Source organism: Larus michahellis, chromosome 1 (genome assembly GCF_964199755.1).
Source record: "Larus michahellis chromosome 1, bLarMic1.1, whole genome shotgun sequence".
NCBI lineage: Eukaryota > Metazoa > Chordata > Aves > Charadriiformes > Laridae > Larus > Larus michahellis.
In genome coordinates this window covers 106,702,875-106,807,804 of record NC_133896.1, presented here as the reverse complement: position 1 = coordinate 106,807,804, position 104,930 = coordinate 106,702,875, and the positions used below count along the sequence as shown (strand labels likewise).

Genomic DNA, 104,930 nt, shown 5'->3' with positions numbered 1-104,930 from the left:
CATTAAATTTATTTTCAGAATAGCCCAGGCATGATAAACAGCTGTGTTGTTGTGTTTATGTAACAGTCTGTGGTTAGGTTTGACTTCTGAAACATTCTGTGATCGCTCCTTCTCAGGGATGTGTATTTGTACAGCCCAGGGGCTGTCCTGCATCTCTTCAGAGAAGCTTTGGGAGGGACCTTAGGTCAAAAGAGACATAGTCCTCTTCAAGGATATGAAGAGTTAGCAGTTACTTTGCTCGAGACAACCTGGAACTGTAGTGGGCTGGCAGGTTGACCAAGCAAAGCTCTTCTGCACAATGTCAGGTCACTCTGTTATCAGAAGAAGCTGGTCACACCCCAGTGGTGGCAACCATATGTGGTTAACTCTCCTGAAACTCCCTGAAAAACGTGCTCTGAGAATGCCCCTACTCTCCTCCCTGCAAAAGATCAGTTCCATCTTACAATGCCCGATACTTTCTTTGCTACTCCCTCCCACAAATTTCTCTGGCCAGTTCTAGGTAACTCTGGAGAGGATTGGCATGTAAAAGTTTCTTTGGTGACTGCAAAACCACTTGTCTTATTTCTGTTACAGGTGAACTGGTGTTGCTCACCTGGAGAGGGCTTGTTGGAAAAGGTCAGGAAAGCAGTGTAACTGCTGATCCACGGGCAGCAGGTACCCAGAGTCACAAGCCAAATCGAATACCACAATTCAGTGAGCTACGGAGGGACCCAAACATCAGAGCAGGAGCTGGGACCTCTTGGGGAAACTCGGCACACACAGCTGCCGATGCTGGCTGCAGGGAAGGTGAGGTGGGCCCGGGGCACGCTGCTGATGGCCATCTCTGACCTAGTAACAGCAACAAAGACTGGGATGCTTACAGTTCCCATCCCCTACATTACATGCCAGCACAAAGACATGAATAATTCTGGCTGCCTTTCTCAGGTGATAGATGTTGGAGTTTCTCATAGTTTGTAAGTATTCAATGTGCTAGTTTTGTTAATTTTCCATTGCAGTGGAAATGGAGTGATCCGAGGATACTCACACTGAAGACACACCCTGGAATTTTTACAGTGTACTTTAAAGGAATAATGGGATTGTTGAGAAGTCATTACCAGTGGTATTTATTTTCTCATTCCATTATGTCAAAACTTCTTTCAGTAGCCCAGATCACATTTTTGACAGCACAGCCAAGTTTACCACTGATGCTTGATTCTGCTGTTGCTCTAAAGACTTTTTTCTTTTTTTACACGTTTCACTCATCATCTCAGTTGTCTTCTTAGCAAGTCACTGTTGTGATGCTTCATTTTAAGGCCACAAAACCATCCATGCCCTTGACATGACCCAGACGTCCATATCCTGTACGAAAAGGATTTTAATTTTATGCCAGCAATAAAAATTGATCACTGGAAAATTTATAATTTGAGACCCCATAATGATCAGGGTCATTATTTTCCAGTGCCAGCATTCTGCAGGTGTTCTGAAAGACAGTGCAAACACAAACCACTACTTCTTTTCTGAAACAGGAGTCTCCTCTCAGCCTCTGGCCCTCTGGTCCTCTCTGTTGCAAGAGTCATGGCTAATTAGCGTTGTGTAGCTATAGAGATGGAAGCCCTACTCTAGGTCACCCCTCACTTTTTGATTTGGTCCACTTGGTGCTGCTGCAGACACATTTCTAATGGGAAAAATAAAGATGGCCTGAGGACAGACGCTATCAGTAACTGAAAATTCCTTCAGATCTGCATAGGGAGATATGAAATCTAAAACTCTAGAGCAAAGGCGGAGCCAACTGATGGGTTCTGCCCAGATCTGACTTCAGGGAATTAAGACCTGGTCTTTTTTTTGAAGCTGAAATTTTTATCATTTGGTAAAACTCTTAGAATCACCAGTCATAAAATCTTCAGGACTTTTCCAGGTACCTGAATACAAAATAAATGTCGGACAGTCCTTATGAACAGCTGTTTCTACAATTAAAATAGTTTTCTTAAGAGAAATTACCTTGCAACTACTTATTTATAAGCTAGATACATAAATGGCAACTTCCTACACATACTGTACAAACGGCCTAAAGTACCAGCATGAAGCAAACACAACTGATTCAAATAAATGATGGGAAGGCTTGTATTTTTAATACACACAACTCATTCCTGAGGGCTTGATCAAATAAACTACAGTGACTGTAGAGATAAGGGACAGACATATCTGAAATGAGAGGGGGATTGTAACGCTCTGGCTTTCGGTATGATTTAAAAGATAGAGGTATTCAGAGACTGTAAATTACTGTTTTGGCCGCTTTCTTACCCAGCCATTGTTGCAGACACACTTTCAAATTTCCATGTAAAATGTTTGCTGGGTCTGCTGGATGTCTGATGGAAAAGAGAGCAGGCTAAACTCCCTTGAAATTTGTGGCATAGGGGTTCCTAAGGTTCTCAGACTAACAAAACATCAATGTTTGTTGCTGCTAGTATCATCACATGTCAGGGATGAAACGTTTTATTTAAAATAACATGTAGCATAACTCTGTAGACTTCTCAAGGCCATGGAGACCTCGGATGGCAACCAGCTGCCTACCTCTTGTTAACTGAGCTGTAGTTTTCCTAGTAACATACATTAAAGGTGAGAAAAGATGAAAATACTTAAAATGTAGTCTCTCCAGCCATAATACAAGTAGATGTAGTTGCCACGTAGCTGGCAAATGTAGTTGCTAAGCCACTCTACCTGTCCGAAAAGTCATGCCAGTCAGGCGAAGCCCCCAGTGATGGGAAAAAGGGAAACATCACACTCACTTTTAAAAAAAGGTAAAAAGGGGAACTACCAGTCAGCCTCACCTCTGTGTCCAGTAAGATCATGGAACAGATCCTCCTGGAAGCTATGCCAAGGCATATGGATGGCAGGGTGGTGATTAGAGACAGCTAACTTGGCTTCACAAAGGGCAAATTGCGCCTGTCTGGAGGCCTTCTGTGATGGATTGGTGGATAAGGGGAAGACCAACTGATGTCATCTGCCTTGACTTCTGTAAAGCCTTTGACATGGTCCCACACATCCTTGCCTCTAAACTGGAGAGATACGGGTTTGATGGATGGACTATTCGATGGATAAGGAAGTGGCTGGACGGCCGCATACAAAGAATTGCAGTCAATGGCTCAATGTCCAAATGGAGTTTGGTACCAAGTGGTCTGTATTGGTACCAATACTATTCAATTTTATTAACGACATAGACAGTGGGACTGAGTGTAGCCTCAGCAAGTTTGGGGATGACACCAAGCTGAGCAGTGCAGCTGATCTGCTAGAGAAGGGATGCCATCCAGAGGGACCCAAACAGGCTTGAGGAGTGGGCCCATGTGAACCTCATTAAACTCAACAAGGCCAAGTCAAGGTCCTACACCTGGGATGGGGAAATCCCCAGTATCAGTACAGGCTTGGGGATGAATAGATTCAGAGCAGCCCTGCAGAGGACTTGGGGATAGTGATGGATGAAAACTGGTCATGAGCTGGCAATGTGCACTTGCAGCCCAGAAATCCAACTGTATCCTGGGCTGCATCAAAAGAAGCATGGCCAGCAGGTCGAGGGAGGAGATTCTGCCCTTCTACTCCGTTCTAGTGAGACCCCACCTGGAGTAGTGTGTCCAGCTCTGGGGCCCCCAGCACAAGAAAGACATGGACCTGTGGCAGCGGGTCCAGAGGAGGGTCACGGAAATGGCCAGATGGCTGGAACACCTCTCCTGTGAGGACAGGTTGAGAGAGTTGGGTTTGTTGAGCCTGGAGAAGAGGAGGTTCTAGGGAGATCTTATTGCAGCCTTCCACTACTTAAAGGGGGCTTGGAAGAAAGACGGTGACTTTTTACCTGGCGCACCGGTTTTAAACTAAAAGAGGGCAGATTTAAAGAAATTATTTATGATTAGGGTGGTGAGACACTGGAAGAGGTTGCCCTGAGAAGTTGTGGACGTCCCATCATTGGAAGTGTTCAAGGCCAGGTCGGATGGGGCTTTGAACAACCTGATCTAATGGAAGATGTCCCTGCCCACGGGACCTTTAAAGCTCCCTTCCTCCCCAAACCATTCTGTGACTCCATGACTGTATGTCCCTGCAGGCTAATCCTTCTCTGGCCAAGAAGACCCTGGACTGGGATTTCCAAAACTACATTCATCACTAGAGGAGCATGGGGGGAGAAGAAAGCCATCCTTTCATCAATCCACCTTCTAGCATGAGACCTGCACTGTCATCAAATCTATGGAAGTTATCCTTCCTCTCCTCTGACCGCTCCTGGTGAACTAATATGGCAAAGGAGTAATGCAGAAATTAATCTGTCATTTTTACAGAGAACTGCAATGATGTTAATAAATCTTGCGCTCAAAACAGTATTGCCAGAGTGAGTACCTGAGGCCAGACAGCTCCCCAAATATCCAGAGTAACAACAGAGATGGCACTTCAGAGGCTGACAGCAGCAGGGCATAACACAGTAGGGCACTAAGTTGTTTCTAGGCTTAACAGGGAACAAGATGACGGACCTTAAAATGTTCCCATCACCTTCCTTCACATTATGATTTTAGCAGCTAAAAATTAAAGAAATGACTGCATTATGCCCTATGAAAACCAAAATGTCAGGCTTCCAGATGGTGCGAAGCACTCGCTTCTAAATTCAGGTGTTCCTGAGACAACAGCCACTAAAACCATGTCACAACTGAAGTGAACGAAATGGCTGTAACTGAAAAAGGTGACTTTCAAAGCTTGTGTTCATCCACAGTGTTAATTCTTTTTCCATTGCTGTTACCGCTTCTTCAACGTCTGGAAACAACGACCAGAAAGGAGCACTACCAGTCGCACAGAATGAAGATCTGCAGCTGCCCTGTCACTGAGGCTTTTTCCCCTTTTTGCTTCTTTGAAACAGAAAGGCCACTCACTAGGCAGAGATGTCTGGTGGTGCTGGAAGCAGAGCGCCAGCAAGGCTGGAGCACTGCTTATGATATGGTGGAGTAGATATTCCGGTGTGAAGCTCTACAAGGTCACAGCTCAGCTGCAAGAAAATGCAACTGTATCAAAACAAATCACAGTTGGGGGATGGGGGAAAAAACACATCATGCTCTCATCACAATAAAAGCTACTTTGATCCACTTTCAAAACAATACATCTATCTCACCTGCAACTCTCATCACACAATGAACAGAACTAAATATATTGGACAAACCAGTCCATAACTGTCTCCCTCTCTCTCTCTCTGCTCAGCCCTTGCCAAAGTGACACCTCATCAGTCCATTTCTACAGTGTTTGAAAGGATGTAGATTTTCTTTCGCGATTTAGGGCCTGATCAGCTGGAGGCAGTCTGCAACTGGAAGAACAAGGCCTCCTCCCAGCATAGGGATGATACAGAAAAGGCTCTAAATATAAGTATGGAGACAATCTTTAATCCAAACAGAGAACTGAGAAGACAGAGAGAGCAAGAGGTACGTATGCACACGGGCCTCTCTCTGCACATCAGACGGGGCAAGAGGCACAAAGGCAGCCTCGCTTGTAGTTCAGGGCTGCAGGGACAGTAGGGACGTGGCTGCCTTCCAGCGCAGAATGGAGGGCACTGGAAAGCAGGGTGCCAAAGAGAGCCCTGGCCTCATTTTCCTGGCAGACTCCCAGAGCTGCTCATGGGAGTCTGTCTCTTACAAAAGCCCCTGCTCCCCCGATGAAACAAACAATTGAAACAAAGAGTCCATGGCTGGCAGCTGCGAAGGTTCGCGGAGGCCTGTCTTGCTTGTTGCTCTGCATCTTTTCCACTGCAGTCACCTCACAGCATCCAGACCATCAACATGACATGTCCACAACAACTTCAAACCACGAGGGACATCCTCGTTGGGAAATCATTCTGAGAGGAAAGAGAGAAGAGAAATGTCAACAGGAAAGCACCCATGGAACAAAGGGACAGATGTAGCTTTGACAGAGACACAACCAAACAGCAACAGCCTTGTCTGCTCACACCCCTTTCCTCTCCCACACGTGCCACTTAGCTCAGGCCTAACAGCCAAGCTCCTCTAGCGACAACGTCTCCTCCATGGAACACGCTTCAGCCAGCTCCCCTTCCCCAACAACTGTACGCTCATCAGTCCTCACCAGACTGCAGCAGGATGTTCTGCTCTTGTTGGTATCCTGTGTGAGGAATGCCTTTGGCATGCATGGCCCCTACACATGCCCATGGGCACACGCCCATGGCAGTCTGTCATCTCACCCCTTTCAGAAAGACCTGAGGGTCACTTACACCATGTCTTGCTACTATCTCTGTCCCAGTCCAGCAGAACAGAACATCTCAACCCTTCCTTAACAAGGATCAAGGCCAATGCAATGCCCTGTGATTTCTGTAAGCCCTGAGTAAGTTCCCTTCCCTACCATTATCCTCCTAAACCCTAGATAAACTCCCACTTCCTTGGATTACCGGGACACAGATGCCAAAAACATCCCTTACCTCCCCAGTCCCAGGCACATCTGTCTCCCCCCTCCATCACGGACTCCTGTGAAGCTATTTCCCTTTCTGGCCCCCTACACCCATAGTGATTGCCCTCTTTCAACAGTGACTCCCCTTATCTGGGGTTCCCCACACTCGGACTCCAGGCTCTACCCTCCTGGAGAGCCCCCCTGCCCCTAAATTCTGGTTAGCAACCCCTGCCTGGTGGCTCCCTCCTGAGCCTATTTGGATCAGGAACACCAGATGTGGCCTCACTGTTTTCTTGGGGTCCTTTTTCCTCTTCTTGTCAGAGGCGTTGAGGTAGGCCTGCTCCCTGGCCCTGTACGAAGGGCCTCGGCTCAGCTCCCTCTCGCTGTACGGGGGCAGGGTGTCCTCCCCTTCCTCCTGCTCAGGCGGCGGCGGTGGCTGCTGCGGCTGCTGCTGTGACTTCTCGGCTTTGTAGGTAGAGGGTGGTGACCAGGCATAGTATGTTCCCCCTCCTCTCTGGCTGGGCTGCGAGCTCAGCTTAGAGGGGGTTTCACTGTGGTCACCACTCTCATCGTAGCTCCGAGATTTCCTCTCCAAGACGCTGCTGAGGTAGGAGTGATCGTATTTCTGGCTCCCTCCAGGCGCCCGGCTCACCAGCCTGGGCAGGTGCTTCTCCTCATGGGCCCGTCTCCGGGGCGGGCTGTATGACCAGCCCCTATCCGAGTCCGTCAGCAGCTCTCGGTTCCCTCTGCTACGCTTAGTGTAGTACTCCTCCATGGAGCTATCCTGGTGGGGCAGCCCTCCGATGCAGCCGCCGTGCGACTCTGACCGCTCAAAACGCCGAGTTTCCTGGCTGTCTGCCCGCCGGGTCCGCTGGCTGTAGGACTCCGCAAAGGCTGCCAGCTCATCCATAGAGACGGCCGGCACTCCCACAGAGAAACTCTTACGGGACAACATCTCGGACTTGGATCTCTGCTGGCTGGAGGAGGGAAGAGGTAGTTTTAGAGGGCAGGATTCAGCTGCGCTCGTTCCCTCAGCTGCCTTCACAGACAATGGAGGGAAACAGGCACTCCTGGGGCATGAATCATCTGACCTGTTTTCATCATCTTCTGTAGGAAGAGATGTATCACAGCCTCAAAATCCCTGCTTCTCTCTGCTGACTGTAAAGGCAGCTTAGTGCGGATAACTCGGACTCTACATGTCTAATGTTACCCGAGATCAACCCCAGAGGGCACCTCCCTTGTCCTCCAGTATGAGGGGCTGGACCTGCATCTCGTTGGCCCCAAAGCTTGTAGGTGTATGTCCTGCTGGGAAAACCCAAGAACCTGGCTACAGAAGCTCACAGCAGGGCAATTTTGGAGCAGGTTTAAAGAGAGTGAGCTGGCACAATAGCCCAGTACTGAGGGAAGGAAATCCCTGCCATTGCTTTCGGGAGACTGGGCTGCTGGTATCTCTCTTCTGGCACCAGAGTGCCGGTCCTTTAGGCCTGGAGTATAGGTCTTGCGGCACCAAAGCACCAGGGTGTGACTCCTAATAAAGTGCACCAGCACTGGGAAGTGCTGGAGGGATCAGGTGCAAATCTCAAGAGAGCACTTGGGGAAGGGTGACTTGATTTCCTATTGATCTCACTTTTACATCCCACCCGGAATGGGGCTGGTACCTAGCTTTGCCCAGCTGGGTAGGCTTCAGCAGTTTTGTGTGAATCAGATTCATTCCAACCTCATCTAATGATACCTGCAGATTTCACGTTTCTCTCTAACCCTTCTGTCCTGCTAAGCAGAACCAGAGCAGCAGGAAACGGAGAAGAGCTACCAGTCCATCTGTCCCTTCTACTTTCTTTACTACTTTGCCAGATATAGCTGCCTCCCAACACGGCACTCCTCACCTGTGCCGGAAACTGTCCCGCTCATCCCTGTAATCAGAGACAGCCTGTGATCTTGATGTGCTGCCCCCACCGATCACTCCTGACCAGTACTCAGCATCGCCATCCAGGTCCCCCGCAGGAGGCAGAGGTTTCCTTCGCACCTGGCGGTAGGGCTGACGGAAGTTCAAGTCGTCCTCATGCAAAGAGCTGAGTTCAGAGATAGTGTTGTTATCTGCAGGAGAGGTTGCAGAAAAGAAATGAGATAGGCATCACCTGATAACATGTGCGAGAGGGGACGAAAGGACAGGAAGGCTGTGGTGGGCCTAGCTGCAGGTTCTTCATAAAGAAGCTGAGCTGCCCTCCATTAGAAAAAAATTAAAATGGAATCCAAGGCTCTTCTCCAAACCCTTGACCAACCCTGCCCAAGATTCCTGGGGCTCAGTTTGGACATATTGCTGCTGTTAGACCTACAGGTCTTTTGAACTGGTAGCTGGCCAGTGGGATATTCTAAGGGTATCACAAATGCCATCAGATATCTGTGTCCCAGATAACTGAGTTCAGCCTTCATGCAGAATTCCTCCCTCAGCCCTGTTTCAGTAACACATGTGAGCTCTCCACCCTCACAAGGTGGGCACTGCACTTGGTGGAACACCATCACAGCGGGTGTGCCACCTCCCCCTTTCCTGGTGTGAGACAGGCTGGCTATGGATTTGGCCTGATTTGCCCAGCTAAAACAAAAACAACCCCCTCAAAAAAAGATTAAGAAAAAAGTAAGAGACTGTCTGAATCACTGTCAGTCTCTACCCCGTCAAGCACATTGACATCTGGAGGCCTGACATACCAATCTGGAGAGGTCTTTTTATAGTAAATCTTGTGGGTGGAGAAGACAGCGTGCTCAGCAATGACTGTTATAGAAGTACATATAATTTGTTAGTTATGCCTAATCTGTACAGAGCTTTGATGTAGTGTCATTCCCTAAAGCCCTTACCTTCATTGATTTGCAGGATCTCATGCATCTCTTTTAAATGAGCCTCTACCAGTGCCTAATGTGCGTTAGCTCTGCACGATGCGGATGCTGCCCGGAGGAACTGAGCCCCCAGCCTGCCGCTGTCCTCCGCACAGTACAGCTAGAGGACAAAGAGCAGCACTGCAAGCCATCTTCATGCACACAGTCCTGCCACTGCACCTCTGCCTCCTAATGTTAAGATCCACTCTTGGGTTTGTATTCTGACACCTGTTAAGTGCAGCCTCAGACTTTATTTAGGGAAATAAAGCTTGCAAGAAGCTATCGGAAGACAGTGAGAAGTTCCACACAGAAGCTCAATTCTGAGTCTGCATCCTGTCCCTATTCACCACCATCCTCCCCTTCCCCTGCAGTTGTCTGACAGCCAAGCTGTCAGTACTGATGCACATACCGCCTCTGATCTTATGTTGACCAGCGACACAAAACTTGACAAACCCTTGGTTTCTTGAATCTTTCTTTTAGTCCCTGCTGCTTCTGCAGGGCAGCAGCCACTCCGAACTACCTTTCTGCATCCTTCAAACCACATGTGGCCACTGCAGCCAAAAAAACTCATGCTTTCAATAAAATCACCCCCCTCCCATCTTGCCATACTGGGAATTTACAGGCACCACACTGTAAGACATACAGAAGTTGTGAGGACAGTATCCCAGCTATTATCACACCACAGGCTGTACAAGGCATGAGTACAGACTTTGCTTTTCCGATGTTAATGATCCAAAATTACGCAAGTGGACAGTTTTCATGAGCATTTGAGTCTCACACACCTTGATTAGGTAAGCAGCAGATCTTTAAAGTCAGAGCATACCTGTAGATGCCTAAAATCTAGACTTCATCTGCCCCAAGTACCATATCCTGGACAAAATAACCTAGAGGCTGGTTCTAGGGCAAAGCTAGTGATCTTTTAACTATGAATTTGCAGGTTCTTTTTCAGGTCAGTGGTAAAAAAAAATAAATCAAACCACACTTGCTCCTCACATCGTTCTCGCATCCTCCTAGCTGGGTCAAACTGAGCCAGTTCTTTTTCGACGTAGTACAGCACCTTCATGGAGTCCCTTTCCTTGTCAGTCTGGATCCTGTACCCTTTGCGCACTGCTAGGGAGAAAAGAAAAGCATTAGAGGAAAACATACTTAAGTCCAAGGAGACTTTTCCGACAACATTGCTTCTATAGTTGAGCTCACGTCTGCAGGCAGGTAGGCTGTGTCTTCCAAAACAGAGTGAGTCAGTCCTTGCTTCACAAGAAATTTGTCTGTAACGTGGGATGTGAAGTTGTGAGCAGCTGCATCATTTATAAAGTTTGCAGCAACAGCAAAAATGGTTTGGAAATGCCCAATCTGTACAACCAAATGCATCAAGTGGTGTCATTGCCACAGAGTGATTCCACCTCCCACAGAGGATGGCAGAGAGAAAAGTAGCACTCATTTCCCCTTCCTCAGCACTACGGAAAGGATTCGTCACGTACAGGAGAAGCAGTCCCAGAAGATCAGGCTTCCTCTATGCAGCAGGGGCTGTAAGCTCCCAGCCCGCAGGGGAAGCAGGTGGCTGAGCATTTGGGAGCTGTCACTCTGCAGGACCACTCCACCTCCCATCCCTATGAATTCTGCTCACACAGGTTGAAGAGCATGTGGCAGGAGAAGCTCCAGAGAATACAGAAGGAAACACAGAAAGTCCCACAAAGCACATCACGCTGCTTTGAGATGTACGCTGAATCCAATGACGGGGACAATCGGGTCACTGGGTAACTGTGAAACTGCCTGCTCTGGCGTTCTCTACAAGCTGTATTGTACAGAAAAGGTCGGTCTCACACATACAGTCAGTGCTTAACTCCTGGGATTACTCCATTTGCAGGGAAAGTCTGGACAGCTTTTTTTGCTCTTCCACGTTTTTGCGTGTAGAAAAGAAGCCCCTGCACACCTGGAGCCACAGCAGCTCTAATGCTGGCAGGCTGGCTCCCTGCACACTTTAGCTGCTAACCCTATGAACAGCCTGACTACCTCAAGGCAGGTCTACAGTTGGCAAGCAGAGAACTCCATCTATCAGGACTTTGAAGAAAATAAGGCTTTTATAGCAGATAATTTGAGAAAGGTCTAAGCCTGGGGCTATTTCAAGATGCAGAGAAACACAGGTCTAAGTACAAAACAGGACTACAACCCTCAAATACAGTCTCATTAGAGAACTGCTGTGAGGACAGTTCACTTAGCACTACAGAACGGAATCTGTCTGCCTTGCATGGGGTTAATATATTCCCTTGTGTGAATACTGCAGTGCTGCATGAGCACTCCTCTCGTCGTGGCACAATTTAAATACTTGGACGGTAGTTTTGAGCCAACCTGTTCTTTCTGGTTTATCCCACACCCCGATACATCAAGCTACTAACATATGGGCTTGGTAGTACGTTGCATAGTATGCACTGTGTGGGCTGAACAAGGACTTGGCAGAGGTATTCTTATGCACCTTCTGTCCTAAACTGCTGTGCATGTGTCTGTGCACTATTAAATAACCATACTCTGCCTCAGAAACGGCTGCGCCATAGAAATGGGTAGAATGATTCCTGTAATAATCCTGCAAATTGCTTCAGGAGGAAAGTGCTTTACTGTGGGTTTTGACGGTGCACATGTAAGGTAAGTAACTACACCTTGAAGTATTACCTTCTCTATCCTGTACTTGAGAAAGGTATTAGATGTTAAAACATAGTATGGGTCTATTAGGGTCCTGCTTTAAACGTGTCTCCAGACAGCTCAGCTGACAGCAGTCTGGAGTTTCGCTGTGTTTTATTATCCCCACAAATGTGTGTCCAATGACTGCAAACGCACAGAGTGATTTACAGAATACAAGGAACCCTGCCTCTGCCTTCCAACATTGAAGACCATCACGTCTCTTGAAGTGAGGTTGCTGCTAGGAAGAGGGGCTGGACTTACTGGCCTCAGAAGCAACGACTTCTGCTGCACTGTGCAAGCAACAGCAAGCCGAGTTCTCCACCTCACCTCACTGTCATGGTGACCTCTGTCAGACGCTTTGCCAGGAAAGAGGCCTCTCACTATTCTTTCTTCTAAAGCGTCCAGTAGGAGCTCAGCTAAGCAGTCACCTCATTTATACACAGGCCAGCAAACAACCATCAGCTGGAAATAACTCTGACCTGCTAATAACCTTTGGGGAACCTGAATAGGCAGCTTCCAGACTCTGCATCCCCAGAGCCACTACTCACACTGAAGCTGTACCAAGTATCTATTTGGGCAACATCTACAGCTCATGGAGCTGATGGAGAATTAGCTAGGCTTCATGCTAGCTTCATGCTCGACTTACTATTGCAGCTGTGTATCAAAAGGAAAATTAATTTCTTGGTTAATTCTGTAAGCATCTAGAAATTAACTTTGGAATTAAATCTGCAAAGATGAGCGTGAAGAGCTCATAAAAAGTATTTTCCATTATAGATAAAGCATATTTTCTCTCTATGTTTATTTATTAAATACTTCTTGCAATGATATTGAATGTTCAACTTATTAAATCTCTTTATTATTCCTTCGTGTGAGAACCAAATACATTATTGCTTCCTCCTCACACCCTTCTTCATCTGTAAATTGCCATAACCCTTTAATAAGGTCTGAATATTTTTAGGCCCATCTAAATTATAAGGCAATGAAGATGCAGAGATGTTAACCACTTGTCCAGAACCATTCACTGAAGTCAAAGAGAATGGCACATTCTTTCCTGTTAGACCATATTTTCTTCTCCTGAACAGTTCATAAATTTCTAATGTTTAACTTGTGTTTAACCATGGACAACTTTTTTATTCTTCTGTGGGTGGAACCGGGTCAGCCAAAACTGTAATCTGTTTGCCTCCCCAGAAAGGGCAGCACTACTATTTTTTTCCGACAAGCGTGGTTAGGAAGTACATGATGTCTCATCCTTACACACTTTACATATTAAAGGCCTGGAGTCCAGCTCTTGGACCAAAAGCTTCCCTGTGTGCATGGTTTAAGGAAACCTATGCAAGAGTCTCCAGGTAACCACTGCATTTAAAATAGACAGAACGTACATCCTGTCTTACACGTTGCCAACACTCTTTTAAGTAAGCGAGCTGAAAGTTTATTTTTTCTGTGTTCAATCCTAAATTTAGGATGGAGTTCCTAGGTTTCACTGGAGCTTTGTCACACATCTTTTATGTAACCCTAGACAAATTTCCTAAATATCCTCATGCATTAGTTTGCTCACTAGATCACCTCACAGGAGTCATTTACAAGCACAGAAACTATCCAGGGCAAAGGCTGTCCTTGTTAGCCTGGCAGCCAGGATTACAGAATCCTCCAGCCTCTGTCCCCCAGAACTTCTGATTCCTTTTTTTTTTAAATAAACTTGACAGAAAGGTTGAAGTCTCAAAGATACCAAATTTCAGATGAGACCTACACTGGCTGCATGGAGGAGGCAGAGACCATAATTAGCGCTCCTTCTGAGAAAAGGCCTTTATTATAAACTCAACCATTACCTGTTTTGTTTAGCTTGCTGTCTGGCCAAGCAGCAAATAGGTAGCCTGGAACAGCCACATAATGCTTTCCTCTTCTACAGCCTGTAATTAGGGGATATTCTGGCATTGCGGGGGACCTTGAGAGAAAAGGAACAGGGTGCAAGGTATCACCCTTCCTTAGTTCCACAGTTCAAGGAACACCTCGAACACCAGGTGCGTGATCCAGCCTAAGGGTTTGTCCATACTATTGCAAAAAATATTAATTAAAAATAAAAAAAACCTGAAGAACCTCTGTCATCTTGCCACAACAGTTAAAATTATGTAATAATGATTTTTCTTGCAATACATAGAATTTCCTGTCAAGTCTTGAGTTGAGGGATCAAGTCCAGCCAGATGATTTGGATTTTATAATAAATGCATCTTTCTGGGTAATGAACATGGGATGCAAAGAGCCGTTCCATTTGGTTACCAAACACATCCACAGTTTTCCATTCTGCATTTGTGCTCTGCTAGTAACATACAACAGAATCGAGACTGGGGCTGTGATCTGACTCTTAAAAAATCCCTGGAGTTCCCATGGCCAACACCACGCTCTACATGCAGTGACATTTTTCACAGGAGAAAAAGATTAAGCACTGGGCTGTCATTCATCATTTTCTGACAAAGGTTTTTGAATTGGACACGTTCTGCTTTGGATCAGTGATTGAGTTATTTCCTATTTCATAAATGCTCCACTCCAGAGCTCTGTTTTGATTTCAGTGGGAAAAAAAAAAAGATATGATTGTTGAAGGAAAATACTTTTTGTAATTTCAGAAAGGTTAATATGCTGACTGGGGCAGCGAAAGGATGCGTAGGGGTGTTCCAAGACCTAACTACCTGATTATGCTACTTGACCTTGACTTCTCGCGAGTGTCTTATTAACACACTGTCATAAGCAAATTTAACAATTGATAATTAGTGTGATACTTTGAAATGAGACATGTGGCTGGATCAATGGCAAACATACTGTGTCAGTACGGCAACTCTACGTTGGTGAGAGTCACTTCTGCTGCAGCACGTTTGAATTTAGACAGCCACTCTGATCCTGAAATGCTTGCATGTGGCTAAATAGCTACCCTCTCATTCCTTGATGGCAGCTTCCTTTGCAGCAGGAGAAGTGACCCTCACCAAGACAGAGTCATCACACTGATATTCTATATAAGACATTGATCCACAACTCCTTTCTAGTTAGAAGCCTTTTATCACTCACATTTCACAAATGTGGCTGAACAAAAGAAGTGACCTACGAGGTAGGGGAGGGGGTCCAGCCCCAAATGCTCTTGGCCAGAAACACTAAGGGAGCATGTCCCCATGCCCAAAATGCCATGAGGACAGTAAAACATGCCACAGTAAAAACTGCTGCCAGAGGGCAAGCAGTGCCCTGCAGAGGGCAGGAAGAACAGTTTACCAAGAGAGAGCAGCTCGCAAGGGATCACCTCTAAGGGGAGAACAGCCACTGCTTCTGCTGCCCTGAAATCATCTTCATCCTTCTCTCCTCTGCAAATAAAGGTTTGCAGCAGTAATGAGAGGAGTCCCGGGCATGACCTTGGCCTCCCATTCCCTGCTGACCTAATTAGGCACCCACACAGACACTAAGGGATGTAAATCCACGTGGCCCTAAGGGATGTAAATGTCATTGTCAGAGACAGGATTAAAATGCAGTTTCTATGTTTTTTCTGTTCATACCACTCTATCAGTAGCAATCCTTCCTCCTTTCCCAGCCCTGTGCCCAGTAAGAGGATTGAACGCTGTGCCTGGCACTGCAAATTACCATTTTGGCTTCCTCCACTGGCATCACTTGGGGCTAAAGGAGGGGGGTGCGACTTATCCATCAGCACAGCAGGAGACGGGACACCAGCCACAGGAACACTGGGGATGTAGTACGGACCTGGCATGGAGGAGACTGCAGGAAGGTACCCAGCTTTTGCTGCCTTGCCTGCTACATACACTGAAAAAGAAAAAGAACAGCAGTCAGCATCACACCAGCCTCCCACAGACCCACACGGCACATGGCCGAAACCTGCACATCATCAACACTGGTGACAACCCAGCAGGAGACAACTGGACGAGTGAAAGGACAAGGACCGATCTGAATTTCCCTAAGCCTCAAAAGCCACTGAGGGGAGATTAAAAAATGCACATGGCAGGTCAGATGAGCAGTGCAAGATGCCCATCAATTGAAAGACATTCAGGGTGTTACAGCCAGCATTACCGCTGCCATGATTTAGTGGCAGTTCAGCTTTAAAAAACAACTGATGACTCAAGCAGCAGGGATGAGGCTCATGAAACTTGACAGATCTGCCTGAGCCTGACCAGGAACCTTGCTGGGTCACAAGGATTTTACACTGTTGTAAAGGGCAGCTGCTTTGCATTGCCGGGAAGAAACCTCCCAGGATGCTCTTAGCTCTGATCCACAACATTCACTGACACGACAACAACTTTGGAAGGGGAGCATGACACTTCGGAGGAGCAGGCACAGCTGCCAAGGCAGGGAGGGCTCAGGGAATTACATTTGTAATTAACTTTGAGCGCTCAACCATTGAGCAGTAGGTCAGATGCTTCGCCCCCTAAGAACTAGTTCTTCAGTCAAGCAAAGTGCTCAGGGCAAAGGAAGCAATATTGGCAGATTCTCCTCCTGTTCTGCCAGGGAGCAGTAGTAATGCAGGAGAAGTTTTGCGCCAGGTTTGGAGAGGGTCACTCACGCGCCCGGGGACAGCAGCAGGACTCGGGACAGCAGGGGCAGCGGACGTAACAGCAGCAGCTGTGTGGGCAGCACTGGCACCAGCAGATCCCCACCAGGAGGAAGAACAGGAACGCCCCCAGGATCACCAGACCCACAAAGACCCACTCTGGAAAACAAGGGGAGAAAGTGAGATACTTACAGGATTGCATTTGCTGTGGAAGGGAACGTCAGCAACATCCTCCCAGGGGAGAGCACAGGGACAAAACAATAGGTGAATAACAGAAGTGGACTCCCTGCTGGTCTAGGACTACATCCTCCTCTGTGTCGAAGCAGAAATGGCATATGACAGTGACAAATGGAGCTACAGAAACATGGTCCCCTCCTGCAACATCTCTGGCTGCCTGAGAGGCGAGCAGCACGGAGGCAGGAGCTCTGGTTGCCCAGCACAGAAACTGTTCGGCCTGTACGAACGCTGCAGGACATGCTCCACTAGCATTTGGATTGCATCAAAGACTCATTCTTCCCGGCCATGTTCATGTCCTGCTTGTGTGTTTGTTCCCTACCCACATTCTAGTTTTAATGGGACAAACGATGGTGAAAAGCATGCTATAAATAGCCCAGTAAATGAGCCAGGCCTGCCCCTTCGCAACTAGGCCTACGCACGCAATTATTCTTTTGAATGTGCCGAACGAACATCCTATTCAGGCGCTGCAGCCAGCCAGGAAACCTAACAACCACCTTTTTTTTTTTTTTCCTCCCGCTGAAGCCTCATATGATGTCTGCCAGGCCCCAAAAGGGAAAGGCAGAAGAACATCCCCAAGGGACAGGACAGAAGAGCTGGTTCACAGAAAAAGGGATGGGGTTTGAATGGGATGGGGAGCAAGAAAAGTTTTCTCAAACTTCGCTGCTGGGAAATCTGCAGCAGCAGCAGCCACCGTGGTGGGAGCTCTGGGCACAGAGCTCTGCATTGGCTCTGCATCTGGCCACCTTGCGCTTTGCAGGGGACTGGGTGCACAGAGCTGCGTCAGTAAACATGGTCAGTAAACAGATCCGGAACAAGAAATTTCAAGACTTTGAATGTACAGGAGGCCCGGAGTTGGTTTTACGTCAGAGAGATGCACCAACCTATCTAGAAGTCAGATCGCTGGTGAGGGAAAATCTGCGGGGAAAGACTCCAGGTGTACCCAGGTGGTTGGTTATTCAACCACCTCAGAAAGATGGTAAGAAAGGAAAGAAAGAAGTAGTGGGGCAGCTTTGCAGTGGGGTAGAGTTTACCCCCATCCCATAGAAAAAAAAGCATCAGACCACTGTTTCCAAACAGAAGTCTGGTGTTCACTAAGGGGTCTCCTGGTACATTATTATTTAAGACGTAGAAGTACTGAAACAAGGATTGCAATGTGAGTACAGAATCACACTGGAAAAATAGTGCACCTCTCACCTGCGTCGCTAAGCTGAAAAGGCAAGGAAAAATGTTCAGCTTGGAACAATCAAAACAGAAGTTTTTTCTAGTTCTTAACAAAATGCAAAAATAAGAAGTGTCATTTTTGAATCATCCACAGCATTCTATTTGAACAAAAGTAAAATTCTTTGCTTTGTTGGAGTTTTCCTTAACTCCTTTACAAACAATTCCCTTTTTTTAATGCCATTTTTATTCTAGAACTTACAATTTCCTTTAAAAAATGTCAGTGAAAGATCTGGCATTTACAAATCAAAACACTTCACATCAGGAGTGTCAAGTGAAATGTTTTATATTTTTTTAATATTTCATTTCGGTTTTGGCTGAAACATTAATTTCATTTAAATTTGCAGATAACTTTGGTCCTTGTGGAATGTTTTTTTTTGGTGAAGTTACTGTATGCGGAGAAAAATTCAGTAAATGAATAAGGAAATGGCTGTAGGGAGGCATTCGTGAATGGAGAAGTAAGAGCTGAGAGGAGATTACTGATACAGTAATTCCTCACATACCAATTCTAAGAGCCATCTTAGGTAATATTTTTGTGAATGACCTTGACGTGGAAAATAAGAACATCTTAATGTACCTTGAGGGTAAGAGGTAGGGAAGCATTGTCACTAAAGATGAAGACTGGGATAAGTTACAGAAAGGGTCAGTTGTCCTTGAGCCTATAAGATGACACATGAAATGCAGCAATACACTGAATTTCAAGGTACGCAGCAATACTTTCAAGGTAACATGTTCAAAGAGTAAGAACAATTTCTGCTCTGAACAGGACTTCTTTAGTTGAAAACAACTGAAAAAGAAAAGGAAGCACACTATTCTATCATAGGACAACTGTAACCACTTATGCAATACCGCCACAAAAATGGCAAATATAACCCTATGCCCAGTAGAGGAGGACCTTCCAGTAGTGTTAAGGAAATATTAATGCCATCATACAACAGCTCCATGTAACTTCATCTGAAGTTACTGATGTTATACAGCTTTGGTCATCTTTGTACAAGAAAAGATGAATTCAGGCTGGAGCTGATGCAAAGCAGGGATCTGAGGGGATCAGATAGCCTGCCTTGCACCAGAAGAGCCGAAGCTGACTGTGTTAGTCTGTTAAAAAGAAGTCTGAGGGCAGATGTAGCTGCTGCCAGTAAATATGCTAGAAGGATGAATGCTAGGAGGAAAAGCATTTTAAGTATATCCATGGTCTTTCTGAAAACATTCTAGGAGTACAAAAGGAGGTCAGGTTAGTATGTACACTGCAGACTGCAAGATACTCACTCAGCACCAGGAGTGGATATTTGAAAGCAGTGTCCCAGTCACAGGGACCTATGTGTCAGGAAGGATTTTACTTCACAGGAAGTTACACCATTTGGATGAAGTTAAGAGAAAAGCAAAAGAGCCCGCTGGGTCCTCCTTTATGCACAAAACTGGGATTCAACCAGTTTTATGTGCAATTTCCTAATCCTTCCTCCAGTACAACTGTTATCTTCTGCCATAGCCCTTCTAGATACAACTGTGCAACCCTGAAATTCAAATGACTACCAAGCTGAAATGCTATGTGTCCTTGCTGTCTGGAAACTACAGGTTTGTGCTTGCAGGAGCATCTGCTTTTGTTTATTCAGGTAACAAGCAATGCTAATAGCTGAAATGTTGTTTGCTGATGCCTGTTACACTTTCTTGTTGTTTATACCCATGCAGTGCGGGTAGCAGAAAGCTACCTGACCAACACATAAGAATTTTATACCCATTCAATAAACTTGTAAATAGTGGGGAAAAAAAAGTGTTAGGTAACAGAGAATCAACTTCTGCCTATGCTGAAAAGACCAATCCCTCTCCTGCCATGCTGAACTTCCAGGGAGCTTTGGGTTATACTGGAGGCGGGGGAGTGTCTGCCTTCTCTCCGTTTGCATCGCTGGGACAGATCTGAAAATAGCTTCACACATTTATGTGGAGTTGCATTTTTGCACAAACGTGTGAAAGAAACACCCCTTGGGCACTGTCAGGGGATGATCAGATGACTCAAGGGCTAAATGTTCTCACAGCTTTTCCCTTTCAAGGACAATCTGTTGCACAGTCTCTGTTCCCACTGCGAGGAGTGCCAGAACTGGTGGCTCTCATTAATTTGGCTAGCAAGAGATTTATCATGGGCAGAGAGCTTTCATGTCTGGTCCAACCACCTGGTGTTACCTAGATAATGCCCTGGCCATGCAGCACAAGAGGGGCTGTGCCACTGATGGGTTGGCTAACCAGAGCTCTATTTCCAGCACCTCCTGTGCTACCATCTGTGATGATGGCTATAACGGTCCCCGCAGGATAGGGTCTGGGGAGCAGAAGTTACTACTGCACAAGAGCAGATGACGTACAAAGCCATACGGGCACACGAGGCTGCCGAGGTCTCGCAGGTTGGAGCAGCATTACCTTTGTGCTAGCAGGGGGAGAGCAGAGAGTTTGATATAAAACCTCCCCTGAACCACGCTGGCATTTCTGCTCTCACACTGATCCGGCATGACATCAACCATCTCTGTAAGGTGGCCCCCAGCACGGCCATTCCTCCCCCAAGTCCCAGCATCCTCTCAGATCTCAACCCAACGCACTCTCACAGTAAGCGACAGGCTTTTCCCTTTTCAACCCCAGATAAAACACACTTAAGAGTGAAATGTACACCACATAAAGATGCTGTAGAAGGATAAACAGACAAGATGACAGAGGACTGGGTGATTGAAGGGTGAAATGACTGAATACCTGGCATAATCTCCACAGCAAAACTGGGCAAGAGATCAGCAAGCAGCCCTGTCCTGCCTAGAAAAGACAGAAGGAGGAGAACAAGGAGAGAGGTTACTGCAAGAAAAACACACTCCCCAGCCCCTGCCTTAGCCTCCAGTCCCCTTCCTCATCAGCCCACTCGCACTCTGTTAAGTGAATTCCTATCAACCATAGATGTCATCCTGCTCGATGCCTGGTGTCTGCCTCTGCACTTCTGCCATTTCTGTGTCCTTGCATTTTATCTTTATCAGCAGAGCTGCGGGGAAAGAATCTGGTACAGAGCTTCTCCGATCTAGGCACAAAATGACAAGAAGAGGGAGGGCCCCTTAGCGTGGTTACACAGTAACAGCTTTCGGGAGTTATGCTCTAGGCATGCAAAAAGCCCCTGGAAATGCACGACAGCCCCCAAACAGTAGGATTTGGTTTACTTTAAAAATGTACTGATGTAGTTTGGAGGGATGTGAAAAATCTTTAACCCAAGGCCCTTGACAAGTCAGCCACATGCATCCAACACCCGTGGGTGGTGCTCTCCATGTGGGGCTCTGCAACCGCAGAGGCAGCTCCAGGAAAGGAGTCTTGAAGCATGACTCTGAGTATGTGCTACTTATTTCAAGATGCACGAGCAACTTGTTGAGATTGTGTGATATAAGGCCAACTCTCAAGCGAAGCAAACCAACCAGGGAAGGACTGGCGTAGAAATCTGCAGAATCGCTTTGCAAAAGGAAAAGAAAAAAAAAAAAGAAAAGGCAAATCAAATTCTAATTTATAACTGAACACAAACAAAATCCAAGCCCAAAGGCAGCTTGGTGCCTATTTGTTTTGGCACTGAATGTCTGGGATGTTTCTAATACACAGCAAACATGCTGCACAGTGTTCAGCTGTAATTTACACACACCTGTGCATCAGCAGACAGCCCTATGTGCAGCTGTGCTGCATACTCTCCTGTATAGCACCAGAATCATGCCAGGTTTTTTAACGACATGCATAAGGTAGGAGAGCTGCACTCCGAAGAGAGATATACATTGTGGATATAACACAACAGAAGCAGCTAAGGGTAAGCCAGTGTAAAAGTGGTACAAAGCCACCTTTAACCTCCCCACATGCTCTTCAGGTCCTGCACTAAGGAGCACTCAAGACACAATGATGAAATGGATCCCAAGTTCCTTGGCCTCTAGTCTGTCCTTGAAGTGTGTTATAATCAAATTCTCACTGTCCATTTTTCTCAGTGCTTCAGCAGAGGTTCTGTAGAGACCAAAAATCACAAGGATGCCTGCTGGAGGCATAACAAACACACTCTGAATGCAGGCGGTGCCTTGCAACCAGTTGCAACTCATCAAAGCTGCCTAGTACTCACAGGAACGCCATCATGACCAGGTGCTCCTAAAGCCTTAGCAAAAGATACAATGGTGATCCTTCAGATAACTAACTGTTCCTCATTTACTACTTTGAAGGAGGACTCTTGCCATCAGTCTACTGCAACACTTTCATCTACATATACAAAGAGTTCCATGACCTTCTTTGTAGTCCATTTTCTGGAAGGATCAAGTGTCTAAACTACTCACAACTAGCTTGTTATGAGAAAGTGCTTGTGTATGCTTTCTGCTCACAAGATATAGGCACATATACAACATTATGTGTGGCTTAAGTGTTGGATGCCACAAGTGGGCTCCAAACACACACCACAAATGTATGTCTTGTGTCACAGTATGCTAGATTTACATTATGTTCCATGAGCATATTAAATATACTCCTTATTTTCCAAGCATGCACAAAAAATACGCAATTCTTGCATAGGCCTCTGTGTGTGCGTATGTGAACAATGTAAATGCAAACCACATGCATGCAGAACATATGGGCAGACACGAGCACGCAGCTTGCCTCCCATGTGTTATTTCCACACAAGCTCACATGCAGCCCTAGTCTAAGAGCAGACGCCAATGGACAAATAGCTGGAGGTATACAGCTAACTTAGGGCTGGGATATGTGGTACCAGAGGTAATGGAGTGATACCTATAAAGAGCAGAAGCTCCATCTCACGAGTCCAAATAGGTGCCTGTTTTATTTTGAACATACTCGAAGAGCCTCGATCCCTGCTGGTGCCAGGTCTTATGGTCCCAGGAGGGACCACGTCTTCAAGAGAGAAGAGGCGTCCCCCAGAAATAACAGTGCTTGAGAGCTCAGTAACTCGTTACAAAGACAACCAAAGCAGTTTCTCTGTGCTACCTACAAGCAGTCGAGTATTTCCCTGTTTGTGCAGCCTCACTTAGCTCTGCTGAGTGTGTGCTTGGGGAATTTGCTCCCCCTGCCCCACCAGCAGGGCTTGCACAGCCCTGGGGACCCCAGAGCCAGCGGTGGGGGATGCACAAAGCCCAGGAGGGGGCCCAAGGCAGCAGCGAATCCCACCACAGCTCAGCCCGAACTCTGCCGCCTTGACTCGCCCAGCTACAGCCAGCAAGCACAAAGCCCGCCTCTGGACTGCCGTGCCCCCAGCAGCTTTACACGCATCCCAGCTCTCCCTCCTCCCCATCCTGGGATGAATTAATTCCCTGATAATTTCCTCACACCCTGTGATTCCCCCTTGGCGGGTGAAGCCAAGCTGCCATGGCTGCCCTGCAGTTGCCATGGCAACGGGAGGCTCCCCGCCACTGACCCTCATTGAAGGCGACTTTCCTGCCGCCGCCGCCGCCGCCAGCAACAAGTGGAGGAAAAAAACAGCAACAAGTGGAGCAAATTCACCCAGCCCGCCCGGCTGCCAGCAAGCACAGGGACAGGGTGGCTCTGGGGGTGGGTCAAGGCCCACCCTGTGCAAGCCTGGCCCGCTTGGGCACGCTCCAAAGTCAAGGCGGTAGCCGGCAGAGGGGAGCCCAGGCCTGCACCATGGTGGGTCCTGCGGTGCCGAAAGCCACGGCAGAGAGGGCAGGGCTTCAGTGAGCAAGGCCTCCCTCTGGACCCACGGCTGAAACATCAACCAGGAGGCAGCCATGGCAATCATGGCCGGCAACCTCCTGGCTCTCTGTGCTCCTTCTGTGGGCGTTAAGCTCACCTCACTTCTCTTGGTTTTTTTTAAAAGGTAACTTTAAGGGGGAGGGCTGGGGCTACAAATCAATTGTTGAGGAGAAAGCAATTTAGTAAAACATCCCCCTACGAGACCGCTTGGCCATACCACCTCTGCATGGCACCTCTGCCCGCCTGAGAAAGAGGACTGTGGGCACTCTGAGACATGGCCAGGTATGGCTGCCAAGTCGCAGCTCCGCACCCCTGCAAGGGCTACGTGTCCTCTGTGCGAGCTCTCACCACCGCACCCCAGGAGAAACCCCCGGGGGAAAGACAGAATAGAGGATGCCCCCGTTTACCAGGGCTGTCCCGGGTGGCTCTGCTGGAGCTAGGAGCTCGTCCTCATTCCAGCACGGATCTGGGACGTGCTCCTGTCTCTATTCCCACCGCACTGCTGGTGGGCTTTACGCGCCCACAGCAGCCTCTCGCCAAGTACCCACGCCGCATACACTGGGCCCTGGCCAGCCCCAACATGCGAGGGAGTCCCTGAGCCCCCAGTCTGCACAGCAGGAGAGGGCAGGAGGAGGAATGGGACAGGAAAAGCTGAGGGGGTGCAGAGCAGCTCTGGAAGGTGCAGAGATACAGAAGAGGCAAGTGAGGACACGAGTTAAAACACAGGAGGCGGGTGGGTGACAGTGAGAGAGCAAATATCAGGAGATTGGGGAGAATGTGGAGTCAAGCAGACAATTAGCAGAGAGTCTGCGGAGAAGAGACACAAAATTGATTAGGGTAAGTGGTGCAGCTGAAAAGAAATGATGACATGAATAAAGTAGGCGCAGGTGCAGTCAGGAACATAGCAATTGCGGAAATACTGGCAATTGCACAAGTATGATAAATATTGGGTAAATATGGGAATAACTGTTGAATTCGTTTCCCTGTTGAGGGCTGCATCCACAGCCCTACCTGCAGCAGTGGGACCATGGGAGGCAGTGGGAACTCTTTCTTCCCCCACGGGAAGAGGGAACTCTTTCCTCCTCAGTGGCAGAAAAATTTGCCAAGCAATGCCATGGCAAGAGGCCCCTGGCAGGGGACACTGCCCTGAGGGGAGGCTGGAAAGGACAGGAGAGGAAGTGTGGCCCTTGTAAATCAGATACTTTTCCAAGGAAGCTGCTGTGAGATTTATTGAGAGAGCATGGCTCTGCAATGAGTTTCTCCATGCTCCCTGTGCTCGGAGTAAACTTTATCCTTTCTTCCCATCCTGCTCTTCAACTGGAGGGAGAAACAGCAGCAGCCCTTCTTGGAGATCAAAGTTTTAGCAGGCAACAAAGACCTCCAAGGAGGCTGTTGCCATGGCTACCTTAGTAACGGAGGTCTTTTAATCACGCCAGTCTCCTTTGTGAGCAGCGTGTGGCTGTCGCTGGCAAATAAGGAGGAAAAGAGGGGTAAAAAACCTTGGCAACAAGTAGCACTTCTAAGTGGTGTGAAATAAATAATTAGGAGTAGCCTGGGCAAGGACGAAGGGGGATTGGACCCAGATTACAAAGGGGACAGTGCAGTGGTCTGGGGCAGGGCAGAAGCACCTAGCGAGGACAGGACGACCACTTTGGGGGTGGGAGGACACCAGTGGCCTTCCTGGCATAAACGTCTTTCCTGGATTTTTAAGTGGAGGCCTCCCGTGCTGATCACTTCCTTAACCTGCTGGCATGACCCGCCTTCAGTCACCAAGGCGCAGCTCAAGGTCGGAGAGCCCTCGCCGTGAAGTTGCTCACAGACACCTCCCCGGCTGAGACCTGGCCCTCTCATCCCCAACACATGGCCAACAGCACTGACGTCTCTGCCAACTGCTGTGACCAAGTGCTGGCTTGGATGTTACTGGCAGCTTTTCAGCAAAACAGACCGAAGTCCTGAAACCATCGTCTTGTAAGGGAAAATTTTGCCAAGAACTTTTCCATCTCCGAAACCACATCAACTTTTATAATACAGTCTCTCCTGGCACACAAGAGACTCCAAACCTGGCTATATTTATATCAGCTATTGAGTCACTTTGCTGAGTAAGAACTGTCTTATTAGCATTACACGCCATACACACACGTCCCAGTAGAGATTTATCCTCTCTGAAAGCCAACGCATGTCTCTATTAGTACATTAATTACTGTGCAACATGCTCTGTGTATACGTATCTACATTCTTTCCGACCTATGGGTGTTAGACTTGATAAATTTTGGGTGTAGCCTGTATCAATACTGGCTGGTAATACAAACTACCAAAGACGTCAGCTTACCTATGTTAAATGCTAGCTGACTTTGGAAATTAACAAAAACCTAATTAACAAAAACAAGTACTAACTGTTGTTATTTAAAGCATAACAATGGTAGAAGCTGAAGCTTCTAAAACATTAATTATAAAATAATATTTCACTAATATATGATTTATGTAGTATTAGCTGCCAAATTGGATCGGGAAAAAAAAGCAGGCAATAGCTGGCTAGCAAAGCACATGGATCACTAACGAAAGTATCAAAACAAAAACTGGGATTAGTGAATCACTTTCCTGCCTCTTCCAGGAGGAGCTTGACACGTCCTTGGGAATGAAGCCACTATTTCCTGAAGCATGTCTAAGCTATGTAAAGTCTCGTAATGCAAACACTGCCAAGCTTGCACAGACCTATGCATTTCAGGGTAGCCAGCTGTGCGCCTAGCTATACCTACAGCTATTGCCGTTGCTCTACAGCTTGGGAAGGGCAGCAGTACAGCCGCTCTCAGAGGACCCCATGCCTTATTAGTAAATTTTGGCTCTCAGAAAGGCTTACTGGGTTATATGCAATCCCAGGCAATTAAGGTAGACTGCTTCCTGATGTGAGCTGGGCCACGTGAAGCTAGGATGGGGCATCCACTGACACTGCTCTGTACTTCTGATTCGAAGGTTACTCCAGGCACCCTGCATCCACTGTACTGGTACGCTTGCAGTTCCCTTCAACAAAGGCTGCAATGAATGACTTTACCGAAGCCCACTGACATTCCCACATAAAAAGCAGTGCACAGGGGCCATGAATAACAATTTGACTAATAGGACTGTCTGTGTTTCAAGAAGCAGGACAGTCAGCTGCTAGCTACTAAGATAGAAATGTAGACTTTCTTAAATTTAGGATGCAGCCTTTTTGATTCCATCACAGTAGTTCTAAAAAAAAAAATTGTATAAAGTTGCAAATGGATTCACTAGCCCAGCTGTAACATCAGCAAAGGGTTCTACATTTCTATTAAAACACGAGTGCAGAGAGCATCACTTGACTCCTTGTTGTGGAATTGATAAACTCTGTACTAGTCTAGTTCTGCCACAGGAGAAGCAGAGTTCATACAGTTGCCAACATGCTAGTTTCCCTTTGGAGATTCCAAAAGCCATCAAAATACAAATATCTAATAAAAGTGTAATAGTACCTCTTAATTTAAATTCTTTCCTTACGCTACAGGAGGTTCACTACCAGCCAATCTCCCTCTGTTTCTGAGGCGTTATCGCCCTTCCCTTGCCTACACTGATTCCGTTAGAGAAGGTTAAAATCCCTGACTAAGCAAAACCTACTGAATGGCCTTTTCAGCAAAGCACATAAGCACATGCTTAACATCAGGTATGCTTTATAAATCCTATCAGCTTTCCTGAGCACAAATGGATATAAATAAACGCTTATATGCTTTTCTGAAATAGGCCTGAAATGAAGACAGCACGTGGGATTCTCTGATGCTACCTAGAGTTGTCCAGCCACTTTGTGTGTCAACACGACACATCCAGGAGACAAAACTCGACATGCAATCCCATCATGACGCAGGCTGACTGGCTACTTGGCCTTCACTGGAAGTCTCTGTGATTGCTTCCCTAAGAAAAAAGGATTACTGTAATTTGCTCAGGTTTTGGATTTTGCTCCAAATTGTGATAAAGCAGCTTTTGACCAATTTTTAATGGTGCAATTCAATGTATAAAAAGCAGAATCCTCCACTTGTAGCTAAGCAAATTTCCATTAATTTATTGATACTATTAGGTATCTACATTTTTGCCTCTCAGACTTTTTAAGGTTTCTACATTATATTAAACTGCTCTGTCCAGCAGTAGCTTTCTCTAACCTAAACACACGTTTCATCTTGGCATTAAAACGAAACCACTAGAAGGGATAATTTCCTATTTCCTTTTCCGTTCTGATTTTTGTCTTCTCCCACTGATAACATCAGTGGGTAGAACCTCTGCTCTATTCAAAATTCTAATCTATGCTTAAATCATGAAGCAGCCCCAAAATAAGCAATGTAAATTACATTTAAAGGACCGCTGTCAGCAGGGAGCAAACAGCAATGTGCTGTGGGAATTGTAGTGTTGCTCGCAGACACTATCCCTCCACTGCTCCAACCGCTCTAACAGGGAATCTGAGTTCCACCCAAAGAGCAGCAAACAGCAAACAAAACCCTTTTACTGTGTGTCCCTTAGGACTGTGGAATGACTCTGGTCTACATATGTATTCACTGTCTCCCTCAAAGCAGTGGGATGGGAAAAAAAATGTCCCAGAAGATGCCAGAATATTAAGAAATGGCATTTTCACCACTGGCTGCTTCCTCCTTTAGCCATCAATGGGGAGAGGAAAAGGAAGCAAAAATACCAGCAAAGGCAGAAGGAAAAGAATAAGGTGGTAAGGAAGGAAAGAAGGAAGGAAAATGGGTAGGTAACCTGGAGTCACTCCAAAAGCTGGAATGTTGCCTCCATACACACTACCCAGGAAAAGAAATACACATAAGCTGCGCCAAACAGCATGAGGCAGAACAAAGTATGCCCACGACAAGTATGCTTTCATGCTGCTGCCAAACTTCGCAGAGTGCTGCACAAAGTGCAAGGTCAGACCCACAGGCTGCAGGGAACAGAAAAGCAGATGCAGTCAAAGTAACACAGCCTAAGCTTCATGTCTCCTCCCAACATAACCAAAACGAATTGGGGCCAGGGACCCCATCAGGCCAGCTTCAGAGGAAGGGATTTCTTTGTTTTACCCCCACATAGTCTTCTGTACACACTGAAAAACAGATTCTTCCTGTTACCATGGCACTGTTTCATCACTGCTGTCTGAGCACAGTTGTAGACACACATAAGAGGAAGACACCAAATCCTGGATAGCAAGGTAAAGAAGGGACAAAATTCAGTAGCACATCACCATGCAGCCACAGACAGCTCCTCTGGAGAGGCTATCTAACAGCTACAGATGCCACCTGGCAGAGAGAACTTCACCTGAACTAACACAGGTCAGTCTTCGGCCTGTTATTAACTAGCATACGATACACGGTCACACTGTGGATTTAGACAGGGGTATGACACTGTTTTCTGGAGGGACCCATTCTCCAATTGTCCATTGCTTGACTGATATCTGAAGGAGTGAGGGAAAGTGATGGCACTGTTACAGTCGCTCACCCGTTCAACCTGTTTTACTTTGTGATGACAACTACAGCTCCAAATATAAATGCCAATTAAACTCTGACCTTAGCCATGAGAGCAAGGGCACTTGACAGACATGTTCTATCATATGCCTCTACGTATCATCTACACACTATAGACCCAAGCTTTTTCACATTTCCATCAGAATCTATACACCCAAGGATGTACAGAATCTATACACCCAAGAACCAAGCAAGCATGCTGACCAGACAAACACTGGTGTCAGCAGGTCTTAAGCTAAGTTGGGAAAAACTCATCTTACTCTCCTGGGGCAGTCTAGGGTTGAAGTACTACAGCTGGCTCAAGGCAGTGCCAACAAACGCCCCTGAAAGGCTCATTCCATTCTGCTTTTCTCTGCTAGCTGGGATGGGTGCTTTTTTGACCTTTACAGTGAGCTGGATTGTGGAAGCCATCACTGAAAGCTAACCCTCCAAATAGGAAAGAAACTGATCCTGCTCACCACGCTGCTCAAGGGAGCTTAACAGAAACAGAGCCAAGCACGCACACTGCAGAGAGGACAGGTCCTTTAAGTGGCAGCACCAGCTTAGACGTGATTAGGGTGACTGTGAAACCGCACCTCTAACTGGACAAGTATAATTAGGCAGACAGAAAAATCTCCCAAACTGACACACTCAGGCAGATAAACACGTTGCTTCTTGACATCCTCACAGGTCAGAAGCGTGGGATGAAGGGAATGTTAAAAGACTGCAAAAAGTATGGTGTCTATTTTTAAAAGAATCTCTCAAGTGTTCACTTTGCTGCAAGTTTATTGTTTTATGCCTTAAAAACAAAAGTTATGACTTTCCACAGCCCTGCACTTTCTGTAGTCATTTACGCCTGTGTAACGTGTGAGCAGTGTGGGTGTAAACATTACTATTCTGGTTTGGTAGCGTTTGCCACCCACTTTGCTTAGGTGTGAATGACTGCACAAGGTGCAAGGCAATGGTGAAGGTACTGCGGGGACTGTTTTACATAGATCTTACACCCATAGTAATATGGTGCACAGATACGTGGAGAGAGCGAGAGAGAGCAGAAGGAAAGATACATCAGCTATCTGCTGAAAAAGCAATCTGGCAAGAGGGCTTACCGAGCACAAGCAGCTCCACCGATTCTTCATTCTTCCCCTCCACATCATCCGGTGTGATAATAAGGCAGTAATAGAGACCACTGTCTCCCCACATCAACTTCCCAATCTGAAGGTCTGCATCTGAAAGGCAAAAAAAAAAAGTCAGGCTTTCCCTCCAAGACCTATAGGAAGAGTGAAGTGTTGAAAGCACTGGGTCCATCTCTGTGTCCCAAATCCACTTCATTTCCTTACTAAGAAGAGGGGTTAACCTTATCCAGAATATCACAGTATTCAGGAAAAAACCAAAAGGATCAGGACTCTGTGGCTCTAAGTGGGAATCACAGAATCATAGAAGACATGTAATGCCACAGAGGCAGCTCACTGCAAGTGCCGAGAGCAGAAGGGGTAACTAATGTCTCTCTGTTGGGGTCCCAACAGTTGGGACCCCTACTGTTGGGGTCCCAACAGTATTTGTGCCACGCATGAAGGGCTTAGAGAGTGTCTCCTCTACAGCACTTCAGTCATTTGCCAAAGAGATTACACAGAGCCGAAGGAAAACAATCCCCCTTGCTGAGGCTCATTACATGCTCTCCACACCAAGGAGCCTCCACCTCTGGCTAGGTGGTTTCCCAAGTCAAGAAGCCTTCTACTTTTAAGGGACAAGGCTTCTCACACAGCTTTCCAGACCAAAAGTTTAAGGACCCTGCCACCCCCTATCTCCACCCAACTTGACTTTACCCCATGGAAATCTCTTCTTTTCACACTGCCCAAGGCTGTAAAAACCTTCCACTTCATCAAAGGGAAAAGAATACTGTATCAGGGTTGGAGACCTACATAGAGTCGGATGAAGGGAATTGCCAAAGGAAAAGACCTTTGGTTCTAGGGTTGGTTGGTTGAATCCTAAAAGTCTGACATACAACAGCTCCTTCCCAGCAGCCTTTTCTAAGGAAGTTAACTGAACAATTACTGCCAGCCTCCGGTATCCCAAATTGCTACGCCTATTCCAACTGCTATCCCATTCCAACCCCCAACAAGCATCACTGGGGTAGGAGAGTTACCGTGGACAATGCTGACATCTCTTTCCTTATAGAAGTCCCCTATAGTAACAGCAGATCCTTGTTTGGAGGCCACGACACGGACTGTCCTCCTGCTGTCCACACAGTCCAGGTAGGGATCCCAGTCCAGGTTCCTCTTGCTCATCGTTTGTAAACCAGAAGTCGCCATACCCAAAGCTTCTCCCATCCGGTCCTGGCAGTAAGATTTAAACCTCCACTGTACCACAGCTGGTTGGGTGGAAGAAGTAGAGAAATGGCAGCGAAGCAGAGCAGGCTGAAACAACATGGCCACCTTCTTCTTCTCAGGCACGGTGACCTGCAGCCCTTCCACTTCAGCTGAAAGACAAAAACATGAGTGTCATGCGCCTTGACACTGCTTGCAGAGGGAACTACTGCATTTCATCATAGCATCATTCTCCCCACATGCATAAAATTAAAATGTCCATCTCTTTCAGGTGCTAGGGTGCAATACTCCTCAATGTATTTAAGCACAGATGTTGGCAGCAGAAGTAAGTTTGCTTTTTTCATAGTCCACAGCCACAAAGAAAAACACAGCACGATGGGGCTGAAGGCTCAAATGTAATATCCTTAGAGACCCTACACAGCGGCATGATGATTCACAGCTTCTGTGGCAGGTTCATAGATAAGGAAAAGATATCTTAGGGATGGCCATACTCCACTTCCACAGCAGGTCAGCCAAGGGGCCAGATTCTGAGTTCACAACAACCGCAATGCAGAATACGTCACGCCCCCTCCCAATTTCGGTGGCATCACACCTCCTCTTTCAAAGTCAGGCAGCACACAGTGCCTGGCCCAGCCCATTGAGCACTGGTGCCCAGTTAGTGCTGCTCACTCTGCCAAACTCTAGAGATGCAGGAAGAAGTGGTTCCAAATCGCACAGCTCCTGCCAGGGCTGGCATGTAGCGCTGAGAGAAATTGCTCCATGTGGGAGGTGCAGAGAAAAATGGCCCAAACACTCAAGTTTTTCACATTCCCAGGGAGGAGACAGATCTCAACATGTAATGTTTATCTACCAGCTGACAGGAGAGCTGAACCCTGGAGCTGATGTATTAAGGCCTCAGAGAAGACACACAGGACTGCTGCCACATCCTTTTGTAGCTCAGGGAGAAGCTGAGAGTCAGTGAGCAAAGCCAGCAGAGAGCCCTTGGGAGAGTGAGGTACTCCATCTCCACACAGGGGAATGGCCGAAACCTCCCACACATGCCCTTCATTGCTTCCCTCCTTCTTGCACTGCAGGCAGCAATGACTGAGTGCACTTACACAACACTGGAAACACACGTTGACACCTTCCCAAGCAGGGATGTGCCAGCCTGTGGAGGCACAGAAACAACCCAGGAGCCAGGGGAGGTGGGGGGGAACCATGTAAGAAAGAGGACCTTTGCAACCAGGGACACTCTCTCTGCAGCTGAGGGGCAGCAGGGCCTGACGGTGGAAGTTTGTATGAGAAAAGGGAACCAGTTTCTGTACGGGAAATGTTGATGACGGCAGCCCCCTACACCCAGCTACCATACACCCCAAAGCCCAGAGCATTGCACAGTGAAAAAAAGAACAAGACATAAGGAAATATTCAAGAGAATAAAGGAGAAGAGGATGTCTACACAACATCAGGAGGGACTGATGGACTTAGAGTAAGCTTAAGGAGGAATGAAAGACTGAGGACAAAGAAGGGCTTCCTGATTTTGGGAAGCAGTAGAAGAGAAGGGCAAATGCCAAGAAAGAAACAGACTAAGGATAAAGTATCAGGGTAAGCATAGGAAGCAGAAGGACAGGCAGGACGACAATCACGGATGCAGGAAGCTGAAGTTCAGCTGAAGAAGCTGAAGGAGGTGTCTCAGCCTAGGTCAAAATAATTTCAAAGGGCTGAAGCCAGGTTGCAGGAGATTAAGAAATTATGTAAAGATGAGAGGAAATGGAGTCAGCAAAAATAAACCACCCACTCCAGAAACTAGAGATGAAAAGGAGATGGAAGCTGGCAAAAGAAAGTGAAATGACAGAAGATATCTTTAGGATGGGGAAAAAAAGGCATAGACTAAAGCACTGGATCTTAAGGCAGACAGAGAGCAATAAATGTATCAACAGCATGACAACAGCAGGCATAAAGGGACATGGTCAAGTTGGAGACAGCTGCAGACCTGAAAAGCAAAAGCAAGCAAAGATCTCATGGTCAGGAGCCAGAACCAAAACAAAGTGGAGAGGTTGGACCAACGCTGAATATCCATTTCAACAAGTTATCAATGTTCAAACTATAAATCACAAAGTCTATAAACACTTCTCGGGATAAAAACCAGTATGGACAGAACCTAGGGGAAAGCATACTTCAGAGAGGCAAGATAGTCACTGATACTAACCAAGAGTTACTGATCTAGGTAGGATTTAACCCTGGGGAATACTATGTGAAGGCTTGCAGCGCACAAGGGTGCTATGGCATTTGCACAGGAATGCTATATTATGCATATAATGAACACATGACATTATGCATATCGTACTTCTGCCATGTGGAAGCTGCACAGGAGATGTCATTAGTTTTGCCAGAAGTGCCTGGACCCAAATCCAAACACAGAAGTGTGGGTGTTCTCCAGAGTACCATGAAACACAGCTGAGGTCCTAACAAGATGCTCCCACAGGAGCGGCAGGGGCATGAGGCAGCTCCTTCACTTTCCTGAGGTGTAGGCAGAGAGGTAATCCAAGAAGTGGCAGGTGGGACATTTCTGCCAGGCCTCCTTTTCCCAGGGACTAGAGGGGCAGAAATATGGGGGCCATACGGCACTAAGAGAATGTCACCACTTGTTTCTCAAGGTGAACCAAGTGGTGACGTCATCTTATTCTCTCATCTCTAGAGACTCACGCTTCCTGGGTTGCATCTGAATGCCAGAGACGTGACGAACACCTTCAAAAACTAATGGGTTCAGGTCAGACCTGTATCTGGCAACTCTGTGCCTGACCCCATGCAGTCTGTGGCCAATACCAGCATGTGACACAGGCTGGTCAAGTGACTCACCACGTTACTTCAGCTTCAGGGATAAAACAGTGACACAGTGAATATTTAAATCTTTCCCTTGTGAACGAAGTACACTGCTTAGTAAACACAGTGCTTTCAGCTAACCATGCACCATAGCCCTCCTTCCCTGTTAATGAGATTAATGAGTTTGGCAAGCCAGGGACTGCTTTAATAAATGATTAGATGAGCTTTAGCAAATTCTCATCTGACTAACTTTCCCTACCCCACCCCCATGTGAATGTCTATATCAAGAAAAGAAAAGGAGCTTTTGGGAAAACACAGGAATTCTTTTTCTACCCAAAAGCATTTGGGAGATGTGCAATAAATTATCTGGCACCTCCTATATCCTATCCCAAGCCCTTTATTAACTTTTAAAGTATTCTTTTCGGATCCTTTCCAGAAATAGCATTTAAGAGCAACACAGTGCTTCAGGTTGAGAGACTGGAGCAGTGAAAACTCTAGGTCTATTTAAGTCAAATTATATATAATTATATATGTCAGAACCGGGAAATTATACACCTGTTATTTCCTCTGCCCAAAAAAAATGATTGGAATCTATTCATGTAATACGTCACTGCTGTAACAGCGTCCATCTAAAAGGCCAACAGGATGTTCGACTGCCTGAAGACAAGATGGTGGCTTTAGACCTAGAAGTTATGTCCATGGACGTGAATTACAGAGGTCTGCTTAGCACATCCTCAACTTCAAGAAGAAACTGCTGACCTCAAAAATCTTCAAGAGACGAGGCAAGATAAGAAAAGCCTTAGATGTATCACAGGACAAAACTCTGGGCTGTTTATACAGCAGAGCAAAAAAGAGTGAAAGATGTGAAAAAGGATGACAAGCTTAGTGACAGCACCGTGGTAGCTCTTTGTCTAGTTTAATACAAGCAGGACTAAAAAGAAACTGAATTGTGCTCTGTTATGTTTTGACTAACGCAGACAGAGTAAGATTAGCCCTTATTTCAAAACCATCATGAAAATGTAATTCCTGCACTCCAGAGAAGCAACCTGTTCATTGTGAATTTCACAATGTTTGAACTTTCACAAGAAAAATCTAGCTCATGGGAGTCTCATGACTACGTGACAATTTTGCTTTCCTTCTGTCTTGTTCTCCTAAATCCCCAGAAAAAGGTCTGCAAATATTAATCAAGTGCATCTTAAAAATACAGTTATACTTACTCTCAAAAATAAAAAGAATCCAGGGTTTTGTGTGTCTGTGCATGTGTATATATACATACTCCCACAGAAAGAGCTTAAAAATAATCATACTTCAGAAATACAATTGTATGGGTTTTGTCTGTTTCTCATTGGCAATGTGTATTTGTCTCCTTTCTCTGATTCTTTTCCTGAACTATCCTCAGATTATGCATTCAACTATATAATCGACATTACACACAAGCTATCACTAATACATTTTAGTGGTGATTAAAGAAAATTCCAGGAAGTGATTACAGAGGGGGATATTTGTAAGGGCGCATTTGAGCCTTGGGAGCCTGATCTTCGTAAGCGCCTTCCATGCGTAAGGGAGAAGGTAATTGAGAGGTGATAACTTAGATTCTTGCTTTTCAGTTGCCCTCTGGAGAAGCCTATGCTCCCCTGAAGCTAGATGAATCCCAGCAAGATTAGCTTCACTACACAGCCTTAAGTTAGCCTTTATGAATAGAATCACAGAATGATTTGGGTTGGAAGGGACCTTAAAGACCATCTAATTAGAATAAAGTTGATCTGAAGCACGAATCCCTGTAAGTAATGGCAAAGCCAAATACTGTAGTTCAGTGTAATAGGTCTCAAACTGCATCCTTCTGACACATCAGATAAGAGCTGAGTCCAAGAGAAGGCAGCTCACATTATTCTTCAGGTCAGCGTGGGTCTCCCTATCTGTGCATGCATCACATCTCTTTCTTTGCAATTATTTGGCTCACACTACCACTTGCCTCAGGCAGTACAGCTGATGATATGAAACTACAAAAATTACATCCCCCAATTTTATGCACCGCTATTGATAGGAGTGGCAGTTGTGTACACAGAACAGAAGTCCTTGGGTCCTGAACCAGGCACGTCAGGAAAACTACTCCTAGACTATACCCAAGGGCGTTGGCAGAAAAGCATACATTTATTGGTAAGAGACAGTGCTGCTAGGGTACCTTATATCACTTCCCCAAACAAAATAAACTGCTGGGCAAAAGGATGCTGTATCTTTCTTTTTTGTGCCTTGGCTACTGTGCATCAATTAAAAGTGTTCTTTCCCACAATGATGAATACAGGCACACCATCCACACTTTCAAATGTGGATCGAGCCTGAATCGGGAAGTACAAGAACTGGGCTTTGAGACTGAAAAGTCAGAGATGATAAACAGATGTATAAACAGGTGAATGGAGAGCCAGTGGGATCACCGAGATTGTGTTGTGCAAATTCTTGCCTACTCATGCTGGACTAAATCCAATCCATGCAATTAATCAGCAAAAGCCACCACCATCAGATTGTGTTGGGAAAGGAAATGGATGTCTTGGTCTGGTTCCTACCAGAGTTGTGTTGGTAGCTCCGTGGCCACCAATTGTCAACTTTTTCAGCCAACAAGAAACAAATGCCTAAACAGGTCAGCTGCAGCTGAGGTGAAAGCATGGTACCACTTTTTACAGCTCTGTAGCAAAACTGAGAATTTCAGCTCCCTAACTGCTTAATCTGGAACAGGGCAAAACCAGAGCAGTCAGAGAAAAGCATGGCTTTGCACACCCAGCACTCACAGCACAGAACCTCAGTACAAACACATTCCATGTAAGACACAGCACCCAGACTCTGCAAACTGGCTGCGGTAATCATTGGAACATTCCTTGCTCTTCCCCTTTCTCTGTGATGCTGTCCCCCAGGCGCCCCATGCTCCTGACTTCTCTAGGGAAGTACACAGCCCTGAAATGGCAAGGACCGTGTAAGGGCTTTCACAAGAGCTCAGGACATTTCATGGGCTTTTCTAGGTACCAGTCTCTCTTTAGCAGCTTCCCTGTGCTCATAACACTCTCTTACGACCTGCTCCTTTCACACATTCACAAAAGTCCTCCTCAGTGTTTTCAGGTGAATTATCTCAGCTTTGGCCACCAAATCCACCCTGCCTTATTACTGTCCGAAAGCTGTTACAATTGTCAAACGGCTCCTAGTTTACAGTCTTAGTTCAGCATCCCAGAAATAATTCCCAGAATTGTGAATTCAGCAATCAGTCACCACCAGAAGCCTGAGAACAAAGAAAAGGGAAGGGTCTCTCCAAGCCTTGTAACACTAAGCCGTAACACCTGTCCTTCGGATGGCATTGGAATTTCCACTGGTGACAGTCCCACTCAAGGTGATCTCACAGGAACAAGAAGTAAGAAAAATGTGAGATTTCTTCCCAGTTACGCTAGACTTATGCTATGTGCAGCCAGTCAAGGGAAGTCAGATGAATACTTTAAATCAAGGCAGATAAAACAGTCCATCCTTTTCCCTGCCTTCCCAAGAAGTGTGCTCAGTTGGCCAGGAAACAGCAAAGCACAACTGTGCTCCAGCATGCCCCCTCTGCCTCCTCTCCTGAACTGTGGCTGGGAAATCAGAGGTAGTAAATCTACCCACCTTTGTACTATACCATTGCATCGCAGTGGCTCTTCCGCATAGGGCAAGTAAACAGGTACTGAGTTCTAAATTATTTGTGAAAAAATACTTAACAGGGAAAGAAGATTACATTTTAACGTGGACAGTCTTCTAACTGTAACCTTTCCAAGCTCAGCCTCAGTCATGAGGCAGAAAAAAATTTGCTCTGCTTGTTCTGTAGGTGAAACTGGAGTTCAGTCGCCAGTGCAACACTTCTCTCTAGTTTTAAATGCATAGGAATTACAGCATTAATAAGAATAATGGTAAACATGAGGCAAGGATTCACTCCAGAATCAAGCTGTGCTTGGTAGTTTACAAGCACCAGCTTTACAGAAGGATACTTGACAAACTGTACTTTCTTTTTCTAGAATGAGAAGAACACAGTCCCACACACATCGTAACCCATGTCACTTCACAGGAAGGAATAAAGGATGACCTGCTCTTCATCCTTTTGCTGTTGTTATTAAAACACTAGCTTTAGGCACGTGGGAGAGCAGGGCAGGAGGAAGAGACGCCAAACCAAATCCACTGTACCTTACACAGGATTTTTTTGAAATTGCAGTAAGAAGTCACAATGCACAAAACCAAACAAAACATAAATGCAAGAGCCAAAAATGAAAGACAAACAAAGGACAGAGAAGAATTATTGCTGGGAGGAAAGGAACTGTGAGCGCTGATTAGAAATTTCTCAGCCCACCTCGAGGAGGGAGGAGGGGAGAGAAGGGGGTGAGAGCCTCTCTCTCTTTCTTGCTCCCTTTTGTCTCCCTGCTTCCTCCCCATCCTGCACTCTGTCTCTCACCCTGGCCCCTCCACCTCCCAACCCCCACCTCTCTTTCCCAGAGTGGAGTGTACCACTCTGGCTGGATCAGGGCTCCTTACCTTGATACAGACTTTTAATTCCTTTGCACAGCCACTGGGGAAAGGAAAATTTTGAATCCATGTTTGCTAGCCTCTCTCCCTTTTCTGTGCACACACATACACGCTTACACTCACACACACACACCTTTGCATTCTCTCAGGCATGAAAAAGGACAGCACCGCCTGCTCCATCGCTGTGAGGCTGGAGGGGAGCAAGCTGACACCGGCTGCCTCCATCTCTCAGCACACGGCTATGGATAACCTGTTGCCTGCCGGAAGCCTTTGCCTGCCGGCGGTCGACAGCACCAGTGGCAGGCAGTCCTGTCTCAAAAGCCCAGGACTAGAGGAGACTGGAAGGTCTTCCTACTGCAGTGGTATCTCTCTCTCTCTGCATAGACCTTGCATGCTCCAGACGGCAATCGCTGCCAATAATCATGAACTACGTTTAATGGAGGGAGAAAGGTGTCAACAGCCCAGCCTTTTAGCTTGATGGAAAAGTCCTGATCTAGCCAGACATGTCCAGATAAAGAAGCTCGTTAAAAAGAGGGAGGAATGTAATGTCATGTTTATCTACACCCTGTACTCCTTTACCAGTCCCTGGATGCTATTTATCAGCACACTACCATGGCTAGTAGGAAAGGAGCAGTAGTTGTGGATATGCTGGCACTCCAGACCAACGCAGTGAAGCGGGATATGTTCGGAAGCAGCCAAATGGCAGGGAGGGAGGCAGGGAGAGCAGCAAGGAAGGAGGATGAGCTTGAAGCTGCTGAAGCCCCAGATGAGGCCGTGAAACCCTGGAAGGGAGCAGTAGGCAGACACCGGTGTTGAAGATGACTCAGAGTGAAAAAGCAAGGAAAGGGGTGGGTGGGTGGTGGGAGAGAGGTGTTATGACTAAAAGCCGAATTTACTGCTTGTGAATCCTAAATCTGAATAGGAAGAGGGAAGAGCCTGAGGTCTTTTTTTGTGGGATACATTGGTGGTAGTGGGAAATACATGCCACTTAATCTAAGAGTGTCTATTTCTTCTTTCAGCCTAGAACCAGCCTGCCTGGCTAAGTCAGCCTGCTGCAGCTTCTCCTAAAGCCTCCTGCTCCTGCCTGTGCCTGGCTGCTGCACCGGCTCAGAGAGGAGGCAGATCCGGCCGCTGACCTGACAGGGCTCCCTCTTTCTCCCCGATTCCCGGCTGCCCTGCCGCTCTTATTTGGCTGTAATCCCTATCCTCTCCTCTTCCTCGCTGTCCGGCTCTCACACCCAGCCCCTTTTCAGCCAGTTCCCCCTGCGCTCTCCCCATGGCAGAGCCCTCTCTACTCTCCCCTCCGGCTCCCCTCCCCCTCGCTTTGGGAGGGCTTGCCCGACCTCTCTGGGAGCCGGCCGGGCTCCCGGGTGGTTGGCGAGCTGCGCTGGGGGAGGCAGTCCCGTCCTGCCCTCACAAAAGCCCGGGCACAGCAGCACCATCACCGGGAAGGCCAGATCCTGCCCCACTGAAAGCCGGGCAGAAGCAGGGCAGCCCCCTCCTCTTACATCTCCGTTAGACGGCGTATGCGGCCAGGACACCGGGAAAGGAGAAGTTCCTGCAATTGTTCCCAGCCCGGCGTGGGCGGGCGGGGGGAGCCGAGCACTGTCGCCATCCCCCCTGCATCGCGCCCAAGGACACGCCGCCCCCCGCCCCCCGCGCTCCTGCTGCCTCCCCGGGCTGGCTCCCACCTTCCCCGCGACAAGAGCGCTTCTCTCCCCTCCTCGGTCCGGGGGGGCTCAAGCGCACTCCGCGGACAGAAGGGCCGGGGGCCCCTCGGACATGTCCCCCCGGCCGGGGCCGGGCAGGCAGAAGGCGCCGGCTGCCTCACCCCATCCCCAGCGGGACCAAGCCCTCTCCACGAAGTCTCCGCAAACTGCACCGCGGGACGCCCCCGAAACCCCCCCCCCACCGCAGGCTGGCTCCCTCCGCAGCTGCCCTCCCGCAGCCTGTCGGGGCATTTCCCCAAACCCCCCGTTTTCGCCCTAAAGAAAGAGGTAAAGCCTGCCGGGCACGGCATGGCACAGGCACGTCGGGGACGCCGGGACGCCCGTGTATCCCCCCGTCCCCCCCCCCCCCCACCTCCCCCGGCAACCGGCGGCCCTACCTGCGAGCCACAGGAGGACGATCCAGCCCAGGACGTGCCCATCCATCTTCCCGCTGTCCCCGGCAGCGCTGGCGAGCGACCGGCAGGCGGGGGCGCGGCGGGGCGGGGGGCGCGACCATGCCGCGGGGCGGCGGGAGAGGCCCCGGGGGCGGCCCCGCCCGGCGCGCCCGCAGCCCCCTCCAGCAGCCGCCTCCCCGCGGAGCCGGCCGGGCTGGCGGCGAGGGGCCGTGCCGTGTGGCTCCGCTTCCCTCCGCTCCTCCCCCGCCACCGGCTGCCGGCTCCCGCGGCGGCCGGGGTGGGGGGGGAAGAAGCGCCTCGCAGGGCCGCCCCCGCGGCTGGTCCGGCCGCGGCGGCAGGCGGGGACAGCGCGGCGGCGGGGCTGGGGCCGGAGGGCGCCGAGCAGGGGTCGGCGCGGGGGGAGACGCGGCTTCCCGAAACTGTTCCCCCCCAGTTGCGGGCAGAGGCGCGTTTCGGTTGCCAGGTGCCACCGGGGGGTTGCCGGAGCTTTTCCCGGCCTGCGGCCACTCCGGCACGTTTCTCTGCGACTTCTTCAGCCGCCGAGGCCGGAGCGACGCGCAGCCCCCGGCTCCCCCCGCCGGGTGTGCGGCGGCCGCTGCGCTGGCCCCGTCCCGGCTTACAACTTCTCCAGTAAGCTCTTAAAAATGTCCACCCCGAGCACCTACCCTCCCCCAGTTAACCAGATGTATGCCTTGGGAAACGAAAGTAGACTGTTCCAATTCTGAATTTCCTTGGGGTTTCCACTTCCAGCATGGGCACTGTGACTAATTACTGTGATTTTAGATGAAGAGAGGATACAATTTTTGATGAGGAGGTGGTGTTCTGGCTGTTAACGGTGGACATCTGAGTTGTGGGGTGTTAAGTTTTCATGCCAACAAGATATTGGAAGGGGGCGTAAGTTTCTTCTGGGGAGAAGGGAGAGACAACTAGAAATACTGCTAAAAGAAGATGACTTTTAAAAAGATGGATGTTACTCTGAAATTAAGCGGTCCTGGGCAGAGGGGACCCACATGTATACGTACGTACTGTACTTAAAACTTCTGAACTTTCTGTGAGAGCGCAATAAATCAGCGGGATAATTCAGGGGCCTAGAGCTGGGCTAAATAGCGGCACACGTTCTTTGGTGGCTCAGCACCAGAGAGAAGCACCTTCCACGACAGCACTCACCATTTGCAGCACCCAGCAGAGCTTCCCTTTGTGTGTTGCTCATCTTCGGGCGTTTTCCTTTCAGGGGCTTGGCTGGTATTCGTAACCAAAGTTTAGATTCTGCAGATGTCGGTGATCCATGTGGGAGATGGGAGTAGTCTGCAGCTTCTCATCTGGAATCTGGCAAAGAACATAAAAATATTCTGATTTTCTAACACCAAGTTGGGGCCCAGAAGGGAGCAGGCTAGGTGTGTCCTGCTGCGGAAGGCAGGGTGAACAGGGATGCCTGCCATAAAGCTGGACAAACCATTTGCATTCTAGCGAGTGTTTTCCACTTGCTCGTAGATTCCTCATAATTTTGCCTTTCAGACTAAACTAAACTTCTATCCAGGCAAGATAAGCTTTTTTCAGAAGCGTGAATAAAAACAGATCAATAATTTCTGAGTGAAAAAGCAAAACAGCATGTTTGCTGTGATAAAAGATGTGTTGAAACATTTTGGTTGTTTTTGAACAGTTGTAGTCCCCTTTTAATATAGTTAAAGTGGAATTAAGCAAGGAGACAATCCCTAGGCAGCTAGTCTGTTTTTAAGTGTTTTATTCGGAGCTGTTCAATGTTATTTAAAAATACTTCTCACATAGAAGTTTATTTTTATTCAACATTGCTCATTAAAAAAAAAATACACACCCACCCCAATCAGTGTCCTGATGTTCCCCTCACCTGAGGCATCACGAATTTAACTGTTTCGCAGTACTAGCTAAAAGCCACTATTAAAAATTAAGACCCTGTTATGCTAAATAATGTACATACGCAGCAGCGCACAGTGCTGTTCTTCAGCACATGGTGATCTGACACCCCACTGCCTTTGTGCATACTTGCAGGTGGAAGGCAAAGTAGAAACTCTCGTTAAAATATAATATAGGATATAATCCATGAAGGTTTGTATGGGCTGAATTAAGGCTCCTAAAAGGTGAACATAAAGCTATTTTTTCTCTCCCCGCCTTAACCATTTTTTCCTGATAACCCTCAAAATTTCAAGTGAAATCCTGGTGCCTTGCCTTTCTATAACTTAATTGGCCAGGATTCTGATCCAGAGTTTCCTGCGACAATGTTGATATTATCTCATATGTTTAACATTGGGAGCAATAAAATCCCCTATGCGTCACTATTGTTAGCTGCTCCTAGTTTTTCCTTTTTTTTTTATCTACTCCAGCTTTTGCAAATAAATTTGGCATACGTCAGATTTGCTAAACTTTTGACTCACAACAAAGGAAGGAAAGATTTTCAATACGAGGAAGCACCATTGTTTTGCATGTAACGTTGGATTTATAGCTGCTTTGAAATTTTCATACACTCAAACTCACTGTACGGTTCTTTTTCACTTAATGTGAGCTGTCGTTTGTATATATGCACGTATGATGGATGCCCGAGCCCTGAATAGATGTTCCAGATCTCTGTAGACCTTTGATCTGAGTGTTGCAACATCTGAGCGGGCTTAATAGTTAATGTTGGGATGTTGTCTTTCCTTGTAGCCAGTACTTGGAGACAGTAAGTTGCATGACTCCAGTTAGCCGAGTTTCACCTTCAAACAGTGGGTAAATTCCTAGGCAATTAGCCAGATCGCTTCAAGCCACAGCCCAGCAGGGATTCTCTGTCCCCTGTAAAACGTCATACCAGTAGGCTTCAACTTTCATCTCCCTCAGTCACTCGACAACCTTGATACCAGATGACCAAATTCCCCATACCTGTCCTGAATAATTTACCCCCGGACTGAATCAGAAGAGTACGACACTGTTTGATATAAATGATTCCATGACTCTATCTGGAACTATTCTCCTCTAAACAATGGGATCATGAACAAATTCAGTTGAACAATAGGGAAGCAAACAAACTCACTTTTTACTCATGCCGTAGCAGCTGCTGGCTCTTCTCTTGACAACTACTTCATTCCCCTCTGCCTCCTTTCATCTCACAGTACCAGTCTTTTGTGGTCATTTCCTCTGTTGATAAGCGGAATCAGCTTTTTAAGTTACTGGCATCTGGAATGATTTATACCAGCACCTCACTCAGAATGACCTATCTCAGGAACATGCCTGAAAACCCACCATGCTGCATGAAAATACTTCTCTTCACGCCTACTTTTGCACATCCATTCAGCCCCTTGGATTTCCCTTGTAGAAATTTCCATAGAAACAGTGATTTCAACAGCTTTCTGGGATGTCATACTAGATTCAGCCATTCGACACTGCTCTCTTGATTTAGTACTGAGACCAGCACGTTACAGAAGCTATTTATTAGGTGACACATCATCGATTCATAGTGTTCAGTGAGTCTCTTCAGAATAGCTGCTAACTAAAACTTCTCATTGTTTGCTTTGTTACACTGGAATCTCTTATTAATCGTTGATAGCTTCACAGCAAGACATTGCTGAAATATATGCACTCTCTGTATACGTTGTTTTTTCTGAGCTGCCTGGCTACATTTGATAGTATAATAATACAGAATTTTTATGTCAGGAGTGGATGATACGGATATACAAACTGCTTTTGTTCTTAACCATGATGTTTGTACCAACAAATGTTTAGAATATTTAATGGAGAAATTTGACTTTCTTATTTCAATGAACCTTGAGTTCTGTATATAAATGGAGCATCAGAAAAAACCCAAGAGAACAGCGTCTTTCTACAGTATTCACTCCTCTGTATAAATTTCCCATGCTGCTCCCGATTCTTCTTTAGACACCAAAAATCATAGCGTATATTTGCTATGCTTTCAGAGGGAACCTGAAATTTTCATTTAAATAAAACACTAAGTGCATAGCAGTGATAATGTTTTGTGAAGTTATTATATAGATGCATGATCATAAGTGAATCATCCCAGCTCACAATCTTTTGTGTGTCACTATGTGCAAAAATACACAGAACAGGACTGAGACAAACTCTGCTTGCATATCTTACAGATAACCAAGAAGATAATGAGTTGTTAAACCCTCTACGGTTTTGGCTGAAGAGAAATTTTGGGCAGCATGAATACCTTCAGGGAGCTGGAGTTCACAAATTGGACTTCTGTGATTGTCTAATCCAGTTTTCTTAATAAAATAAGCCACATCACTTTGCCAACACTACACCCTGTTTGAACCACAGCGCATCTGTTAGAAAAAGAATCACAGAATACTTTGGGTTGGAAGGGTCCTCACCCTGCCCCTAATTTCATCTAACTCCAACTTCTAGTACTGCTAAGCTAGATGGGAGTGCCTTCTTAAGGCATTTCTGAACAGAGGTAATGACAGACTATGATCAAAGCACCCTTCTTTGGAAGTTCAACAGACTCTTATTTTGCTATATTCTTGAGCTAACATCAGATCTGGAGAGAGCATCCCAGGCACAGCTGCTAAAAGCATGAAAGCAGAAGTACTACAGCATCATCACTCCTGCTTAATATTTCTTTGTCTATCCTTCCTGTTGTTAGTCCTGGACTAACTAACAGATCATGCTGTTAGTCCTTTTGACATAGCATCACATGGGGAGCTCCTCTTTGGTGGATATCCCACTCTATCACCTACGTTATTAACTATGCCCTCAATCTTCGTATCAGTTGCAAGTATCTGTGATGACTGTGTTTCCTTCAAAGGTACCAACAAATACTTAGAAGTACGCAGCCAAGAAATGACATAGAGAAAGATCTTGCTGAAAATGTACAATTACAATTCTTCATTTAAAATTACATTTTGAGACATTCTAAGCTAGTGTTTTAACTGGGGACTGGATAGTCTCTGTATCATTGCGTTTCCTTGATTTAGTGTTGTGTGGTCAAGTCACATGCCTCACGTGTCTGAATCCATTACCTTTAGTAACCACACTTAATATCTTTTTGATGTAATTACAAACCAATGTGACAGAATCTATTTTCTGCAAACCCATGTTGATTGGCATTAATTACATTACTTTTCTTTAATTCATTATTGAAGCAACTCCTGTATCAGTGATTCTATTGTTTTGCCTGGGATCCCTGTCAGTCTGACAGGTCTATAATTACCCAGGTTATCCTACTCAGGGCCCGATCCAAAACAAGACTTCGGAAAATTTTTGGTACCTAACATTTAGAACTGCAATCTAAGAACCCCTCATTCAGCAGCAGCTTTAGACTGAAAGCACACATGTACTGTCAAAGTTGACTACACATTTACAATTTCCCTTCTCTGCGTGCACAGATAATCCTGAGCACATAGATGTCTAACGGGCACCCAAGCTAAGGCTTACATACATCTGGGTTGTTGCACCCTGTTGCTCTGTTTTCCACCTGAAAACCTAGTCTTATCAGATATTAAGGATTCCTGGTATTTGTCCAGGACACTAGAACAATGTGGTGGTTTCGCTGGAGCCATAGCGTTAAAGATATTTGAAATTTATGGCATTGTGGAGATGCAGCTGTACCACACATGGGCAGCTGGTTGCCACATACCTTATAACAGGTTTAGTGGTTCTGGGAGGTGCTGGTCATCAGGGTTACAGCACTCGCCCAGCAAGTCCCATGCATCCCACAATGCCATCACCTGCTGCACTGCAACTCCCAGCACAAACTCTAATATTTCTGAAGAGCAGACAGAAGCATATCAGCTCTCCCTTGAGTTCCCCCAGAAACCTGGAAGAAAAATGCTGATATCACCTGTGAGGTCTGATCCAGGACATTCAGAATATGTGTCACGCTCAGCAAAGCTCTGCAAAAGCAGGCAAGGGAACAAGGTGTGGGGGATATGGCTTACCTTTTGAAAAAAGGCCTCTAGACTCCTAGGTGTTCAAAGTTACGTCCTTAATCATACAGCTGCGATGAAAGGCACTCTCCACTCCTTTAACAGTTGGGTCACTGTTCAGAAAGAAGCCCAAGATTCATTAGGTCAAAAGGAGTGAGACCAAGAGAAAGCTGATGGCTATAGCTTACTGGTTAAATCATTCACCTAGGGAAGGGGAAGCCTGCAGGTTCTGATCGCTGAAATGTTTATGCATTACATATAAAACAATAATTACTACTGGACTGTAAAGGCAAAGTTCCCACTTTGTATCTCTCTCCAGGGAAAACAGAGGTTTAAAACCTCCATAACCAGGCTGAGAAATGCATCAGTTTTGAGATTATGTGATAAAATCCTGTCTACACACCCACAAAGGAGTGCGGAGAGACAATGGCATGCAGGCAGCCCAAATACCCTACCCTGCCCTGGCTCCTCCCACACCCATCACTGGGAGCCATCAGCCCATCAAAGGCCCACCTCCATAAATCCAGAGGGGCACAGGGACACAATGGCAGATGGGAACCCAAATTAACAACACAGAGGAAGGGAAAACTTGCTCAGGCCCCTCCCAGGGCTGTCCCAGGAAAGCCTCAGCCCCAGGGTGCAGGCATGAAGTCCATCAAGATGACTCAACGCCACAGCAACTTTAGTACTGAGGTGGCTTGCAGCCTATGGATATAGGACACATTATGGGATGCAGGGGAAGTGTATTTTGGGATTGGACAGGACTTCTTATGGGATGCTTAGGGGAGGAATCAGAGGCAAAGAAAAGGAGGGATCTGGGTGATTTGGGAAGGAACAAGAGTGGGAAAGGGACAGTTGTGTGTGAAAAGTTTGCTGGATGCTTGTCTGCCATGCCTTGCACCTGCTCAGCACAGCCCGTTCCTCTCTTATTACATTCCTTTATAACTCTCTATGAGTGAAGGACTCTCTATTTTCAGTGTATGCGTGTGTATGGGTGTGTGAGTGCCAGTCTGTAGTCAAGCCATGGGCTGGAGAGCCTGCGTGCCTGGATGACAACAACTGGAGAGATAGGAGTGTCAACTTAAGTGCCAGGAACTGGAGCGGGACTGCAGGTCATAGGGGCTCCCATGTGTCCATGGGACCAGAAACTGGAGTGAGTGAGGGTGTGGGTGCCAGAAACTGGGCTGGAACCGCAAGCACTGTGTGCCTGGGTGCTAGTGGCTGGAGAGACCCAAGTGAGTGACAAGAAGTGCTGTCCACTAGAGTGGAACAGGGGTCAGAAGCCCTTATGTCAGTGGTGCTGCGGGGAGAAAGCATGCGAGTGAGTGTATCAGTGTTAGCAACGATCAAGCTGGACTAGCTGGTGAGAAGGCGATGTGCGCTGAGAGCCGAGGAGCGGGGAGTGGATGGTCTATCTCTAATGGCAGAACCACAGGGGGAGCTGGCATGTTAGCCTGGGAACAGATGCTTGACCTCGCTTCAGTTGGACCTGGGAACCTGGAGCTGCATCAGCCTCACCTCTTGGGCTGATGGATCTGGCCTGATTCCTCTAACATAAACACCAAATATGTCACTTTGTGGGAAAGTGCTCTAGCCCCAGACCAGCAGGAAAGAGGGTAGCAGCAGATGTAGCCACTGCTGTCGTGGTTTTTAGGATAACTTTGCTCATTCTTTCCGACAAACAACTGTAAGACATACCTTGGAAAGATTATAGACATGAATCCTGAATGAATGAAATATTTTGAGATATCTGACAAACTCCATGATTGATGGGAAAGGACAGGCCCCTAATTCTGGAGCTGGGTTTCCAAGGCCAGGTACCTAGGAGTTAAGTGTTGGCATATTAATTAATTTAATTGAATTAAGTGCTTTTTTTTAAAAAAAAAAAAAAAAAGAGTAATATAAAAATACTGGCACAACACTTGCTTTTATCCGCTGGAATGGCCCCAGTGCTACAAAAGTTATTTACAAATCAGTATAAATGGTCCAGAGAACTCCTTTGCCAGCTAAGTTAAACAGCAGACAATCAAAGAGTTAAAAGATGAGTTCCCTCAGAGGCACTGGGCTCTCCTCAGGGCCCAGGGGAAGAATACTGATGATATGGTGCTCTGAAGATGATCTTTTCTCTGTTTTTTCTCTGCCCCCTACCCCACATAAGAAAATCCTTTCTCTCTCTCCGCTGCTTATGAATTTTATTTTCCAACCACACCTCTAGCCCTAGGAGAGCTATTACTGGAGCCTTGTGTTTTTCAAACAGTTGATGCACGCATTATCTGAATGTCTTTAAAAGGAAGGGCTGCTAAAGGGTGGGTCCCAAAGCTGCACACGAGAGAAAAGAACATGGTGTGAAGCAAAGTAAAACAAATGTGCACAGATGCACTCCCAGCAACAACTCTTACAGTAATATAACAGTAAATATTCGCCTTTCTGCCTGAAAAACTAGACTCTGTGCAGAAGTTTGTGTTTATAAGATACAAGATATTTCTTGCAGTCTCTCCTCTGAGATTTAGCATTAATGTATCAGGAACTAGACCAGAATATAAATGATTTTCTACAACAGTGAAAGTGACTTTAAAAATGCTCACCTGTTTGCATTGAGTTTACATCACTATTTTACACATTTTTAACAATGTGATTGACTCCTCCTGTATGTTTAACAGCAAATTCAGTAAGTGGTTCACAAACAGAAAACAAAACTGTTTGACCACATTTGAGCAAGAGAGAATAGCCTCCAGAAGACTAAACTGCGTCAGCATTTTTTAAGCCTCGGAGAAACCAGCCACCAATGAGATGCAAGAGCAATCTGATCTGACCTTACCTGCCAGCAGTTCCAGCTAAGCCAAAGATTTAAGACTAAACAACAGCTATCTCCTTTGGAGCTAAACAGACTTGCATTACCTAACCGGAAGATGAAAAAAGCAACTAGGCGGAGGGGAAGAGGCAGAGTTTTCCAGTGATTTGGAGATGCATGGAGGTGTTTTATCACCATTTTTATCCTCATGTCTAGGTTTACAGTAAATTCAAGAGGACTCTGGGATAGAGGATTGGAAAGAATCTTCCAAGTCAGGGCGACACCATTCGCTTTTATTGAGATTGTCTGGATAACTCCACTGAAAATGGCTGCGTGAGAAGCAACGTGCTAGCTCTTGCTCAGCTGCACTATGCAAGCTCTGCAGGAACTGCAACCACATGCTGAAGGAGATCCCTCAAAAGACAAGGGGAACTGTGAGGAATGTGGGAAACATCACATGCCTAAGACAAGCAAAATCTGGCTGGAATTTAATCAGGGCCTACGATAACACTGCCACTTCAGTAATCCTGTCTCAGGTCAAACGTACGGTCCTCCGTTGCAGGCAACCAGATTTCACAATCCCTTTTGTAAATTGATTAAACTTTGTTTTAAAGCCAGTTGTGGTTATTGCCCTGCTAATTTCCTTTTTTTACTATGGCCAGTGAAGATCATCTGATTTTTGCGAGAGATCAATAGAAAGCGTAAGGGGGGAAGCAACCCATGTTGCTCATCAAGATGATGCAGATCAGATTATTTACAGCCTTATCTGAACTGTGACTCACTATGCAAACTTTCAGTGAAGGAAGTGTCAATTATGTCAACGAGATAGATGAGAGGAAAAAAACCAAAAAAAACCCAACCCAAAACCACAAAAAAAAAAGAGGGTCTGGACAGCAGCCTCAGTTTTGTATAACATGAGCTCACAAAATTTTTTTAATAAGCAAGTTTGCCTTTCCAAGTGCATGCATGCCTTCTCACCTCCTCCGCTTTTCTACCACATATCCCAAACCCAAACTCAGGCCTCTTAACCGAAGTAGGTCTTCACCTCTTCCCCCACCCCCTCCTCATCTCCTGGGCCCCCTACCTCCATTATCCATCACCCCCTATTCTCACCCAGGACCCCAGGTCCTGGTAGCGCTTTGAGCGCTGCTGGAAGCGTCAGAGTAGGCACTTCACCGTGATGTGCATCTTGTCTCACGGAGAGCCAGCTCAGGAGGAGCTGGCTGTAAGGCAGCAGCAGCAGGAGCCAGGCTGCTCCAGGAGAGGAGAGCCAGCGGCCAAGGGGGGTGGCTGCAGGGCAGACACCTTGCCCCCCCTACGGTGAGGTGTGCTGCGATCCCCGGTTTGGCCTAGGTGGAGTAGCTGCAACCAGTAATAAGGATCTCTGAATTTTTTCAGAAGTCCCACCTACCAGTAGATGCATTTTGGGTACGGAATTCCAGTTGGTCTCTTCTTCTGTTCCTTTCTTTCTTTGTTTATGAGTATGAACACATCTATTTGCATAAATGGAATGTAGTGACTCTTTGTAAGGGTTTTACTGAATTTAGTAGATAACATTATTCAGATTGAGAGGATATAGAGGGGTATGGCCCTTTGTTACGGTTTGAGGAACCCACAGCAATTATTCCTCCTTTCCCCCCCAGGAAGGGGAAGCGGGAAAAAACAAGGAAACCTGAGGGTTGAAATATAAACAGATTTAATACAATAAGACTAAATAATTAACAGTAGTAATACTAAAGAAGCTGTATTGATCCCAATACCAATATAAAATACACAAGGATTAGACTCAGCCAATTATATCAGCAGGAAGCTGTGCACTCCCAGCAGCGGACAGCAAATGTCGGACGCTGCGAACGCTACGGCTTTGGGAGGAAGGGAAGGGCTCAGGGATCCGGCACTGGGGCAAGAGTTCTCAGGATCGCAGGGAGAGGGAGAACTCCTCAGCAAACTTCCTAATTTATATTGACTGTGACATTCACGGCATGAAATAATCCTTGGGTCAAGTGCCTGGGTCTTGCTTCTCCTCATCCCTGCACCTGGCTAGCTCAAAAACACCGAAACCTTGAAACCTGCGCACCAATACCTGGCTATAAAGTAAATATTATCCCAAATTCAGACACTAGCATCTTCTAAAAATGCAGTTTTCCCAAGCATCAGAAGAGAACTTACTGAAAGAGAAATTCATCCAGTGTCACTCAAATCAGGACACCCTTTTATTTTGAAAGATTGCTACCTATCGCCATTTTTGTGACGGTTGGGGGGCCGTGTGTTTTGAACCTCTACATGAGCTTGGAGCAAGCCGCTGCTCCCACTGGGTGCTTCTTACCCTTCAGCACCCAAACAACGTTACGTTAAATTAAAAAAAAATAAATAAATAAAAGGCAGCAAAAAATAAACCCGAAAGAACAGCCCTGCCACGCTCTCCTCAAGGCCCGCCCTGAGGTGACGGTTAAGCCCCGAGGTGGCGGCACCGGCACGCGGGCGGCCGTTAGCTGTAACCATTATCCTCCCCTTGCCGCCAAAAGGCGGGGGCGGGCGCGTGCCCGGCCCGGCCCCGCCCCGCGGGAGGGAGGGGGTCGCCCCCTCATCGGGACGGGCACCGGCGCCGGCGCCGACGCGGCGTGGCGGGGGAGGTTGAGGTTCGGCGAGGCTCGGGAGACCGCCATGGCGCACCGCAGGGGCTGCCGCAGCTCCTACTATTTCTTCGCGCGCGAACAGCTGCCCGAGCTGCAGCGGCGCGGGCTGCCCGTCACCCGCGTGGTCGACGCCATCCCCTACTGCTCCCAGGCCTGGGCGGTGAGGGGAAGGGCCCTCTCCTGCCCGACGCCCCTCCGGCCTCCTGCGGGGCGGGGAGCGGCCTCGGGTTAACGCAGTTTAATGGTGGGGAGGGCAGGGGGGAAGCCCGCGCCGCGGTCCGGCTCCAGCCGCAGTGTGCTGGGGCTGTGGCCTTCGTAGCAGCTCCCCTGCCTCTTGCTGGTGGGGGACCGGCGCCCGTGGGGTGGATCTGTGTGGGTGCCCTTGTGCAGGTTGCGTGGGGAGCAAAATGTCTGCATGACCTTTCTTGTTGGGTAAACTGGCTGGTGGCTGAGCTGCCATACATTTAGCAGTTCAAGTGGGCATCCTGTGTGGCCTCAGCTGTCTCTAGCTAAGAAGCACAAGCTATGCCATCCTCCCCTCAGCTGCAGGGGGGCAGCTCTGGCTTGTGCGCAATGAGTAGTGGCGTCCGCAGCTGGCAAGAGTAGTTTCAAGAGACTTTGTGTTCATGGTGGGACAGTGCTAGTTTGCCCTTGTCCAAAGGTACTTCAAAAGAACATGCTCTCTAGATGTTTTGACTCAAAGCTTATGGCTTTGTTAGGGAGAAAGCTGCTGGAAATGTTTGAGCCAATGCTAGCAGTTGGCAGCTCTTGCTAAGCGTTGATAATGTTCTTTGGACATGCACAATTAATTAACCCAGAGTTTGTTGGGTTGTGGGACTACTAGAAGGAAGCAGTAAAAACTTTAACAATTTGCTTTCCTTCAAGTTGCTGACTCAAGAAGAAAAGATGATATATAAAGAGAAGGCTCATAAGTGGAATAAAAAGAAATGCTCTCAGAAGACAGTGAAAGAGGTAAATGCTGAGAAAGGAACACCCTTCAGTGTAACTAAGTAAGAGGCGGGGATAAGTGGTTTTGGGCTTTGGTCAGATATAATGCTATGGAAGATCACCTGCACTCGGTAGCCTGCAAACTCTGGAGGTTATGGCTGCTGTGGTAGTCCATACCATTACGAAGGTTAAGCAGAAAATTGTTCTGACTTATATTGAAGGTGAGAACACTATACCATTTTAAACCAGCACAACTTGTTCCTTTGGGCTTTTTTACCAAGCAAAATGTAGTTCTCTAAAAATTTATTTTTCAGTGACTGACTTACAATGATTTTCTTATTGATAATACTGTAAATTGGTATGACGTCTGGTCATAGGTTCATGTTGCTTTTGCTTCAGGGATGTCTTCAATTTAGGTAGTTCTTGTCTGATGGCCTGAAACCACATCTTATATGCAGCTGATTTGTCTTTTTCGAATGGCTGTGTGGTAGACCAGGTCAAAGAAACATTGCAACCTATGCACAAAAAGAATGATTATACCTTGCCATTATTTTTAGATTGGTTTGATTGTGGAGAGAGTAGTAGTGCTATAGTGGAGGACAAAACACCACAATATAGAAGTAAGCAGTTACGTTAAGCTGAATGTTGTTATGGTCAGGAATAGTGCTAACAGGATCCCTTCTATTTACTGACTTGAAAAAGTGTGTGTGTGTCCCCTTTGGTTTTAGGTTGGGTTTTTTTTTTTTCCCCTCCTCTGTCTGCCTCTCCCAGCAATTCACTGAAGGATAGTTTGCTTCAAAGTTTGAATTATGTGAGGTGTCAGAAAACTTATTTTATTCCAGTCTTGGTTGGCAGTGTAAAAACTTGTGTTTCAAAGCAAAGAGCCTTATTGAGTAAAATGGATAATATTGCATTTACTTTTTCATCCCATATTACTAGATACTGACTCTGAACTACTAATTACTGGTGAGGGTAAATTTTGGGACTTTAAAACACACAATGCTAAAGAGAATGGCAGGGTGATCGTAGTTAGGAGTAACTAATAAATCTGAATTGGTTAATTTAGTCAATCTAGACTAGTAGGGAGGTGTTAGGCACTGCTTTCTGATTTTGGGGGTCTGCCTGTATGGAAAAGAGCTGTTTAAAACATGGTTATCATTGTGTTATTTGGCAGGCTAGGGGTATGTAATTAATGAAGCTTCACTGTTACATATAAGGGAGAGCTGCATGAAATGACAATTAAGTCGTAAATGAAGGCTTCTGTATTTCATTCCACAACCAGTAGCATTTTAGAAAGGTGTAATCAGGGAAAGGAATAATTGCTTTACCAAAATAATGAGCATCATCCTTATTGCCTGTCAGTGGAAACAAGGAAGTGTGTACGTACAAGATTATATATGTGATCTCAATTTACTAATCACACCCCTGTGCACAGATAACCACAGTTATTTTCTGTAGTGAAAGGTCTTGGTCATCTTCTGGAGATGACCCAAGCTTACTTGGATGGGACTAATTCCTCATTTTATTTTAAATAGTTCAAACTGATAATCAATGAACTTTGGCTTAGATGGTCATCTGGAATTAGTGTACCTAGGTGTCGATGTTATTCCCAATTTGGGCCTTGAATGATTGAATTCTGGCAGCCTACCAAATTTTTCTTCCTGTTCCCTTAAAAGCTTATTGTTCGTGCATGGATTTGCAGTGTTTAATGGGCATACGCACCCCTCTTGCTCTGGTTCTGATGACATGAGGCTTTATCAGCTTTTCATCAGTTCCATTACCAGTCCAAGACAACTAATGCGTGTGCCAAACTTTTTCATAAAGTTTATGGAAAAAAAAATTGAAATTCTGATTTGAAAATTTCTTGCCTGTGCAAGTGGTTGAACTTAACAAAGTAATGTTTTGGGGGTTTTTTTCAGTTTTGTTTTTTAAATTACATTTTGTAAATTTAGCTGTAGCTCTTTCCAGTTGCAGTGAGTTGACCAAGGTACTAAGATACCTGTCCCTCTTTTTGTTAGAAGAGAAATCTTGCCTTCCCAGTCTGCAAGTATGTAGGCACCTGTGTATAACCTGCAGACTTGTTCCACCTAACTAAACTTGTCAGTGGACGTCATATGTTCCTCCAATAGAAGGAGATGAAGAACTTTATTGGGGGCTAGTAGTAGACTCTTGATATTTATTTTTTTTAACTTTTTCATCTTTTCCAGACATGTAATCTGGCTCATCCAGTTCCTGCTTCTCTGACCGAAAAGATGCCCAGTGTTACTTCTCTTCCAGATGCCTCTGCAATGTCCTGGGAGAACGATCAGGGTATAGTAATCTTAAAGCAGTTGATCCCGATAGATAAAAGCTTGCCCTTTATAGGTATTCTCAGTGGTACCTATGCAAAGGCTGTTTACATTTTGCTAATAGCCATCTGTGTCAACTGTTTCTTTGTTTTAAACTAATGGTCTGCTGCTGTAAAAAGATCTTTTGTAGTATAGAGGGAAGTCAGTGCAAATGTCCCTTGCCCCCAGCCCCCGAAATAATTCTATCCTCTGTTTTTTAGCTTGATGGGAGTATAGGCACTAGTAGTTTCTTTACAGTTATTTCAAGGGTTTTAAGAAAAAAATAACTCTTCAACTCCCACATTTATGATTTACAAGGCAAATTGTAAAGGATGAAGAGTTGTTAGATATCAAAGTTCAAAATTTGTATGGTAGAATTGTTAAATAAAATGATGACTTGGCCTCTTCGGGAGAATAAAAGAGGGGATATGTACTTTGTCAGTGCTTTTTATAACATCTTGGCTTGCTTCCTTATTGAAAGAACTCTTGAAAACGAAACCTTTCTTATCTGTAGCCTTCTTCAAATGGATGTTTTGATTAGAATTGAGTAATGAACACATCTGTAATCTTTTTCCCCATGAATATTACATTATTCTGAAAAATGATAAATGGTAGTGCTTACAAGATAAGTCAAGCAACCAGTTAATATAAGCAGCATCTGCTGCGTGGTTAAGTTTCAGCTCAAGCCTTTTACCTAACAAGTCTCTTGAACTATTTTCCTGTTGTCGTGGTTATAGAGGGACAGGAAAGAGTAGCTCCATAAAAAGCGTAATACCTGTTAGTGTCCTCCCTGCCAGAGATCATGCTCCCCTGTCATTGTGGTGCAAATTTGATCGTGGTGGCTTGAACTGACACAACTGGTCTTTAAGCTGAATGAGAGGGATAATGACAAGGAATAACTGAGATGCATTTTATGATGCTGCTCCTTAATATTTCTCAGTAAAAGTCCTGTATGGTTTCTTGTAGCTATATCCATTTTTTCATAAGGAAAGGAGTTCAGACTAGGGCAGGAGAGGTATCTTTCCTATAATCCAGCATCTTGTAGACTTTAAGACCCATGTAAGAGATCACCAGCATTCAGGCTTAGGACAGCTGGTCTTAAATGCCATAAAGTCTGGCATACAGCATCATTTCTGTGTAACAACTTATACATCTCTACTATTTAGTATAACAAGCAGGATTTTTTGATGAGGGGCAGAACTTAAGGGTAAGGATTAAATAGCTATCTTACGCTTCATTGAGAACATTGACATTCATGAAGAGATGGATTAATGTGTATTGTGAAATATTTTTCATAGTGGGATACTTTTTAAATTAGTAAACAATGAATTTATTCCTTAACATTTGCCCTGGGTATTCTTCCCACCTTCTTTGGGAGCTCATTTAGCAGAGGAGGAGCAGAATTTTAATTAGCAGACTTCTTATCTCCTCTTACCCCAGAAGATTATTACCAGCTCGTTTAACTTGTGTGAGTTACTGAATTGAGCTTGTGAGGCTGTTTTGTGGTTACTGATTTTTTTCTTACCTTATCTTCTTAAACGGTGAAGAGACTGATCATAAAAAGGAATAGTAGTTCCTGTTGGATTCCAGGCCTCTTAACATTCCTGTGGGTTTGGGATCTGATTTTTTTTTAAATTGCTTTTATTTTTATTGTTTTTTTTGTCCTCATCTCTACACACAGTAGCATCTATGGAAGGTGTACCAGGACTACCAATATGCTCGACTCTTGCATATGTATTAGTTACCTTGTCATCTCAGATACAGAGAAAGATCTGTGTGTTTTATGTGCTCATTACCCTACTTTACTTTACTCACTCGTGATAAAGCACAGAAAAACTTTCACTGGATGAGGTGAGGTCAGGATGGCTTGCTGTAACCTCTGGTGGCACTTCTGAAAATGTGTTGGTTTGTTTTTTCTTTCAGCTGTGATTGCAGACATCTTCTACTTCCTGAACATTTACAGCCATGGCAAGTTGCCATCCCACTGTGAGCAGCGCTTCCTTCCTTGTGAGATTGGGTGTGTCAGGTACTCCCTACGGGATGGCATAATGGCTGATTTCCATCACTTCATAGATCCAGGTGAGTTCCAAGAAAGGAAGACAAGAAGTATTTAATCTTGCTTTGGGGTGAGGGGGAAGCTTTGTAGTGTCACTTACTGCTACCCAGGTTAGATTTCTGGTATTAACATAGGTTTATTTCTTTAACTACAAGTGGTTAGATGTCCTAAAATATCATAGTGGTGCTGATTGTTTCTGAGGAGATGGACTTAAACATCAGAACTGCATGAAGCTTCAAAGAGGGTAGAACAAATCCAGGAGGACCTTCAGATGTCTGTGCTTTATATTTCATGCCAATGAATGTTTGTCTTGATTGGACTTAAACATGCATGCTATGGAATACACTTTGTTTTTTAAAATGCATATAACTGAAAATAACTTTTTCAAAAATAGTTGTGGCACTCGTATAAGGCCACAAGGGAAGATGGAGCTTGGTGTGTAGTTGAGAGTTAAGGATCTGTCATTGTGGGTGCTGGATGGTGATTGTTTTTCTCCCATCTCCCCTGCTTTTCTGCAGAAGTACCACCACGTGGTTTTCGGTACCACTGCCAGGCTGCTAGTGAGTATGAATGGAGGAAAAGAATGGTATGCAAAGGTGTACAATTTTAGACTCAGCTTATCTGATCTGTATCCAATTGTTTTGTAAGTCTACAGTTTCTCCTTTGAATTTGTCAAGCTTTGAAGAGAAAGGAGTGACAGAGCAGCTTGTCACAGTTACCTTTTATGTTTCTTGTACCCACAAATGGCAGCGCACTTCACCCAAAATGGTTTTGGCAATGGCAAAATTACTCATATTCTGTCTTCCTATTTTTATTCAATAATCACTGCAGTATGTTGTTCTTAAATCGGACAACTTTGTATGCCTTAAATGCTTTTCAAGCCCATCTGAGCAGAGTGTCCTTCCCTTGATAGTCCTTATGTATGTCTTCAACATGAAGTGCTAATTCATAATAGGATAACTCAAAGATACTAGTTTGTATTTAAAAGTTGTAAGTGTTTTGCAGCTTTACATATATCAACAAAGTTAAAGTATTTTTACTGTTGTTGTGTCTGGCTTGGCCTGCCTTGTTTCCCTTGTGACTCTTTAGTATTTATAGATTGCAGTTTGTTTCTATTAGGCCACTTCCTCCCCTTGTGTACACAGGGAACAAAGTTGGCCCTGTTTTCCTATGTCAAATACTTAGATAATGGCCTTTTAAAAGGGGTAAACATGTGGGTGTGTTTGCTCACAGGCCAGACCCACCAGTCTTCTGCTGACAGAAGCGAGGTTTTGGTAGCTTAATCACCTACGCTGCCTGTAGAGAAGAGGAGGTGTGTGTGTTTGTGTGTGTACATATATGTATATAAAAAAATACAAGGGAGGGGGGAACTGTATCATTTAAGGAAACAGGAGTTCTTATAACTTGGGTGTTGTTTTTTCTGCCCTCATCCCTTATTAGGTGATGCCACTCATAAGATCCCTATATCTGGATCTCATCTGTCACGTACTTGTTACGCAGTTGTCTTACAGGAACTTCTTGAGTTTGTCCAGCCAGCCCGAGGTGTTCGGCCTTACTTTTACTGCAGGGTATGATCAAGGTGTCAAAGTAAGATGCTCTAAATCAAAACCTTTAATTTCACTTCTGGTGGATGACTAAGGAGAGCTAAAACCTAATCAGTGTGCAAATGAGTGGTAAAGACAGTCTTTTCCAAAGTATCCCAGTCACATGCAGGAAGAAATGGCCTCTAGAAGCTAACCTTTTTACAAGGCAGAAACCTAATTACCTAATTTTCTGCCTTTTTTTTTTTTTTTTTTTTTATTTTCAGCCTGCCCTTCTGGCTGTGGTCTGCTGATGAACATTTCGCTTGGTCTCTGACATTGTTTTGACTTAGGTTAAGGGCTTCTAAGATTGACTTAAATTGATTGTGCTGAATAATAGTCTCACAATGCTGCTTTTCTAAGGGATGTTTTTATGACTTTCCCCGTAAGAATACTGCATATCTTAATTTTTGCTCAAGTTTCATTTGCCAATGAGCTAAACAAAATGTTAGAATTCAGAGGCATTTAAGCTTCATGACAGCTATATTATATTTTGATTCAATTGGAGCCTAATGTTAGTCCTTAAAAAGGCGGGGAGGGTCAAGATCTTGGGCTCCATCCATAAATGCAGGGCTCTGAAGAAATATCCATGGAGGTATCTATAGTATGGGTTAACCTTTAACCTGTCCCCAAACATTAGTCCAAAATTTTTCCTGGGGTTTAGTTGGAAAGTCCCCGTGGTATTTGTTTCTTCAGGACAATTTTCAGGAAGAGTATACAATCAGTCCCACAAACATTGAATTTTGTTTTGGAGGTGACTTTTTCAGATGTAGTCAGAAGTCTTGCAGATGTTACAACTATATGCTGTACTTCTTCAATGTGACTGAAGTTTTCTTTCCTCTAGTCTAATGACAGATTCCGAATTAACTGGTGCCTCAATCGAATGGCTAGCATAACAGGTGGGAAATGCATCACTTTTGCCCCTCTGCGCACCCCACCCCCCCCCCCCCCCCAAAAAAAAAAAAAAAAGGCAGCATTATGTAATCATGGACAACTGTATTTTTTTTGAAAGTCTTCAGGTCTTAAAGCTTTCATAAAAGCTGGTACTGATAGCTGGAACTACCGTGCATGCTTTTCCCTCTTCTTTTCCTCCCCAGCAGTGACAGGAAAACAACAGCATGATCAGCTAACTGGTTAATGAGCACATCCATAGAACAGCACATACTGTTTCTTGCTCAGCCAGTTAAAGGAGCACTAGAGGCAGTGAGATTACTACGAAGGCGAGTGTATGGTAACACATGGGAACACTAACAGTTTCTGATGGCCTGCAAGTAGGGTACATAATTACTGAGGTAGAGAAAATGATGGAAATATAGGATGACCCACTTTGCTAGGAAGCCAGGTTTTACTAAAACCACTGGTGGAATAACTTGTTAAGGTTTACAAGAGCTTTGATGCTCTGGTAAGAAGCTGGGCAACGAACAGGGACTTGACTGAAAAGTGAGCTGAGCAGAATATTCACTGATTGTTTTGTCCTCCTGACTTGGATTTTCTCTGAGCTATAGGCATTGAGAGCCATCTGGAGCTTCTTGCCGTAGAAGACCTGGTACTAGAAATGTACCGGAAGAAATACCAAAAGGAGCCATCCAAGACTTGGTTGTGTAGAGAGCTGGATGCTGTCCTGTGGGATTTCTCCAGTAATACTAGGTATATTGTATTCTTTGTGGAAATGTGTATTAGCCTGATGTGTCTTGGTGCCCTACGTACAGTTTATATGCTGCTAGGCTAGAACATTCTGCAAGCCTTCTAATCTGAAATGCTTCTTGTCACGTTGTGAGTACAACTGGAAATGAAAAACACTTTCCCAAAAGAAGTGTAAAGATAGATGGCTTTTAAATGCTGAGGCCTAATTTAAAGGAGGGGGTAAAAAGTGGGAATAAAATATATTGTGGTATTTAACTGGAAATCTTAGAAGTGATAAGATTCAGACTCTTGGAAGTGTAATTTGAATGGGACCTGGCTGTTGCTATACATCAAATGCTTCATGCTGCTACTGGAACGAGGGATGAGGTATGTTTGCCAGTGGTGTAAATCAAGTTCTCCAGCATAAGTGTTAAGCTAGATCCTCTCCTTTTTCTTCCAGAATGAATGTTCTTTATAATGCATCTGGAATCCTATTTACTTTGTATGATTTTTCTTTTTTTTTTTTTCCTTTTTTTCCCCCCCCTATGAGTCTTGAACAGTAAAGCTTTTCCTGCTTTCAGATTCTGTGTTTGTACAAAGAAGTGGTATGTAGCTTGTGCTGTTGCAGGGGAATATTTAGTGATGATGCAGTTAACTGAGAAATTAACTTTTCCTCTGCTATTGTTTTAAGAATCAATAATTTTAGTAGATTTAAGTAGTTTTAAGAATCTTAAATTTTTGTAGATTTTTTTTTGTATATATAAAAAAAAGACTATTCTTGTAAGTCTGCTTACAGTATAGATTTTAAGATCTGTTGGGATAATCGATGTCATTTTATCTTTCTATAGTCAGGTAGTTTTCCATTTCCATGAGTATCTTCACACTAGAGTGAGACCTTAACAAGAATGGAAAAAATTTACTTTAAAACATGCACTTGGAGTGGAAAGTGGGGATGCTTATACTAAGAGGAACTATTTCATATTAATGGGAAACTCCAAGTTGTTACCTTTAAATTCCCTTCCCCCAACCTCAGCACGAAGCAGGTTGCCTGTTAAGCATGCCTTTTAACTCTGTATAAGCCATTTGGAGCTTAGTTATTGCATGCTGGTCCTCGGTAAAATTTTAAAGGTACTGTATGGTCACTGAGACAAAAGGATAACATCTTTAATGTTAGTTCCTGTTCCTTCTGACTGGACCAGCTATTCATGTTGATTAAAGATGTAGATGCTTCTGAAATAAGCATGAACTTCACTTCATGTAGGTGCAAGTGGCATGAAGAGAATGATATACTCTGCTGCGCTTTGGCGTCCTGTAAGAAGATTGCGTGAGTATTGCTAAGGAGTTATCGCCAGTGTGATGACTCCTTATTTTGTTATAGACACACGTTTTTGGCGCTGGCTCCTGTGACTGCCCGGAGCGCTGTAGTTCTAGATCTTGAGTTTTTTCGTTCTATGTGTAACTTTCATTGTTATTTATATGGCTTAGCAGTATGCTGTAAGTCTTAGCACTTAGATATAATGTAATTTCTGTGATGGTAATCTCTCTCACTCTGTAGTGAGCCTTTCACTACCTCCACTTACTATCGGAAAGCTGAGAGAAGTGTTAATTACGGTAGAATTAACTGTTTTTCTTCAGAGGTTTTATATACCTGTATTTGGTGAGAAATTCTCCGTGTATTCTAGTATATGTCTACTTTGGAAATTTTTATGCTGCCTTACATATAATGTGGATACATAAGGTTCTGTAATCTTTTTTGGGGGGGGGGGGGGGAGGTGAAAGTAAATAGTTGTGAAATAAGGAAATACCTTTTAAGATCTCAGTCAGGAGTAGTGGCACTTTGAGAGATAATAGTGAATAGTATTTCATTTAAAAAACTCTTGTTATGTACTGCTGCGCCTTGCAAGGAATTGCTTTTCACACTTCTAAGTGGCTGCATTTGATAGTGTGGGGAAGCAGTTGTTTTAATTTCATGTGTAGTTGTAGAATAGGCTGGTGGTCTTGGAAGGATGCAGGGATAACTGTTTAGCTGCTCTGATAATGTGCCCCTGCCCTCTGTCATCTGCTCTGTGCATCTCAGTCAGTAATTGCTTTTGTTTGCCAGTTGAAGAACTAAAAATGCTGTGCTTCTGTACATGAGTGTTACAGCCCTCTTAGCAAAACTTGTCATGTTTTCTTTTTTTCTCGGTCAAGTTATTGCATCAGTAAATCTTTGGCTAGTGTTTATGGAGTTTCACTGACAGCAGCTCACCTACCTCTTCAAGATTCTGATTATGGTGAAAGCACAAATACCAAGATGGTGATACTGGATACTGCACGTTTTCAGGTCAGATTCCTTAAACTGGTGTCCTGTCTTACTTATAGTTAACTCAAGTGTTCAAACTTGCCAATTTCAGGTTAGCTGGTTTCTCTTTGGATGCTGTCTTTTGTGACACACATTGGGCAGACCCAGTGACAGAAAAATAATCACTAGCTGGGTTATTTCTTGTAATTTTTGATCATAATTTGTAGGTTTCACAGATAGCTGTATATACTACATTTTAGAAGACACAATGTTGTTTCGAATGTTTGTTTCTTCATACAGAAAATGAAGGCTGAGGGTTCTGGATGTGACAGGCGTTTTGCTTCTCCAAGTCAGGATCAAGAGTTTCTCCCTTCTAATTGTGAGTTTGAAACTTGTAAGGGGAAAGAGATATTTAAACTTAATCCAATTGCTGCTTTTTCAAATTTCGGGGCTTAGATATTGCCTGCCAGTGGCATAAGGCTTAAACAGCTCTGCATGAGCTGCGCTTATTCCTGCATATGGATGTCACTGAATTTCTGAAGGTGTAAACATAAAGAGTTGCTCTTCTCTTACTGGACACAATCTTATGGTCAAAAAGGTCTCTCAAAATTTAGGTTTTCTTATAAATGTCACACTCTGATTTATACACCCTTATTTTTCTGCCACATGAAGTCTCTTCTCATATGTTTAGGTGCTTTGAGGCAGGGCTGTGTTTAAAATACTCTCCTTGCTCTTAAGTCATTATATGTGCAGACTCAGCTGGTACTTGTTGCAAGTATTCTGTTAACTCATTTTATAAATACTGCTCATTTAAAATCTTTTTGGAGACAAAATTTCAGTAGAAGGCATATGAGCCCAGTTCATCTGGGCAGTTCGTGGCTAATCTTCAGAAGAACAGAATCAAGTTTGCAAGACAAGTAGCTGTAAGAGTTCTGAGCTTGCAGCTTATTTCCTTGCATATAAAAGACACACTGAATTAAATTCCAAAGCGGTTCCAGCTCTAAATCATGAGATCCTACGGTCTTGGTGTTTATAGAAGACACAACCCCCGTCTCTGACTTTTTGTATTAAAGCTATTGAATAGGTTCAGCTCCACAGCATATGAAGATCCATTAATTTATGCAAGCTTTAAAGGCTGATTTGATTTGCAAACAGTATGTATTTGATTTAATAGGTGATTCTCCACGTGGTGCAAAGACTTCCCTTTATGGAATAAGTACCATGCGAGGAAGAGGAATTACACGATTGCTGAAAAGTGCATCTGATCTATCCAAGTCTTTCAGTAATTGAAAATCTTTTTTACATCCGGGGCAGCTGTAAATTCTGATTTTCCTCGTTTCCCTAAAATAACCAGCAATTTCTCCAGACTGCAGTTTTTCATCTCGTGTGCAACGCTTGACAATTCAAGTTCTTGTTAGAATGATAAAACTATTGACTGGATTTAAAGCAGACAGAAAATCTTATTTATTATCTACAGGAAGACTTATTTTGAAGAGACCTGACAGTTGCATCCTCTCTTTAAAAATACATGCCGTAGTAGTTCTGTTCCTTAATGGAAGGAGTGCGAATTCAAGATCGATTAGCCGATATCATTGGATTAGAAGAATTCTTTAGTGGACAATATGACTTTAAACAAGTGCTTTATTTCTTCTTTAATAACCTCCTTCCCTTCTGCATGTGGAAGATAGAATTTCAGTGTATAACAGTCTGTTTCCAAAAAATGATGGGAGGGAGGAGCATCAAAGGTATGAAGGGGTGCACTGGGGAATTAAAGGTGTAACAGTCTCAAAGGTTTGCTATAATCCATCAGTTCTAGCCTTGAACAATTTGAGTGGTCATTCAAGGCGAAAAAGCAGAGTTTCTGTGAAATGTCTTGGAAGAAAAGCAGTGGCAAATTTATCCATGTATTGATGTTCTTTTAGAGGCACAGTCTATGTACATCAGGAACAAGTACAACAGATTTTTTCTTTGTTTTCCTTTGCATCGTTTTTCTGTTTAAAAAAAAAAAAAAGCATGTTTCTCAAACCTACAGACTGAAGAGGAGTGTAGGTGTTATGGGGCTTTTTGAAAGGAATATAAAATTCAAAATGATATTAATCTGCAGATATAATTTCACAAGTTTAGTCAGGCTGGGTAGATAGCAGTCGTAATTATTTGAGGGCACATAAAAACTGGGAGACTGTCTGATGTATCACTAGGAAGTTAGATGTTTCGTTTTATGGAGGTACAAGTCTTGGACTAGTCCCCAAAAAGTTGTCTGGGCCTCATCCTTAGTCTGTGTGTCTCTAGGCAACTGATTCTCAAAAATAAGAGCTTATTTTGTTTGAGTTGTTTCTACATTTTGTTCCAACAGAGGTCTGGTTGTGAAATACTATTTCCATAGCAACTAACTGTGAGGAGATATTTATTTTATTCCTTGTAGGAACTGGAACTCAAAATTAGGTGGCTCATTCTTTTGGATAATAGGAAAAAAACCAAACACAACCAAACCCAAAACCCAACCAAAATAAGAGATCAGCACATTTATGAATAAACTCGAACGTGCTGATCAGTATGTCAAATAAGGCCAATTGCTTGTTTGGTTGGAAACCTGTTACAGTTGCTAAAAGGCCAGTTGAGGCCCTTGTTCCGGTATTGCAGGATCGCTGAATCATTTTGACACCTCTTACCTAACAGTTTGCCTATATCACTGAATTTTCTTGAATTATTCTGTATTTCCTTCCTTTGAGGCTGCTGTTCTATCTGCTAAATATCACCAGATAAGGGACAATAAACCTCTAAGACTGAGGTTTACTGATGATGCATCTGGGAATGTTGTAACAGAGTAAGAGTGTCTATTTAATAGTGGTAAAGGCTTCTTTGCATTGGAATAGAATTGTTAAGAGTTTTAAGTTTCTTAACTGACAGCCATTGCTGCATTGACATTTCAAAAAGTAAAGATCTGTAATCTTTGAAATATTTTCAGAGGTCAGTGTTGCAATAAAAGTTTCATGTTTCAGCTCTCACAAAGAGAATTCATTATTACTAAAATATTCATTCAGTATCAGTGTAAGTACACAAACTTAAGAGCATTTGTTACTATGCATAAAGTGTTATATATCTTCAAGACTGAGATAAAGAATCTGAGCAGAAGTGGAGAAATAGAGTTCCATGGCATATCTACATCTTATCACTTGTGACTTAAAATAGTACATAAACTGTAGAAGACCTATATGCTATAGGCAGTAGGCTGTTAACTAGAGCGGTAACTGCAATAACCAACAACCTGTGGTGGTTTTTGTAGTTAAAAACTGTAAGATCTATATAATGAGAATGAGTACACTAACTTGATGTAGCCCTTTAATACTATTATTCTGCATATATTGAGATGGATCCCTAACAGCTGTTGGAGGATGACAGAAAATTCTTTCACTTTGGAGTTCTGCTTCCATAGATGTTTTGCAATGTGAAACTCTCTTTTTATTGAAAAATAAATTCCGCTTAATAAGCACAATACAGTAACGCTCCTCTCCTTTAATGAAAAAGTAAAGATGGTGACTTGCAACCTTGGCACCCTTTTTAAGTGCAAGGAATAGTAGTGGTAAGGCACAAACAGTGGGTCAAAATCGAAACAAAATTCTCCCCACTTGCATGAAAAAATTCTCAAGGGCAATAAAACCAAGGAAAGGCAGAATGGCTCTTGAGCAGAGTTTGACTGATGCAGCCTGGAAGCTTTAAAAAGGTACTTTCCACATAGTAAAAAGTAACTGTAACTTAATACTCTCTGCATATGAGTGTATAGATACCATACAAATTGAGCTGTCCAAAGAGTTGTTTTTGTAAAGGAGGCTTCTAACAGATTCGATCAGACCTGACTTTCTGTTCTCCGATTAGTGCAGATTACTCAGTCCCGTGACAGTAATGGGTAAAAGTCATCCTGGTTTTGCAAACACATTAGAAAGTTAATAGCTTTTTTTGTTCTTATTATACGAGTAAGTAGACAAATTGTTGAATTATGCATTACTACTCTCTACTATAAAGGTTTTGGCTAGGAGAACAGTTGTCTGAGGGTCATGAAAACACAATGGACTGTGGTGACAACTTTGCTGATTTAGTCTATGACATCAGTATATTAACTAATCACATATTCTTTTACATTCTACTCGAAGAGTATATAACTGATACTGAAAAATAAAGCAAGTTCATGTAGAGTAAGCAGCAGTTACTGATTCTATGTAGTAGAAACTATTAATTTGACTGTTACTTGTGAATTTGTCTTGTCCACTTTCTCCTTTCAATAAACTGTAAAAACTAGGTATGTGGAAGAAGTTCCTATTTGACCCCTGTCTGCTCCAGCTAAGAATATTCTTATCAGTACCTTGTATTCTGATATAGCAGAAATGTTCTCTTAAATATATACATACCTACTGTGGACACAGTAATACCTATTTTTGATGTCTTTAATTTGAAACTTGTTTTGGAAGGCTGATATTACCCATAAAGATTGAGGCAAAGGTGGCGTTCAGTCCCTTGACCTGCTCCTTGTCCTTTATGACCAGGTCCCCCTTCCCATTCAGAGGTCCTTCTCATTGCCCTTCATGCATTTCCCACATTTAGCTTTGGGTGGGCTTTGGCTTTTCTAACCCTGTACTTGCATACTCACATAGCACCTCTGTATTTCTCCCACATCACTTGTCCCTGCTGCTACCTCCTTATGTTTCCTTCTTATGTCTGAATTTTGTCAGGAGTTTTTTGATCAACCTCTGCTTGTTCTCCTGTTCATCGTCGAGGAGGTGATACTTGAAAAATCAGCAAACTCGCCTGGACCTCTCTTCTCTTTAGGACCATATGCTGCAGGATTGTTCCAAGCAGATTTCTGAACAGGCCACAGACACCTCTCCTGATGTCCAGGGTTGTGATCCTGCTCTTTGCTTTTTTTCTTCTTAGGATCCCAAACTACACTATTTCATGGTTACTGAAGCTAAGTTTGCCCACAGCCTTCGCATCCCTGACCAGCTCTTTCTTGTTTGTAATGATGAGGTCCAGCAGAGAATGCCTCCCCTCCTTGGCTCCTCACTCATTTGTATTGGGAGCGTCAGGTTTCTTCCAGTTGTCTGAAGAAGGCCTTGTGTACTTCCTCCTGGTAAGGATGTCTACAGCAGGCATCCACTGGAATGTCACCTGTGCCGTGAGCTCCTGACTGGCTCATTGTTCATGCCCAAGCAGAGTTCTGTGCATTCCAGCTGCTCTCACATAAACTCAACTCTCCCTTCTCACCTCCCAAGTGCGAGAAAACAAGCTGGACAGTAAGTGATGTTGTGGGAAGGGAAGCCTAGGAATTTCTTTCTTCCTGGGGCCTGTAGACTCAACACTTGTGCCAGTTTCGGGGTCTGCATTATAACTAGTTAAGTTATCAGAGAATGTTTGCTGTGTCTAAAGTAAGATTAATCTTTATTACATCTTTAGCAGTATGTCAGTCAGCAAAATCTTAAAAGATAGAAGGAAGGCAGTAATTTGGTGGGGATTTTCTGGGTGGAGGGTCTGTGGAATATTAGGTGTTGGATTTTGCTGTTCAGGTGCGTGTCAAACTGGAGGAAGCAGCGCTGTGATCCTTGATCAAATGGCACAGCTGATATTTGTTCCGCTGTGTGTGCTCTTTGCCAGCTACCTAGAGTGAGGTCCATGCTGAGTCATACCCAAATAGAAAACTTGCTTCCATTTCTGGGACTCTAGGTCTTGAGCTGTCACAACCAAATGACATTGTTCTGATTCTTCCAAATAAAAATCTGTGTTCAGTGAATGAAAACCTGTATTCAAGGAGGCCCTGTCTCGATTTTCTTGCAAGATAGCTGTAGTTTTCTGTTCCTGATACCTTTTTAAAAAAACTGCATATAGAAATAGAGAATGACTGTGCTTTTTGACCTGTTAGTTGAATTAAAAAGTGCTAATCCTTTCCCCTAACAAGAATTTCAAATTTTCCCCAAAGGTTAAGTGACTGAAGTGTGTGTGTGAAACTGAGCTTTTATTTTCTGGTTGATAGATAGAGGTATATGCAACTGACTGCAAAGGCTTTAACAATGCATTTCCAAGTGGCAGAGCAAATGTACTGTAGTGGGGTAGGGGAATAACAAGTTTGTCATCTAATTTCTGCCCTCTTGATGTCTTATGCAGGATTATCATCCCTCACTTTCACCTGAGAATGAGCTGCCAATTAATTTTTATTGCAATGATTCAGTAAAATGAAGAAATAGGCAAACACTTTTATTAGTCTAACCCTGTATTATCTCTGTTCTCTCAGTTTTCCTTGGTTCTGTCTTAGAAGCTCCCACAAGCTTCTCTAATTACCGTTTTCAGATAATTCCCCTCACTCCCTAGTGAACAGGTGAAAGGCAGGAGAGAGAAGTTCCAAATTCCCTTATGTTGGGCTATAATAAATTTAGTATTAGTTCCAATGCATCCAGAATTAATCTTGACAGTTTGCTCATCGTACTGTGAACTTCTTCAGATAGAAGACTGCCTCGGTGTCTTTCCTGGAACAGATGATACAAATAAATAGAAAAGTAGTGCTGTTACTCTAGCAACAAGAATTGTGCGATAATTAACTCTTGTCTGTCTGATCAGTTCTGAGTTGTGCACTATACTGAATCCTGTAATAAGCAGTAGCAGTGCTGGCTGTACAGTACTGGAAATACTTCTCAAAATCCTGAGAAGAGTGAGGAAGGCGGTGAGAGCAGACCTTGGGGGTTATGCAGGAAATGGGTAGGGGTGGAATCCCTGGGGGGCATCTCTGAAGAATAAAGGAGTTCACTAAGAATGGCATCTTCCAAATGCAAGAACAGTCCAGGAATGCAGACAGATTGATCAGGGGACTGTCTTGTCTTTACAGGGGACTCATGGCTGTGCCGTAGTCCTAGTGCTGTGTATGGGAGGTAGAAGCAGGTGTGAGGTACAAAGGAAGAATCTACAAACACTGGCCAGGCATATAACAAATGGTTTTTGGAAAGCCAGAGCTCACCTGGAGTTGATGCTTGCATGGCATCAAGGTCAACAAGAAGAGCTTTTATGACTTCATTAGCGGTAAAAGAGTGAACAAGGAAAAAGTGGTCCTGTTGCTGAACGATGTGATTTAGTAACATGGCTGAAGTAACACAGATAAGGCTGAGGTCCTCAGTACCCTCTTTGTTTCAGTCTACTAATAAAGTTTCTGAGATCTCTATATTCAGGAAGAGTTCAGGGAGGAGAACACTAGCAGTGGATGAAGACTGAGTCAGTTGGGAGATCTTGGCCCATACAAGTCCATAGGGCCAGATGGGCTGCATCTGAGGATGCTGAGAGAGCTGCCTGATGCCTTTGCAAGGCTGTTCTCTCACCTTTGAAAGGTCACAGAGAGCATGGAAAGTCCACTGCAACAGAAGGCAAATATTGCACCCATCTGCCAAAAGGACAATTTAGGAAACCATAGACTGCTCAGCTCCACTCTGGAGTCCTCGGGTAAAACTGTGGGAATGAGTCCTCTTGAAATACATTTTTGGGTACATGAAATAGAAGAGGGGGACTGGAAACAGTCAGTATGGATTTCCTACGGCTAAACTATGCTTGACCAGCCTGCATGCTTTCCACGATAGGTTTGTGAATAAAGGGAGAGCAGTAGTTGTTCATTTACCTTGACTTTAGCAAGGCTTTCAATATGGTCTCTCACAGTATGCTTGTATCCCAGGTGGGATGTTATGGTCTAGATGAGTGGACAACCAGATGGGTAAAAATCTGGTCATGTTCTATGTGGAGGCCAGTAACAAGTTGGGGTACTGGAGGAGCCTATATTATGTCCTGTTTAGTATCTTTAGCAGTGACCTGGAGGAGGTGATGGAGTTTACTCGTGCCTGCAGAAAACATCAAACTGGGGAGACCAGCTGATACACTGGAGGGCAGGACTGCTGTACTTTGGGACCTAAACAGGCTGGATGGGGGGCTAATAGGAACCTTATGAAATGCAGTGCAGTCCTGCACCTAGAAAGAGCTAACCCCTTGCAACTATAGAGCCTGGGCAGGCAGGAGAGCAACTCTGCTGAGAAGAAAGCCCAAAACTAAGACGGGAACAAAAAACCAAAAGGGAATTTGGGAAGTGAAATAGGAACAAGGGTGTTGATGAGAATGCTTGCCTTGCAGGGTGCATGGGAGGACTGGGAATCCCGACTCTTTATCTCCTTGCTTTTCCTGCACTGTGGTCATCTGTGTCTCCAGGCAGGTCATTTAACTTTTGTCTCATCACTCTGTCACTCATAAACACTAGCGATTTACTTGCAACATTCAGTAGACCTTTGAGTTCCTTGGGTGAAAAATGCCAGGGAATAACCCTTAAAAGCGAAGTTACTGACGCAAGGAACAAATAACAAACATGCGTGTTCCCCAGTAAGCCGTATAGTGCATTGCCTTCAGAATGTTATAGGCGAGTAAAAATGTTAATGTGAAGGGAAAAAATTAAAGCAGGAAAGTGAAGCAGCAGTGTGCTGGGGAGATGTTTCTCCTCTCTAAACACAAGAGGGAAATGTGGTGTAGTCCTGGTTAATGTAATTGCTTTGAGCAGGACAGGGTGAGCCAGTTTTTCAAATTGCGTGCAAGATTTCTGTCCTGCCTGCTTTTCATTGGGTTGCTAGACTGATGAGGTGGACTTTTTTTGCTTCCTTCACATGCTTCGTTACAGCGTAAATGCCCTGTTGCAGGTTGCTGAGGTAGGGTCAAAAGGAAAACCAGGTAATTTTTAAAATATCCTGTTGGTATGCTTGCCAAAACAAATCTTGCTAAGTAATGATGTATCAAAATCTTGCTGTGGGGGTTGTTCCCCTTGAGGTAATGGCTCTCAGCAGTCCTGCGGATGGGAGAATGGTTTAGTAAGGGCTTAAATCCTTGTGTTCTGGTTCTTCCTGTTCATGCACAGATAAAGCTTATATGTGCATATTAGTCCATGTGAAAGCTGAACATAACTAAACAGTAATTTACTGTAGGCTGAATAAAGGTTAAAGTAGGAATTTATTTTTCTGCATGGTCACTCATTTTCTGCCTACTTCCTGCCTTTTGAGGGAAGTGAGTATTGAAATTGAGCATACATACATTAATTCTTTGTAATTAATTAAGTATTCCTAGCTTTCCTCATCTTCCCCCAAATACATTAGTGCTGCTTTAATTTTGTTTAAAGTTGTGGGTATGCTATATGCTCTTGGAGTTATTCATGCTTCAAAAGACATGCAAGACACACAAGTAATTAATTCAGTCACAGGAAAACCTTGGAGTAAGGCAGGAATTTGATTATCTGTATTTCTGGCTGACCGAATTTAACAAATCAGTTGAGGGAAAACACATGTAGCATTCTGATAAATACGCAACTTCCAAAATGTTAGTCTTACTAAAATAAAAGGAAAAAAATGTAAGCAGCACTGAAATATCTCAGTCTCTCTATGTGCTATGGCTTACTTTATTTCCTAGTGTAGAACTGAGCTTAGTGTTGCAGTATGTAAATTTTTCTGCTTTAATGGTTGTCAAGTTTGACTCTCTCGCTTTTTTTCCCTGCTACTTCTTACGGGAGCTGCTTACAGAGAATTGAATTCATGGTTTTGGGGGTCATTATGTAATCTCTTCTGTATTTTGTGGCTGTTTTTTTCAGAGTACTTAATGCAGATTTGCTAATCTGCATTTTTCTTTACAGCTAAAATGACCAATGTGTACATGTTACTTCAAGACTTCATCTGACAAGCAGCAATTAAGCTTCACTTATCCTAAGAGTGAAGAGTATGGGATAGGTAACGCAGTATTAAAATGGTTTAGAGGCCAGAGTCGGTTTCTGGCCATATATACTTCTGATAGTTGTGAAGTCCTTTTGCTGGTCTTTACAGTTAAGATCCTTGATGAGAACCCACACTGTTGTCCCTCAGCAGAAGGCCTCTTCAGTGCCAGGGTATAGGTGTTTGTGAGGAACTTGGGAGTGCTGACTAATGTCTAACATTTAGAAAAGAAATAGCTTGTGCTTCACAGTAAAAACTTGTTAGAATGCTAATTAGATAATCAATACTATACTTGCTCATTACAAAAGAGAATAAAATACATATCAGCTCTGTTTCTGAGTTAGGCATCTCATTTTTTATCTGCCTTCAGCTTCTGTGTGCAAAATTCTTCTTTAGTCATCCATTTTTGCACTGTTTTGTCATGCGTCTAAACTAAGCACAGGAATAGGTCCTCAGAATGTCTTGCCGAGTTGCATTTTAGGTTGTTCATTGCCAGAGAGATTTGGGTTTGTAGTTTGTAAAGAACTATTGTTGTTGGTCTTTGCAATTGTTATTATTACAAATGAATAATTATATTTGAAGTACCATGTAAAACAAAGGCAGCCAGAAAGCAGTCCAGAAAAACAATTCTGGTAGTATGATTTGCATAGTCCAAATTCTAGAAAAAGCTGCCCATGTGTAGGAGGATTGCTGGTTCTTCTTTAAAGTTATGTTTTAGATTTTTGTTATAGATTTAAAAGTAAGTACTTGGGGGTAAAGGGTATGTGGGAGGCATTGCAATAAGTTTCTGGAACTCCTGAAGCAGAAGATGCAATAGAGAGCTTTGAAAAGATAAATATTATTGTAGTTCGAGTCATTTATTGCATGTGTCTTTGGAAAAAAAAAAAAAGAAGGCACAAACAAAACAGCTCTTAATTAGCTTTAATACCATATTAACAGTCCTCTGGACAAAGGCAGACAGTCATTCTCTTCCAAAGATAAGATACTAGTGATGGGAGTTTTTTCCACGTTTGCACAGATCCTGCACGCACAGTGCTTCTGATAAAATTGTTACAATTTTGAATTAAAAGGTACTTTTCCTCCTTTCCCTCCTTTTTTTTTTCTTCCTTCTTTTTATTAAAGATGTACTTTAGCCATGTATATGCTCTCTCACTGTCATTTTTTCAGAAGGAGCATCAGGAGCAATGGACTATTTCTGACGTGCCCACACAACAGCCAGGAGGAAAAGATAATGTAATGAAAATTAGTGTTTAGGAGCTCTCTGAGCTGCAACTCATAAGTTCAGGAATCTGACAGTATATAGGCTACTAGGCTGTTTCTAGATCTTAGCAGCTGCCAATTACAAGTCCATCTAACTTCTTACCTTATCTTATAGCATTAGTATGCATGGTTGTTCCAAACAGGAGACTTTCATTGGTCATCTGTGATTTTTTTTACATATTTTTATTTATATGTGCATGTATAATGTATACAACGAACACATTTAATAAAATGTCCTTAAAAATCAGCTTGCTTTGGTCTGCATAAAATATTTTCTATAGTGGGCGATGCTGTAAGCTGTGACACTTGTATAACACCCTGAACAGGACCACTCTTCCCTGATGACTTGCAGTTGGTGACCTTGAAACCTTCTGTGGATCTCAGGATACAGCAGCAACTCTGTTCTCCAAATAGACCTGACTCGCTTCTTTTTTCAGAAAGTGGGAAGTCTAGAAGAATGGTTATTTTTGGATGACTGGGTGAAGCAGTGCTTCACATGCATTTTTCTGCTATGAGGTTATGTATTAGTCCTCATTGTACGTTAAGCGCTTCTTTCCAGGGAGACAAGGGTATTCTCTCCAAGATCTTGAAGGCAGAGCCATTAGCTTTCATTTTACTTCTCAAAAAAACCTTCTTGCAGTAAGAAAGAGGGATTCACTTCTTTTCTACAGGGGTGTCTGTGCCTCAGCAAATCCTGAAGATGGCATTGGCCTCCTGCTTCTTTCTTCATCTTCAGTAGTCCTCCTCAGCATTCTGATTCCTTGTAGGCGTCTTGTTAGAGGGTTCCTTTCTATCTTCTTGCTCCCTAAAACGTTGTTCAGGAGTAGAAATGTTTATTAAAACCAGCTAAAAATTTTACGAAGAGATTTTGTGTTAAAATGGTTTTAGACTGCTCTAAGCTGACCTGGAAGTGTACCAAACTGAACTACATAAATTAAGTCTTGCTGGTTATGCAGGAGGTGCGTGAGCTACCTTTTTTTTTTTTTTTTTTTTTTTTCCCATAGCATGTATGTAGAGAAAGGGTGACTGGTGTATCTTTACTCATCCCACTTTTTTCACAATGGTCTGTTTCCATCATGAGAATAAATAAAAAGTTTCGATCTTGGAGTGATAATTCTGAATACAGAACCTCATGGCTAGCATGGACATAGGCTAGCAAGGGCAGAAACAGCTCTAGGGACTCAGAGAATTGAGAAACAGTCTGGACTTTGCTTACCAATAGCTGCACGTGCTTGACTGACTTGGGCTTGCTAATGCATTTCAAAGGTTTGAATGTTTGGGTTCTACCCCAGAGACTGCAAAGGTGTCTGCTAATACTGGGCATATTCCATGAGAAGAGATGGGAACCACTAGGGTAGAAACTGAAAGGATAAATCAGTGCACACTTTCCTTGATGTTTTTTTTTTTTCCTTTTTCTCCCGTGCTTTCCACTGCATATGTTGATTTGGAAGGAGAAGGTGAACCCTTCATATGTTCTATTCACTTTTCTAGAAAGGTACTTACGTCATCTCATAGTCCTGGTCTTTCTCCACCCGACAGCAGCAGCAATAGGCTAAAATACCAATAACTATAATTGCAGCAACAGCTCCACCAATGATGCCAGCGTAAAGAGCTATGTTCATGGATGCTATACAGGAAGAAAAGAATTAGCCCTTTGCAGTGAGAATATATCAAATGCCATCAGCACAATCACTGGACTTCAAATCCCTCCACCAGATGTCACATCTCACTGCCTACTCTGGATGTCAGATCCAGACTGAGGGGAAACCACATCTATTTTGACTACAGCAACTGTAACTAATTCTGTACTGGGTAGCTGACAAGTCTGCAGGAGCTATTAGTTAGTGTTAGGGAGGAGCCCTGGATGTGAACAACTGCTGTACTTTGTTGGTACATTCAGTTTCAGACTTTGGGGGCTCAGGCCTATCTCACTCTACACATTTTCTTGTCATCTGTGAACTAACCCTGTGAGTCAGTGAGTGCTCTATTAGCCTGTAAACCAATGCAGAGAATCTGTCTTAAAGGTAAAAAAAGTGTGCTATTTTTTTTGAGAGAAAAAGCAGAATTTTATACTTCTGTCTGCATTGCTTCCATTAATCTTTTGATGGTTAGCTAGGCTGCTTTCTCTGGTACTACTCTTCCAGTGAGCAACCCCGTCTCTTACGTGGCACAACGCTGACTGTCATGTTGCAAGATTCCTTTCCCACAGTGTTTGCTGAAGTGCAGATGTAAAAGCCAGAAGTATCTGCTGAGATGTTCTTCAGAGTTATTTGTTCCCCTGTTGAGAAACACAAATCCAGTCCAAAAAAAGAAAAGAATTAAACCAGGGAAGGAAGTGGGGACAGCAGCCCTTCAATTCCAGTCCAGGGTAGTGGGAGTGATGAGAGGTGATTAAAGCTGATGGATTGCTCTGTCTCGCTCAGGAGCTGCCCTAGGTTTTATTGTGATTTGTGGGAGGACAAACGGAATTGTGCTGTTTTGATTACAGGGAACATTCCTTTTAGAAAGAAAATTGTAGGTGGAGGGTAAAGAAGTATGTGTGTTTAGTGAAAGCTTTTTTGCATTGGATTTTACTGAGAAATACAAGGTGGCCCAAACTGGCATCTGGCTTTGAGAACTGGCCATCTGATGAATTAACTTGTAAAACAACAAAAAGCTCTTCAATCCTACAGCTCTTGGGATTTCAGATCTGAATTATTTAGCAGTGGGGGAAATAGTTTTCTAGTCTGGGAGAGGCCACACGGGCTGTGAAAATAAATGAAGGAAAAGAAATACAGTAACATGGGATTGCTATGATACCGATAGTTTTCTGTCTAACCTAACAGAGCCCAGAACGATATGCTAAACCTTAGTGCTCTCTGCTCAAGCAGTCAGTTTTTGTTGTTACATCTCCAGCTGACATTTGTATCTGTAGTCTATGCTTTTTGCCTGTGATCTTCTGATAAAGGTCTTGATACCTGCTCTAAAAGCAAAAAGGCTCTGAATACTTTTCAGTGACTTTCCTGTTTTATTTTCCCTGTCTCTGATCTCACTTCTTGCCAGCCAACGTGTGGGACTGAGATTCTGTTAAGTCTCTGCTGGCACCTAGCGCCAGGTAGTAAAAAGGCATGCAAACCAATAAACACACTGCATGCTTGGTTATTTTTTATTTTTTTTAATCTCTACATACTATCTGTGCTTACATCTATTTTTTTAATTATTTTTTTTCCGTGTGATGCTTATACCTCTCAGAGTTGCAGTCTATAACCGGATTGTAAATCCTCCTATATTAAATCCAAAGTAATTAACTGGTGAGACAAATTGGGAAAATGAAGGTCGGATACTGTCATTTTTGGAGTGGCTCCTAAAGGGGACTCTGCACACTTTGCCTAGCACGGAAAGAAATTGCTTGTAGCGACAGTACGTTCCGGTACATTCAGTGCTGTGCGTGACGCGTTGGCACCACTTAGTGGCCAGTCAAATGAATAAGGTTTGTGTCCCTGGTGTTATTTCGTCTTTTGCATAATTTATGCAAGAATAGGCTGGCGAGCGTTGAATCTCCTGTTTACTTTACATCCATAGCAATGCTACGATAGGTTAAACCACGAAGGGTAGGTTCAGATACTCTGTCTTTCTGGAGCTGAACGTAGGAGGAAGAAAAAAAGTTGTTTAAAGGAATAAATCTGAGTCCTCTGTTACTACTACACTTCAAAAACTATTAAACCCTAATTTATGTGTGAATAGTTCTACCAAAGGTCCTGTCATGGAAATTCAGTTCCTTTCTTTACAGATTCTGACTTATAAAATATTGAGGCCTGTGTGACAGTCCTAAAGAACTGGATGGCTCTTCTATGCTCAAAGCAGGAATGGTGTAACCACTTCTCATACCATCTTCCCGTAGGTGAGGAGTCACCTCTGGAAGGAAAGCAGCTTCCAGAGCCTGCTTTTGTTTGCCTTCACTCCAGAAAGCAACCTGGTCGTTGTCGAGCGAGCTGGGATACAAAGACACACCAGTTAAACCTCAATGTTGTTCCTCATGTTATGCCCCTCTTTACGCCCAGCAATTGAGAAGTAATTATTTCTGTCTGCTTCCAGAGTGAGCCAGCTTTTTTGCCAGGTGAGAGCTAAAATGAAAATCTTACTGACCATTGTTACTTCAGGTAGCAGTCCTTCTCCTCCTGCTAAGTTACTCATGAGTGTGTCTTGTATCAAAAGGACAGCTTTTCAAAATCCTGGACAGAGAACTTCCTAGAAAAAGCCTTAAGTGTGTTTTTCTATTTGTATTTCAAAATCTTTCCAACCCTGATCTACAGAGAGCTCAAAGACTTGATGTCTTTGAATTTGCCATACCTTCTGTTCTTTGTAGTACACGGGGCTCATTTTGTACATTGAAGCTTTGCCAGGTATATCTGGGCTTTGGGGAGCCCTCATGAGAAATGCAGGTCAGATTGATTGTCTGTCCGTATTCTGGTGTCCCCAAAATCTGGCATTCTGGCTTGGATGGTGCAACTGAAGGAAGAAAAAAGGAAGGCATTTTATTAATCGGAAGTAGTTTTTTTGTTTCAACCCATCTCCTGTACCTGTGGTTTTTATTCCTTCTAAACAGGCTGGTCTGGCACCTACCATTATCTTCTCTAAGCACTGGAGTGAACCTTGCTCTAATTTGTTTCTCCATCTTGGCACTCGTCAAACAAGAAGGAATTGTGAGATGCTTTTTGGGATATGTCTAATAGTGTTAGGTAATTCATCCTTTGATAACTGTAGTATGATAAGTCACAGTGGAATGAGGAATGCCCTGTAATGAGGCAAGGGTTATTAGGAAAGTGAACTGTATAACTCTTAAAGACAGTTTTCTACAGTCAGATATCTAAGGGATCTGGGTGCTCTAAGCCTTCCAACCTACTTCCGTAGTAGTAGGAAAAGATTAAAGATGGAATTGTAGATGATGACTTCCTGGGAAAGTCTTTTTTTCTGTTAGAAAATCTGTTGTCTAAAACAATGTGGATATTAGAGGAAGGACAGTGTTTTATCTAATGGATCTGGTGTTGCCCCATCATGCTTACCAAGGACAAAAAGAGCCAAGGTTGCAGTCTGTCTGGGGGGGTCATTCCGTAGACGAACGTTGCATGCATATGTCCCATTGTCTTCCATGGTCACTGCATTGATGGTGATACTGATGTCCCCTTGGCTTATATCACCACTAAACTGTATACGGTTTTCATAGCCTCTGCCATACTGTACAAGTCCATCAAAATACCTAGTGACCGCATCATCCTGATAGAGAGGGAGGGAAAATGAGCAATCTCAGTTTCTTCTTTGTGAGCCTACAACCTAACTTGATGGATTAGCCCACTCTTGAGAGAAGAGCATCTTGGAAAAGAGGGCCTTAAATTGCCCCAGTTTACCAAAAAGCCAAGAAAAACATAGGCATTCAAAAGGGTCTGAGTTTCTCTCTGGAATCCCCTTATCCCACCTTGTCAGAGACGACCGATTTCTTTTGCTGGGGCTTATTCACCTTTCCTCGCCATGACAGGACACTGTGAGATTTGTCTGAGATCCATAATATGTAAATCAAATTGTCCTACGATTACAGAAACTCCCTTGCTTTCTTCCTGCAAGGATCTTCAGAGAAGAAACCAGTGGCAGTTACTGCAAGGAGATTGCCAAAGGCTGCTTCCCTTCTCACTAATTCCCAAGAAGTCAAGGAGAACTTCAGAGGTCTCTCTACCTTCCAATACTCCATATGAACATAGGAGACCTCAAGAATCTCTCTGGGTGCTATTATCATCAACTGAAAACCTCTTATATAGTATCAAAGATACGTATATATACAAATATATGTGTATAATACATACACATACCTTTTTATAAAGTATCTGAGCATGTCACGTATTTTAATAGATGTAAACCCACGGTGTGTAGTGATGTATCCTCAGTACACAGTTGCAAGACCAAGAGAGAGGAAGGAGAAGGGTGGGGACTGTGCTAGTATCATGCAGTAGATTTGGGATAAATTGCATCTAGAATCAGAGTTTCTGTTTGCATAGTTTTGAGATTAAAGAAAGTCTTAAAGGAATCTTTCTTTCAACACACATTCCCACCCACAGTCCTGCTTCCATCTATCTTCTCACCCCCCTCTTGGATGCCCTATCTTATGTTTCTTTATGCAACTTGATTTACCGCACTATTGATTTTCCTCCAGACAACAACGTCTCCTGAGTGAATAGGAGCCTCCGTTTTGAAATGACAGACAAGAGTAACGTTGTTCCCTCGTGCCACCTGTGTTTCCTTGGCAGGTGCTTCCACAGTGAGGGCATGAGCAGTCACCAGAACTAGGAAGAGAATAAATTCTGCAGTCAGCAAAGTTAATGACATCTGGATTCCACATTTTGTGTCTTTGACTTTCTTACACACCACAACAACCCCACGCCCGCCTCTGTCATCTGTGACATTCCCCACTGCGCAAGAGGTGACGTATACCGGGGCTGGTTGACTATAGGAAGCTGCTGCACAGGATGGCTAAGAGCTAAACTGCTTTCCTTTCCTCACTTCCCTTGTCTTTAGCTGGACATACATTGCCATAGAGTTTATAAAGATGTATTTATTTTTTTTATGAGCCCTCTTTCAGTGTGACTGACATACTTTGACAGTTCTAAATGTAGAGAGAGAGATGGATAAACAGATAATATGAGTGCATCAGCAGTCTTAAGGATTCAGGCTAAACTAATAAATTGATATTGTCAAATTTCAGGGATAAGGAAAACTGTCAAATAACTTGCCTCAATCCAAATCCATACAGAAGTGACATTTTATGCTAGGAAATCAAAACCTCTTCATGTAATGCCCTGAAAAAGAAAAAGCTAGAAAAGCAAAGAGAGCTTGAAAGAAACAAGAGAAGAATAGCTATTGGTTTTTAAAAATGAGTAGGGTAGTAGTCACCTTTCTCCAAGGACTGTAGCTCCTGCCAGTGGAGCACAGGAATAGCTGAACGTTGAATATAACAAAAATCCCTGTATGCCCTGGTGAAGCGTGCAGAGTGCAGGTAGGTCTTTCTTGTACGTTGTATTCCACTTGACTTGATGCTTAATTCATCATACCTGAGCATTAGCTAGTGGCAGGTCTTAGTTATTCTCAGAATTAGGCTGGTGTTCACCTCTGCCCTGCCATAGATGACCTTCGTGCCTGTTTATGTTTAAAAACGCCTGCTTTCTCCTTACAGTGTGTGGTGGTTTTTTGCTTTGTTTTTTGTTGTTTTTTTTTTAATGACACCAAAGGTAATAATTGAAAAAATCTAAGTCTGAAACCGATTAGAGAGTGGAGGGACGTGGGTAAGGGAGTGCTGCTCAAAGGCTCTCCTATGGCAAAGAGGAAGATGGTGCAGTAAGGAGGAAAGTGGAGGAGGGCAGAGGTCTGTGCTCTCCCCAGGAGGGGCGTGCTTTGTGTGGCGGTGAAGGTTTCGGAAAAACCGGGGTGAGTCAGTGTTCCCTGGAGAGGATTTGACTGAAAAGTTGCTGTCTAGCAAGCTTTGGGTCTTCATTCTGCCGTATGTGTGTCCAGGTTAGATCATAAGGAAGTGTAGTATGTAAGGGAGGGAGCAAAGGGCATCTAGATTTCCACTTTGAGTTGCAAAGTGATTGTGAATACATGCTTTTTTGGACAGGAAAAAAACCACAGACACATACATTAGGTCAATAAGAGTTAGCCATTATCAAGTTGAGCAGTACCAGATCCTTGACTATAGCAGCAGTGAACAATAGTGTCCCTTAGAAAATAACAGCATAGGGACCCAAAAGGTTTTGTTGTCACTGCTAGGAACCTGCTGGTAGCAGTTCAGGTATCTGCACAGGGTAACATGGGACAGTTGCTCCCCTGTGGGAGAGGCAAAAGCTTCTGTAACAGTTTCCTGGATCCAGTCTGTCCTCTTCTTAGAATTGGCCCATATTTCCTGAGAGGAGTTTGATGGGAATTTTCACAGCAGCCAAACCTTTCCCTCCTCTGCACCCCTCCTTCCTTGTTGCCCTTCCACAGCTGTCTTCAGAGTCAGCTTCAGATATTTCCAGCAGGATTGCAAAGACGGCCTTCTGCGTTTGTTAGCATCCTGGTAAGAAAAGGTGGCTGAGTGACCAGAGCAGGAGGCTTCTAGCTGAAGTTCTGGTCGTTCCTCATTCCCCATCCCATAACAGAGTTGTTCTGTGGTCTTGCACAGTTAATTAATTAAGCATGCATTTTAGTCTCTTCCCCTGTGACATCGCGGTAGTGGTTTCTGCTCTCTCGGGGATTAATTCATTTACAGCTGCTGACAGCTATGAGAGAGAAACGAGCTGGGCAAAGTATTTCTAGCACGGTTTTATTGCAGCCACTCCCAGGTCTTTCCCTGCTCTGGAGCACCTGGTGCAAGGGCCATGTTTGTGTAGCCCCAAGGCTGACTGCATTTTCTGACTACGTTTTTCATCATGCCCTTGAGAGACATCTATGAAAGCTTTCTCGTTGCTTGTCGTGACTGGATAGAGACACTTTCCTGCATTTAGGTGAAAAGCATCACCTGTACTAGGAGATTGAGCAAAATTCATTTCCTCGTCCTTTTGTTACTCAGAAACTGGTTCCACCAGGCTGGGGTTCACTGACAGGTCATTAACTCCGCCCTGAAGCAGAGAAGAGGCTGCCTAACCCTAAACCTTCCCCTCACAAGTGCTCTTCCTTCCTCCAATTGGATGACTCAAATCCTACAATAAATGAGATGTTTGTTTTTTTCCAAACATGTCTTCAGCGCAGAGTGGGGGAACCAAACACTACATACAAGAGAAACAGCCTGTAACAAGCGAGACTGCTTATTCATCTGTTGCTGTCACCCTAGTGCTCGAATTCTTCTGATGCTCTCCTGTTTTTCATCCACAACATCTCTTTCTGGCTCCCATTTCTCCCTTGTTGGGGCTCCTTCTGGCTCTCTGGGAAGCTGCACAGTTTCATTCTGGGATGCCATTTACTCACGCCAATTTCCGCCTTCCCCCTCCTCACTATATTTCACCTCTTCACCAAGTCACCAACAGCCAGCTAGTCACAGTCAGCATGTCTAAAAATTGGGGTTTATTCTTCAGGGTTGGGTTTTTTTTCTGAGAGAAAACAGAATAAAGTATGGCTGAAGGGAGGGGAGGGCCAATTCTGAAAGAAGTTCAGAAAAGGAGAGAGGATGAATAGCCTATATAGTACTAGAGGGATGGCATCACCTAGATTTAAGCCTTAGAGTTACTTTTCTGTGTGTTATCAATTAGTATGTTTATAACATTTTGAGAAATTGAGAAAGGCTTTATCTCCCTCTGCTCAACTTAAACATTAGTACTTGTACAAAGGAAGAAGAAAATCAAAGTGAGGTGTCTACTTTCACATTCCTTACTGAGTAAGTGTTAATCAAAACAGAATGAAGGGCAATTAATAGAGCTGGAAACAATTAGAGGAGTATTTTGTTTGCTGAAAAAATTGAGATTCTGATTAAGCAAAATTGTTATTGCCTGTGGCAGGGGAGTTGGAAATAGATCTTTAAAGGTCCCTTCCAACCCGAACCATTCTATGATTCTATTTGTCTTGGTAGATTTGGCTAGTGAGAAAAGTAGGAAAAGTGGAAATGTTTTACTTCACTTTTACAAGGAAATGCTCTAACTTTTAATTTCTCAATACTTTACTTCAGAATTTAGCTGAAATTTAATTCCAAAGTAGGAGAGGGGAAACCTGTTAAATGTGAAATTTGCAGCAAAAGTAAATATTTTGTTTGATTCAGAATGACTGAATGGCTTTTTCTTCAGCAAGAAGTTCACAGTACCAGTTATTCACACAATTGGAGTGAAAAGCTGTGCAGCGGGAGAAGTCAGTCTGTGCCGAGATCCTGATGCAGCTCATTCAGGGCAGCTCTGGCATCCCAACACTGCACTGCCTTGTGCTGTGCGGTTTCTCCACTCTGGTGCAGTGCAGGAATCTACTACACCTTCTCCAGAAATTTTTTCACAGGCCAGTGTTTTTAACACTGAATTATTACCATTTGAGTCCTGCCCAAACAGGCGAGAAGAGCTTCACCCACCATACACATTTCTCTTCTGAAAAGTTTCCCATCTGTAATTTGGATCGCATGAATGGCGAGAATAATGAAAAAGGAGAAAGAATACCAATGGCATTACACAATTTATGTAATGATCATGAAATCATGACCCAAGTCACATTTGTTGCATATGGAGCACATCCACTTTTTCTAATTACATTAAGTTTTGTGAATTTCCTTCTTGTGGGTCTTATTATTGAAGTGAGGCTTTCAGGATTTTTGATAAAAAAACAAGAGGTTTCCATGTGCATAGCTTTGTCTGAAGTTTGGAAGAAGGTGTAGGAGCATTGGTATGAGAAGACAAGATGGGTCAAAAAGCAGTGGAACTGAGACTGCAGGCTCTGCAAGGCAGGATGAGAAAGGGCAAGTCTGTGATGAAGGCTGAGGGTGAGCTGTCTGATTTATATATGTTAGTGGGGATCATTATGCATCCCCCTAACATGAATAATATAGGGAGATCACGAGTTGTATGGGAGTTCATACAAACAGTAGGATTTAGACTCACAGAGACGTCCACTACATGCAGATTTACATATAAAAGAATAAAACCCAAGGACTTTTCCACTTCCAGCTGAGAAAGTTCCATCTTCAGAGATAAACATCATATTTAACAGAGGCCATTAAAACTGTTTTTAAAAATACTTTACAGCCTCATGAAGAATAGCATTCTTTTCCTGTTTCTAACACTGTCTTGCAGCTTTAGGAGATGCCTGTGAGTCTGGACATTCAGCACAGAGACAGTAAACACACCTGCCTGATCATAAACATGAAGGAACTTTTACTAAACACAAAAGAAACACACAAAGCCCATTGGAATACGCAGGCTTTGTAGTGCTGTTTCCTTCTACCCAACCCTTGAGGACATAACCGAATTAGTACTCACTTGTACCAAAAATGAACAACCAAAGGCTTTTCATTGCCATCCTCCTCATCGCTCCGTTGTTTCACCTCAAGGTGCTCTTCCTTGTAATCTCTAGGTGGCTGGGTAAGTAATTCGCTTTAGCTGAAGGGCTGCTTCACGGTAGCATCGCAGGTTCACTTCCTCAGTCTCTTTTAAAGCGCTGTTTCTCTGGCCTGCCACTCCCCTCCCCGCCAGAATGACAAGCCAGATCACCAGTAGGCTTTGACACGGCTCCGCTGCTCTTTGCCTAGGGGCAGAGAGGAGCCTTGTGAACTCCCTCCCCAGTTGTGAACTTTCTTCCCCAATTAAACAGCCTTTCCCAGTTTCTCCTAACACGCAGGTACACAAAGCGAGAGAAGAGGCACACCGACGGGTGCGGTGACTGGGAGCGTGCAATACAACAATTGAAGTCATGCATGCGATGACACGTAACTAGGGAAGAATAAGCCTCATTCATCTTAAGTATTTATTAAGGGACCCTAGGGCCAGAGTTAAAAAAGTATTGAAGTGTTTCACAGGGCAGGCTGCTGCCCACATCGCATTAAGGAACTGCAATGCCTAACTCCACTTACTTTAAATACCTGTAAGAATATGTAATTTATGCTAATTTGATGACTAATGTGGCTTATCTAAATATAAGTGACTTGCATCTCATACAGGTTCTTATGCACTTATGCCTACTGTTCAACTGTCCCGGTGTGTGGCCTGCACAACAGCCGTATGTACCAAAGGTACCTTCTACCTTTCTGCTGAAAAAGGCTGTTAGATAAACTGATCAATGGCTTGTAGCACGCTAGCTACGTACCCACTGAGACATGCGTAGTGGAAGTCCAGCCACTGCTCACGTATTTTGGCTGGGCAGTCGGAAAGCACAAATAACTTCTGCTGTAATTGACTGAGGAATAAAGGGAGGACTGATGGCAGCTCAGACAGATATCTGACATTACATTTAATTGAATGCAGCTGGCTAGCATGTCTTTTAAACTCTTTACTGCCAATAGGTAGCAAGGGATGTCTCCATCTGGGATAGTCATCTGTGCTCTATTTCTAGCCATTTGAGAGACAAGTCACTTTTAGGGTGTGAGTGATCATTTTAGGCATTTTAGATGGGGACTTCATGTCTTTAGACCTCATTTGCAGCTTAAAATAATCATACCCACAATGCAGTGATAATACTGACGAATTCTGTTTTGATTGTTGAAGGAGGATACCTCAAAAGCGGGTGCGTACACCACAGATAGCTTTGTTTAATCTAATAAAGTGGATCTTGATCTTGATCTTGTGCTGACCCCATGGTAAACCTGCCAAAAGCCATGCTAAAGACTGCCTTTTTGTCTCCGTGGCGGTTGTTCAAAACACCTCCAAGACAATGAAACTTATGAGTGATTGGAAATCCAATCCTGATAGAAAGGACTGTCTATACTTTGTGCTTGATACATAGCCTCAGTTCTCTTTAAACAAACTGTTAGCACAAAGCAAATTAAAGCATATACGAGTACAGAAACTGTATTCTTTGGCAATCTTCCAAATGAAGATGGCCAATAGAAAAATCCATCCTGCCGTATCCATCTCTAATAGGCTGCAGGCATTAGGAAGTGGCAAGGACCCTGCAAAGAGAGGAGAGCCTTTTTCCAAACAGCTTGCTAACCTCTAAATGCTAGCTACAAATGACTTAAGATGTAAACAAAACTGGAGCAAGGTCAGTAGTCTCTTCCTCTTTGGAGCCCACAGGGATGAGGTTCCTCACAAGGATGAGTTTCTTAAATTTTTACCTCCTTTAAAGATTAACGAACTTCGTGACTTTATCCACAGCCTCCGGGGAGAGACATGTAGGATCTTTACTCTAGCTTCCACACTTTTGATTTTGCTCCCATTTAATATTTTAACTGAATTTGATGAACAGAGATAGTGACAGAAATGCGATCACTGTACACCATCTGCCCGTACTTCCTCTGTTAGTTCTCTACATAACAGCTGTGAGTATTCACCGAAAGAACTTGGTTACAGTCCTTGACAGACACTGTACCAACTTGGTAAGCTTGCCATTATCCTCTTCACAGAAATAAGAGTTTCACTATCATTTATACAACCTGTCTTCCCTCTCTTCTCCCCAATAATTTCAAAACGCCCTTGACTGATATCAGCTAAGTTTGACAGATAGTAATCTCAAAGATGGGAAGTTCCTTTCAGTCATGTAAAAATCAGCAATCCTAATTGATAAGAGAGAAATCTAAATTAATGGTACCTCTTAGGCATCAATCAGTCGTTGTTTTCCATTCCAAGAATCCATGGTTGCACAACGGATGCACCTAACCATGGTCTGTCTCATCTCTAGCGCAGCCAGGCAGATAGGGAAATTTGGTATGGCGAGTAGTCACAGGGGGCAAGAGTGGATGGCTTCGTAAGGGATGTTTATTGTGCTGGGGCACCTGGACTGCAGGACTCACGTCCATTGGAAACCAGGCTTGTTAATCCCACTGCTTGTGGAAATACATGGGTTTTAGTCTGTATTCTTAACTTCAGCAACTGATTAGTAAAAAACCCACAACAGAGAGAACTTGCAGAGTTAAGCTGAAAACAGTGCCTATAACAATAGTTCCTAAAATACCTAAAGCAGGTCTGAACTTAGTAACCTTACTGTCTAAAAGATGGTATGTAGATGAAGCACTGCATGTTAACCCTGAAATAAATGCACTATTTCTATTTTCACATAAATTTAGCTGTAAAAGTAACAAGATGCATCCTCTCCGAGCGTATTGGCATGTGTCTGGTTCCATTGTGCTGGGGAGGAGGGACAGGCACTGGATCTCACCTCACGGTCCATAACTTGGACAGGCTGCCTTATCTGGTGTCCGCACGGAAATATTGGTGTGGAAAGGATTCACTGGGGGAACAGTTTTACCCTGCCTCTCTCAGACACTCAGTTGCATTGCAAGTAAATAAGTTGTCACTGAGATTGATAATGTTCTGTTGTTTTGGAGACTTAGTTAAATAAGAATGGTTTCCTAGGTATCATATACTTCAACACTTGATACTTACATAAATCTGATATTAAGACACTTGTTTAGATGCACTTTATTTACTGCTTTTGTTAGTTATCTAGGCCTAGATTGGAAAAAGATCTTTAGGCACTTATTTCCTGTCACTTTTCCCTGATAGTTCTCGTTGGGGGCCTCAGGAGCTGTGGATAAATGCAGGAGTCAAATGCACAGTTTACCTATGAGAAGTCGGTAGAGCTGCCCAAACAGAAACACTGGGACAGCTGGCAGTTTTAAGAGATTTTAATTTTGTTTCTGGGTTGACTTTCTTTCACTGTGTAGTGTAAGCTGCCAAAACTCACAGGCATTGGCACCACAGCTAAAAGAACTGCCAAAGCTTTGCCATTGCCCTACTTAGGCTAATGCAGGCTATGTCTTAGCACAGGTTGACACACATCGACTTCTTCGTCACTCACCCATGGGCACTGCAAACCCTCAAAGTCTTATTTCTACTGATGGCTGCAGCTCTGGGGAATCTTTTTGCTGATATATAGGATTTTTAGGGGATATTATTAACTTATTTAAATGAAACTGCCATTGGCATGAAAAGCTTTAATAGAAAACTAGGGTGGCTTCATTGTCTTGCCAAAAATACATACTCTGATAAGGCTCACCTATAAAAGCCAATGAGGATTAATGCATAGGTGGCATAGTGCTAACACTATAAATGACGGTAACTCCTGTTAAGTTAAGCCAGAGAAAGAGGAACCTTCTATCAAGATCCCATCTTTCCCACCTAAGAGGACAGCACCTGGCCATGTTCAGTTTGGGTTCATCTATGAATGGATGTATTAATCACCAATGACAGATGCCCAGCCACTTACAGCTACTTACTTTTTGCTATGTTTGCATGTGCATACATTCATTAGCAAAGATTTCTAGCTTCCTTGTCTCTGTTCTGCATGGTCATCTTGATCCCATAAATGAGCAACTTGTAACAAGCAGTGAGGAAGAGCTGCCAGGCTGCCTGCTGTCAGTGTATTCTCCACAAGTCTGCAACGTACGTGATCCTATCTGCATCTCTGCACGTGAACGGTTGCGGTGGGCATGGCAGGGCTTTCAGGTCTAGCCATCATCCCTTGCTCTAGTTGTATCCTAAAGATTCATGAACGGCATTTTCAGAAGCAGCTCAGTGACTTAAAAGCATCAGGTTTTATCGGGTCTCAGTGGTATACATGCTCCCACAACATTTAGGTCCTTTGAAAGCTGTATAATAAGGGAGTCCATAGGCAAATGTCTTTAGATCACTTCCTGTCTCAATTAGCACTATTTAACGAGAACACATATGGCACTGCTTAGCAGATGTGGGTAAAAATTGCATTGCCCAGAGGAGGCAGCTGTAGGATCAACACAATTCATCCTATTTTGGTACATGAAACCATTAGGATCACTTCAAACCTGTAATCAGTAATCCATTTTTCCCCTTGATATGACACCCGAGATTCAATATACCACTTTCTCTTGTTCCTGCTTGCTCACCCCAGTAACTGTATTAACACAAGTGTAAGCTATGAGCATACAAAGGCTTGAGTGCCTGTTTCATGGCTCTTCCCTGCTGTGATGTGGCATCCCTGCAGATGTGGCCCTATCCCTGTGTGGGGATGCAGCACTCAAGTAAGAAGCAAAGAGGGGTACGCAGGCCCTGCCCAGCATGATGCAGCAGCAAAGGTAAGAGACAGGTCAGTTGTCTTTTCCATTTCCTTCCTTTTTTGCTTGTTTGTTTGCAAAAGGAATCAACAGTGGGATGTCATTGCATGCCTCAGAACTGGAGGCCCTAGTACAGGTAAATAGCACTTAGGCTTTCATCTGGTTCTGCGCTGGACCAGCCTGGCCCATGAGCTTTGCTGGGGAGAAAAGAGAGGTTTCCTCATTGAAAAGGCATCAGAGGAGACATAGTGTACCTCAGTCCTGGCTCTTCCAAGAACAAAAATCAGGTAATTATACAATCGTAGAACCACAGAATGGTTTGGGTCAGAAGCGATCTTTAAAGATCATCTAGTCCAACCTCCCTGCCATAAGCAGGGACATTTTTCACTAGATCAGGTTGCTCAAAACCTCATCCAACCTGACTTTGAACACTTCAGTGTTGGGGCATCCACAGTTTCTCTGGACAGCCTGTTCTAGTGTCTCACCACCCATATCATAAATAATTTCTTTCTTCTATCTAACCTAAATCTACCCTCTTAGTTCAAAATCATTGCTCCTTGAAAAGTCTCTATCTTCCTTGTAAGATCTCCTTTAAGCACTGAAAGGCCGCAATAAGGTCTCCCTAGAACCTTCTCTTCTCAAGGCTGAAGAACCCCAGCTCTCTCAGTCTTTCTTCATAGAAGAAGTGTTCTTGCCCTCTTGATGATTTTGGTGGCCCTCCTCTGGACCCAGTCTAACGGGTCCGTGTCTTGTGCTGGGGACTCCAGAGCTGGACGCAGTACTTCAGGTGGGGTCTCACAAGGGTGGAGTAGAGGGGCGGAATCACCTCCCTCGACCTGTTGGCCATGCTTCTAAATGCCGCCCAGGATAGGGCTGGCTTTCTGGGCTGCAAGTGCACATTGCTGGCTCACATCCAGTTTTTCATCCACCAGTACTCCCAAGTCCTTCTCCGCAGGGCTGCTGTGAATCCATTCACCCCCCAGCCTGTACTGATCTTGGGGATTGCCCTGATCCAGGTGCAGGACTGTGCACTTGACCTTGTTGAAGTTTATGAAGTTCACATGGGCCCACTCCTCAAGACTGTCAGGGTCCCTCTGGATGGCATCCCTTCCCTCTACCGAATCAACTGCACCACTTAGCTCGGTGTCATCTGCAAAATTTCTAAGGCTGCACTCAATCCCACTGTCTATGTCATTAATAAATGTACTGAACAGTACTGGTCCCAGTATGGAACCCTGAGGGACACCACTTGTTGCTGATCTCCATTTGGACACTGAGCTGTTGACTGTAGCAGGATGCAGCCATCTAGCCACTTCCTTGTCCATCCATTAAATCCATCTCTCTCCAATTTAGAGGTAAGAATGTTGTAGGGGACCATATTAAAAACCTTACGGAAGTCCAAGTAGTTGACGGGTAGCTTGCTTCTGGTAAGCTTGGAGTGGCTCATCTTGCACTGTGTTTCCCAAGGACATAAGAGGTCATACCACCATTGCAAGTTACGCCTGGTGGGATCCCACTTGCCTGGAGGCTCCTTGCAGGCGGAGATCCAGCCCCACTGGCTCTGTGCTCTTCTCTGGGCTCCTTCTGCAACTGGGAAATGTCGGAGGGTCCAGCCTACAGCAGGGAAGGAGTTAAGTGCTTGAGCAGCTGCCATCTATGAGGCACTGAATTCTTTCCCCATGCAATCCAGCAGCCAGTGTCAGGACAACACTATATTTAGAAAGCTGATAAAGGTTTGGTGCCGACAGTTGTCCTGCCCCTTGATGAAGAAGCCACAGAGCAAGCGAGAGGGGGCAGCTGATTTCTTTCCCCGCAGCACCGTTCCCTGCCAGGTTTCCTGCCCTCTTCACTGGATTCCTTCACCGTTCCTCTGTCAGGGACCTCATCGGAGTCGTCCAGGCACAGGGGTAAGTGTCCTTTCCTCACTCTCCTGCCTCTCTGCTCGCTCTCCCGGCAGCGGCAGCCACTCCTCAGCCCCGCTGGTGGCACGCTGACGCCTGAGGCCAGCTGAGTTCTGCCTGAGTCCGGCTGCTGGGGCCTTTCAGAGCCGCCACCAGCTGTCGTGGGACGGAGAGGCAGGAGTCACTCTGGTTGGACCTGGGGAAGCATTGGCTGCTGTGTTTCCATGCTCCCAACCGAGCCATGGCCCCCTCGCTCTCCCGCGCCCAGGGCAGGCTCCCCACAAAGGATTACAAGGACAAAGTCCCGAGGCTTAAAGCACCTTCGGCCTTGAGCTTTTGGAGCGTTTCATTTTGGGGAGGCGAGGTCTCATGTTTCTTGCCCCCGACGCTCCTTCCAGTCCGGCTCTGGCTGTGTACAGCTCCTTCCAGCCTCCACGCAGGGGCTGAGCCGGCCAGGGAGGGGATAGAGTTTCTGCCCCCGCCACCCCTTCCTTCCTGGCCTTCCTGCACGCTTACTCACAGGCAAGAAGGGCATCAGCACTCGCTGGGCAGCAGCCAGGGAGCTGCACGAGGCCTGGGGAACGGCAGGCACCCTGGCAGAGAAGCCATTGCGGCCGGCTTGCGGCAAGGGCTGCTGGCAGGGTTGTGGGAGCAAAATGGGGGAACCCCTTCTGCTGTATCCCCCCCCTGCCACCACCACCTCCACGGCCAGGGGGATGGCCTCCTGCCCTGACCTCTCTAATGGCCCTCCCTCCTGCCGTGCTCCCCTTGTAGCGGATCCTCTCACAGCTGCCATGGCCAGCGGCAGAGATTCGGACAGTGAGCAGGCAGTGCCCGATGAGGAGGACGAGGGACCAGACGTGAAGGCCGTGCAGGCTCACTATCTCCGCAGCCCCTCACCCAGCCGGTGAGTATGCTTGCCGCCGGCGCTGCCATGGTGTGGTGGTGTGGTGGCTCGTGGTGGCTCGTGGTAGCACGTGGTGGGTCAGTTTGCCTTCCCTCCTCTTCCACTGCCTACTCTCCGCACAGGCACTTGGATCAAGTGTGGAGCCCAGGGCTTCCCTCTCCGCCGTGAGGTGGGGGTTGGAGTGACAGCAGGGAGAGGGACCGCAGAGACAGGACTCCTGTGCTAATTAATCCATCCCGCTAAGTGTGTATGTGCACACGGGGTGGGGGGGGGATAAATTGCAGAAGGCGTTACTATGGGGTGGTATCGTTGCTCTTCCCTGTCTCATCATCTCACGTCCACCCCTGTGATGAAACTTCTGATTCAGATTTCAACTCTCCAAATTCAGCCCCATCTTTCTGTCCATTATAAAGACCTGTGGAATTTTTTAAGTTGATATTAGCCTTTCCCAGCCCCATAAAGACTGAGGGTCTTCGGATTTGGGTTTGGTTCAGAGCCATCTTTAGCTACAGGTTTCAGGCACTGAACAGGAGGCTGTCACAGCACAAGCAGGAATTGAGTTACCTCAAGCAAAACAAGCACGATTAGATGTGTTTTCTCCTAATACAAGGTAAAATACAGCCTTTTGTACTCTTTTTCCTAAAGCAAAGTGCTCTGCAGGGCTTTCTGTACACTTTAAAATGCTTTAGCTGAAGGCAGGGAGTAGGGATCGAGTTTGAAAAGAATGTACCGCAGTGGCCCTCAACAAGTAGGAAGTTATGAAATCTTTCCCATTAACTGCGGGGCACTGCAGAAAGATGAAGACAAAGTGCTTATTTCATTTAACTGCATGCATTAAAAAATTGTTTAGGAAGTTCGCTGGGCTCACATAAAGTAAAATTATGTATTGAACTTGGTAAATCACTCTCCTACAGCTCATCAGTCACGCAAAATGAACAGAAGTACCTCTCCAGTTTATTTCCCTTCCCTTCCCTTCCCTTCCCTTCCCTTCCCTTCCCTTCCCTTCCCTTCCCTTCCCTTCCCTTCCCTTCCCTTCCCTTCATTTTTTTTTCCCTTTTTTTCTTGCTGTAATGCGGAAAGCATTGATGAAAATGGCAAGGTCCTTCCCAAACAGAACGAGGCCCTTGAAGCATTCAAGCTTGGGCAGTTCTGCACCTGTGTGTTTCATGGATGCTTGGAGCAGCAACAGGTAAAATGTGTTGAGGCTGTGGTGGCAGATTATTGCCAACTGTTATCTTTTTATTGAGCTTGGAGGCAACCTTTACAGCAAAAGGAATCAAAGGCAGGGCATAACTGCAAATTTGTGTCAGCTCCTGTAAATGAGACTGAGACTCCCCTTGCTCATCTCATAAACTTTTTTGAAGAGACAGAAAAGGATTACTTTCAGTCACAGCTGACAAGTGCTGGAACCCAACTAAATGACCTAGATGAGCCCATTAAGTGGTTTCCAATGGCTGTGTCCTCCATTTTGATTCTGGAGAATGAAAGCAGTTTAGCTCTCCAGACACTTTGCTGCACCCTGACTGCACATTAATCACTATCCCTCTCCTACTTTACTTAAACAAAAACAAACAGCGTGATGCAAGTAATGCAAGCCTGCATTGCCAGATAGCTTCTGAGATGGCAGCAAACCTGTTCTAATGATCTGTACCATCTATTTGGAAGGAAATGTAGAGGGTGTGCATCAGGGAAAAAGCTTTATAAAATATTTTGTTAAGATGGTCTAAGTAAGAAGAGAAGATTTGCTTAGACTGTACAGGTGGACCCAGGTGGAAATACATTTGTTTTTAAGATTGTGGCCCTTTTTTTCCTTAACAAAAACTTACATAAATCATGCTGTGTGTCAGAGAACTCCCTTCAAAGGTGTTTGTGGGTTTCATAGTTGTTTCTGACCTGCAGTTAGACAGCACTGTGTGAGTGGAGAGACTGACCACAGATTCATGCTGTGAGGTGACCAATGTACTGAGGGAGAGATTCACAGGCTTCCATCTTAATGCTTGCACTGCAGCTTGTGATAACTCAAAGAATGCTTGTAGGCAATCAGTTAACAGAAAAATAAAACCCATCAGTTTTCTGGCATAATCTCTTTTGAATTGCTCGATAAATTCTAGTTAGGACAATGCTTATGTCTGTCTGTCTAAGTGAGAGCTACTTGTGAGACTATGCCTTGTGATCCATCCCCCTCCCAGTCTCAAATGAGATACTGATCTTCTCTACCCAAAAACTCCTCCACCAGTCCGTTCTCTTGCACTCCCAGCCCACTGCAGCTCCTCTCCATGGGACCTGTCTACATCCTGCAAACACTGGGTACCAAGGCATATTTGAAGCCTGTAGTGCCATGCTGGAGAGCAGGGTGGGTGTGAGGGGTGGGAAGAGAGCTGGGGCTTCCTTCCTACCATCAAAGGATCCCTGCTTCTCCAGTTCCCTGCTGCGCTCTTCTGGAATGGGTAAAAAGGGCTAAAGTCCTGGCGATGGGATCCCAGTGGAGGGCATTTGCCTAATAGGCAGTGTGGTTGGTTGGCAGGTATTCAGTGATATCGGACACTGATACAGAGAGCATCTTCATGGAGCCAATCCATCTGTCATCTGCTGTGGCTGCCAAACAAATAATCAATGAAGGTAAGAGGAGGAAGGGTAAAAGAACTATGTAAATAATAGAGACTTGAGTTGCACTTTTTTTGCCTTTCTCATCCAGAGATCCTAAAATGACAAAAAAGCCTTTATGAGAAAACCCCACCTGCGGTAGAGGTGAAAACCACAGAAATAAGAATTTACAAAAACGTTTGGTGACTTCCTTTGAAGTGGTGCACTGACTCTGTGGCAGAACATGTATACCGCTGTGACAGACACAGTTTGATTGCTGGTTGCTTGCTGCAAGAAACTGAATAGACTAGACTAGACTAGAATATTTCAGTTGGAAGGGACCTGCAATGATCATCTAGTCCAAGTGCCTGACCACTTAGGGCTGACCTAAAGCTAAAGCATGTTCTTAAGGGCGTTGTCCAAATGCCTCCTAAACGCTGACAGGGATGGGGCATCGACCACCTCTCTAGGAAGCCTGTGCCGGTGTTGGACCACCCTCTTGGTAAAGAAATGCTTCCTATGTCCAGTCTAAACCTCCCCTGGCGCAGCTTTGAACCATTCCCATGTGTCCTGTCACTGGATATCAGGGAGAAGAGATCAGCACCTCCCTCTCCACGTCCCCTCCTCAGGAAGCTGGAGAGAGTGACTGCATTCTTCTGGGGCTAGAATGAGCGTGCCCTTAACTCCCAAGCCTTTGGCCAGTGTGGGTCTCTGGACCGAGAGGACAGTGCAATATGCTCCTCCCATTACTAACTATCTTGGGCCTATTAGGTAAGCATGTACACGCACACATTGCAGACAGGACAGTGTGATGTTACTGGGAAAAAAAGCAAGCCACAAGGCTTGTGCCAGGAACAAAGAATGACAGGTCATATATTTGCATTGTTTTTACATGCTTTTAGTTACAATGTCAGTTTATTCCAGAACTGAAGACAAAGGACACCAAGGTAGATTCAGTGTGTCCCAGGATGTTAGAGTCCGCGCAGCAGCTGATGGTGGAAGACCTGTACAACCGAGTTAAGGAAAAGATTGATGACACCAGCTTGTTTAACACACCATGTGTGATGGACTTGCAGAGGGCACTTGTGAAGGACAGGCTGGAGACCCCCAGGGATGCTGTGGATGAAGTCTGGCCTAATGTCTTCATAGCAGAAAAGTGAGTGTCAGCTTTTGTCATCAAGTTGCACAAGATTCCCAGTGAAGGGTCAGATGGAACCACTGAAGGCATAACATGTGTTACGTGCATCTAATACTTTTCTTCCCTAGAGAGCCCCAAAGTGTTTTTCAGAATATGCTCACAAAGATCTCCGTGCACTGAAAAGTAAATACTTCTGGAATAGAATCAGCAGCTTTCCTATGCTATTTTGATGCTTCAACAATTTAGGAGAGGAAAAGGCAAATGAGCCCAAATTACACTGTTCTGATTGAAATTTGGCCCTGAAATTGGGACTAAAGTCTTTGTTATGTAAAGGAGAGTTAAAAAAGAAATGCTGTGGCAAATATCGAGTGGAAATGGTTTGGTCTTCTGGACCACGGCTTGGCTGTTGGAGACACCTGTACAAGTAACCAGGCAGAATAACAAGGGGATATAGTGTAAAGCATCAATTACGGAGTGATAAAAATTGAGAAATAAGTAAACAGCCTGAACCTAGGATGGCAGGATGAGTTTAAAATCAAGCTGGAGTGGAAACGAGCATGCAGCTCTACTGGTGAGTGCAGGTTTCTCATTTTCTTTTCCCAGTGAGTATTGGAAAGAAATACCTGTAGAACTCTCAAAGGACATTAAGGTCTGAGCGGAGCCGTGTGTTTGATGAGTAACACAGACTAGAAGCTCGGTAGACCTTGTAGCAGACAACTCCTTTCCTACCCAGTATAGGAGCAATGATATCTAACTTTTTTTTTTTTTCTTTTCTGAAGAAGTGTCGCAGTGAACAAAAGTCGTTTGAAGAGACTGGGGATCACGCATGTCTTGAATGCAGCTCATGGTACAGGTGTATACACAGGACCAGGTTTCTACAATGGTCTGAATATCCAATACCTGGGCATTGAAGTGGATGATTTTCCAGATATGGATATCTCCAAACACTTCCGCCCAGCTGCAGAGTTCCTTGACGAAGCACTACTGACTTACAGGGGTAAGAAGACAAGATTAAAGTGGTTCCAGAACGCTTGGGAATTAATGGGTGGAAGCATTACTCTGATAAACAGCTGATGCCGTTATTTGTCACTGGGTAGAAGGCAGATACTAGGTTCTCTGCATACAGTTACAGTGGGCACTTGCCCACTCTTGCCCGTGCCTCATTCAAAACAGGAGGGGGCTAGCTAGTGAGAGAAGGCAGCCCAGCAGCCCCCGCTGCAAGCCCCATGTCTTTGGACTCAAACTGTCTGCGAGCCACCTCCCTCAGCTGCTTTGAAAGTACCCTACTATTGCAAAGAGGTGAAGCCCTCCTCCAATAAATATGTATTTTTTTATATTGATATTATATAATACCATATATATTGATATATTCCTGTACACTTTGAGTTTCAGTTTTGCCAGGATGCTTACTACAAAAGAACAGGCTGATTTACTAGAACAGTCCAAACAGCTGGACTGAAACCCTGGATGTGTACACCCAGGCTTCTGTATAATTTGCTGGACTCCAATTCCATGGCAACTGTTATTCTGTGGACCTCCAGTGCACACTGGTCAATTTGTTGCAGCTTCAGTGGACAGTTTGAAAAATATCTTTATGGAATTCAATATGAAAATGAACATCACAATCAGTGATATCACTGATATTCTTCATATATGTATTCAATGCATATGATTTTTGTAGAGAGGCAACAGGTTACCTCCTAGTAGAAGTGACAGTAAGAAAAGTGAGAAGTTTTGTTAGTACACAAGAAAAGTTGAGCCAACAGCTGACCAACACCACCACAAGGAGGGACACTACCCATCTGTGTTCTTCCTCATAACTCCCATTGCTACCCCTGGCATAGTACATTCAATGTGCTCGCAATACATGGCTCGCATTCATCAATCCTTCAACTCACTAACCCAGCAAAAATGACAGCCCAGCGGGGAAGAGATGGTTTTCCATCGGGTTAGTGAGCTGAACTGGCTCGTTAAAGGGCCCGGTGAGTACCAGAGCCCACACAGGAAAGGATGCACAGAGACAGAGGAACCTTGAAAGCAAGCAGAGGAATGAGATCTCCCCCTTTTGGTGAGCTGTTAGATAGGCTTTACTGGCTGTTAAAACACTTGTAAAGCAACCGAGACTTTTGATACTAAGAAAGGTGTAAAAGACATTTCAGGATTGTAGGAATAGGTATATTGGGTAAATACTTGCAGTAACATATCAGCAATTAGAAAGATGGTGTTTAATCTGGCTTCATCAAGTTTCAGTGCAAACAGTCTGGTTAAACTGGATTTTATCACACATTTAGAAACAGTAATTTCAGTTATTTGCAAGCTAGCAAAGCCTCATTTGTGCGCTTTTCATATTTAAAAGCTTTTATTTAACTGTAATTTGACATAAAAGTAACTCTCAAAAAATTCTTCTGTGCTAAAGCTTAGTTTTCTGCAAGATGTGATTTCTGTGTAAATGCCATGAAATAAAGCAGATCCTCAGCTGCGATTCTAGCTCTTGCAGTCACTGTTCACAGAATGGTGGGTCCCAGTAGTTTGAAGCAGCTGTATCAGTTTGTCAGAGTCAAAATCAGCTCTCTTCTGCTAGTTGCCTGGTTCTGCTGTTGAGATATACAATGACTCTGTCCTCCAGCCAGTCTACATGTAACTGAGCGTATCTTGCAAAACAGCAGATTTGGATTCTGGCAAAAATATAATTAAATTACTATAAAATTGTATTTAAGCCCTATAGTGTGGCTTATAAAAAAGTAAGTTATTTGCTTATCCTCCCAGTACCTTCCTGGAGGCTAATGCTAATATCTCCCTTTTTACATATGGGGAAACTGAAGCATGGAAAGCTTAAATGTCTTACCCTAAGTCAGACAGCAAAGTCAAGAATACTGTATCACTTGTCTTTCTAACGCCTGTTATAAGCTTTTTGATTATTTGGGGAAGTGAACTGTATAGGTGAAAATATAAATATTATTTAGATTGCTTTAAAATGTGCCTGCCCACAGCTTTTTAAACTAATGTGCTTTTTATTCATATGTATCTAGATTTTTATTAAGATAAAGCTAACAGATATTTATTATTGTTTTCAGTCACTGAAACATATAATCTGTCTAATTTTTAACACTATTCGGAGAATGCTTTTGCGCTCCATATCAGAGCAACCTCTCTATGGTATTGCAAATAGCTGATTACTTTTATATTCAATATCTGTAGGCAAAATTCTTGTCAGCAGTGAAATGGGAATCAGTCGCTCAGCTGTCCTGGTGGCTGCTTACCTGATGATCTACCACCATATGACTGTTCTGGAGGCGCTGATGACTCTGAGAAAGAAGCGTGCCATTTACCCCAACGATGGCTTTCTGAAACAGCTAAGGGAGCTCAATGAGCAATTGTTGGAGGAACGAGAGTTGGAGCACACCGGAGACGAAGAAGTCACTCCTAGTCAAAGTCCTGTTGTCCGTGCAGGGACTTCTTCCCGGCTGTCTGGAGTTGGGGACTCAGAAAGCATCATGGGAGCCAAAGCCCACTCCATCACAGTAGAAGAGGAGACCAGCAGCCTGCTGGGTAGTCTTATGAGCTCGTCATCGGTGGAAAAAAATAGCTGGGTTTCCAAACACTCCACCCTCATCAGTGAGGAGGAAGAGGAACAGTTGTATAAGGAATGGAGGAAGAAACAAGGCCTGCCTGCAAAAGAACCAGGAGTCAACCATGGAAGAACATCTCCAAAGCTTCTGTATCAGGAAGGGGAACAATCTGAGGAGGATGTAGAACAGAGGATCCATGACTGGCAGTGCAGAAATGAGAAATACCAAATGGAGGGTCCACCCAGGGAGGAGGATGGCAATTCCAGCATGGGAGGAAGACCTTACCCATCAGGTGAATTCAGTGATGTTGAGAGTGTGAGCAGCTTTGAGATCCGAACCCTAAAACAACAGCTGGAAGCCAGTAGCTTCAGCAGGATGAGGAGGAGCCGCACAGGCTCTACGTCTTCAGAGAGTACTTGGGACATGTGGAACCAGAGGCTTCTAGAGATTGAGAAGGAAGCTGCTCAGAGGTATCATTCTAAGAATAAAAATTGTGGGGAGAGACGATCCCCAGAAACAGGAAGAGAGGAGAGGGATGTGGATGAGGAGAGCGTGTTTTCAGACAGTAGCTCCTTTTACAATTTCTGCCAAAAGAACAAAGACAAGCTGACTCCTCTAGAAAGGTGGAAGGTCAAGAGGATCCAGTTTGGCTTTCACAAGAAGGATTTAGAACCATCATCATCTTCTGCACCATCTCCAGCAGAAGATGGCAGCCAGGCAGGTGAGGAGGGGACAGAAGGGAAAAGTTTGTCAGATATTAACCTGACTGCTTACCAGGCTTGGAAAATGAAGCGGCAGAAGAAGGTGGGCAGTGAAAGCAAGGAGGAATTTGTGGAGTTTGCCAAAAGTGAGGATTCTGCTTCAGCTAAAAAGAAGCAGAGGCGTGTAGAGCTCCTTGAACGTTCAAAGAAAATTTTAGAAGAAAGCCAGTCCATGTGCAGCTGGGAGACAGACAGTATGATGAGTGGGAGTATCCCACTGTCAGCTTTCTGGCCCTCTGCACCTTCTGCAAGTGGTGCTGAGGACGCAGCTTCTGCACTGAGCATGCAGACAAACCATTCATCTTTATCACAGGCCAGGAGCAGCACAGGGGCAATGCAGCCTCAGATACCCCTTCCCAGTCTCCCAGTTGGCCCAGGTGACACAATATCCATGGCAAGCATTCAGAACTGGATTGCTAACGTGGTCAGTGAAACCATTGCTCAAAAGCAAAATGAGATCATGATGCTGTCCCGTCCATCGTCTGCAATGGCCTCCAGCGTAACGTCAGGAGACCTTGGCAGGCGTGTAGATGATGATAAGGTTTCTCTTCTCAGTGGCCAGAGTGGTTCAACTCTTGCTACCTCTCAGGTTCGCCAACAGGACATGCACAGGGCTGAGTCTCAGTCTGTCCTGTCTTGCAATACCTCAGTGAGCGCGAGATCAGAAGGGACTAGTTCAAACATGAAGATAACACAGACAAGCAAGCCACTGTACAGCCTCTTTGCTGATGATATTGACCTGAAGAAACTCAGTAGGAAGGAGAAGGAGATGCAAATGGAAATGAGAGAGAAAATGACAGATTATCAAGTTGAAAAAGTGATCAGAGACAATAAACGCAGCACTTTATTTAAAAAAAAGGTGACCAAAGGAGAGGAAAATGAAATAGAAGATGACAGAGAGAGTACAACAAACAGTCACAGGCGCACCTTGCAAGCACATCTTGACAGAACTGATACAGTCTTTGATCTGTCCAGTCAACCTGCAAACACAGGTTTACCAAAGTCAGAGACAGAAACTGATATTACCAAGTGGCTCAGTGGCCTGAAAGCAGAGAGAGAACCACCGTCATATTATGATCAAAGTGAGAAGGCTAGAGAGAAATATAGCAGATCATCCAAAGTTAGAGAGATGGATTCTGAAACATCCAGCTACAGATTCTCCAGATCCCAAAGAGAAGAGCTAGACAGCTGTTCTTCCTATGAGTCAAAAGGAGATTCACTGAGAACCATGTCAAGATTTTCCTCTGCTTCTGCAAAAGAGGACAAAAAGATGTATAAGTTCACAAGGTCAAGGGTCAGCGAGACAAGAAGTTCCAGCGAAAAGAGCCCAGACCTGCATGTTTTCAGCCGAACACCTGAACCATCCTTTGACTCTGAATCCCCTGAACCATCTACACAGAGTAGAGTTAGATCTCATCATGTGGAGGCGTGTGAAGAGGAGGCCAAGTCAGACATGTCAGAATTTGGAGCTAAGAGAAAGTTCACCCAGAGCTTTTCGAAGTCTGAAGAGGATGGAAAGAAGGAGGCAAAAGTGCAACAAAGTGAAGAAAGATTTGCATCTAGACAGATCTCTCAGTTCAGGCGAAGCACACGTAAAGAAGAGGAAGAAGAGATGGATGATGATGCCATTATTGCTGCTTGGAGAAGCCGACTAGAAGAAACTACAGCAAAGCTCCGGCGGCGAAGGGAAGAGTGACCAAGATCAGATTATAGGAACACAATCAGAGCCACGGAGTCCCCGAATCATTCATCATTATATTTCTGATAATCCTTTGTGGTTTGTAGGGCATTTCCTGCAGATAGTTCTCTTCTTAATCAAAAGCGATAAAGGGAAGAGGTCAAGTTTTGGAAGTGTTTGTGGTTTGTCAGAAAGAAGATGCTAGTATTAAATGATCAATGTAGGTAGGAACACAATGTTAGAAGCCATTAGGAGCCAGACGATGTTTCAGCAGCAAAAGCAAGTAATGGTGGCACCTCAATTCAAAAGACCAATCACATCCCATTTTGGTTATTTCAATTTCCTAGTCTCGTTAAAGACTGGACATATTTTTTCTAGGATCTTTTTGATCATAAATGGAAGAAGCCAACAGCCTTTTCTAGGAACCTGAAGAATGTTCCTCTCTTAATCAATTTTTACTTTATACCACTGAGAAGCTACTGCCAGGTAGGTTCCATTTGCTGCAACAGTCTTATGAATGTCTACAGAAATACGACAGTTCAGGGGAATACATGTACTGTTTTACTTCACTAAGTAGCAGAAGCAAAGTGAAATACTAGAAAAAAGAAGATGCCTCCTTCTTTTTAGAAGTTCAATGCAGTAATGAATGTACTCCTGTGGTACCATTGTTTTCTATTAGATGGAGTCATCTCTGCTCCAGTATGGTCGGTTCCTGCTAATGACTGTGGGTCAATAAAGGAAAAATGCAGTAATATTAACAGCCATCTAAAAATGATGTTCTGATGTAGTTAAAGAGATGGAGTTAGGGTTAGGATTAGTGTTAGGTTAGGCTGGGTTTCTGAAGTACTGACTTAAGTTTGTTTTATGTATGCAGCTCAGCTCAGTCTGTGCTTTTATGTCTGTAGTCGGATTGTCATGTATTAATTTTCAACGTGATGGCCTTAAAAGAAGAGTGATACACAAACTGACCTCATAATAAAGTGATGTATAACTAAAGCGTTGGTATAAGGCACCATGCATCTAAGGACAAGTTGTGTGTCTGTTGAATGTGGTACTTGGAAGCTCATTTTTAGGAGATGGTAGGTTTAGTTGGCGTGTTACAGGTGGGGTGTTGTTTGTATGAGGAGCTACAGAGCCCACTTTTCAGAGTGCATGGAAGGAGCACAGTCTCCCTGTTAACTGAGTACACCAAGTAAAGAGCCTCAGGTCTTTCCATGCCCTGCAGAGCCTTGTGGGCTTGTGTGACATGACCTGCCAGGCCTGCCACAGCATCACTTGTGTGGCTCGTATGACACTGTGTCTTTGACGCATCAAAGCACCCAACTCTTTGTCACCAGTCAACATCCTCCGCCTCTCCCTTATAAACACCTAGGCCAGTTTCTCCTGATTTCTGTTCTGGAATTATCTGTTCCCTCTTCCGTACAGACTGTATTTTGAAACAACAAAAACCTCTGGCAGAGCTGAGTATAAAACAACAATGGGGGGATGATGCAGTATTGCTCTCTCACAGGAAGTTTTATCTTTCTTTTTCTTGTCATCTCTTCTCCCTCCCACTGCGATGCTTAAAGCTCGCTATTACTATTATGCTAGTACCTCTCCCTATTTTAATTGTATAATATAGACACTAAGCTCCACAGGGCAAGGGCCTGGTCTTTGTCCTTGTCTGTATGACGCCACGCACATCAGCAATGCTATCTAAATAATGGTTACTGATAACAAAATGCAGCAGCCAATTTTCCTAAACTTAGAATCAATTCTCTCAACTATAACTCACTGATTAGACATTATCCCTGCTTCTCTGAAGATAAAGATGACTCTTTCTGACAGCCAGGACTAGGGCAAATTATAGCTACTTATTGTTAGGTGAATGGAGTCTCAAAATCAGGTGATTGAACAATAACAGGGGTAGAAAAATAAGAGAAAGAACATATTTTACTTGTGTGGGGGTTTTTTTGAGTAAACTCAGATTACATTTCTGAAGTACATAACGAACATGGTCTTCTTAATGTTTCAGGCATCCAGAACTGCTGTAAGGCTTATAATGCATGTAATGCACTTCTACTAAAATATAATATCTAATACACTGCATCCCTTGTTTCTGCATACTGCTGTGAGTTGTATTTTTTTAAAGTAGTGGAATTCCAGGCTTTGATCCACATTCTGAGATTTTATACTGAATTTCTGCAGCATGTGTTAGGATAGGCATTTTCCTCTTCATCCCTGGTAAAGTGGCTGTGTGGAAAACAACTCTGCATATACATATTTGGAGCTTGCTTTAATTTCAGTCTAGAGAAGGTCTTAAGTTTCGATAGATCAAAGTGGAAGTGTGCAATACCTTCTGGCACTGAATTTACTTTTTTATCAAAGGCTGGTTCCCTCTGAAAAATCTCGCTCCGGCTTCCTATGGCTGGCTGCTGTTCTCAATAGAAATGTCTGTCCTCTGCAGTACTGTAGGGGGCATCTTACACTGTGAAAGATGAGCATTATATGATGTAGTAATTGGTTTCATTTTCCACTGTACGGCACAGCCTTTGTTTGGGTAGCATTTTGATTTAAACAGTAATCTAGGTCTGCCGCACAAATAAATTATTCAAGACCGAGGGGCAAGAATATGGTTCTATAACAAGCCTGAGCCAAAGCATCCTGATAGTGAGTTTTGACCCTTCTGGGAAAGGGTTAAGTGGGTTCTGCTGACTCACTGAGGTAGGTGGC

The 104,930-nt window shown here is 44.5% G+C and overlaps 4 protein-coding genes across 7 annotated transcripts; 2 read left to right on the top strand and 2 right to left on the bottom strand.

Annotated features, from left to right (window-relative positions):
* Positions 1-1,039: 1,039 nt before the first annotated feature.
* Positions 1,040-41,405, bottom strand: ILDR2 (immunoglobulin like domain containing receptor 2). 4 transcript variants are annotated; one of them, XM_074598340.1, is made up of 10 exons: positions 40,861-41,405; positions 31,250-31,582; positions 30,213-30,332; positions 20,654-20,710; positions 16,481-16,627; positions 15,550-15,726; positions 10,255-10,371; positions 8,277-8,487; positions 6,680-7,370; positions 1,040-5,830 (listed from the first exon to the last, which is right to left on the bottom strand). In XM_074598340.1, the coding sequence occupies exons 1-10, from the start codon at positions 40,904-40,906 to the stop codon at positions 5,795-5,797; spliced, it is 1,935 nt and encodes a 644-aa protein (XP_074454441.1). In that variant the 5' UTR covers positions 40,907-41,405; the 3' UTR covers positions 1,040-5,794. The 4 variants fall into 4 exon arrangements, with proteins under 4 accessions (XP_074454441.1, XP_074454416.1, XP_074454424.1 ...); XM_074598315.1 differs by having other exon boundaries at positions 10,255-10,368; positions 40,861-41,042; XM_074598323.1 differs by lacking the exon at positions 20,654-20,710 and having other exon boundaries at positions 40,861-41,042.
* A 10,592-nt stretch (positions 41,406-51,997) lies between these two features.
* Positions 51,998-66,016, top strand: MAEL (maelstrom spermatogenic transposon silencer). The gene is made up of 12 exons (XM_074598300.1): positions 51,998-52,359; positions 53,085-53,171; positions 55,355-55,457; positions 57,398-57,553; positions 58,049-58,090; positions 58,971-59,098; positions 59,955-60,009; positions 60,616-60,757; positions 61,995-62,057; positions 62,924-63,056; positions 63,315-63,393; positions 64,189-66,016. Exons 1-12 carry the CDS (start codon positions 52,228-52,230, stop codon positions 64,302-64,304), a joined length of 1,236 nt encoding a protein of 411 aa, XP_074454401.1. The 5' UTR covers positions 51,998-52,227; the 3' UTR covers positions 64,305-66,016.
* An 8,399-nt stretch (positions 66,017-74,415) lies between these two features.
* On the bottom strand, positions 74,416-85,182 carry GPA33 (glycoprotein A33). The gene is made up of 7 exons (XM_074572846.1): positions 84,979-85,182; positions 80,189-80,340; positions 79,072-79,282; positions 78,359-78,517; positions 76,194-76,307; positions 75,533-75,656; positions 74,416-74,834 (listed from the first exon to the last, which is right to left on the bottom strand). The coding sequence occupies exons 1-7, from the start codon at positions 85,025-85,027 to the stop codon at positions 74,762-74,764; spliced, it is 882 nt and encodes a 293-aa protein (XP_074428947.1). The 5' UTR covers positions 85,028-85,182; the 3' UTR covers positions 74,416-74,761.
* A 6,239-nt stretch (positions 85,183-91,421) lies between these two features.
* Positions 91,422-103,242, top strand: STYXL2 (serine/threonine/tyrosine interacting like 2). Its single transcript, XM_074598286.1, has 6 exons — positions 91,422-91,588; positions 92,357-92,489; positions 95,014-95,108; positions 95,997-96,228; positions 96,990-97,207; positions 99,409-103,242. Exons 2-6 carry the CDS (start codon positions 92,377-92,379, stop codon positions 102,234-102,236), a joined length of 3,486 nt encoding a protein of 1,161 aa, XP_074454387.1. The 5' UTR covers positions 91,422-91,588; positions 92,357-92,376; the 3' UTR covers positions 102,237-103,242.
* Positions 103,243-104,930: the final 1,688 nt, after the last annotated feature.

Coding starts and splice junctions, on each gene's coding strand:
- GPA33 (XM_074572846.1), bottom strand. CDS start 85,027: ATGAGGAGGATGGCAATGAAAAGCCTTTGGTTGTTCATTTTTGGTACA. Junction 79,283..80,188: donor GGAGGAAAATCAATAGTGCG/GTAAATCAAGTT, acceptor CCTCTCTATCAG/GATGATGCGGTCACTAGGTA. Junction 76,308..78,358: donor TGTACTACAAAGAACAGAAG/GTATGGCAAATT, acceptor GTTTCTCAACAG/GGGAACAAATAACTCTGAAG.
- ILDR2 (XM_074598340.1), bottom strand. CDS start 40,906: ATGGATGGGCACGTCCTGGGCTGGATCGTCCTCCTGTGGCTCGCAG. Junction 10,372..15,549: donor CAGTGGAGGAAGCCAAAATG/GTAATTTGCAGT, acceptor TTTTCTCCCTAG/CAGTGCGCAAAGGGTACAGG. Junction 7,371..8,276: donor CGGGACAGTTTCCGGCACAG/GTGAGGAGTGCC, acceptor TCCCTCCTCCAG/CCAGCAGAGATCCAAGTCCG.
- STYXL2 (XM_074598286.1), top strand. CDS start 92,377: ATGGCCAGCGGCAGAGATTCGGACAGTGAGCAGGCAGTGCCCGATGAG. Junction 92,490..95,013: donor CGCAGCCCCTCACCCAGCCG/GTGAGTATGCTT, acceptor GTTGGTTGGCAG/GTATTCAGTGATATCGGACA. Junction 96,229..96,989: donor AATGTCTTCATAGCAGAAAA/GTGAGTGTCAGC, acceptor TCTTTTCTGAAG/AAGTGTCGCAGTGAACAAAA.
- MAEL (XM_074598300.1), top strand. CDS start 52,228: ATGGCGCACCGCAGGGGCTGCCGCAGCTCCTACTATTTCTTCGCGCGC. Junction 57,554..58,048: donor CCATCACTTCATAGATCCAG/GTGAGTTCCAAG, acceptor GCTTTTCTGCAG/AAGTACCACCACGTGGTTTT. Junction 63,057..63,314: donor TGGATACTGCACGTTTTCAG/GTCAGATTCCTT, acceptor TTCTTCATACAG/AAAATGAAGGCTGAGGGTTC.